We start from the raw sequence: 110,355 nt of genomic DNA on the forward strand, positions 1-110,355 counted from the left end.
TCCCAGACACACTGAGAGGGGGTGAGCTGGAGTGAGAGTATAGAGAGGGACAGAATTAATGTAGGGAAACCATGGATGGATAAATCCAGGAGGCGCTAATGCAACATAAAGGATGCCAACTGCCATAAAACACCACAGAAGAAGAAGCGGCTGCACTGCTTAAAAAAGTAAAGAATTGCTCGTGTGATATAACTGATGACATCACAATTGCTCGAGTGACATCAATGATGACATAATTGCTCGAATGGCATCACTGGTGACATCATAATTGCTCGAATGACATCACTGGTGACATCATAATTGCTCGAATGACGGGCGCTTCGGACGCTCATTTCTGTGCTATGATTGCATTTTCCCCCCAGCACCAGTTTCATGCCAGCCCCCTTAAAAGTGTATTGGCATAGTTTGGAGGCAATATATAGAGCGACTATGCGACTGCACGCGAGATGCCTAGTGTACATACTATGTATATATGTGTAGGCTATATACATATATCTATATATATCTATCTATATATATATATATATGAAGAGTTCATTTGCAAAAACAGGTATCTCCGTTTGGATTTTTTTACAATTGTATTTTATATATTGATGTATTTATACTGTAATTAATTTATTTTTGGGAAATTCTTATTGTCAATCATAACTAAAACATATTCATCTGATAATTTTCATATAAATCACCTCAATAATGTTTTCTATGTGCACTCCAGGGAGTATCAAACAGATTTTGTTTGGCGTTTACCTGTTTTTGCAAATATAAATATATAATGTATATACATACATATAGACATACATACACACACATCTGATTCTACTGGCAGAATTTTAAGAAGTAGGCTATCTGTGTTTTATGACTGAAACTAAAAGACTTGCTGAGATTTTCTTTTTTTACAGTGCACTCCTGTGCTGGGGGTTTCCAGGATGTGTTCAAGTTCAACAGCATCAGGTAATCTATAGTACAGATAGACATCCTCAGAAGTCCATCTACAGAAGTGTATAACTGTGATGTAGGCCTACCTAATGTGCTTACTCACAATACATATTTACATGCAATATGGGGTTCAAGAGTTGATACAACCACGATACCATGTACCAGTTCAATGACAACAGTATGAGAGAAGAATTATGTGCAGAAGAATGATGTTTATTTCTGGGGGACAAGTCTTTCTGGCATGTCATTGGCTTGATCAAATGTAGGCTATAACATTTAAAAAACACCATTACAAAGCATGAATATAATTTGGATGGAGAGCTTGTAAAATTGTAATGGTCAAGTCTTTGCAATTGCGACAGCAGAATAAAATGGAGCTAATTCATTTTTTTGACCTGTGATTATGTATTGTCACTTTATATTGCAATATATTGATGCATTTCAAATATATCATCCATCCCTACTGTCTATATTGTACAGTGAACACTGAAGGATAACAGTTTTAATACATTATTTAATTGGGACAGCAACAGTGTGATGTAATAGTGATTAAACTTAGGGACTCATTTATTGATCTTAAAATGCTGCATATTGCACCAATATTGATGGAGAATAAAATCTACAAGATATCCATGTGAATTGATTAGAGTGTTCTTTATTGCGAAAAAATATTTGAAAGAGGTATAACTTCCATAGGTGGTTGTCTGGTTCATCAAAATGCATACAATACTTGAAATGCTTACAAAACATGAAATTAAATGCAAGCCCATCAAATTATTGCAGTACATTTTTATTTGATTTATACAGTAGTTTATCAATAAGGACCATAACAGATAGACAGACTTTTTATTTCTTTATATTTTTCCTCATTTGGAGCAGTTATTTCTTTGACTTTAACAGTTTAAAAGGCAGCCAGCGATCATTCACTTTCCCTCCTCCTCCACTTAAACAAATCCACAATGACTTTAATCACCAGCCACAACAACCAGTCTAAAGGAATTACTCCTGGTAACAGTGCAGAGACACAATTAGGACAATTTTCTGAGTTTCACAGTTAAAGTCGAGCTGAACCCAATTTTTTTTTTTTTTTTTCAAATACCTGGGTATTCAGTGCACCTATTTATTAATGTATGCAAAATAATTCACACAAATAAAATGTATTTAGTTTTTCACACTTTTTCACATCACTTCATTTTTCAAAATTTCAGTAATCTACAGTTTGCCAACGTCACATTGCACTATCACATTTCTACCCAATTTCAACCAATCATGGAGAATTTTCTCCCGTGGCTCTCTCGCGTAGCGCCACAACACGCTGAATCCCACTCGATTTGGGGGCGGAACATGCCAGGATTGGCCAAAGCCAAATCCAGTCCCCAGAATTGTCAAATCAAATCATCGACATGCTACTATGGCCCGCCTCTCAACCTGTCATCTCAGACAAGTTTTGTTTCTCAGTCTGAAACGTGACACCGACCCACGCTCCACTTCGGCTCCGCTGGGTTCATCTCGTCTTAAATACTGACAAACATGATACCAGTGTTGGGGGGTAATGTGTATGAGTAATGAGTAATCAAATCACTTTTTTTTGTGTGGTAACGAGTAACATAGCGTAACCTTGCAAGGCAGCTGAATTTGCGCGAGATCAAGATCACACCACAACAAATAATTAAATATAACGTGCTAGTTTTTCCAATTGATGTAATTCGTTACTTACTTAAACATACATTTTGCAAATTTTCTTTTTCTTTCAAATGGTTAAACGTTCAGAGCGGATCAGTTCAGGCTCCGTTGGTCAGTTTGGAGTTTGATATTCACCGCAGACCCTCCTCAGAGCTGCTGCTCTGCAGGCCAGCAGGGCTGTGGAGAGCTGGGAGAGGGTCGGCCGAGGCGTCTCCGTGTGTCTGGGAGGCTGAGGTCTGGTTCAGCGGCTCAGGCTGCGTACCGCCAGGGTTTTGCCGTTGGAGGGGGATGTATGACTAGAGAGAGAGAGAGAGGAGAGAGAGGAGAGAGAGAGAGATGTATGTATATTACAGTTACTAAATCCAAGTAACTTAAAAGTTACTGCATTACTTTCTCCAGCACTGCCACAGCGCTAAAAACGAAGTGTGGAGATAGGTCTGGTGCGAGACTTCTGCATTGCCAGAGTTAGTTAGTTAGATTAGTTTTTTGTCCTATGTAGCCAAATCAATAAAAAGTATGCAGTTGATTATTGATTGAGTACAGTCCGGTATGCAGGCTGATTGGTGACTCCTCCTGTAAGGTTAATTATTGATCCAATCAAGTGGATTCTGCAGATTCAGTCTGTCGATTACACTTTTTTGTGTGGGTGTGTTGGTGCTGCCATTATTAGCGCCAATTTGATGGTCTGGATTGTTGAAGGGATCGTACCAAACTAAATAGTATTTGGTCATTGTATTTCTGTGTATTTTTATCTCTGTGTATTTTTTTTGTATTTTTTTTTCTTCTCAATGTCTATTTGTCTTGTTCTTTTTCTTTGTGTGAGGATGCATTGTGGTGTCATCTTGTTGTAGTGTGTGCTATGTGTGGACACTTTTCACCGGCCACCGTCAGCATGAGTGTGTTGTGGCCGCATGCATGTATTGTGGTGTTCGTGTGACAATAAAAGACGGGCTTGTCCGTTACGAGAGAGAGTTTTAGTTTAGAGAGTGTGGATTCAGTTCTAAACGGAGCTGGCTAAACAGGTGGTACATCACTTTTTCGGAAGGGGAGTAGCGAAAATAGAGTAATATGCTAATGTAACAATTACTTTTGATACCAAGTAATAAGTCAAGTAATTGTATTACTTTTTAAAGGAGTAATTAATAAGTAACTTATTACATTTCTTGAGTAAGTAGTATTCTACATTTCTAGGTTGACATCAAAATGCATAACGACTTTGTGCAGATGGTGAAAACCAAAAGTGAAAGGAGTAAGAATGAGTTTATCCACGTCATTCTAGTTACAGTGAAGGGGGGGGGGGGGAGCTTACTTGAGTATTGTAACCAATCAACTGATCAAAGTAACTGATCAAATCGATTAGGACCCTGAGAGACACTTAAATGCACATACACTATCAGGCTAAAACCTCAACTAAGTGGTTATGACAGTCGCAGCACACCGAGTTGATCGATTACCAGAAGTCTGGGTAGGCGTTGTTGCGTTAACTTGGAGGTCAGGTGACCGCCGTAAACCACCAATCCAATGAGCAGAAGCGCCAGCAGAGAGAAGACAAACAGCAGGCCGAGGATGACATGCACTGTCAGACAGAGGAGAGGGAGAAAACCAGTTGTCGTTAAGAAGTTCCATGACTTTCCATAACTAAATCAGAGTGATTCCATGACCTAAGGATGTCATTCCTTCCTGGTTTGATCATGGTGATTTTCTATCCGGAGAAGCTGTTTTCCACACCTACAGTTGGGCTGAAAACCATCTATTCCAATTCTACAAATATGCTAAAGTAAAATACTGGCTGGTGTATTCCTGGAAAACGACTGATTTGTCAAATTCCCTGATATTCCTAGACTTCCGTAGAGAATTGATCAACCTCCTTGACTTTCCCTGTGTGGACAATCCCTCCTTAACTTTCATGATATCCAAGAACTTCCATCGCCAGTGGAAACCATGATAAAATAAAAGAAAGAAGGAAAAAAAAGATAAGATGGTAGTGCCAATTGAGTTTAGGGTCAATTTACATTCATATTTCAATAATTAATTTGCTACGTGAACCACAACAGGAGCTGATGGTCAAGTTTCACTGATAAATGCCAAATTCTACCACAATTCAGCTCAGTCTTGAAAACACTCTGGCTCAGAGAGGAGCCGTTAGGCAAATTCAACATCTGTTCCTCTTTTAGCTTTTCGGCCAGAAGCTACAAAAGTAGTTTGAAAGATTCCATCACACCAAATATATTCAGATTTATCTACACAACATCTGAAAAACGCTTTCAGTTCTAGCGGAGGAGAGCTGAGGCACAGATGCAGAATGAGGGGATTTCTTTTTAATGTTATCATGATACATCAACACTCATCCTCATATAAACTGTATGACAAACTGTTAGACAAAAACATGAAATAGAACCGCTACAGGTGCAGCAATCTTCAATCGGTGTCTGGGCCATTTGGCTGCCAGCCAAGCTCATTGACGGATTGAACAAAGATAAAACAGAAACTTAATGAATGTACGGTATTTAAACTTAACTTATCATAACGTAACTTCAACCTCTTACTAAACAATATACTGTAGATATGATTACTTTCTGCAATGTCCGTAATGGTGTAACAGCCTACTTCGGCTGGGAGCACCAACTGAAGATGGCTGCCACTGTAAGTGTTGCAGATGTGGTGAATAAAGCTGTAGTCGTAGAACATGGAAAGAAACACTTTACATTTCCAGCGGTTCCCAACCTTTCCTGACTCATGGCCCGCTTGAAAATATCACCAAAAAAAATCACAGCACACATCCGACCGTAAACAGTACAGTACAGTACAGTACAGTAGGGGGCATGGTGGCTCAGTGGTAGAGCTGTCGCCTCACAGCTAGAAGGTCCTGGGTTCGATTCTCACCTGGGACGCTGTGAGCGCTGAAGGAATGCCTGCCCGTCCCCATGTCCTCGAGTGCCCACCGCTCGGGTGGGGTCGTCAAAAAGGGCCTTTCTGTGCGGAGTTTGCATGTTCTCCCCGTGCCCCCTGGGGGTTTCCTTCATATAGGAACCCCTCACCAAAACATGCAATATGCTGGATGCTAATGTGGTTCCTCCTCTGGTCGTTAAGGGCGCCTGTTCGGAGGGAGGGGAACTGGTTGGAATAGCGTGAACCTCCCACGTGCTATGTCCTACCGGTGAAGCTTCCCCTGTCATGTGAAAAGAAGCAGCTGGCTAACTGCCCATTTAAAAAAAATTAAATTAGCACTAATGGGGGATAAAAATGGGATAAAGAAATCGGGGGAAAAAATATTAAAAAAGAAAAGAAAAAAGAAAATATCACAAAAAAAAATCACAGCACACATCCGACGGTAACCAGTACGGAGGCCAAATAATGCCTTCTCAGAGCACTTTTTATATTATCGATAAAAGGAGCTGTCCATCAGCACTACACAGAGATCAGAAACTGAGTGAGAGCCTGTCTACAATTAGTGTAATTAACAAATAATTGATTACGGGGGTGTTCAGGTAGTGTAGCGGTAGATTCCCTGCCTGCTTACCAACACGAGGGTCGCAGGTTCGTATCCCCGTGTTACCTCCGGCTTGGTCGGGCGTCCATACAGGCACGATTGGCTGTGCCTGAGGGTGGGAAGCCAGATTGGAGGTATGTGTCCTGGTCGCTGCACTAGCAACTCTGGTCGGTCAGGGCGCCTGGTCGGGATGTAAGCAAACTGGTGGGAATAGTGTGATCCTCCCACCTGCTACGACCTACCGGTGAAGCTCCCCCTGTCAGGTGAAAAGAAGCGGCTGGCTACTGCGCATGTGTCGGAGGAAGCATGGTGCTAGTCTCGGCTCTCCCCAGATCGGCAGAGGGTGGAGCAGCGACCGGGGCAGCCAATAGGGCAGCATGGGGATAAATTGGCCAAGTATAATTGGGGAGAAAATGGGGGGAAAAAGATTATTTTTTAATTACAAATTAAATAATGAAATACATGGCAGAAAGGCCATGTTTGTCTTCCCGGATTTGATTTTCAGAAAAAATGGCACATGAAGGCGAGACGGACAACATTCTCCTCAGTTAGTTGACCTAGTTACCGCGGATCTTTCTCTGCTCTACCTCGCTGTGAGAGAGGAGAAGATCGCTTCTGATGTGAAGGCAGCTCTAGGACAGCCATCTACCTGAGCTGCTGTTCTCCTCACCGTTAGGACGGCCATCTACCTAAGCTGCTAGACCCATTCTCCTCACCATTAGGACGGCATCTACCTAAGCTGCTAGACCCATTCTCCTCACAGTTCGGACAGCATCTACCTAAGCTGCTAGACCCATTCTCCTCACAGTTAGGACAGCATCTACCTAAGCTGCTAGACCCATTCTCCTCACAGTTAGGACAGCATCTACCTGAGCTGCTAGACCCATTCTCCTCACAGTTAGGACGGCATCTACCTAAGCTGCTAGACCCATTCTCCTCACAGTTAGGACAGCATCTACCTAAGCTGCTAGACCCATTCTCCTCACAGTTAGGACAGCATCTACCTGAGCTGCTAGACCCATTCTCCTCACAGTTAGGACGGCATCTACCTGAGCTGCTAGACCCATTCTCCTCACAGTTCGGACGGCATCTACCTGAGCTGCTAGACCCATTCTCCTCACAGTTAGGACAGCATCTACCTAAGCTGCTAGACCCATTCTCCTCACAGTTCGGACAGCATCTACCTAAGCTGCTAGACCCATTCTCCTCACAGTTAGGACGGCATCTACCTAAGCTGCTAGACCCATTCTCACAGTTAGGACGGCATCTACCTAAGCTGCTAGACCCATTCTCCTCACAGTTAGGACAGCATCTACCTAAGCTGCTAGACCCATTCTCCTCACAGTTAGGACAGCATCTACCTGAGCTGCTAGACCCATTCTCCTCACAGTTAGGACGGCATCTACCTGAGCTGCTAGACCCATTCTCCTCACAGTTCGGACAGCATCTACCTGAGCTGCTAGACCCATTCTCCTCACAGTTCGGACAGCATCTACCTGAGCTGCTAGACCCATTCTCCTCACAGTTAGGACGGCCATCTACCTAAGCTGCTAGACCCATTCTCCTCACAGTTAGGACGGCATCTACCTAAGCTGCTAGACCCATTCTCCTCACAGTTCGGACAGCATCTACCTAAGCTGCTAGACCCATTCTCCTCACAGTTAGGACAGCATCTACCTGAGCTGCTAGACCCATTCTCCTCACAGTTAGGACAGCATCTACCTAAGCTGCTAGACCCATTCTCCTCACAGTTAGGACGGCATCTACCTAAGCTGCTAGACCCATTCTCCTCACAGTTAGGATGGCATCTACCTAAGCTGCTAGACCCATTCTCCTCACAGTTAGGACGGCATCTACCTGAGCTGCTAGACCCATTCTCCTCACAGTTAGGACAGCATCTACCTGAGCTGCTAGACCCATTCTCCTCACAGTTAGGACAGCATCTACCTAAGCTGCTAGACCCATTCTCCTCACAGTTAGGACGGCATCTACCTAAGCTGCTAGACCCATTCTCCTCACAGTTAGGACAGCATCTACCTAAGCTGCTAGACCCATTCTCCTCACAGTTAGGACAGCATCTACCTAGTACCTAAGCTGCTAGACCCATTCTCCTCACAGTTAGGACGGCATCTACCTGAGCTGCTAGACCCATTCTCCTCACAGTTGGGACAGCATCTACCTGAGCTGCTAGACCCATTCTCCTCACAGTTGGGACAGCATCTACCTGAGCTGCTGGCTGGAGGGCTGGTGAAGGCACAGTGGGCTTTAGTGGGGACACCACGCTGGTTGCTGAAGACTGCTGTCACCGTGACCGTCACACAATACTCCACCTCCGGCTGCAGGTAGTCAATCACAGATTCCTCCTCGCAAGGTAGGTTGAGGCTGAACTGCAACACAAAACACATCAAACAGACTAAAGGCATGAGATTATGTACGTATATATATATATTTTAAATAGTTTAGTCTTCATCTCTGCTGCTCAGCCTCATCGCTGTAGTGTGTCTGCTCTGCACTGCACTGCACTTCCCAGAGATCACCTGTCAATCAAACAGTGTGGGCGGAGCTTTGAAACCCCCCCCCCCCCCAAAGAAAGAGCTATCTGGCAGTGTCTGTTTTAGAACAATGTCAAATTTCTTAAAAATAACATGGATTAGTACAGAATGTAGATGAGCAGTCTGACGAGGAATTATGACCAATATTATTTATTGATTTAGCTGCTTAGTTTTATTTTGAACGCATGTTGCCTATGGAATAACATTACAGATCCGTTGGAGATTAAAATTTTGATGTGGAGTCATAATTAAACTTCATGTTAACCTTAATCTTGACAATGACACTGATTAACAAGAACATTTTAAAACGGCACTTGCCGACCCCTGCTGTAACTGGAAAAAGAGTGGGTTGAGAAGAAAAAAATCACACATATGAAGTTGTCCCCCCGTCTGTGTGTGTGTGTGTGTGTGTGTGTGTGTGTGTGTGTGTTGGCGTACAGTACCGCTCATCAGGCTGTGTTTCCTTGAACACGAGCAAACACGAGCCGGTGAGAGGAAGATGTGGGCAAAAACCACACGCACCGTTTAAAATGAAAAACAATCCATCTGAGGAAATATGTAGCCTTCGATGCGATAAGACGAGCATTTGTTCTCCTCGATATCCTGATCGGCTTTTTAAGTGTGTTTCGGAGAGATAACGAAGAGCCGAATTGTGGCTTTCGCTGTTTTGATTTCTTGGTATTCCATGCTGCTCTGAGCCGAGTTTCATATCATCTAAACACACGCAACCTGGTTTAATACTGCAGGTGCTGGAGGGTAGCTGCTACTGTATATCACTGGTGAAAATCTGTGTTGTTGTTTGAGGTCCTGGGTTTGAGTCCCGCATGGGACGCTGTGGGCGCTGAGGGTGTGTCCCCATCCCCATGTCCGCAGTGCCTACTGCCCAGGTGGGCTCATCAAAGGCCTTTCTGTGCGGAGTTTGCACTGTTGATCGAGGACACAGAGATCCACATCTTTACCTCTACAGTCAGGGGCACATTATTATGATGTACAAAATGATCTACCGTAATAATAATAATAACAACAACAAGTGAACTATAAGCACATTAGAAGGATAAGATACGTTATGCGTTATATTGATAACACTACTGATACTACAAACAAACAATCCTTACAAATTCGCCCCATACATCGGACTACACAACTGCCTACAACAACACAAATTTGCCTCATAAAGTATTAATTGAATGGCTAATACTATCCTCTGGTTAATGTTTACAATGTGCTTATAATTCCTTATGAGCATAACGTTGAGGAAAGTGTCACTGGACCCATCTAACCGATGAGGAATGTCCTGGAAACCTTTTCAGCTGTCACAAATCACAGGGAAATGTTTGGCGGCTAGTCGGTCGAGACACTCGAGTTTTGTGTTACAATCTTCTAACTTTGTTCTGCTGTGCGACTGTCTCTAGACTGAAGTGTTTTTAGGTCTAACACTGGATAGACACAGTATAAATGCATACTAGGTGGACTGATACCACTGTCAAATAAACAGTACAGCCACTTCCTGGAACATGCTGGTCTCAGAGGAAGTAGCTGTCACTCAGCCCCCGTTTCCAGGTATCACACAACTTACATGGGAAAAAGAAAATTGCAGCCCCATCTGGTCACAATGTATCTACCTACTGATTCCAGGAAGCTCTGTCTGTGAGTGTGTGTATGTAGTGTACTGTGTGAGTGTGTGTGTGTGTGTGTGTGTGTGTTTATGTACTGTACAGTATGTGTGTCCTTCGCATATCTCGAGAACCGTTCGTCCGATCGACTTCATACTTGGATGGTGTATTTGCTGGAGACCAAAAGAATTGCATTGTCAGATTTGGGGCAATTTGGACATATTCCACATTGTTCCATATCGATAAATGTTGTCTAAACAAGTGAACAGCGAGCCGCTCAGCTCTGTGTCTGAGTGCAGCAGGGGCTGTTTGATATATACACCGTCGCATCATAGCGGGGCAGGGCTTTAGGGCTCTGACTGCCTGAGCGGGACAAAGGCACCCCGCTGAGTTAAACTGCCCAAGACACACACACACACACACACACACACACACACACACACACACACACAAAGCAGAAAAAAACAGAGGCGGAGGGAGTCAAACTAGCCAATAGGAGCACAGACACATTTGGTTGGCAGCAGAATCAACCAATGGAAGGCCATAAACTGCTTCTATGGTTCAAACTCAGTTTTGCAGGTATTTTGAATGATTTGGTTACTTTCATCTCTGTCGTACATCATGGTGAATTAATGATCATAAAACAAAGACGAAACAAAAGTATTTATTTTTATGGTTTTGGGTGGTATGCCACTGTAGAAAATGGAATGTGGAATGTTTAAGGCCATTTTTATCACGTCTTACTTTTAGACACATAACTCATAAAAATAAAATACTCATAACCTTTGATCTGAGAGACCTAGCTCAGTCATTCAAAAAGTTAAATACTTAGATAAGATACTTTATAGATGCTTTATAATGACCTATGACAGTGAAACTGGCCTAAATCCGTTGTGTGGCAATACATATTCGTCAACTTGGAGTGTAAGTTGTCCTCCTTATTTGACCTATCTCAACTATTGCAACATTGCATCGGCGGCCACACATCCATCTTATCTTACTAAATTACTCGTCATCCAGAAGAGATTCTTAAGAATGATTTCCCACTAACTCAGTAATTCTCATGAACCATCTGACAATTGATAAGATTGTCTTCCAAACAGGCATGTTCATGTTCAAATTCTTAAACTGTAAACAGAATCTTCATTTCCCCTTCATAATCTCTAGAGGCACTCATCTGACTTTTATTCATACCCAACCATTTCAAAACAGGATTTCCCCCTATCTTGCCGCTGTCTTGCAAGACAAATATCATTGAACTGACAATAAAGTATATCGTATCGTATCGTATCGTATCTTACTACATCCAAACACCAATTCTATATAACATTTAGAGGCCCCCTTTTTTTTTAACTCCCTGTTTCCATTGCTTCCAAGTCTTCATCTCCACTTCTCTGACAGCTTTTAGGGTGCAGCTAAAGGCATGAGCCCTGGGGCTGATATCGCTGTATGATGGTCTATCTTTTTCTTTTTTCCTGCCTTTCTTTTTTTTTTCCTTCACTTAGAACTATGCTATATGCTTAGCTTAGGATGGTTTCTTTATTTTTTTTCTCCTGTATGACCCTGCTTACAGTATGATCTCCTAGCACTATCCACTGTTTTTATGCCTCCGCCGGCGAAGCCAGGCCGAAGGCTTTATGGATCCGGGTTGTCCGTCCGTACGGATGTCCGTCCGTACGGATGTTTGTTAACGCCATATCTGAGGAACGCCTGGACGGAATTTCATCAAATTTGCCTCAAACATCGACTTAGACTCAAGGATGATCTGATAAGATTTTGGTGGTCAAAGGTCAAAGGTCAAGGTCACTGTGACCTCTCGAACGCCATTTTCAAGCTTGTTAACGCGATATCTGAGGAACGCCTGGACGGAATTTAATCAAACTTGTCTCAAACATCGACTTGGACTCAAGGATGAACTGATTAGATTTTGGTGGTCAAAGGTCAAAGGTCAAGGTGAGCTCTCCAACGCCATTTTCAAGCTTGTTAACGCGATATCTCAGGAATGCCTTGACGGAATTTAATCAAACTTGTCTCAAACATCGACTTGGACTCAAGGATGAACTGATTACATTTTGGTGGTCAAAGTTCAAGGTCACTGTGACCTCTCACACACCCAATTTCCAAGCTCTGTAACGCAACATCACAGGAGCGCCTTGACGGAATCTCTTCCATTTTGCCTCAAATAGCGATTTGGACTCCAGAATGAACTAATGGCGGAGGCATAAGTCCGCGTTGCGGTCGTTCTAGTTTTTGTATTTGCTTGTTGTTTTCTTTTCTATTCATGCTAAATAAACTGAATTCAACTAAACTCACTTAGCTCCACATGGTGATGTGTGGGAAGAGGCTCCACCCACACTGTTTGATTGATAGGTGATGTGTGGGAAGAGGCTCCGCCCACACTGTGCGAGGTGGCAGCTACGCTGACGCTACTGCGTTCTTTTGCAATCTAGCCGAGATTATGACGTCGATTGAATACAACTCCAAGCCCAGCTGGGCCGACCAAGTCAAGGAGGAAGGGGATGAAGGTACACTACCATCTCCCAAAGAAAGTACCAAAGGAAACATCGAAACCATAACAGAATATAAAATCGACGGAGATGGAAAGAAGTTCAAGACAAAAACAGGCTCAAAGGCTGTTGCCAGGAGAAAGAACTGGAAGAAGTTTGGCAACTCAGAGTATGACGTACCAGGTCCTAATGTTGCCACTACCACAGTCAGTGATGATGTCCTCATGACCATCTTCAGCAAAGACAACCTGAACGCCCAAGACCAGGATGAAGATCCCATGAACAAACTGAAAGGACAGAAGATTGTGTCTTGTCATATTTGCAAAGGAGATCATTGGACCCACTGCTGCCCTTACAAGGACACTCTGGGCCCCATGCAGAAGGAGTTGGCTGAACAGTTCGACCTCTCCACCGGAGACGAGGACAAGCCTGCAGAGACAGCACAGAGTAAGATTGGGAGGTATGTGCCCCCCAGCCTGAGGGATGGAGGCACACGGAGAGAAGAGTCCATGAAGCCAAAGATCCGTGTGACCAATCTGTCTGAGGAGACCCGAGAGACAGACTTGCAGGAGCTCTTCAGGCCTTTTGGCTCCATGTCTAGCATCTACCTGGTCAAGGACAAGAACACCGGACAGTCGAAGGGCTTTGCTTTCATCAGTTTCCACTGCCGGGAGGATGCAGCCAGAGCCATCGCAGGAGTGTCAGGATTTGGATATTATCATCTTATTCTCAATGTTGAATGGGCCAAACCCAGGGCTTGACAGTTCACGCGCATTTGTGACTAAAAATAGATCTTTGCGAAGTGTAAATTGGGGCACGGTGGCGCAGCGCTGTCGCCTCACAGCAAGAAGGTCCTGGGTTCGATTCCCGCCTGGGACGCTGTGGGCGCTGAGGGTGTGTTCCCATCCCCATGTCCTCAGTGCCTACTGCCCAGGTGGGCTTGTCAGAAGGGCCTTTCTGTGCAGAGTTTGCACGTTCTCCCCGTGCCCCCTTGGGGCTTCTTTCCTCCAGATAGGCCCGCCCCGCTAAAAGACATGCAAAAAAAGTGTAAAATACGCAAACTCCCAAAGGAACGTGTGTGTCTTTTTCCACGGCGCCCCCGTGTGTGTCTGTCTCTGTATGAGGGGGAAGAGAGTGAGGGAGAAATATAGCTTACCAAAATAAAACTTTTTCAATAGCTTGTGCTTTAGACTTGTGCAAATGTATTTTGAAAAAGTCCGACCCCTGTGCCAGTCTATCTGTAATGTTACATTAACCCAGGGGTTCCCAATCTTTTTTGCTTGTGACCCCACTTTGAGAGAATTCTGACTCTAATATAAGAATTCTGACTTTGATCTCAGAATCTTTACTTTAAACTCAGAATTCTACCTTTAGTCTCAGAATCCTGACTTAAACTAAGAAGTAAAATACATTCTTCACTTGTGGCCCTAATCCTCTTCCGTAAAAATAAAAAAATCATCAATCATGTGACCCCATTTGAATTGGGGTCGCGACCCCAAGGTTGGGAACCACTGCATTAGCCGGTCAGCAGACAAGAGTTCTAGCTATATATTTAAGCAATATATCACGAGAGCAAGTGTGTTGTGGTGAATATATCCCGCTGATAAGCTGTTATCCCACGAGGCCGCAGGCCGAGTGGGATAACAGCTTATCAGCGGGATATATTCCACAACACCACGCAGCTCGAGTGCTATATTGCTTTTATAAAACGGTTTCCAAGTATAATAATATAATAATAATAATACTATAAGTCCGACTGGCATTTTATTCTGATAGAGTCAGTTGAAACACTACTGTAAGGCGGGACCTCTAGCAAGAAGATAGACGTGCGGGTGATTTGATTGGATCGTTCTGGAGACTGAAGTCGACATTGGCCAATCCTGGCGCTTGCTGAGAGCTTTTGCAAAGCCCCACACCAGAGCCATATGCCGACACCAAGTAACGTTACGTCTTATTTAGAAATGCGGGGTTAAGAGTGAGGGCGCGCGAGAGAGGGGTTAAGACATTAGCCCGCGTCTATTCTTGTACAAAACATAATTTTCTGCGAAGTATTAGTAAAGTTATAAGCGAAGATCGATTCACAAGGATCTGAAAGCTGTCTCCGCCATTTTGTTTTTGAGGTACTTTTAGTAAGAGAGTTGCGCCATCATGCGTCCATAATGACTCATTGTAAGGACTAGTGACCCTCCATACAGCAGATCAGGAGAAAGCTGTTTGGCTCGAGCGCAGCGCTGCCTTTTAGTAAGAGAGTTGCCATGGCAACCAATAACCCATGGCCATGGGTTATTGATCTCGGTTACTGGAATTATACAATGGCTGTGAACCAATCAGATTGCTTGATTTGAGAGAGCCGTTTTATAAATATACAATATATAGCTAGAACTCTTGTGCGTGTGTATCTAGTTTGTTCAGCTTTTTAACAGAAGCATATGGTCTTAATTTGACCATTTGTGCGGTGTGAGGTCATCACTCAATCTAGCCTTACAGAGTGTGAGCGTACCTGTGCACCATCCCTGGTCCTGCGCACGAGGCAGTGCATCCCTGAGCCTCTGTACAGATCCCAATGTAGAGGAGGACGGACCTGCAGGACCAGGCAGTTCCCACAGCCAGACACCGACACCTCTGGAGGGCCCAACACAGCTGCAGGGGAACAATAAGAGGCATTCAATCCACCGTGGAGAGATCATCACAGGTCAACTGCTAGTAAATCAGCAAATTATTTTGAAATTTGAAGCAAAGAAAGCTGGCACTGAGATGTTGAAGTAAAGAAGGCTGGCACTGAGATGTTGAAGTAAAGAAGGCTGGCAATGAGAAGATGTTGGGGAAGACTGAAAATGTAACAAGTCTAATCTGCATCACCCACCATCATCCAAATGGAAATGGGTCACAAATGGACACATTATTGGGACAGATTCTTTGGACTACGTGCTAATCTGAATTAAAGGGACAATTCACTCCCAAATTAAGAATACATATAAAGAAATCCAGATCTAGCACTACAGCTACGAGGACTAGATTAGTAGATAGGAGTTTTAGTTCTAACCACATTTCTCGGATGTACAGTAGAGCTGCTCTGGCAGAGCCAGTTTTTCTGTAATTTGAGCCCAGTGAAAAAGGCAAAGGGGTAAGAGAGAAGGAAGCTAATGAAGCAGAGCGCTCTGCAACAAACTGAAAAACTTAGTTCAAAGTAGCCTATAACTAGGTAAGCTAGTTCAAAGTAGCCTATAACTAGGTAAGCTAGTTCAAAGTAGCCTATAACTAGGTAAGCTAGTTCAAAGTAGCCTATAACTAGGTAAGCTAGTTCAAAGTAGCCTATAACTAGCTAGTTCAAACCTATAACTAGGTAAGCTAGTTCAAAGTATCCTATAACTAGGTAAGCTAGTTCAAACCTATAACTAGGTAAGCTAGTTCAAAGTAGCCTATAACTAGGTAAGCTAGTTCAAACCTATAACTAGGTAAGCTATTTCAAAGTAGCCTATAACTAGGTAAGCTAGTTCAAAGTAGCCTATAACTAGGTAAGCTAGTTCAAACCTATAACTAGGTAAGCTAGTTCAAAGTAACCTATAACTAGGTAAGCTAGTTCTCTAGCTCTTGACCTTCCAATTAGTCCATGGGCCAGACCAGATTCCGGTACCACTCGAGGTGGCAACACTTGCTTATGATTTTTGATAAGATACATGTCTGTAGATGATATTTTGTTATGATAGCCATTCCTGAGCTCATGAAGTTAACCACCTAGTAAATTGCATTTTAGACGCTGGTGCATATCCTGGTTTAGGCACATGGCCAGGGCATTTTACAATGTCTTATAATGCGTTTGGTCCTATTTTAAAGAGGAACTTCTTAGCTTTCATTTAAGGCCAATTGGGATTTTTTCTGACAAATATAGAGGTGACTTGAGCTCTTCAAGCCGTCAATGACACAATTTCTTCCGCAATTTTCGCCTAAATGTTATACTTTCTTTTAGCCCTGTGGCATCAAGGAACATCAGAGACAGAAAACACAACAAACTGGAATACTCACAGGACTACGGATTCAGGAAATGTATACTATAGCCAGACTATTTCATTGTGAGAGGTGACTGTAGGCCTTAAATGAATGAAAAAGCCAATTGCCATTTATATATATTTTTTTATAGTTTGACCAGAGTTCCTTCTTTGCCACAGTTAGCTAACTTACACTCTTTTTTTGTCCCACCCACTGATGTTTAGCTCAACCAATGAGATTATTTCTGCCTCCGGAGCAGTCCTGCTGAATGCTTTTGAGCTAATGCTGCATTCCACTGTACTCAGAACTCTGAGAAAATGACTTCCAACACAGAAAAGGGCAGCAGAATGCTTGTTCAAGTCTGAATTCCCAGTTGGAGATTTGGCCAAGATGTATTCCGCCCGAGTTTGCCGACATAAACACAACTGACGTCACAGCATCAAATTGTACTTTGTAACATTGTACTTTGTACATTGGTAACGTAATTCAGTTGACTTGTGCGTCAGTACTAGATCAAAGTATTTGCTAGTATGAACTAGCCTGCTAACATTACTAGAGCTGTCAGATAGCCAACATTAACATTAATGGGCGAAGGCTGTTCATGGCGTCCATGTTTTCCCGAGAAGACGCAGTGGAACGTATTTAGATCGGAAGTGGGTAATTCCAACTTGGAAATAAGGACTTCTGACTTCCAATGGAATGCAGCATAAACCTCCAGTCTGTAGGTAAGTTCGGGGCATCTCACTGTCTATCATAGGATGGAACTGCCCGGACAGCGTCCAGTTGGACGCCTGGCTGGGCGTGAAGGCCTGGACTCGGCCTCGGTACTGATCCAACGGCTCCTTCAGCGCTCTGGTGATGTTACATGTCTGTCCGGCCGTCAGCTCCAAACAACCTGCCACCGGCTTCCAGGAGATCCTCCTCCTACACAAAGTGATACAGGGGGGCACGGGAGGGAGAGACTGGTAACATATCCGCTGATACGAATAGGTTATAATGTGTCATCCTGATCAATCAACTTAACCCACACGCAGTGGAGGATTGATGCAGGGAGGGAGGGAGAGGGTGAGAGAGAAAATATGAATATCAATATGCTGATAAGCATATTGATGCAGATAACATTCACACCTGAGTAAAAGGCAACTTACAGTGCTGCCTGTATGCATCATCCTGATACAATGACACATGCACAGTTACGACAGCACTTCAACTACACAATTCTGCAGAAAGGAAAGCGCTTACTCATAAACTGTGATGTGCTCAAGAAACGAAAAGGAAACCTCTGCCCCGGCTGTCCTGGGCTGACTTACTTTCTTTCACAGGTAGGAGACTTCAGACCAATGAAAGCTGGGCAGCATCATACTCAGACTAATGTGATTTGGTGGGCAGGTTTATGACACCCCCATTTACACCTGGTTTTTAAATGTGACCCGTATCCAGATAGGTTATCTGGATGAGGAAAAACGCATGTTAATGCAAGGTGTAAATGCGTCCTGATCAGGATGTGATCAGAACCTCCTGGCCACATCTGGCGGTAGCCTGGCTCACATTGTGTTCAGATCTTTTACACCCCATTTACACCTGGTTTTTAAATGTGACCATTATCCAGATAACTTATCCGGATACATGTCACATTTAAAAACCAGATGTAAATGGGCTGTCAGTGACATGACTGCATGCATTTCAACCCAGACAGAGGGAACTGAACCCCTAACCCAGACAGAGGGAACTGAACCCCTAACCCAGACAGAGGGAACTGAACCCCTAACCCAGACAGAGGGAACTGAACCCCTAACCCAGACAGAGGGAACTGAACCCCTAACCCAGACAGCGCCATGCTGAGCAACAGCACCACACTGAACTACTAATACATAAGAATACTGTATAGGACTGCTTGATCTTGACTCATCTGACAAGAAGCATGTCTGAGCTTGTTCTAAGTGTCTGACCGGTAAATTAAGAGCTTCTCATTTTTTACATGGTACAAAAGGAGTAGCACCCAGAATTGTGAAGTGCCCATAGTAGTAGTAGTAGTAGTAGTAGTAGCAGTAGTAGGCAACTGGTTTTGCTGTTGTCTGTGGCTGGACCGCACCGGCGGGCCCAGCCCTATTAAGGTAAATGTTGCTGAGTGACTGACTGAGTGTTGAAGTTTCACCATTGGTCGGCCGTGGCACTCCCATAGACGGTGTGGCGTAAGCCTGTTTCAGCACTGTAAAGTTAGAAACAGGAGAGACCGCATAACATTTCACTCTGACCAAAAGGTTTTGGTCTGAGTGAAATGTTCTATGGTCTCTCCCGATTCTAAATATAGCTGAACCGTTTGGTTTGACCAAGTAAAACTATTTTTATAAGCATTTTACAAAATGTCTATAGGAAAATAAATAAATGGCGGGTGAAAATCTCTGGTACCTTGCTGAAGCAGGAAGTGACGTTCACCTTGGCTCTCTATTGGGAGTGGATTTGAGTAAAGTTGTGGACATGGCATCACAACTTTACTCAAATCAACTCTCAATAACGGTCAAACTTTTCACTTGACAACGAGGAATTTCACCTGCAAGACGTAGCCCTGGAGGACCACCCTATCCCCCCAGTTCCCCTCCCCTCCGTACAGGCGCCGCGAGCGACCACAACAGGGACTAGTGCAGTGACCCATGACATTATACCCCACCCACAGACGGGGTCCACCCGCTATGCCGACCACCCGCTATGCCGACCACCCGCAATGCCGACCTTAGGTTTAGGCGTGGGGGTGGGAGAGGTTAGGTTTTGGGTTAGGGTCTGGGGGAGGTTAGGTTTAGGCATGGCATGGGTAGAGGTTAGGTTTGGCGTGGGGGCTGGGAGAGGTTAGGTTTTGGGTTAGGGTCTGGGGGAGGTTAGGTTTAGGCATGGGGGGAGGTTAGGTTTGACGTGGGGGCTGGGAGAGGTTAGCTCCACCGACACGCTGCACGCCGCCTCGCTCAGCTGGTTCTGCTTGTGGGCTATCGGCATTGCGACCTGTCGGCACTGCGGCCTGTCGGCACATAGACGCGGCACCCCCACAGACACGGTCAATTCTGCCTGTATGGACCATTGGTATTGACGCCCGACCAACCCTGAAGTAACAGGGGGGGCTCGAACCTGCGACCCTCATGTTGGTACAGTAGGCATGGAATCTACCGATGCACTACCCAGACGCCCTAAGTGGCTAAACACACCATACGCCAAAGCCATGCAGAACTGAAGCTTGAGGCAGGCAGGCTCAAGCTGATCTGACGCTTAACCGCTCACACCAGGAGCAGTCTCTTTTCCTCAGCGCTGGGCTCGGAGCTGCTGCTCCGGCCCCTCCCACCCCTCACACATTGCATTGACTGCCTGCCCGGCAGCTCGGGATCAGCTTGGAAAATAGGACAGAAGCTGAATCTATCGGTTCGGCGTGGCGTTGGCATGGCGCGGCGTGCGGCCGGTGTGAACGGACTCGTTTGTTAACAAGAACGCTGAAATGAAACTTTGTCGTGGGATTGGAGTATGGTGTGAACGTGCACTAAGTACCGTATTGCAAACGTTGACCCCCTGGCTCAGGTGCTTATAGGCACAGACCAGGGACTCAACATCGTGGTCTGATCACAACATGTCACCCCACTTCCTTTCTGTCTTTCCCAGCTTCCTTGAGGTCTCAACCACAACACGACCTACACAAAACTCAATGCCCACTGTCTGAAACAACCATAACACGACCTACACAAGACTCAATGCCCACTGTCTGAAACAACCACAACACGACCTACACAAGACTCAAGGCCCACTGTCTGAAACAACTGTCACTTCCTGTCTCTGGGCTGTATCCAGTACCTGACGCGGAGAACGTGAACTCTGAAGCGTGCGTCGGCGGGGGTCCCCGGGCCTGGCAGGAAGCTGAGGGTGTGCTCCATGTTGAAGGAAGCGATGGAGACGTTGCGAGGAGCAGGGAGAGAAACACCCCAGGCTGGAGGGACGGACAGAAGGAAATCTGTTAAAAAACACTGACAAATAAATGAAATATGCATACATACATACATACATAGAAACACACACACACATACCAATCGGGGGGGTAAATGCAAAGGGAACAGAAAAAACAACAGCAGAGGCAAAATGACGCACAACTTCCCCTCACACAACAGTGCAAAAGTCACTCACACCTACTGTATACATTTCCATAATAACCTCACACGTTCTCCCTTTAAGCCCTCCACCCAGTGAGCATTACCCAGGTGGAACTGCAGAAGAAGTGGGATCCACAACTCCCTCATGCCTCCCTGGGTTGTTATGGCGGACTGTAAAAGTCTGGCGCTTTGGCAGGATGATAAGCCTGCTGTGTTTGGGTTCAAGCGCAACGTATAGAGGGGGAGAGGGGGGTTGGGACTGACGGCAATGTTGTTGAACCAGGCTGAGTTTCATTTTCCCCAGAAGTCCCTCCCTGTGTTTTTACCCCACGACTCCTGCATTTAACTCTGTCCACTCTCACACACTCGCTGGAGCAGTGCATGGTATGGAGGGTTTAGCTGACAGCCACTCTAAACTTATGTTTTTCTTTTGAATTGCCATGATATCATATTTGACTGTGTGTGTCGTGTTAACTGAGTTTCTGTAGGTAAGGTAAGCTTGAAGAAATCCTCAATTCACATCTACACAGTATCTACACGGGCTTTTGTTTAACAACTGCAATTGTATAAATGGTAAAACATGCCTTGATATCTACGATGTAACTTTATTGTTTGAAAATGTGTAATCGCTTAACACTGACTGAAACATATGACTCCTTTAGACAGCAGGTTATGTAAAAGTTTGACATTGATATAGAAATAAAAAGAGCATTATGGCTAACACGGATAATGGAATTGTTTGGTTACATGATTTGAAATAAAATGGTTGTATACTGTAAACTTGCAATGGCATATGTATGACACAAAGTGTAATTCCTGTATATATACTGTTTACAATGAGGTTATGGGGGGAAAACAGAGTAATGGGTTAGGGTAAGGCAGGCAGCTATCTGCCTTTACACATTCATTCACTAACATTCACTAACATTCAATCATTATTTTACCCAAATAATGATTGTAAGGTGCATCGTTTACAGTTTCTGTCTGTAACAGGAAACACATTAAATCTTACAACTTAATAGGTTACTGCACAGGGTGTGTGTATTTGTTGTTCCTTGTGTAACAATGATTGTATTAAAAAAAAAAGTTAAACCATTATGTTCAACAATGCTATGCAGCACTTGAGAATAGGATTTTTTTTTTACTATCAGACTAGCTGGAAACTACGGTAGTATTTATCATATTTTGCGTGTAAAACTCTTTTCATTAACTGGAACTGTACTTTCATCTGAAACATGATTCGAAGGCACTTGGACTTGTAACAGAAAAATAAAGAAATTAGTTATTAACAACCTTGCATTACTTTACAATATACTATAATGTGTTACTGAACAAAGGTATGGACGCTTCTCTAATGACAGACAAACAAACAAACAACAACAATAAGAAAATATACAGTACAATAGAGTACTCATATTTTTGTATGCTAATGACATGACCTTTGAACTAGTATTTTTCAGCTTGGCCTTGTGTAAACCTATCTCCACCAATTCAAACTTTAATTGAATTCAAACTTGAATAATTAAAGTTAATTTAGAGGAAAAATCCACCTTTGAAAACTGTTACACTGTTTGATACAGTATGATCAATTTGTGTTGTAATATGCTTTTTTGCAGTATCCAGTTTCCCTCAACCTGCCTCTTCCACTTGATTGCCTACACTTCCCAGAATGCCTTTCTACAAGCACCAGAGTGTGAGCTTGGCAGCGTCCACCTGTGCATAATAAGAGGAACTGAGTTTTGCCCCAAAGGCTAACATGATGTTAGTGACGCCTCTCACTCTAAATACTCCTAAAGAAGCTGCTTTTTTTATTCCCTGAGACTGACACCAAACCTGACATTTACCGTTGATGTTTTAGATCTTTGAAAATGTCTGTGGCACTAAACTTAAATGGCTGCTGCACTGGAAATATCTCAACGCAACATTACATCGTCTACATTTAGCCAGTTATCACAGTAATAAGAAGAAGAACAAAACACCACCAAACCACAAAATGGATGCTGGATACATCACTGTTTTTTGTTTTGTTTTACAGTGTTAAAGTGTTTTAGGGTGGATTTTTCCTTTATAGATCATAATGGCGTTTGCAGCTAAACTGACCTGCCACGCTAATGCCCCCGGATCCTTGGGTTTCATCCCTGCATCTACTGTTAGGGAGCTCTGGCTTCTTACCAAGACGGCCTGAAGCCACCATGCTACTGAGCTACACCGGACCTGGTCTCGCGGTCGTGTTTTTGCTTTGTTTTTGTTTTTTTGGGCAGCCTGGAAGCAGCACTGCAAAATACCAGTTAGGTCAAATGTACTGTATGCAATAAGCCCCAAGAGGCTGTGGTTTACAGTGTTACAACAGCTAAGGGCTGTTCTAAGGCAGCAGCAGACAGACGGCTGTCATTGAACATGAATTGAAATGAAGGAGGAGGGGGGGAATGAACGGAGACGAACAGACACGAGAGAGGAGTGTGGCCACGCGGCCTTGGACTTAATTCTGCTGCGGCCACACTGATACGTTGATACATAATGATGTCCGTTGCTTTGTTTTGGAACATCTACGTTCTGGCGGAATTCATAACGCGACGCCTCCTGGACTCTGATTTGCTAAACGGACGGTGGCGAATCCATCCGCCCAGAAAAAGTTCTGTCCCGTCAAAACGGAAGGAAAATCTACTGGAGAGACGGATGCGTCGTCAGTGCTGCCTGGACAGCTGAGGCGAGGGCAGGTGGCTAACATTCCTACCTCAAAATATAAGTCGGGTGTAATACTTAAGTAACAGACCTTCCAACCTGAGCATCTAATTAGACGAGTCTTAAACTAGCTTTATGCAAACTGGCCCAGCCAGGTTGGGTTAGGGTTAGGGTTAGCTGTAAACAGCTGCAGAGCATGTCTTCAGCTCAGCAGTTGCAGCATTCTCTTGTATTAAACACACATTATTTGTGTTGCAAACTCCTAGGGACGGCTCAGATGTATTTTGTTTGTATGGAATCGTTTGCTACTTTGCAATGACTTGTGAGTTTGTGCACATTTGAAGGTGATTTTAGTTTGTTCTGAGTGTTCTGGGTGTTGTTCACAGTAAACCCATTACATTACGGGCCATATACTGTAGTACGTGGACTGACGTCATTTAAGTCAATTAAAAAGTCAATTCAGACTGTGCTTTTAAGATGTGAGATGTTCATTCTCACTTTCTCGTGGGCTCAGGATGAGTAAACCTACATCTTGTAATGGGAACAATCTAATCCAGTCAAAATTGTCAGGTTCTGGACTGAACAGTTAGTCGACTTCGTGAAAATGAATCAACACCAGCGGTGCCGCGACAGCATCACAGACTTTCACTGTAACACTGATTTAACATTTTAACCCCACCAAGAAATCAACAAGACAAAAACACTGAAAAACTTCCAGCTGTAAAACCCCCCAAGAGGTCTATGAAATGTTCTGTGGCAGATTTGTACATGGATGATTCAGGTAACCAGAACACTCTTCTTCTTCTTCCTCCTCCTCTTCATCAAAAGTGGAGACAGTTTCCATGGCAACGTCCTCAGCACCCGTCGGCTCTGAGGGGAGTGGTGTTGTGCGGGGGCTCCTCCCTGTTGAACAGAGCCGCCTCCTCCGGCCTTTTCAGAGCCAGGTTCTCCTCATCTTCCTTCCCGCCGAAGGTTAGCGAGAGGAGGTTCACATGCTGGCCACTCCCCTCTCCCCCCTCCTCCACTTTTGGCTCGACTCCCCCTGCAGTGAAAACATCAGAAGCGTCCGAACGATTTGGCAGAGAGACAGACTGTGGGGTTGTAGGCGGGGTCAGTGCACGGTTCGATCCTGCAGTGGAATGGATGTCGGCTGAAATCGCAGCGCCAGGCAGCGGCTCTAATAGATTTGTACACGGACGAGTCAGGTAACCAGAACAATCCTCTTCTTCCTCCTCCTCCTCCTCCTCTTCAACACAAGTGGAGACAGTTTCCATTGAAACTTCCTCGGTACGCCTTGTATGTGAGGGGAGGAGGGGAGTGGTGTTGTGCAGCGGCTCCTCCCTGTTGGACGGAGATGCTGCTGGCTCCACCTCCTCCGGCCTTTTCACACGCAGTTTCTCCTCTTCTCCCTTCCCACCGAACGTTTGCGAGAAGAGGTTCACGTCTTGGCCACTCCCCTCTCCCCCCTCCTCCTCGTCGTCGTTTGGCTCGACTCCCCCTGCAGTCAAAACATCAAAAGCGTCCGAACGATTTGGCAGCGAGACAGAATGTGAGGTTGTAGGCGTGGTCAGCGCGCGGTTCGATCCGGCAGTGGAATGGATGTGGGTTGAAATGGCGGCGCCAGCACGCTGCACTGGCTCTACTGTTGAAAAAGGAGCGAGGTGAGAAGAACGTGGGCGCTCCTCAGAGGGGAGGAACACGGAGTCTGGCAGCAGTCCAGGTTCAGGAGATAAAGGAGAGGGCAATGATAATGACAAAGAGGAGGAGGCAGAGAGCAGGTCGGCGGCTCCCCGCACTTTATAACCTCCTCCTCCTCCTCCTCCTCCCGCGCTCCCAGCACTGCTCTCCGCTTTTGTTTCTCCCTCGCTCTCATCAGATGATGCGCTGCTGTTCCCCTTTCCACCTGTAGAGGGAGGTGTGCGGTCAAAATATAAGGGGGAGGATGAGGACGTGCTGCAGGGTTCAGCGACCAGCACCTCCTCCATGTTATGGATGGATGTCTGAGAGTGAGAGATAGAGAGAGAGAGAGAGAGGGGAGAAAGGGGGAGAGAGACCGAGAAGATGAGAGCCAGATGGAGGAGACAGAGATAAGAGACATACAGAAGAGAAAAGAGAGAGACAGATAGATAGATAGATAGATAGATAGATAGATAGATAGATAGAGAAAAGAGAGACAGACAGAGAATAGAAAAGAGACAGATATTTGGTCCATTAGGTGGAACAGATCAACAGCAGTCAATGTTTAACTAGTAGCACTCTAACTGAAGCATACATGAAGTGTTGGACATTGCTGTTCCATTGTTGCATATTCCTCCTATGCAACAATGGACCACTCATTTTGAACATAAGAGTCAATGTTTGAAACACAGTGGAAAGACGAGTAGGGTGGGATTGATGTGAACCTTTGAGAGATGTATTATGTTTTAGTATATACTTTACAGTATACTTTTTACTGTAGACTTACACTTTGGACCATTCACCCCTAAAATAAGTGTCTGGGGAAGGAAGGGGAAAAAAAATAAAATACACTCGCAGTTTGTATTAGAATGTAATGGCGCGCCGGCTGTAGCATGACCTCCGCATTAGCAGGGTTTTAATGAAGATGAAGTCGTATTTCAATAGACAAACTGACAAATATGCCTTGTGTTGACTGTAATTATTCGGAAAATTATTCTGAAATTGGGATTCCACAGACCGGTTGATGTCTGGGAAAGACACCGTTGGCGATCATGAAATGTCAAGTGCAATCATTTTGGTTCGGCGTGTGCGAGTCCTGTGTGAAGGGAAAGCCCCTCTCCGGCTAGCCGCCACTGTGCGAGTCCTGTGTGAAGGGAAAGCCCCTCTCCTCTCCGGCTAGCCTGAGCTGTGCTTGACTAATTGCCATTAACAATGGAACATGAAACCCCATCTTTACAGAAGAGCGTGGTCAAACCCCCCTCGCAGGAGACTGTTTCACTGTATGTGGCGCCCACACACTTAACGGCTCTGATAATCACATACTGCTGTGAGAAAAAGATGCTTTCAAAGCCACTCACTTTAGAAAATGCCAAATCCCTTATTTGATTTTTGCCCTTCGGCAAATTGTAAATCATTTAAAGTCATGTGTGGTTTCATGTGTTTTTACGCTGCAAAGTGCTTTTGGATGATTGAAAAAGTGCGATATAAATAACATTTAATTGCTATTATTATTGTTGTTGTTATTATTATCTGCTGCTCCAGTAGAGATTGGAATTTTTTTCTCTCTCCTCATTCACTGCCATTGACTTGACAAAGCAGATTCAGCCTATCTATCCATCTATCTATCTATCTATCTATCTATCTATCTATCTATCTATCTATCTATCTATCTATCTATCTGTCTGTCTGTCTGTCTGTCTGTCTGTCTGTCTGTATCCATATCTATATCTATATCTATATACATTATATATATAAACGACACATATACAAACTCACATTTTTTTCGCCTATTTACATCTATTAGTAAATGTAGTGTTTTCTTTGTCCCTTAAGCATAAGCTTCTTTCGACTGGATTTCGATGTTACACGTCAAGCTGAAAGGTTGAATAAAAGATATTAAATTCAGCAGAATCACTATTCTTTGATATAGTCAGCATCTGCTTTGTTCTCATTTGTTTATGTGCTAAAACTGAGTGTCGTGCAGGTAAAAAAAATGAATTTATAGTTAGGACTCCAGATTCTTATAAAAATACCCCCAAAAAACAAAACAAAATTTAAACATTCCCCCAGGACAGAAATATGGACAAAAGGGTGGCATTATAATGCACATGTTAAAAAAATACCATCTGGGCAGACCTGTGACGTCACTCGGGCCAGGGCCGGCGCCAGGATGAAATGACTGAGGGGGGCGGTTATAACTGGGGAGGGGGCTGTTTTTTTTTTTTCGATTTCTTTTTTTTTTATATGATATTTTTATATCGTAAAACATAGGTTATATACCCGCTATGCCTATTTCTGGACTTTTTAACCATAATAACCTCTGAAAAGCGCAATAACAACACAAGAAAGACTACTATTCAAAATCAAATAAAACATTTATTTCACAGCAGCAGAGTAAGGCATTAATAGAGCTGAGCTTTGCATAACGTGAAATGCGGGACCTGTCTGGAGTACTCTGAACATATATGTCTATATGAAAAGTCATAGAATAAACAATTGCTGCAAAAATAGACAAAGAAAGAAACAAAATAATAGCCAGTCAGTGCCAGGTTCATTAAATTAAAGAAATAAAGTGATCAGATGCGTTGTCTCCATCTTTCTGCTCATGGCATGCTGTGTGCTTGGGTGCAGCTGATTTCTCTCTCTCTCTCTGTGTGTGTGTGTGTGTGTGTGTGTGTGTGTGTGTGTGTGTGTGTGTGTTTTAATCACGTCATGATCACTACAACATGCAGTGAGGTTCAAATTTAATAAATAGCTACATCTCTGACACCTTGTGACAACCAAAGCACAGCAAATAGCGCTTACCTGCCAATTCTGAAACAACAGAGCTATGTTTATGTTTAGCCTACATCAACTTAAACTGATCAAATTTGATGAAGACTGCAGAAACAGCAGCCGAAACATGTCAGGTACAAACATTGCCTAACTGGCCTTTATAGATTAACTATTCTATCCCCACCCCCCAAAAAAAAAAAAAAGATTAAGTGAGGGGGCAGGAAATTGAACTGAGGGGGCAAAGCCCCCTCTCGCCCCCTCGTGGCGCCGGGCCCGACTCGGGCTACTGTACTTACTGTCATAATAATAATATGCAGTCCATGGGTAGGCTACAGCATGCCAAAAACACCCAGAAACAGCGTTGGCAGACGTACTATAATTATTATTTGTACGATAATTTACCACCAAAACCAATAGCATTTTGACCCTATGGTACGATAATTCGACACTGCCAAGAATGCATTTTGGCATTGATGTCAAGTCAAGTCAAGTCAAGTTTATTTGTATAGCCCTAATTCACAAGCATGTGAGGGCTTCACTGAAAATATGTCTAGCTAATTCTAGCTGACACAACAGTAGCAAATTACAGTAGTAATGATAACACATTGAACAATTGATGAAGAAATATAGAAAATATAGAAATATAGGATTGATGGGAGAAAAGAAAACTCAGTTGCCTTTGGTGGGAAAATGGCAGAGCCGAGTTTTCTTGTACTTTCTGTTTAGTTTGGGCTCTATCTATGGTTAATATGGCACTTTATGAAGTTTTTAATAGTTTCAGTAGTCAAACGTAACTAGTTGACCCTCAATATGCAATTGTTTTTTCAAAATCATTTTTAAGTTAAAGTTTTCGCTCCAGAGGGGAGGAGTTTTAGCTGCAGAGTGGAGGAGAGATGTACTGCAGCGAGCAGCCTCTCGACGGACGGACAGACCGGGGCAGACGCTGGGCGTAAGGAGGTAATGATCTGAGGGAACATTTATTGTGTATTAAAATCATCACAGGTGTTATTGCTAGATTTGAGGGTTTTTATGTGCGCGTGGCAGATGCTTCACAAAAACCAGTCTAGAAGCAGCTATGTGTGTGGGGGGAAAACAAAAAACAAAAGAGAATAATCCTAATTGCTACATAAAAGTCCCACATATTAATGCAAAGTGGTGTCTAACCTAACCTGCACCATGCTCTTTAAGTGTGATCTTCAGACGGTTCCTTCATAAAATGGCAACGAATGGAGAGAGAGAGAAAACAATGCACACACACACACACACACACACACACACACACACACACACACACACACACACACACACACACACACACACACACACACACACACACACACACACACACACACACACACACACACACACACACACACACACACACACACACACACACACACACACAACAGAGCAGCTCCAACCCAAAACAACTGATACCGTCGGAAAAGTATGATGCAAAAATACTTGGCGATGCTCAACTGCCTCTTTGCTGAACTAGAGGAAGAGCTGAAAATGCTCATTTTAGTTTGCTTCGGCGATGGATACTGGTTTAGCTCTGTTTTTTTCAAAGTGTTATTTACCCAGGGAAAGCTGAGTGAGCACATTTGCTTTACAGCAATGTGCAGGTGGCTGTTGAGGGAGTTAGTCTTTCTCATTCACTTCCCCGCACGTCTTCACTGACCTTCCAGTCTGTAACTTCTAGGCTACCGCCCGCCTGGTTAATCTAGTCTTATCTGAGAAGAGACAGACAAACTGAGACAATCTGTCCTTCTGTCAGATTGTTGCAGGTGGAAGTATTAGATTAGTGCCACAGCTGTCTGCCTGCCACAGTCTTTGTTCTCTCTCTTTTACACCGCAGATCAACCACAACCCAGCGCGCCTCTGAGCTATATGTGTGTGTGTGTGTGTGTGTGTGTGTTTTTTACACAACCCAGCGCGCCTCTGAGCTATATGTGTGTGTGTGTGTGTGTGTTTTGCACAAACATGGTTCCATCTGCAGTTCTTTCCTTTGTTGCACTGTACAAATGTGTTGACTGAGAGAGCCACATTTTGAGAAAACCGGAAAGAAAGTAACACTATGTGCCAGAGACGCCACATTTCTTCCTGAGAACTACCGACTGAGTGGTTAAACGTTGCTTAAGCAGAAGATTGAGGTTAGCACCTCTTTTGATGGTGCAGGCCAACTTTCCCTCTAGCAGTAAAATGAAATGTGGAAATGATATGGTCAGAGTCATTCAGTCAAAAATGTTAACAGCTTTTAACTACCACCACCCCACTAGGGTTGTCCTCTAAAAGGCGAATAGCCGAATCATCAGTCGAGAGACCCGTGAGTCGACGGACATTCCTCAAGTCGAGCAGTCGTTTTTCCCCCTAATTAAATTCCAATCTTAAATTTCATTTGTTAATTTATTCTTGTTTAGATTTATTTAGGCCCATCAGTTTTTGAGAAATAGGCTAAAAAACTGTATAGAATAGCCCAAGGCATTAGAGATGTCATTTCAAAGCAGCGGAAATGTCTTATTTGACACAGTTTCATTTTGTTTATTCATGTAGGCTCCATGTTTTAATGTTTAAAAGGTGAAATAGAAATGAGGCTTTAAGAGCTTAATTTAAAAAAGAAATACATGTGTCCTGCCTGTCTCATTATTCAGACAAATCCACTATCCAATAGCCCGACGTTAGCAATTCAAATCATGAACAGTATCTTATTGCTCAAAATATGTCCCCATCACTCTGTTGCATTGACTGTTAATATGGTCGAAATAATTACTGAAGATATTCTATACTTAAAAAAAAAAATTATAGAATAGTCGAATATTGGTATTGTCGACTGGCAGAATTCTGAGTCGAAGACAACCCTACACCCCACTAGTCCTTCCAGTACCACTACTGTAATTATTGCTTACCAGGACCGGAGGCAGTGGCTCTCTAAGACAGATGAAACCGGTGCGGCGCAGCAGAGCCAGAAAGACCACCAGCATCACAGAAAACAGAACTGCTGAGGTCACCGGGTCTAAAAGAAGGCCAGCACACAGTATTATTCACACACACACATGATACACACAGTGAGTCACACACACACACACACACACACACACACACACACACACTTCGCCAATTCCCCCTGCTGTGCCGGCCGTTGCTCCACCCCCTCTGCCAATCTGGTGAGAGTCGTAGGCTACAGTAGCACATGCTTCCTCCGCTACATGTGCAGTCGCCAGCCGCTTATTTTCATCCGACAGCGAGGAGTTTCACCGGCAGGACGTACAGTAACGCGTGGGAGGATCACGGTATTCCCCCCCAGTTCCCCTCCCCCCGAACAGGCACCCCGACCGACCAGAGGAGGCACGGCCAATTGTGTCTGTAGGAACGTCAGACCATGCTGGAAGTACTGCGACTGGGAATTGAGCCCAGGTCTCTGCGGTGGTAGGCAAGTGCTTTTATCTCTACACTACCCAGATGGTAGGGGTGTCAAAAATAATCGATTATAAGATGCATCGCGATGCGGACCTGCACGATTCTGCATCGATTCACAAATGTCAAAAATCGATTATAAAAAAAAAAAAAAAAAAAAAATCATATAATCAAATAAAATATAATGGAAGTACATGCAGTTGTTTATTTTAATTATGGATCATAATACAATGCAATTCTAAATGCACTTTTATTTTAAAAGTAGCCACACAGTGAGAAAAAAGAAAGTGAGGAAAAAAAATCATGTATTCGGGAAAAAAAGTGATGCATCGATTTAAGATGCATCGATAATCGTTATCGAATCGAATCGTAGCCCTCTGAATCGTAATCGAATCGAATCGTGAGGCCAGTGAAGATTCACAGCCCTACCAGATGGCCAGCGGTACTTGCCTTGACAGACAACTCCTTCAGCCAATCAGTGTTGCCAAATCCAATTCAAACCCAGTCGAAAGAAGGGGGAAAACCTCTTTTCAGCCAAGAGACTCCGCTGGTGCATACTCCTGAGTCCTGTTCTTGTTTTAATTGTTGTTATTGAGTCTATTTCTGCAATACCTGCACTTATGGCGGTACTCTACTAACGTTAATGTTACCGCTTGTTGCTTCTGGAGAAGTCATTACCGTTTTGCCTGATCTGCCCGGTTACGTCATCAACTACGACGCAGTGCCTGATTGGCCCGTTTGCATTGTACATTCAGGAAGTCAACGTTGGCGGCTGGAAGTCCAGACTGATACGTAGAGCGAAACAACGTGAGGTCACCTTATCAGGATGGTTTCTAGCAGGCTTAAGGCCTAAACATGGTCGTCCGTCCGCCTCGAATTGGAGCCGTCTCGCCGCGCCAGTGAGCCCTACATGCTCGGACGCCACTATGCCCTCCCTCCTCCCACCCTCCCTCCTCCTGTGGAAGCTCCGTGTGAAAATGGCGGAGATTGTGTGCCAGGCAGTCTGAATGAAATTGAATGTAACGTTCCCAATTCTATGTATTAAATTCTAAAAAAACGACCCTCAACATTTGGGAAGGCTAAGCCACACCACTAGTTCGTTATAATCTAACGTCATGCTTTGAAAGGCGACTTTACGACGATGAGCCAAGGCAACGGCCAGTCACAACTCTCGTGCAGCTGACGTCACGCACGTACCGTCGGCGCTGAGCCACATTTTCGAGCAGCCCCCGTCAGCCGACGGCGCCCCCTCCCCGTAGGACGGCACTCCACCCCTGCCGTCATACGGGGAGGGCGGGGCGAGGCTCTGACGGACGACCATGTTTAGGCCTTTAGTATCACGTAGTCAGACCCAGCGTCCACGTCAGGCAAGCTTCCAGCGACGGAGGGTCTGAATCACAAGTCTCTGAATCACACGAGACTTTCCAGACGGCTCCTAGCAGGCGGAATGTGGTTGGCTGAGCTGTGACGGAGGTTACGTCATACAGCGCGCATCCCATATTACAGTCCAGCAAGGAAACCGGTACAGGAGCGACCAAAAAGCAGCGATAGGCTGTCTGGCAGGAAGTGGGCAAGATCATTTAACGCCTGCGTTACAGAAAGTGTGCCAGCTCCACGGCGTAGAATAGATGCTCTCAAGGACGTGTTTGTTGCAGTTGTTGCAGTTCACCCGGGGTCGATTTAGCTCATGCACACATTCCCAATGCACCACCATTGGTCAATTTATACGTCTGTCACGCATCTTTTTTTGGGGGGGGCTTGGGGGGCGGGCGTTAGCCACTTTTCAGAGTTGTGTTCCAGGCGTAGCTATCATCTACGGCTGGCACTGCTAGACTATAGCAGGCTAGGAGAATTAGGGGAAAAACACACACACACACACACACACACACGCGCACACACACACACACACACACACACACACACACACGTACCTGCAGTATGGGCTTCAGCGGTAAAGACACACTGTGGCTGGCTGTAGTTGGACTTCGGGTCAAAGAAGCGGACTGAGACGCAGTACTCTCTGCCTGGAGCCAGATCCTTCAAAACCTCTCCTTTAAGAGACATGTTGTCCTTAATCACCTGTGCACGCGCACACATGCACACATGCACACGCACGCATGCACGCACACACACACACACACACACACACACACACACGCACACACACACGCATGCATGAGGTTGGTCAGAGACAAAGGGAAAACAATATATAGCACTGAACTGAGCGTTCGCTGTAACGGTTGCTATGTCAATTTCTCGATTTGACATGACCCTTTTTTTGGGGTATTGAACATGCATGGCTACAGCGAGGAGACAAACCCTAAACGTGCCTTAGCCGTGCACAACTGCCACATTTGTGGGGGGATAATGTGGGAGTGGCTGGATTGATTCTACCCCTCGACTAGATGAAACCATAGGAAGTTGCATTCAGACTGCTGTGCATGTGGCAGCCACAGCCTTAAACGTCTTCGTGCAAACGAAGAAGTCTGAATAAGAAACCATGTTAGATCAGATCAACTCAAAGTGGTATGCCACTAGACCGATAGACCCTTTTCACGGGGGTCATTTTGTGTCGAAAAGGCAGGGTAAACACAGGTGCAAGCGAAACACTAATGAGGGTTTCAAAATTCCAATCATGGAAGTTCAATGCCTCATTAGTGTTTTGCTTGCACCTGTGTCTGCCCTGCCTTTACGACAGAAAATTGCCGCCGTGAAAAGGGTCTATTAGCTATTTCACGCACGCGCGCACGCACGAGAGTGTTTTTTTTTCCTCGGTGAGGTTGAAGTGTTGAAGCACGGGGGAGTTCAGATGTGCAGCTGCTCCTATCTCTCAGATAAAGGGAGCTTAGGAGTCCTTGAAAATAATGAGTTGTTATGACCAGAAAAGAAGGGAGTTCACCTTTTTATTTGTGTACGTTTAACAAGTGCTACTGAATGGCATGATGGCAAAGAAGTAACCTGTAACCAGTCAGTCAGTGGCAGTAATTGAAAAGACCTGCATTATCATAAACCTGAATATTCATAACACTATAAAACTCTGTGTATTAGGAGTTTGAGTTTCTTAGGTCTCTGCTGGATGAAACTGTCAAAAATCGCCAACTCTCTGCTTCCTTCAACACTTTGTCTGCAGGATTATTCTTAATATGCAAAATCATGTTAAATAATCAAATTAACGTTCATCCCATTGAACCGAATAGGTGTGATGTCAACCTTAACCTCAACCTTAATCAATCTTCAGCTATAGCAAATGTCTATTAACTGGAATATAACAGAAAAGTAGCTAATAAGTTGGTCTATTGACTAACATGTAAAAATGTTGTTTGGCTATAATGACTTTACGCCGTGTGTCCATATACCGGTAGCTTCTTTTTCTGACAGTTAAACCCTGGAAGTACGCTGGGAAGCGCTGATCCCAGCGCACAATATGCAATCAAGCAGATTGAAAATAACATTAGGAAGCTAGCTTGATAGCTAACAGCTAACAATCTAGCAACACACATTCTGTGATAAAGCACAACACTCACCAGAAATAGTAAGTGTCTAGCCAATCTGCTCCCACAATTGAGCTTTTCTGTCTCTGTTGTGATAGTTTCTCCATATGATTAGTTGCCTGAAAAGGAGCACCCGACACCAGCGTCTTTCTGAAAAGTTAAAATATTTTCAGCTGGAAGCGCTGGGAGTCGGGCGCACCAAAACGCCGGAGCGCTCTGAAAATAGACGCTGGTTGCAGCGCGCTTTCTCTAGATGTCCGTATGCGCGTGCATACGCTTAACCTGACGCTGCCAGATTGATGAGTTTGCTTCACATTCTGTTTCACAAACGACATCCATCTGGATTTGGTCAAGCTACCCTGCTGAAGAGGGCGGTCACTTTTTTCAAGCTACTTGGCAGGTGATTGGATGGACCGTCTGTCTGTCACCGTCTGGGCGTGCCAACGCCAACCAATCAGATCGACTTGCCTTCATGACGTCGCCTCGCCTGGTAAACACGAACGGCTAGGACTACAATTGCTAATTAGTTAGCATGGAGGTCGCAGATTTTTTGCTGTTTTTGTAAGGTGAATATTGGGTGCAACCATTGACTATTCAATTTGCCAAAAGAAAGAAGAATTACTGCAGATGTCTGACTGAGGATGAAGTGCAGGTAGGCCATTTTGCACGTTAAATGTAACTGATTGGATTAACTGATGTTACGCTAACGTTAGCAACATTTGGAGGTTGGGGTGCTACGTCTGATGATTATTGATTTGATGTTAACGTTAACAGCGATTCATGACTAACACATATCGTTGTTCGTTTCTTCAGGGAACTGATGACACGATATGACACCGAGTGGCACGCACCCTGGACTGGCCTGGACGGCTAACGTCATGGAGACGCAACGCTCTCTAGCCTTTATGATCATGGCAATCAGAATCAGAATCAGAAAGACTTTAATGATCCCCGGGGGTAAATTGGGACAAGTTACAGTAGCTCGCTCAATAACAACCAAAACAATCAATAACAACCAAATACTTTGATACAATATAATGATTTAACGCTACTATTTAGCATTAAGGACTGGTGAATTTTAGCATATCTGTCAGTGGAATGGTAGATGTTTACGCATGACTGGAGAATGTTATTTGCTACTTTTGTGATAATAAACTAAACGGAGAAAAGACGGCCGTGTGGTGTTGTTGTTACATAATCTGCTGGTCTTGAGGCACGATTGGGTAAAATGATAAGATGATGTAAATTCATAAATATGTTTATGTCAGAGATGAATCTGCGAAAGGGAGCTGCCTGGAGCCCAGAGGACGTCAACGGAGAAGAGGAAAAGCACCCTTTAGGTTACACCATGCAGCATTTGGATATAATCTAGTATTGGCTCCCATGCCATTAGTTTGTTTACCCCCTATCTAAAGAAAGTACAAGTGCAGAATCTTAAGCTATGTTCTATCGATAAACCAATTTCTCAAGTAACATCCTGTTATCCTGAGATCTTTAATCTCGCCTGTATAACATAATATGTCACTCGCACCAACGTGAGTTAACGTGGTTTATTAAACAGCAGCAAACATTCCAATCATAGCAGAATACACTTCAGCTAGCAGTAGGGACAATACATCACACTGATCTTTGCAGTTCTTGGTGATTAGCTAATATTTCAGTGGCATTTTGATTAACGTTGTGATTTATTTCTATTTGGAACAAAAATGATGGTTTAACAGATTGCATGTTTACTGGGCTGTGGTGAGAAGGGCTTTGTGTTTGTGTGACTTGCGTGAATGGCTAACTGCTAACCATTCACTAGCCTACAGCTAGCTGATGGCTGCTATGTTCTCCCAGCCTAGCAACCGTCTGAAGGCTATCTCCCCAAATTCTACAACAATGTCTTGTTTACTAACGTTCATAGTTGATAACTTTACAGCAATACAGTTACGGTTTCGTACTCACTGTAAGATCAAGGGTTTAACGTTTATGTTAGCTTATTGTTTTGAATAGAATGTTTGACTAGCTCACTGGAGCTAGCCTCGGTAGCCGCCGCCATGTTGAATAGTGAAAGAACTACAAACGTCCAGCGCCTCTCGGTGGCGTCACATCCGGTCTCGCAAAGCCCGCCCTTAGCTCACGCTGATTGGTGCGCCTGGGTGGCGGCCGGTTTGAATGCCTCTCTGAGGCCAGGGCCAGACTGAGGTGGATTGTGAATTTGTGGAACAATGCCGCCCCCGTCTGGTGGAGTCAGGCTAGCATACGCTCGCTCCTCATTGGAAACAACTGAAAAGAGACGCTGGAGCTGAGGAAAACAAGCTATATGGACACATGGCCTTATTCCACATGAGAAGTGGGGGGGAAACTCATGTTCAGAGATTTTTTTGGGGGTGACGTTTCTTTTTCATATAGATTGATGAAATAATAAAATGACAAAGTACCTGGGCTGCGCCTGGGCTGCCGCCGCTCTTGAGGCTGAGGGTGTACTTGAGGGAGTCGTAGTTCTTCCTAATGCGCTCCACAGGAGGGTGAAGGGTGACACACACAGAGCTGCCACAGGGAGTCACAGCCAGCCGGGGCAGGCCCAGGTGAGCTGCAAGATACAGGAACAACAGAGCTGCTGCTTCAACGAAGTAATCAGTGTTTCCCCTAGAAACATTTTCAGGCCTGGAGGGATTTTCGAAACGTACCCCGACCGCAACGGTGGGGGCCCTCGCTGGCGACGCTAAACTTTTAGCTAACCTGTTTCGTATCTATGTTCGCAATGGCATCCCAAGTATCATCATCATACTATTATGGGATGCGATGCGAACAGTTGTACTATGGCAACGACACACGTTGATAATACGTTTTGGAACAGCGCCGCACGCTGGCATGATGCTCCTAAAAGCAAAATACTTATTGTTTTGAATGATTTGGCATCTTCTATTTCTGTCAACACCAGTATTGTTGTATTGTAATAATCTGCCATAAAGGTTTATTGAAATTTTCTGGAGAGCAGGGAAAAAAAATCAAAAATAAATAATAATAAATAAATAATAATAATGATAATAATTCTGGCCTGGCGGGGGCCTCGTTGCCCTGGCGGGCCACCAGGCCTGTAGAATGGTAGCCTGGGTAAACCCAGCCCCCACGTGACCTGCTCTCCTTGTGACTCGTGAGCAGGGTAAGCCTGAGAGCAGGTCACTGGGGGCTGGGTTTACCCAGGCTAGTAGAATGGTAGCCTGGGGAAACACTGAAGTTGAAGTCCAACTGAGTTTATTCAACAAGCAGGAAGTGATTTACAGGGAACAATGGACACGAGCTGACGAGCTAAGCTAAAAACAAGGCAACATTAAACATGTTGAATAATGCAGACCCCCTCTTTTTTCTACTTTTTTTTTAAACTTTCCAATGTTTTCCTATTTGAATATTCTTAAGGGTGCGTCCGGACCTCACATTGAGAACCACTGAGTTAACGTAAAGGATAATAACATCGTCTCTGTTTATTCAACACCTTTTTGGGTTCGAGGCTATGTGACACTTACTGTGTCTGATGGGCACAAACTCCTGGTGTTCGGCCGGCTGTGAGACTCGGGGCCCCAGCAGCGCTGTGACATGGGTGATGTAGCCGTCTATGGGGTCGGGGAAGGCGTCGGTTACGTTACACACCAGTGGGAGTTCAACATGCTGACAGCCAGCCACCGGCAACCAGGAGCGCCCACTGCAACACAGGAGAAGAAACAGCTGCCCTTAGAAAGTCTGAGTCTTCATTTTTTATTCCAAAATTAAATGAAAAATGACTTTTTCACCTTGTTGGCTAAATCTCCGGACTATAATGTACACCCATTTAACAATAAATACCATAAAATCTAAGGATGAAACGATCCGTTGAAATCCAATATATCATAATACAAACATTAACGGAGTAATCACAAAGACACGGCTTGCCCATAACAGTTTCACAAGCTCTCCTTCAATATAACATTATTTGTAATCTGTAATAACATTGTTTTTATTTTATTTTTTACATTCGAGCAAGCCAATGTCATCGCTAGAAAGTTTGTGGCTCAGCAATAAACCTAATTCTGCACAGTCAGACTTTGTTGCCATTGAACTTGTATTTATTATATCGTATTGTGGTTGTATCAAATTGTGAACCCCATATCACAGATAAAAAAAACGCACAAAATGTTGGTATTAACCAAGGTTTTATATTTTATATCAAAATCCCATTACTTTTACTGGAATAGCTTTAATAGTTACTTAACGGCGTACATAATGATTCTAACCAATAGCACATTGCAGCATTTTCGGGTGTTCGGCTGTTGGTCATTTTGATGAATCTAAACTTTTTGACAGCTCCAGATTATACGCAAAACATTTTGGAATCTCAAAGCATTTTTCAACAGTCCCTCTCTGTGTTACTCCCCGCCCCAAAATGCCTTAAACATCGATGCTGCCTATTATAGGATCAGTTTATGGGGATTTGCCCATTAAGTGCCTTTTGCTAAATGGCATCTCTTCGGTAGTTACTAGCCCCTTTTACACAGCCTGTGATCGTTGTGGGATTATTACGCCTCGCCTCCTGTGTATTGTGTGTAAAAGTCAGAGGAACGGAATGGAGCGTCATTTTGTTACGCCTTTCCTTCCGCCAATGGAGGTAGAATCTGCCCCGAATCGACGTCTGTTTAAAAGGGTACGCCTCGGCAAGACAGGAATATCAGCTCATTCATAAAGAAGGGGGGTACGGTGGTGCAGTGGTAAGCGCTGTCGCCTCACAGCCGAAGGTCCTGGGTTCGATTCCCACCTGGGACGCTGTGAGCGCTGAAGGAATGCGTGCCCGTCCGCATGTCCTCGAGTGCCCACCGCCCGGGTGGGGTCGTCAAAAGGGCCTTTCTGTGTGGAGTTTGCATGTTGTCCCCGTGCCTCCCGGGGGTTTCCTCCATATAGGAACCCCCTTCACCAAAACATGCAATATCCTGGTTGCTAATGTGGTTCCTCCTCTGGTCGTTAAGGGCGCCTGTTCAGAGGGAGGGGAACTGGTTAGCGTGAACCTCCCACGTCCTATGTCCTACTGGTGAAGCTTCCTCTGTCAGGTGAAAAGAAGCGGCTGGCTAACTGCCCATGTCTCGGAGGAAGCATGGAGCCAGTTTCGGCTCTCCCCAGATCGGCAGAGGGTGGAGTAGCAACCAGGATAAATAAATTAAATTAGCACTAATGGGGGATAAAAATGGGATAAAAAATCGGGGGGGAAAATATAGAAAGAGATAAAGAAATGACAGGAGGTCTGAGGCAAAACCACCTCCAGATTGAAGTTCTATCGTTTATTCTATTGTTTCATTCATCATACAGTAGCCTACACTATTAACCTACACATAAAAATATGCATTTAGGTTACTTAATAGGAGGAGCTGGGTGGAAATGTAATTTGAGCCTATTTTAATACAACTCAAATTGTGCTGACTGAGATGGGATTCTTTTCACCAGACTTGGTGACTTTGATGGACTTTGATTAATTATAACGATCAAAGTCTGGTAATTACCGGATAACGGAAACTCAGCGCACATGGTTCAAGCCTCATTTCAATCCGGGAGGGCTGGATGCTATCTAAAAGCACACTCTGGGGCGGGAATATGGTGGGGCTGCTTGGTTCTGTGTGAAAGCATTTTCCGTGGCAACGCTGCGGGCATTGCGGGCCTTCTTAACGGCAATATTACGGGATCTCTGTGTAAAAGTGGCTACGGAAAAGAAGGTGAGAGAGTCCCCCCCCCCCCCCCCCCCCAACATTTCAAATTTGCAACTTTCCTGTCCCAAGAAGCATTTCTCTAACCTCTATCACGTGACACGTGAAGTGGAACAGGATGGTTAAATAAGAGATTTGTGGTTAGCATATGTTATGACTAAACACACTCACTTAAAGAAACCACATAGACAAAAGACACACCCACGCACTCAAGTGCTGGTTTTCACCTGCTGAGAGTACCACATGCAAGGAAAGAGAGAAAACACAAATGCCAACTTTGTGTATTTTTCTGTGATTGACAACTCATAGCAGGTTCAAGTAAAATCAAGAATTATGAGCAAATACTCCTTGACCCTGGTTTGATGTGTGTGTAGTACGTAATGTGTGTTGTTGAAATATTCTACTCCTATTCCTGTTCTGACTTATCTGCTCTCTCTGAATGCTTTGTGACTAAGCTAGTGAGCAGATCTTCTCTTCTCCCTCTAACCACAAAACCAGAGACGGAGTGACTGACTCATGCTAGAAGGATTCCCCGGGCCGGGCAGGTATATAAAAACAAACACACATGAACAGATAGATGAACATACAGAACAAATGCTCTGTCAATGAAACGACTCACTCGCACCTTACTGGGTGAACTGAGACTCGGTAGTGGACTCCGCTGGGCGTCCCCGGTCCAGACTCCCAACTCAACATATGAATGAAATTGGTGGAGTTGATTTTTACATTGTCAGGCTTAGGGAGTGGAGCCATAGCTGAAAGAAAGAAAGAAACAAAAAAACAAATAAAAGACCCGAGATAGAAATACAACGTACAACTACAACAGCAGGCTCCTACACAGTAATAGAGTAGCGCAGGGTTGACATATTGTTGTGACCAGAAATGGCCACCATGTTGGATCCTCACAGGGAAAGTGAATGGGGTTTTAGAATGGGGATTTCGCTCCGTGGTTAACAAAGGTTTATGGGAGTGGTAATTCGTGTTCAGCAGGATCATCTTCACCAACATGAATCACTTTTATGACTTTTTGAACAAGCATTTTCTGAAAATCACTCAAAAAAACACACACACTTAAGTTTCAAAAGTCATAAAAGTGATTCACGTTTGTGAAGATTATCCTACTGAACACAAATGAACACTCCCATACGCCTTTCTTAACCACAGACCATCATTTCATGCATTTAAGCGAAGTCCCCATTCTAAAACCCCATTCACTTCCCCCCTGATCCAACATGCTACTTCCGGACTCATTCCTGCAATGCTCTATATACTATAGTATAGACCTGGGTCACTTTCTTTTTGGCCTCTGAAGGTGCCAGATGGGTGGGGTCTGCCACATGAGGCAGTGACAGAATGCTCAGATGGGTGGGGTCTGCCACATGAGGCAGTGACAGAATGCTTTGACAATCACATGACATTTAAAGGTCAATCTAGTAGTATACTTTTATGTGAGTGACTGACAACTTATGTAACACCATTGAAACCATCCTGATGCAGTAAACCCCACACTTCCCATCTGGGGGGGGGGGGGGGGGGGGGGGGGCGTGGGAGGCATGGCAATAAATATTTGTTTATGCTATTTGACCCAGGTGATACACATTTGATACGACACATGCTAAAACATTAGGGGAAATAGATATTAGCGATGGGCGACATGGTTAAAGCTACAAGGTGGATGATGGGGTGAGATACACTTTATTGTCCCCAAGGGGGAATTTGTCTTGGGCAAATAGTGCGACCGACACACAGCCGCATCACAACAGTACAAACAAATCGACAGACAATGAGCGGGTAAACAAACAGTTGCAGTAGTTGACTCTGGCCCAGTGATGTAACTAATGGCAAAACAAACAGTAGGCTAAAGTCTGAGTATTTATGGTTGCAGGTGTGTATGCAAGGTATGTATTAGGGGTCGACCGATTATCGGTTTGGCCGATTATTATGGCCGATATTCATCATTTTGCCGATTATCTGTATCGGCATTTTCATTGGCTGTTTGCCGATATCATAATTTAATTAAAAAATGCGCTAATTTGCGGCTGCTGCACCTGGAAGAATCCTCTCCTACAGTAATTCCCTCTGTGTGTGATCTGGAGCAATGTCCCATCTGATTGGTTACACATCAAGCAATAGCCTATCAGAGGGCTCAGAGATGAAATCTTGACACCTCACCTCAGTGCTCTCTGTTCAGCGCAGCCTGTGCACTGGAGAGGGGGACAGAGCGAGGCTGCCTGTAGCTAGAGCAGCGGACTTAACTAGTTGGCTGTTGTGACTGTAACAGTCACTTGTGTTAAGGAAAAGCAGCAGATATTGCCATGCCAAAGTTGTAATAAAGTGAATATACATAATAATTACCTACGCTGACATTGCAAAAACACCACGATCTTATGAGCGATTCGTATGAAGCGCTGCCTCGCACAGTGCAAAGTGTGGAGTGTGGAGAGGTCTGTCTATCAGTGAGAGAGATGAAGCAGTTTAATTGAAAATGCGCGCATGCACTTTGTTGCAGTGATAACGATAACAAGATAACAGAGATTATTTGTGTACTGATAGCATAATATATCTTTGAGTAACGTTGGTGCCTGCAGACAGTGCTGTGCAAGTGCAACGCAAACTTATCACCACCGCTGTTGAAAAGGCAATAGCCTAGTAGCCTACAGTAACCTCAAAAAGCATTGGGGCACTAGTTTTTAATTCCATAAACCATAGTAGCGTGTCCACGGTGTAGCGTCGCTCTTTTTGAATCAAATGGCCATTGTTGTTAGTAGCGAAGCTGTTTTATTGATCCAGTCGCGCTGCGTGTCCGAAATTGGCAGGCATGTCTGGGCAAGCTGCAGAGCGGACTTTTTTTCTGTCCTCTGCCTGGAACAAGGAACCGAATAAACCAGGACGAGACATTTCGTCAGCGGAGCGGACTCTGTTTGTTTGGAATGAAACAAGGAACTGAATAAACGAGGATGAGACATTTCGTCAGCAGACTCTGTTTGTTTGGAGGATGCACGGATGAACATGTTTGTTTCAGTATTCTCCTTTGAGAGCCTGGGGGTGAGGTTATCAGGTGTAAGCGGAGGGAAACCCTCTATTATCTTGTTACTGTAGTGAGTCGGTTAGTTTGTTAAAAGTATAAGTCCACAGCTTTATCTTGATAATATGCCCAAGTCTCCACTAGATTGAGCACACACACACACACACACACACACACACACACACACACACACACACACACACACACACACACACACACACACACACACACACACACACACACACACACCACTTTGCTTAATGTTAATAGTGTGACTATTTTCAATTAATATTGCAGTTGGATAAACTGAAGAAAATGCATTTGAACAATCGTCGTGTTATTCAAAATTTTGACACCAAGATTTTCTATTTTACTGCAAATATATATCGGTTCCAAAATATCGGTTATCGGTCTGCTTGACTCGCGATAATCGGTATCGGTATCGGCCATGAAAAAGCCATATCGGTCGACCCCTAGTATGTATGTCATAAATAATGTCACCTGACTGTATGTATACTGACCTGACAGGAGGTGAGGTAGCCATGTGAGCACCCAGATGACAGCAGTCATGACAGCCAAACCATCTCCACTGCACTGCCATCAGTCAGTCAAGTGGTACCACACTTCTGGATGCTGATGCTGCCATTGTCCGCTGTTAAATTGAATCTGGAGTTAGGGTGACTGTACTTAGTTTTTGTGTCGTAGCACAGCTTTTCAAATGATGTCAATTTGGTAACATTCCCACTTCCCACTTTCCAAATTCCATCCAATCATTGACAGTGGAGCTAGTCGTTGTAACTTTGGTTGTATTATAACGTGATCTTCAACATTATGTAGCGTTAGCCTAAAACTGCTGCTGCTTTGGTTCTATATCAGTCACAGTAGCGTTATAATAACTGTAATTATTATAACTAATCTAAACAGCGTTGCCTGTACAGTTGTTGTTAGGTTAGCTTTCATCATCTACTGTACTTCTAGGCTAGTAGATGCCACATCAGACTTGCTATTATTAAACGCTCTCGCTAAATTAACTCAAGTTATCCATTACGTTACAGCAAAGAACTTACACTGATTAGAAACTCTTGCCTTCAAATACTCTTTGGTTACAGTAGCTAGCAGGCTAACGCTAGCGGGATAACTAGTGTAAATCAAAGCCGCACACTGTTCGTAACATGCAACGGCCAGATATTATAATAGCTGTTAATGTAACAGCTGTTCTGGAAGGTTTTCACCTTTTTAACCATCCATTCTAGCTCAAATAACCCAACACACCTCCCGCTCCCCGCTGGATCCACGGTAGCTACTGCTGCTTCTGGCTGCTGATGCCTTCAAGGGCGGCTGGTAAACATTTAACTCTTCTTCTTCCTACTTCAAAGTTAACGCGACACGAAGCAGCATTTTGGTAAATAAATCGCGTCACTGGGTGGCAACGGCAATGGAACCCCATGTAGACCAAGTGGCGCGAGGCTTGACTGTCTGACTCTAGCCGGCTGTTTACATTTTAAAAACTGCGACAGTTCACAACTTTAAAACGACATGCATATATTATACATCAAACTCTTGTGCTAATTCTGCTCTCACTCAGAATGTCAAAATATAAGCGATGTCATGTATAGTTTTTGAGATATTACCTGGTTTGTTTGGCACATATAATAATTTGGCACTGTATAATAATAATCGTTTGGCACAACTCATACTATTAACTTCCGCATTTCTGGGTGGCAAGTGACGTCACGCTGATTCGTCCTATTGTTATTTTCATAGTAACGTTAGCTGTTGTTTTGCGTAACGTTACGGGATGCAAAGCATTTGGTCCCAAGTTGCCGCAGCAAACTGCAAATTAAACAGACGAGAAACCTACAAAAAGCGAATAATTTACACAGAATGCCAAACAAAGCATGCATACATCATTATGCAATGATTTTGTGCTGAAAATGTAGGATAAACACAGGTGCAATCAACACACTAATGAGGGTTTCCAAATTCCAATCATTGGAGTTGGAAACCCTCATTAGTGTTTTGCTTGCACCTGTGTTTACCCTGCCTTTTCGGCACAAAATGGCCCCCATGAAAAAGGTCTATTATCTGCTGTCCACCTCCGAAGAGCCACGCCTGGGGAAGGGGAACCATGTGGGGGAGCGTCACAGAAATGCCCACTTTCACTTTTGTAGTTGGCATTTTGTCGGGGGTCCGCCGGAATGACGATGTTTTCGACAGCACTTGAAAGCAGCATCTCTTCAAGGTTCTGATAGGAAATCACGTGACGCAGGGTAACCTCTCCTACAATGTGGGTGTCTAGTATTATTCACTATCAATGGTGTGTAGTAGTTCAGAGCACGAGTAAATACCTAAAATGTGTGTACCCTTATCCATTTTAGCTCTTATTATGTTATGGAAATGTAAACAATGCATTGCTCAAAAACTGTATTCATTTACATTTATTTGGCCCTGCAACTCATACACAATTATGAAGCAAGACGAGACTTCCAGTATCAAAACCATTGACACAGGTTGAAATGCTGATGCCATTATCTCACAAAAACACATCCACACACATGGAAGCAAAACACTCACTTATGACAAGAATTGCTCTGTATGTGTAACAGCATGACCGTCACTGTCCATTGCACAGGTTTAAATATGGTGTTCACGCACAGCACTTTAAAGGAACACTCCGCCCATTTTCAACCAGCTTTGTATCATTAGAACATCAGTAGTATATCAGAAAACTGTAAACGGTTTTGAAGTCTGTCATTTAATTTGACAGTTATTGAGTGTTAAAGTGTGGACCAGTGACATCACTGGTCCACACTAACTCAAATGAATAACTCATTAACTCAAATCAACTCTCAATAACTGTCAAACTAGATGAATGATGAATAGTTTGACAGTTATTGAGAGTTCATTTGAGTTCAAACTTGTACCACTGTTCCTTCATAAGTTGTAGTTGTCATAGACTGTGCTCCATAGTTGATTGCTCTATTGCTGACAAAAATGTGTTATTGTAAGTCGCTTTGGATAAAAGCGTCTGCCAAATGACGTAATGTAATGTAGGAAGAGATTAATCCACATTATATACCCCCCCCCACCCACACCCACACACACACACACACACACACACACACACACACACACACACACACACACACACACACAGTACATACACACACACACATACAGTTAGTACATACTGTACACACATACTGTGTACACACACACATACATATATACTTACATACATACATACACACACACATACATACAGTACATACATACATACACAAATGTCAGTGCAACATATCAGCGTCCCATATATCCTCCTGAGAATTCTTCCTCCTCCTCCTCTTCCTCCACCTCCTCCTGTGTCTCGCTGACACGAGATACGAGGTAGCTGGATGACATGTCTGTTGCGTCTGCATGTGTCTCTCTACAGTCTGTTTGGAATGCCAGTGGCGTCAGGTCGTCTTCAGATTCGGCATTGCATAAATCCCACTTCAAGCCCGGCGTGGAAAGTAACGGCTCCTGATCGGACAGATTCAAAAAGTCTACGAGAGAGTCTCTTGTGCTCTGCTCCTGCTCCTCCTCCTCCTCCTCCTCCTCCTCCTCGTCTTCTCCTTCTTCATCATCTCTCACCAGCGACTGCAGGGTGATGGAGAACAGGTTGACGTTACCCGAGTTGCCGCTCTCCTCATGTCCCTCAATTCCAGCTTGGTCCCCGTCGGCTGCGACAGGATCTGTTCCTCGTTCACCTTCGACCCCAACCACGACCCTATCGTCCCACCCATGTCCCGCCGCCCCCAGTCCCTCTTCCTCCCCCACCCCAGCGGACGAAATGAGACTCATCTTCCCAGAATCCCCGGAGGTGGCGGGCAGCGTGCTCTTCCCCGACGTATCACGCGAGTCTTTGCAGGAGCTCGTGCCCGAGGAAAGCGCCGCGTCTCGTCGGTCCATGTAGGGGTTTCCCTCGTCCCCTTCCTCCTCCTCATCTTCCTCGTCCTCTTCCTCAGAGTTCAGGCCTTCGGGGGAAGGCTGTGGCCTTCTGAGATTGTGGACCTTCCCCTGTGCGTCCGTCTCGGATATGATAGAGACCAGCTCAGGGATGGTCCTCTCCGGCGTGAGGATATTGTCGGGGACCACAGCAGACTACAGAGAGAGAGAGAGAGGGGGGACGGGGGGATGAGACAAGGAAGATGAAGTGGAGGGAGGAGAGAAAGAGAGGGCAACTTGACTTATGAAACCTTAAATATTACTGAAGCAAATTCAAAATGTCAACCTGAAAACCATATTGTTTCAGATGTGGTGATGTTGTTTCAGAATCACTTAACAACTTCGTGTTGAAGGAGAAGGCTGGTGTTTCTTAATGCATTCCTTATCTTACCGTCGACAAATCCTATGAAAACAACAAAATCAACAATGTGTTGGCTCTACAACTGTTACTTTGTTTATTTTCTTAGGATCTGTTGATGGTAAGAAGTGCATAAAAAAAACACCAGCCTTATCGTTTAACTGTGCCAGTTATTTAGTGTTACTTTACATAGTAACAACATGATCGTTGATTCTCATTTTGTTATTATAATTTATGTTACCATTCTGATATTGTGTCATTATTTCTATACATGTTACTATTGTTAGAAAAGTCATCACGACGTGAAGAGAGTTATCTGCCCTGAGGGCGATGTGAGAGATGAAGCCACAACCAAAAACAACACAAATAAAATACAATATAAATACATTTGTTTCTCTTACAAATAGTGCTCTGGGCCACCCGCCCTTCGGTATACACAGGAAGCCGGTGTAAGCCAGGAGAAGGGTTATGATTATCAGGACAACTCCACCAACAATACAACCTAAAACAGCGACACCTAAAACAGCAGGGACTACACACACACACACACACACACACACACACACACACACACACACACACACACACACACACACACACACACACACACACACACACACAGTAATAGTGTTATCAGTCATGCTGTAAATATGTGATATCGTAATGCTCATGCTTGTGACAACACCCAGCCTGATATCAGACTGAACTGTCAACTCGTTACACTCCATTTCCAACTTCTAGTCTGACATCGACTCCATTCTAAGCGATTTCCACGAGGGGAATCCCCTGGGTGATTAAAATTTCCCTAAGGCCTAACCAATCACAAGAGATCAACATGTTCACCTGAATCTATGCAGTTAATCCAGTCGGGAGAACGCAAAAAAAAAAAAAGTAATCGATTTTAACACATTCACTGCCAGCCGTTTTTTTTTTACTGTAGGTAGCTTCTGCCAGAGGTTTTTTTTTAGGATTCTGGCTCATTTTACAAGAGCCGAGGATTATTTTCTGCTTGGACTTTGTGAACACAAAGTTCACAAAAGTACTAATAGAATGTGTGCTTTCTCTGTCTAAAAGAGTTAGTTTGTAGAGTTAGTAGTTATGTAGATTTGGCATCAGTGAGAGATCAGACATCTAAACAATATAGTTCTGAACGCCCTCTCCTTCAAACTCCTCCCTCCATGGGCGTGTCTGGTGGCTTTCAGCAGCGTTTGTCACAAGCGAGTTTCTACTGCCTGTCTGAGCAGTGAGCAGCCTCCCTCCCTGGCGGCCCCCTCGTCGGCAAGTCTGGATGGGGCTGCTCGTTTCTTGGGTTTGAGAGCTTTGATGAAGCTTTGTGCGATTCTAGGCTTTATGCTGCGTGTTTCAAAGTGTGTTTTCCACCCAGTCTATTTTTGGAACCCCCCACCGTTGTGCGCCCGTGTGCACCAGCGTGAAAGCGTTTTCGCCTACAGTATGAGAATGAGGCTCGTTCGTTTCTGGGTTTTCGGTTGAGCTCAGCTGCAATGAAGCTGCCTGCCTGCGATTGTGGGCTTTCTGCCGTGTTTCAAAGTGTGTTTCACCCATAATCTATTATGCAAATTTGCAATCCCCCACCGCCAGCTCCCAGCGCGATAATGCGCGAAAGCGTTTTCGCCAATCCATTTTACAGTATGAGAGAATGGTTTCCTCGCGTGTTCCCCTGCAGTTTTGGCTGGCTTTTTCTAGTCTGGAGAGCACTGTCGCCACTTAGTGGGTCGGTGGAATGGGTTGTACACGTTCGGTGGCTCCAATATTTTTATAGGAGACGTGGGGGGCGTTTTTTTTTTAAGACGAGATATCTCGTCATTGGCAGTCAACCGTTGGATTTTGTAAGACGAGATATCTCGTCAATGGCAGTGAACGTGTTAAACAGCTTTGATAGCAGCGTCTATCTTGTCTCTGGCGGCTGCCATGGTTGTTACTCCTTGGCGCACTTGACAAAGAGAAACAGCTTGACGACAACAGCATTAGTCCCGCCCGTTGTGCTGTTTATTGACGCTGATTGGCTAATCGTTAGTCCTCCTCGGCGTTGATTGGCTAATTGGTTTTTCAACCGAGGAAATCACGGCTGCATGTCATGATGCCAGACCAGAAGGAGCCAAAACTCAACTCAGTGGAGAGGGCGGATTCAAAGGTCTGCACCAGGCAAACTAACACCACCAATGACATCAGATCTCACATCATCTCACCTCTGCTCGGTTCCAAAATGCTTGTGAAGGCGCACATCCAGTCTGTCGGCTCAGTGTGCGTATTAACCCGAAACTGCGTTTCAACCTTTACACAATACTTCACACCAGGCTCCAAGTTAGGAAGAGTGTAACTCTTCTCGTGGACTTCCACAAAGTCCTGCCAATCAAACAAGAAGAAACTTGGTTAAACCTGACTGGGATTTTAATTATACAACATTTCTTGAAGGCAGAAATATTGTTATTGGCTGAGTTACGGTGAAACTTCAGTGGGCGGAGCCAAACAACCACAATCTTTCTGACAGAGTAACGCCAGTCTGAAGCCCAGTGGAAAAGGGAAGAAGTACAGTAAGAGCGGACAGAGTTCATATTATGAAGCCTAAGACTAGTGCCCTCTGAAATCCGCCCCCCCCCTTCCCTAATTATAATTTTTTAAAGGTACATTCAGTGATGTTTTTGTGTTGAAATAAGTGTTAAATGGCTCTATATTCTGACAGCAATCACTGAAATAGTGTTTGGTCAGTGACTTGAAACCCCCAACCCTCCGCTGTCCTCTATCTCTCTCCTGTAGTCCTACATGCAGGGTGGACATATCTCCGCAACCGTAATTCGTAGAGGCTCAGGGATGGCGGCATTGGATTCGAGGTGAAAAAATACATATAGTCCTTTTTTTGGCATCACGATCTGACCTTCCGTTTCCTATAAAATGTCAACTTTTCTCTGATTGGATAGTTTGAGGTCGGCGCCAATTTTGATCCATGAGGTCTGTTGGACTACCCTGCACGTTGTGGGAGTTCTATAGAAGTCTGTTGGACTACCCTGCACGTTGTGGGAGTTCTATAGAAGTCTGTTGGACTACCCTGCACGTTGTGGGAGTTCTATAGAAGTCTGTTGGACTACCCTGCACATTGTGGGAGTTCTATAGAAGTCTGTTGGACTACCCTGCACATTGTGGGAGTTCTATAGAAGTCTATTGGACTACCCTGCACGTTGTGTGAGTTCTATAGATGTCTATTGGACTACTCTGCACGTTGTGGGAGCTCTATACAAGTCTGTTGGACTACCCTGCACATTGTGGGAGTTCTATAGATGTCTATTGGACTACTCTGCACGTTGTGGGAGTTCTATAGAAGTCTATTGGACTACCCTGCACGTTGTGTGAGTTCTATAGAAGTCTATTGGACTACCCTGCACGTTGTGGGAGTTCTATAGAAGTCTATTGGACTACCCTGCACGTTGTGTGAGTTCTATAGAAGTCTATTGGACTACCCTGCACGTTGTGGGAGTTCTATAGAAGTCTATTGGACTACCCTGCACGTTCTGGGAGTTCTATAGAAGTGTACTGGACTACCCTGCACGTTGTGGGGGTTCTCTGGAAGTCTATTGGACTACCCTGCACATTCTGGGAGTTCTATAGAAGTCTACTGGACTACCCTGCTTGTGGGGGTTCTCTGGAAGCCTATTGGACTACCCTGCACGTTCTGGGAGTTCTATAGAAGTCTACTGGACTACCCTGCACGTTGTGGGGGTTCTCTGGAAGCCTATTGGACTACCCTGCACGTTCTGGGAGTTCTATAGAAGTCTACTGGACTACCCTGCACGTTGTGGGGGTTCTCTGGAAGTCTATTGGACTAGCCTGCACGTTGTGGGAGTTCTCTGGAAGTCTATTGGACTAGCCTGCACGTTGTGGGAGTTCTCTGGAAGTCTATTGGACTAGCCTGTATGTTGAAAAATGATACTCAGGGTGGGAACAAGTGACACCAAACGTCAGTATTTGATGAGTTGGGAGTGAGAAGGGGTTGGATTATTTCTTCCTCGAGGATGTGTATTTCAGTGGGGATAACTTTGAATATAAAACTTGTAAGTGTGAAGAAAATAAACGCTCTTGACTCTGAGGGAAATTGCTTTCTTACCAGGGATCCTCCAACTTTCTTCCAGTAGACCTTAAAGTGCCCATCATAGTATGTCAGGATATCATCATCAGGTATATTGGCAGCTTTGTCAGCCTCAGGCAGTGAAATGTTAATTTGGATACAGTCGCCACATCCAGCCAGTGATACGTTTGGAGCACCTATTCTGGCTACAGTAGAGAGAAAGATCGAATGGGATGAACATTACTTTGCATATTTAACATGTGATGCGTTTGCATAATGTGAGCCATATCATGACATATATCAATATTTGGGGGGAAATACTTGTGATTATTGTGATATATTTATTTCAACCATATTGCCCAGCCCTATACCTTTTACTGTAAAAAAAAAAAAAAAGGGCATGTATAGAGGTATAATTCAACCCCGGTCACAGATCAAATCATTTCATGAATTCAAATCTGACAATGAAGCCACATTGATTATTACAGGTTAATTAATATGATCAAATAATAGTATAGACATTATATCTCATCCATTGTCCATTATAAGTATGTGAAATGTTACAATATACATCATATTACATTGCATCATATATTAATTGTAAGCTTAATGTATCTAGAGCAAGTCAAATCAGCATGAATGCTTTTTGCAAGCATGCCTGCCTTCACATTCTTTTACAGTAGAAACTTTTTATTCATACTGTATCTTTTTACTCCTTAAAGGGGGACTAACCCCCTAGATATGTATCAGAACAGTGATTTGGAAATACCTATGGAAAAAACCAAGAAATGACATATGCTCTTGTCTATACTAAACTCTTTGGCTGTGTTCAAGTCAAGATTTTTTTTCGGAAATCGACGCCATTACAGTTTGCCTACCGCCTCAAAAATAATTATTTTGAGAGGGGCAATATCTTTATAAATATCAACAACTAGCCAACGCTGGTGGCATGTATGGAAAGAGTGTTGCTCAAAATTGTTGATAGTTATATCAATTTGGTAATTCAGTGGCGAACTAGAAATTTAATTATTTTTCTGCATGTATCTCTATGGCAGGTGTCAAAACTACGTTACGAGAGCAAAGTGACATGGGCTCGTTACAGCAGCACACCGCACAATAGGAGAAACCCCCCGCTCTGGGGTAACACAATGCGAGATTTCTCCACGTCATTCCCTCGTACAACTAGCGATAAACCACGCAATGAAATCTGTTTTTAATTTGCGTTTTGGGGCTTTTCGTGATTCTTGTTAAAAGTTGTGCAAAAGTTTTCCTCTCAGCGCAGTTGCAGGCTGCGCCCTGGCTGGCGAAACAGCCTGGCTCCTGCATGCATGGGGCGCTCTGTAACCTCATGGAGCAACAAACAAACACAGACAGAAATAGCTGGTGTGCGATTTTTCTTTGTGCGATTGAGGGAATCCCGCATCTTTTTGCGAAGGTGCGACTGGACAGGACGCTTTTCACAGACGGGCACAGTAGCTGAGTAGCCTGCTATAGTCGGATCTCTCCTCCTCCTCCTCCGCCCATTCACAGTCTGTCTGCTGTGCGCGCCCCCGCGGGTGCCTGAGAGTGCAGACTCTCCCGTTTGACTGGCCGAGAGAAAGTGCTTCCAAGTCGGACTGATAATATAAACAACATAATTAGAGCTTATCCAGGTAAGATATTTATAATGTAATGACACATTCAGCGATAAACTGTCTACAATGAAGACATATGTCAAATATGACAACGTGGTGTTCAGTATTTTAAGAGCACAGGAGCTACTTGCTTGATCAAACGGTCAAACCCAATCCTGCGCGCGCCCCCGGAGCTTGGAGCTAGTGCATGAGGTTTTACAGTACGACTCTCTCCCGCCCGCTCCCGCCTGCCTGGGCTGGAGACAGCTGCTTCCAACTCGGACTGATAATATATACATCATCATTCGAGCTTATCCAGGTAAGATATTAATAAAGTAGTGACACATTCAGCGGGAAACTAACTATAATTAAGACATGTGCCAACTTTGACGACGTTTGGTTCAGTATTTTAAGAGCAAACTTCAATAGGAATAGGCTTGGAGTTCTGAGGAGCCGAAAGGGTACAGGGGGGGTAGGGGAGTAATTATCTTGAAATCCCCATAGTCTTTGGGAACACTGTGACGTCAGTGTGTTCCTAATATCCCATTCATTTGAGAGAGAAAAAAAAAGCAGTCTTCGACCCTTAGAGGGCGCTTATGCCAGATATGCTGCTGAAAAATGATACAAATGGTCAAATGGCAACAGTTTGGTGTCAAATGTGGAAATTTTGACCAGAATTCTTCACACATCACCCCCAAAGTCATATATATTGGTTAAAAGCTGAAAAAAAGTGTTTTGGGGGTTAGTTACACTTTAACCCGCACCTTTATGCTTTAGTTGCCAATGACTGAATTTCCCCTCAGGGATCAATAAGTCCACCTTCTCTCTCTTATCTACAGTACCTGCTATACAGTATCATTAATATGTTATTCATTAAATCCAAGTCCAACCCAGACGTGAAGCTGAATAAGTTGACATACTGTCAGTGCTGGGATCGAAGCTCTTGTGTTGGGACTCTGGAGACCGGATCTGGTTGAGCGACGCCCTGACAGTCAGGTGATACTTGAAGATGTTATTCAGCTTCAGCTTACGCCAAGTGGTGTTTGAGGCATTCGGCAGTTCCTTCTTCGTCTTGTTGTTCTTCCTGCAAAAAGAGAGAGACGCAGAGCTCAAGTCTCATTTAGGACCGTTCGCCATCTTTGACCGCGTGTGTGTGTGTGTGTGTGTGTGTGTGTGCGTGTTTTTAGGGATGAGCGAGTACAACATTATCTGTATCTGTTTAACCAACTAAATTATCTGTATCCATCTGTACTCGGAGGGGCATGGCTTTAATCGATAGTGGGCGGGGTTTAGACTGAAAGTAGGTGCGGCTTAAAGTCCCTGGAAACCAAAATCCACAAAAACGTTCTAACTATGTTATTTAGGGTCTTATGTTAGTAATTGTGTGTAGTAGTAATTTAAGTTTTGTTGTTGGCAGTTCAGTGTGCCGAAATCCCACCAAAACGTTCAAAGTATGGCTAAAAATAAAAGAAAAGGTATCGAATGAAGTACTATTTGTATAGGTATCATTTTAAAGGTACTGGTATTGTATTTTTTTTTAAATACCCAGCCCTAATCACAAATAGATACAGCCAGTCTGTGTGTGTGTGTGTGTGAACGCCCACAAAATGTTAGTACGGCTGGTGCGCGAGACTAGACAGTGGGGGAAAAACCCCATATGGGCTGACTCACCAAAGGACGGTGCTGCGGCTCTCTACACTACAGGATTGGGGATTCTAGAGCAGGTACATAGACGTCTGTTCAGATGTGCGTTTACTGCGGTGGTTGAATCCCCGATCCTGTCTGCCTGGGCTGGGCTAGCAGCTAAATGCCTACTATGCTGAATGGGGAGAACGGGAGGATTTCCCCCATGCTGACCCATTGACCACGCGTCTATGACGAGACACCGCCTGAATGTTTACGGTTATTGACACATTGTACTTGGAATGATACTCGTACTCGTTACCGGATATGGATTGTTCAGCAGCCCAGCAGGCAACATCTGTCATTTTACAGCGAGCTCCTGATAGTTTAAGCCTTTGTTCACAACAGCCGCTGAAGCTAAAGCCACGCTGAAGCTGAGCTCACGCTAAAATGGCCACACAAGAAGCACTCTCTTTTCCTCAGCGCCTCGCCTGAGCATGCCTTGACCCCGCCCACAACTTTCATTGACTTCATGCCTGGCAGCTTCACACTCCACGCTTGGAAAATAGAACTGAATCCTGAACGATCGCTTCAGCGCGGCTTCAGCGTGGCACGGCTGGTGTGAACGGCCTCGCCTGTTAACACGTTGAGTGCCAAGGACGAGATATCTCGGCTTACATAATCCAACCGTTGAGTGCCAAGGACGAGATATCTCGGCTTACATAAACATTTATTTTTTTTGACGGTGGGACATCGATTAACCCCTTTTACGTCTCCTACACCAGAATTGGAGGTATTGAATGTGTATAATCTATTTTACCGACCCACTGAGTGTCGACATGTCTCTCCACAGTAGAAAGAGGCGACCCAAAACTGGACGGAAAAGCGCGAGGAAGCCGTTCTCATACTGTAAAATTGATGGCGAAAACGCTTTCACTTTCGCGCTGATGCACAGCGGTGGCAACGGTGGGGGGTTGCAAGAATAGATTGGATGCACACTTTGAAACACGCAGCATAAATATGACCAGAATCGCATCAAAGCTCTCAACCAAAACTCCACGAAACGAGCGAGTCCACCCAGACTTCCTCAAACAGCGGCCGCTCAAACAGGCAGCAGCCAGGCAGCAGCAACTTCGTTGTGACACGCCCGCTGAAGAGCCAGGGAGGCAGGAGGAGAACACACACGGAGGGAGGAGTTGGAAGCAGAGGGGGGTTTCCTGCTGTTATGGAGGAAATTACTGTTCAAAACTATTGTTTAGATGTCTGACTCTTACTGATGCCAAAAATGAATGGTTAAAGTGACTGTTCTATCGAATTTCACAAAAAGCCGTTTATCTCTGAATAATTTTTCCTGACGCTGAAACCATGCTGTATTCAACTGCTAATGCTTACATAACTACTAACTCTACAAACTAACTCTTTTAGACAGAGAAAGCACACATTCTATTAGTTCTTTTTAGATGATTGGTGTTCACGAAGTCTTAACAGAAAAGAATCCTCGGCTCTTGTAAAATGAGCCAGAATCCTAAAAAAAAAACTGGCAGAACCTACCTACAGCATTGAAAAAAGGGCTGGCAGTCAATGTGTTAACAAGGACGCCGAAATGAAACTTGTGGCTTCAGCGTTGCTTCGGCGTACAGGGTGTGAACGCCCTGTAACGATGATCCTCTTGATGATCCTCGTCTCACAAGAGGCAATTGAAAATGGTCTGTGAGCTCCAACAGCAGGCAAGCCACTCACTCTATATACAGGCTAATGAAGCATTGCAGTTTACAACTGGCTGGAGGCGCTACTAATGCTAATGCTAATGCTAGCTTCTGGGCCTTGGTCTTTGGTGTGAGCTGCTGAGTTTTGAAGATATCGGCCATAGAAATGTCTGCCTTCTCTTTAATACAATGCAACTGGATGGCACTCATCATCGCGCCAATAATCGCGCTCAATGTCTCCAAAACTCAGCAACTCACACCAGAACGATCTACATGGATAAATAACACTATAGGTGAGAGGAAAAAAATGGATTTTGGATTTTGGAGTGAAGTGTCCCTTTAACAAGACCTGGTTGGTTAGCTACAGTAACTGACATTTTCTAAACACAACATTGTGATGAATCAGAAGCAAAGTTCTCAGGTCCCAGTTAAAGACAGGAACCGCGTGTCTTCTAATTTTAAATTGTGCTGAGACGGACAAGTTGTACATTTACAAACACAACCAGCTACAAAACTGTGAACCTCCAAATATGACTACGGTATATACTTGAAACTCCTATTTTTACACACATGCGCGCGCACGCACACGCGCACACACACACACACACACACACACACACACACACACACACACACACACACACACACACACACACACACACACACACACAGTATAGGGTCAGTTGAGTCTTCAGTTCCTCTAAAAGTGAAGTATAGACAGCCTCTCTGTGGTCACAGCTGCATCACACACACACACATCACACAGGGCCGGCCCTAGCCATCTGGGGGCCCTAAGCAGGATATAGATCAGGGGCCCCCTCCCAGGGGCGGGGGTTTGGGGGCATCCGCGCTGGAAGTACTTTTAAGTAGGGGGTGCTGTAAGGAGGGGACTCTCGGTGCTGCCCGCTAGGGCAGCGCCGAAGAAAACTTGACGTTTTTGGACTTTTAGCCATATTTAGAAGAATATTTAAAACAAACAAACATGACAATGACGCTCGTTTGTAGCCCTATCAGTGTCAAGCAAGCGTGTAGAACCCAGCAGCCATAGGGGTTGCCAGGTCAGTTAAACCAGGGGTTCCCAACCTTTTTTGTGCCAAGGACCGGTAGATACATGCAGGACCGGTTGGCAATTTTAATGGTTTTAGTTACATATATATTTACTCACCAGGTGGCGACAAAAGGTAATAACTTTTGTGTTGTATGTAGCCTACAGTATTTATGTTTTTGTTTAAACTACAAACATAAATAAACGTCAACCTATGTTTTAACTACCACACACAGCCTATAATATTATAGCCTATGTTTATTAAAAAAAAAAAAAATTGGGGGGGGGGGGGGGGCCCCAACTCCCGGGGCTCTAGGCAGCCGCTTGGTTCGCATATAGGGCGGGCCGGCCCTGACATCACACACACACACACACACACACACACACACACACACACACACACACACACACACACACACACACACACACACACACATCACACACACACTCTTTGGATGGAAACAAACCACTGTGGCACAAAGCGTGTGTGGTGGACTTGAGGGGGAAAGCAAGCATTCTGCAGTCAAAAGTTCCACTGACTGAGTGCTAATTCAATATTATCGCTTATCGTCTTTCAGTGGAATCATATCGCTATCTACGAAGATATCTTAAGATTGTGACATGTATTTCTGCAGTCTAAATTGATAAAGACAAGTAAAATTGACTGGAAAACTGATAAAATGAGGTATGGTAGGAATATTATTTGATTATTTCTGTTTTCCACCTACAGTACACAGTAACATTACCATTCGGTTCACTGAGATATTTATTTTAATTAATTAATTTAATTAATTTAAATTAATTTATATACAGTAGCAGGATTTTGCATGCATGCATGACCCATATTGTGATATGTATTGATATCGAGGAAAGGAGGTGTCGTGAGTCGGGTGGTTTCCCCCACGTTGACCACGCACCCCAGCTGTGACGCATCTATGACGACTAGGCATCACCTCAATGTGTTGTTGTTGTTGTTGTTATTATTACATTACGTCATTTAGAAGATGCTTTTATCTAAAGCGACTTAGAATAGTACATTTTTGTCAACAGTAGTGAAATCAAATGTGCAACACAGTCTAGGTCAACCCAGTGGCGTGTCCAGGCCATTTTGACTGGGGTGGCCCAGGTGGGCACAGCCTCAAGCAAGGGTGGCACTGAGTGTGGCATTTAGGAAGGATGTAGAATGGTTTTCCCCTCTCCAAAATGTTGCCTAAATTTGGAGCGTTATTTAGCCCCCTTCCCAACCAGCTAGCATGACGGGGTTGGTAGCAATAAATGCCTTAGGTCTTCTAGTTTGATATGATATCAGTATCCTCACTGTAGCTTTAAAAATGAGCCCGCTGCAGTTTCTGAAAACAGTCATGTCGGCCACAGACGCCAGCACCCTCAGGATTTTGGGGTGGCCAATTATATATAGTATTTCAGTGCCACCCCTGGCCACTCCCTAGAAACCAAGACCTTTTTAAAAGGAATACACAGCATTTATATACTATATATATATACCGGTATATATATATATATATATATATATATATATATATATATACATACATACATACATACATACCGTAAATACATACATACACATACTGTATATACATGTATGTATATATACATACATACATACATATATATATATATATATATATATATATACAGTATGTGTATGTATATATATATATATACTGTATATATATATATATATATATATATATATATATATATATATACTGTATATATACATACATACATACATACATACATACACATACTGTATATACATATATACAGTATAAGGATGGTTAGTTATTAATTATTATTATTATTGATTTCAACCACATCGCTGAGCGCTAGTGAAACCATCAAAAATACTAAGTGAAACTGTTGAACCACCTTTACAGGCTGATATAAATCTTTCTGGGACAAACTCAATGTATACATTATAGTTTAGTAGTGTCAGACTGTTGCTTTTCTGAAAGTATAATTGATCTTCTTTGATATTAGTGGTTTTCCTTATCATAGGGTTGGGGGAAAATAGTTATTTATCACAAGGTCACAGGAGGAAATAACACTGCACATGGTTCCCACCCTGGAGTTCAAATCCTATTGAATAAGTCAATATATTTATAATACTCTGTAAAAGCATGTTTGTAATCTTTGCGCCCTGACTGACACCGAGCCATGAAGGCCTAATTAACCTCTACAGCCCAACTATCTCAGGCAAATGAGTCAGAAGTGTGTCATGACTCATGATAGATAGCAGCACTACAGGTCCAACGTCCAAAAGCCTCAGTACTCTTACTGTAGATTATTATGACGTTACACAGGATGACCCGCTGGGCAGAGTGGCTCCAAGTCCAAATAAGGGTTCGTTTTACACTTGATTGAACCTGGTTAGTCTTTTTAATCTGCAGCATCAAGACAATTAAATATGAAACTGTGAATAGGCAAGTGCAGCATGTGATGTGATGGATACTGAATGCAATGCAAATGGTTTTGATTCATTTCATTAAGGACTGGTGCCTGGCCTGCTACAGTGCAGATTTCAGCTAAAAACATCGATATACTGCGTGTGTATACATACAGTATAAATATCTATATATATATATATATATATATATATATATATATATATATATATATATATGAAGAGTTAATTTGCAAAAACAGGTAAACGCCATTCTTAAAATGAACAAACATCTGTTTGATACTCCCTGGAGTGCACATAGAAAACATTATTGAGGTGATTTATGTGGAAATTATCAGATGAATATGTTTTAGTTATGATTGATAATAAACATTTCCCAAAAATAAATAAATTACAGTATCAATACATCAATATATAAAATAAAATGATAAAAAATACAAGATACGAGATACCTGTTTTTGCAAATTAACTCTTCATATAGATATATATATATATATATATATATATATATATCAATATATTATGTACTGTATGTGTGTGTGTATTACTGTGTGCCAACACCGCAGCCATCCAGTCTCCACCCTAGACATCACATCAGTGGTTTGTGACGCAAATCGTGACATCATCAGTGATGTCATAAAGCCCACAACATGTTGCACCCATGGCGCATCGTCTCCAGAGTTTCCACCCTAGAAATTGAGCGCTACAGCGGGCGGTGTTAGTCACGATTTTGCGGGCAGGTGGTGTTAAAGCCTTTACATGGTTGATGGTTGTGCGCTGAATGTGCTGAGGGGAGTGCCGCGGCTGGCGAGCCTGTCGGCGCAGCTGGCGTGCAGCTCCTCAAAAATGTGATTCGATAACAGGAGAGAGTGAAAGCTATTACCAAGTATATGCACTCCATTCTCTCATTGGGCTAACTTCTAGTCATTAAAATGCTAGTGAAATCACACAATTTAGTCATTTTGCTGGGGACTCGCGTGCGACCCCTCGTCAAGCTGACGTTTGAGTATATGGGACTAGCTGCCGGCGGCAAGTCTCCAAGTCGAGGCTGACGCACAAGTATGTTTTCCGCTTTAGTCCCGATTTTGCGGGCGGGCAGTGACAGAAAACGTGACGGTGACGCATGTGTGTGTGTCTGTGTGCCAACTCCACAGAGACCCAGAGTCTCCACCCTAGAGCACGCGAGCTACAGTGACATCATCAGTGATTTGTGATGCAAATTGTGACATCATCAGTGACGTCATGAATCCCACAACATGTCGCACCCATGGCGCATCGTGTCCAGGGATGACGCAGTCCTGAGGACGGAAGAGGGACAGAATGTAAGGAAACAGTGGATGTATAAATCCAGAAGGAGGCGGCAATGCGACATAAAGGATGCCAACTTGCCATAAAACACCACAGAAGAAGCACGGTGGGCGGTGTTAAGTCACGTTTTCGTCACGCAAATCGTGACATCATCAGTGACATCCTCAGTGATTTGTGACGCATCATCTCCAGAGTCTCCACCCCAGAAATCGAGTGCCCGCACTAAACAGTGACATCATCAGTGATTTGCGACGCAAATCGTGACATCATCAGTGATGTCATAAATCCCACAACATGTTGCGCCCATGGCACATCGTCTCCAGTCTCCACCCTAGAAATCGAGCAGCGTGCGAGTTCGCTAGTACTGATGGACAGAGAGGATGGACAGACCTCTCTTATAGACGCCTCGGCCCCTAGTGGCCACGCCGTAAAAACAAATTATTCGTCTCATCTGTGATTGACAGGAGAGATGATCACAGGGGCGGAGTTTTCACCGCCATCGTTCAGATCGGGACTGAAGTATGGGTAGAGTTTCTCAGTGAAGGTGCAGCCAGTAAAGGCGTAGATAAGAGCTGCAGCATCTACGTCATAAAATGAGACCAGACCCTCCTCATAATCCACAAACACCCCCACCTTCTGAAGCTTCGTTTTCAGAGAGAGGTGGACAAGACGGTCAGCAAGAGCTTTGTACTCATTTCTATTCATCGAGCGTATAGTCCAGTAGCCATTCTGTGGCCTCAGTATGATTAATCCCTTCCTGTTGACCGACCCTCTGGCCACTCCTAAACTCCACCCAGTCTTCCCTTTAACTTGAACCTCGTAGTAAAATCTTCCTGAAGAGAAGTTCTGCTTTCCTAAGACACAGACACAACGAGAGAATCTCTCTGCGTTGTCTGGGAGATTCTTCTTTACGTCACCGTCCTTTGCTTGTTTCCTATCATCAGACAGGATGAGCTGGGGATGTGCTGTATCAGGATCCAGAGTCACATCCACTGCATACTGCTGGTTCCTCTTCAGCTCAACATCAGCACACAGTTTCTCTATCTCTTTCCTAAGAATCTCCAGCTGAGCCACGGTCCCCTCATATGATGAGCGATGGACACTGACCTCGGTCCAGTCCTTGGTGTGTGGAGGAGTGTTGAGGTGGAGGTGGTCTTTAGTGCGTGAGAGCTGCTCCACCTCAGCGGTTCTCTTCATCAGCTCAGAGATTTCCTGCTCCAGCTCTTTGATGAAGCCTTCAGCCTGTTTCTCTGTTGTTTTCTGCGTCTCTTTGATTGTCTCAATGAGCTCAGCGTAGCCTCTCTCCACAGACTGCATCAGAGCAGACAAGACCCGCACACTGTCTTCTATCGCTCTGTCTGCATCTTCCTTGTTGAGCTCTACTGAACGTTTGATCTCCTGAATCTTCAGTTCTCTCTCCTGGATCATCTGACTAATTTCTGCCTCTGTCTTAGGCCTACTACTCACTGCCTTTCTGAACTGAGCAGCCATCTCAGATATGAAAGTATTGACCCGCAGCTTAGGTCTATTGTCAAAAACCTCTTTGCACATGGGACACTGGCATGGGACATTAACATCCCAGTGCTGAGTGATACAGTTCTTGCAGAAGTTGTGTCCACATGGTGTGGAGACTGGATCACTGAACACATCCAGACAGATGGAGCACAGAAACTGCTCTTCAGATAGCAGACAGCTGGCAGCAGACATAGACCACTAGACACTAACGAAAAGTGAGCTAGTGGAGTTGTCCCTTATATAACCTCTGCTCTGATATAACATTGTCTATGACATCAGTGTCTGTCATAAATCACTGATGACATCACTTATTGATAGAATTCATGATGTCACCAGTAGGGTTTCCCTCGACCAAAGATTATCCTGGTCGACTAGAAATTGACCACAGCTCCCCGACCAATCGATTGGTCGAAACGGGGTAAAAGAAAAAAAAAAAAAATTGCAGTGTACTTTTTTGTTTAGATTTTTTGCTGTGTACTTTTTTGTTTAGATTTTTTGCAGTGTACTTTTTTTTCTTATTTTGTGCAGTGTACTGACTACTGAGCGCACTATACCCGATTTTAATTTCTCCTATGAAATTATTAACACCAACGTGAATCGCGTCGACCAAGAAGAGCACGTCGACCAAGCAATCGACCTGGAGGGGGCAGCCCTAGTCACCAGTGATGTCACTCGAGCACTTGATGATGTCATCAGTGATATTACTCATGTCTATCCCTGGTCTTCAACTCCTGACAGAAAATCTTCTGGCAAATTGTCTGTAAGACATGGAGAGATGGCTGTTCCACCTCCGTTAGATACTGTGCATGGAACTCAGTGAGGAGCTTTGTTAGAACTTTAATTTGCATCTTCTGTTTGTTTTGACAATTTCTGAAAAGCTAAATAACAGAATTTGTCACAGTGACACCACTGGGTGTTCATTTGCAAATGTCAACCGATTGCTTATTTTTTGGTATTTGTTTTTAAGCGGTGCAACCGCTTCTATGCTTAACTTTGTATGAACACGAGAGTTCACCTGAGATGTAGTCACCTGGAAGGGGTTAGGGTTAGGCAGTTGTGAAAAGTCACCTGGGCGAATCCATCTCGTCCGAGTGATGTCACTGGCTAGTGATGTCACCCAACTGGAAGGGATGTCACGCAATTGCTCGACTGTGATGTCATCAGACAGTTGTGATGTCATCAGTGGTGTCACTCGAGCAAATGTTCAATGCATTTGCAATAGAGCTCAGCAGGCACGTGACTTTTCGTGACGTATTCCGCCCCAGAAGTAAGTTCCCCATTAATTTTCTCCATAGACATTTCGCAAAACCCTTATAACGAGTTTTAAGGCTGGAACAAAGCTGACCCGTGATCTACTGAATCGTGAGTGACCATAAAACATTTGGCTTGAGCAAGAACAAAAAATAACAACGGGGCGGGAGAAATCTAATTTACGTGCCTGTTGAGCACTAGTAATTGTACTATTGTCTCAACTGTGATGTCACTCGAGCAACTGTGATCTTATCTTAGTCACAATTTGTGACGGAAATGATGTTAGTCGGGCAGTTAGTTAGTTAATTAGTTAGTTATTTAGTTAGTTGGAAATTACACCTTAAATGTTTTTCTCTACACTGTTTCCAAAATTAAGCACATTTGAACATTAGACCCTGGGGACGAGCAGCCATCTTGGATTTGAGGTCAAATATAACTTCCCTCCACATCTGAAAATAAACCTTATGGTATTCTCTAACTATGTTAGAAATGTCATGCTTCTTTCAAAAATTGCACAATTCTTATAATAATGAGAGCTCAGCCGCTGTACTGTGAAGGGCTACACTGACTTTATTGGCAATTTGGTCCTTTGGTCACCTGACCCCAATATGGTCACCTGACCCCAATATCTGACAATATCTTGGCACCATTCTCATTCTCTCAGAACCCTAAAACCCAGTTTAGACCAAAGATTCACGACGAGACACTCTAAGGCAGTGATACTCAACTGGCGGCCCGCGGGCCACATGTGTGTGGCCCGCGATGGAATTGCAAATTTTATTTTTTTATTTTTTTTACAATGCACCTGAACGCAACATGCAAGATACCCGCTGAATAAGTTTCCAAATGTTCATGTAATTCTGGCCAATACTCACACTTCTGTTATAGCATTTCAGTCTGGAATATGGAATATCTTTCAATAATCTATGATTTAGCTGCTAAATTGTCAAATACCGCGGTCTGCTCACTACCCAGGCACTTATGTATGTACTTAACCTAAGTAACTATCCGGTGTGCACAACATTATCGGACTAAACTCCGTCTGACACCTACAATCCGCTACAGAGAAAAGTATATTGATTGTTTATTAACTGGCCCCTGGCCTTCTATCATTTCACGAAAGTGGCCCCCGGGCAAAGCAAGTTGAGTATCCCTGCTCTAAGGCCTACAAAATAACCCTACAGCCGGAGGCAGAACTCGCCATCTTCGGCTGCTCAGAGTCCTCTCTGAGCTTCGCTACAGCTGTGCAACAATCTCTGACACTGGGGACAACTGTCGCCAAAAGACTCATTCTGAAGGAATGAAAGTCTTCCTCATCACCTTCTTTTCAGGTGTGGCTGATGGACATGATCTCTGTTATACAGATGGAGAGGCTCAGGTCCCTGAGAACCAGCTCGCTTGGAAGGTTCTCAACTGTCTGGGACCCGTTTTTGGCTTTTACTTTGACAAGGTTAAGATTGACCAGTGACTGAGGTTGGGGGTGACTGATCGCTCGCCCAGCTGGTATCTTATGGACCCCTTGCGTGGGGTCCCTTGTCCATTATCTCCTACAAGCTAGGGGTGTCACGATACACTCAGTTCACGATACGATACGATACACGATATTGGGTTCACGATAACGATACGATACGATATTTTAACAATATTTTTTTGCGATCGATTTGTAAGTTGAGGGGACATCCTCCACACTAATTTGAGTAATTTCACCATTTTCATCCTCCGTGTCTGTAACGTCCCTCGTCTGTTCAAACAAAGCAATGAAAAGGAGAGCGAGCATGCAATCAGATGCAGATCAGTGCCACCATGTTCAGCTTCTTTTTCTCGCGATATGAGATTTCATCTCAACGATACATATTGTCACGTTTTGATATCGCGATATATTGTGGGACGATATATTGTGACATCCCTACTACAAGCACATGAACACTTTGTATGGCTGGTAGTGCCACGTTGTAATGTTAAATGTTCATGTTTTTTTTGTTTTTTCCCCCCCTATCTTATGTACATCCTTTTCCTGTGTCTGAGGCGGTTTGTTTTGTTCGTATATTGTTCTAAAAAAATGAAAATAAAATATATTAAAAAAAAAAAAGATTCACGACAAGACGAGTTGAAACTTGCAAGCAGCCCGTGCGACTTGACAAGCTGAATTGCTGGCGACGCCATAAGCCGGCTGGAGTGGAGATGAGACGGTCCAGTTTACACCGCTGCAACTTTCCCCTGCAACATCCTAAAAGGGTTTAGTCTCGTTGCGAATCATTGGTGTAAACTGGACATAAAAGTGGGGAAGTGAGAAGTGTTAGCAGCTCTTTCACAGAGGTGGGACCAAGTCAGCTTTGCTCAGTCTCAAGTCTTGAGGCACAGGTCTTCTTCAGTCAAGTCCCAAATCTAACACCAAATCAAGTCAGGATGGTTAGGGCTATTTTAATCACACACATCTAAACCTGCCAGGCTTGCTTATGGTATGCTGTGTTCCCGTGATTGTTTGTATTACTCACGTAAATCCCTTTGAATTGCCTCAAGTGTATAAAATGTGCTATACAAAGCAGCCTTGCCTTCCTTTAAAGTTCATCAGTGCCTCATAACTCAGAAACTCGGGTAGCAGAAATTGAGTTTCCCACTCAGCATCGTCTGACTTTAGCGGGCGTTCATGTGAAATTTCCAAGGAAGAAATTCGCTTTTCCGATATATCCGATAGCACATGAATGCACCATTGCCTCGAATTTCCGACTTGGAATTGCAATTTTCAGAATTTCTGACCTCTTGACTTGGAAGTGAAGGCAGCATACGGTCTATACAGGGTTTGACAGGACACTCAATCCCATTCAGAGAGAGAAAAGCTTGTCAGTGTGATGTGAAATAGGGACAGACGGTGAGAGACAGATAGTGGACGGTGGGGGGACTTACCGTCTGTAGACAATGTACTGAGCTCCTGGGGGCGTTCCAGGACCCGGCTCCCAGCGCAGGACATGGTGGAAGTTTAAGGAGTCGATGGTCAGATTGACTGGAGCAGGAAGGGAACTGAGCGCTGCAACAACAATAAGGGCACGCATAATGTAACTTCAACTGCAGCACGTACAAGGTGTGTACACACACACGCACACACACACACACACACACACACACACACACACAGGTGTGTACAGGATGATGGAATTTCCAGCTGAATTGCAAATACACACTGTAACAAGAAGACATACTGTAGGCTACTGTAAAGTTCTGTGAATATCACTATATGTGAATGAATTTTGTCCCTTTACTCACCAGAATAAAACGGTGTCATCAGATAAAGAGCCAGGAGAAAATATTTCATCCTTCCTTATTCATTTATCACCAAGTAGTGGGTCTCTGCCTTCGCAGGCTGCATTGTTATTGTCTGTAAAAGGGGAAATGACTCATATTTAATCACAAGCCGACACACATACAAGTGTATTTTATTTATTTATTTATGCATTTATTTATTTGTATATTTATGTATTTATTTATTTATGTATTATTTATTTATGTATTTATTTATTCATGGGAGGGGGTGTATTGGAGGGTAAACAAAAACATTTTTCTGCAGAATACACCTTTGGTACTCTTGCCTTAAGGCTGATGTAACCTAGTTTTTTCCCCACCTTTGGCTGTTATAAACGGTTTTAACTTGACAACAAAAACATTCTAAATTGAACCGCCGCTCACTTCCTGTTGCAGTGTTTGCTATGGACAAGTGCAGGACTGACCATTCCGTGAAAACCGTCTATAGCCAGAGCCTAATGGAGTTTCCCAAACTTTTTAGGCTTTATATACTTAGTATATAAAGCTTAAAATTATAAGCTTTATTATAAGTTATAATACTTACAGAGATTGGTGCTTTTCTGGAAATATAGTTATTTATTTATGATTCATATTGGTCGGCGTTTTCCTTATGGATCACTGCTGTAAAGTCATGATTGCAGTAACATTGTATCACGACCACGAGGAAAAAGTATAGCCTACAACACTGACTAGACATTTGATAGACTTATATTTATTTACGCATATTAACATGACTTGACATAAACAAATCCCGTCACATTATGAAGTGTTGATATGCACCTACCCCGGCCGCACAGCTGCTCGTCGCCTTGTGTTCAGAAAGCAGAAGAGAAACTTCTGTGCGGCAAAGTACAGCAGCTCCTCCTCTGTGCGACCAACAAATACTGCAGATTGATTTAGTACTCTGTCAAGTCAGCCGAAATAACAACAAAGAAATACAAAAGAGTCTGTGGAGCATTCAAAATAAAAGCTATTGCCGAGTCGAACACGCATTTTTTGTAATTGCCAATGTGAAAATAGAATGAAGAATTAATACATATATGGTAAATGAAAATGCCGTTTTCCAATCCTCAAATGTAATTTTTACATCGCCAGACATGTTTATTCACGGCTTCATTCTGGTTTTTCCAAGTCATACATTGTTTCGCTTTTATTTTGAAGGCAATATCGTGTAACGTCCGGTGTTCTTCTGGCTTTCGCAACGTCACTCGGCAAGCCCCTTCGAAACGTCACTCGGTTTCCAAGTAATCACGTGTTTTTGTGTGGGTTGTTGTTGTGTGTGTGTGTGTGTGTGTGTGGGGGGGGGGGGGGGGGGGGGGTATTGTAGTAGCTTACCCATTACAGTAGCAGTACTGTAGAAGACCACAAGAGGGCAGTGGAAGATAATAACATGTATGGGGCAATGTTTTTACAGCACCTCAAGTTTTAAGAAAGGAAGGCGTGAAGGGAAGCCATTTGAAGGTACAAATGCGGGACTTTAATTTTTAAATTATATAAAATGACACAGTAAAATGCTTGATTTTGCGTTTATAGCCTACTGCAGTCAGGGCTGTCAAAAAATATCAGGGCCTGCCTGGGCCCAGTTGCACAAAGCACCTTAGGTTAAGATTTCCCTTACAGTCAGAGTTAAGGTGTCCATAAAATAGAATCAGCTGCACAAAACACCCTTAAATCTTGTTCTTATTGTTTCATTAAAATATTTAACCTTATGGAGAAGATTTGTTTTGTGCAGCCGATTCTATTTTATGGACACCTTAACTCTGACTCTAAGGGAAATCTTAACCTGTGCAACTGGGCCCGGCCTGCCTTGGCTTTTGAGGAGGAGGAGGAGGTGTTCCAATATGCTGTCAAAACACGCCCTGCAACAGTCGGGTTAAACAGGGGGTACAAAACAGCAACACGAGTTTATAACCTGAGAGCTATGGGGGTCCTCTGAGAGCTATGGAGTCCCCCCTCCCCACACACACACACACACACACACACACACACACACACACACACACACACACACACACACACACACACACACTTTTTCTTTTCTAAAATTGTGTCCGTTTGAAGCCAGATTTAGAGGAATATCTCATTTTCAATTAACATTAGGATTAGACTGTTGTGATGTCATCATTCAGTCTTACTCTTAGTCACCAATATTTGCTCCTTTTCTCACTCACCTCCACGTCACCACCTGCCGATATATATAATGCCATGATATCATTTACTTATTTGCATCTGATAAAATACAACAATTTAATCTTACAAATGAGAATGCTGAATGTAAATGAACATTTAAGTTTAACATTTAACTCTGTCTCACTGCTCCTGGCCTGCCCCCTGGAGGAAGGACAAGCCTGGATGGGTTAAAAGCAGAGACAATATTTCACTGGCCACCGTCAGCATGTGTGTGTGTGTGTGTGTGTGTGTGTGTGTGTGCGGCTGGTAGCATGTGTGTGTTGGGTTGTTGTGTGATAATAAAAGACGGGTTTGTCTGTCCCACTTTGACTTTGTTATGACCCTGGCCTAGGGGAACCATGAGGCATAACAAAAGACAAGGAAAACGTCGGTGTAACTTCAAAAGATAATATTTATTTACTAAACCCAAACAAAACCAAACTAAATAAACCATGACATGTGAGAATCAGTAAAGTCAGTAGTGTAAGGCATGTGTGGATGAGTGTAGTGTGTGAAGGGTGTTGCATGGATAAACCAAAATGTTGAGGTGAGTGCAGGGTGGGGAGAAGAAAGGAATGAAATCAAATCTAACAGCCTCAGCCAGGAGGGCAGAGTTTTAAAGCTGGAGTGAGCACCGGGCCCAGGTGCACTCCAATTAGCTGATGAGCCAATTTGCCCTCCCAGAGTCCTGAGAGCAAAACAGAAGACAATAAGAATCAAAGCATATAAACAAACTACATAAGCAAAGGGAAGGTGCAGTGGGAATGTGAAACATAAATAATAAACAGGGGACCGTCACAACTTTTGACCCCCACAGTTGTTCTTGTCCATGGGGGTCCAGACCAGGGAAGGAAATTAGCGGGGGCTCGGGGCAAAATGTCCCTAAAAAATCTAGAATTGCCCTTGGAACTGGGGTGACGGGGGCTTTTAAATGCCCCCATAAAATAAAGAGTTGAATACTTTCTGTATTCTGCATTTGCAAAGTGTGACTCCAAAATGGCCAACTAGGCATCCGTACAACCCCCACCCCTCCTCCTACTAGCGTTATTTAGCTCAGTGACAGGCAGCACAACACAAGCTAGCTGGCCAACTAGTTCACTCATGTTTTTGCCAAGTACATTAATAACATGCCAGACAATCAACAGTGTTGTTGAGATAGGAAATGGGGATCTTTAACTGTGATTGTTTATGAACTTGTAGAAATAAAATATGATTGGATAAGAGTCATTGATTGGTCTGTCATGCTACATAGGTGCAACTAAAGTATCTCCCAACATTTAATCAAAATGCCCTGGAAATGATCCAAAATGCAGCCGAAATATATTTCACAGGGGCAAAAATAGCCCTCGTTTAAAAAAGTTAATTTCCTACCCTGGTCCAGACTCTCTCTATGGGGGCCAAACCCCCACAAAACACGAACCCTGGCGACACCTATTCACTCATCTCTGGTCTGCTATCTGTTATTTGTCTGGTGCACTGCAGTGTGGCCTTCCAACAAGTTCCAAGGTGCTGGCGAAAGCAGGAATGAATACGTGACTCCAAAAAGTATCTTCACTGCACATAAGAAGGTTAAAAAATTGTTTGCAAACCAGATGAAGCTTGAGAGCCGATGCACACATCATTGATAAATGACTGATTTTTTTGTTGTAACATTTTCTGAATAGAGTTGACATGACTCAGCAGCTTAATGCTTATCTTTATAGCTGAGCAGTGGCAAGAAAGATGGAGAAGATACAAATTGAGTCCTCTTCTTATGTAATAAAGGGGTGGCAGGCGGATGGATGGCAGTTGGGAAGAAGTTGTCCCTGCTGTAACAAGAGATTCTGGTTCTGCCAGTCCTCAGTCTCCTGCCAAGGGGGAGAGACGCAAAGAGTTTGTGGCCCGGGTGGAAGGGGTCGGCCATGGTTTTCTGAGACCGCTTCAGCGTTCCGGCGGTGTACAGGTCCTGAAGGGATGGCAGGCAGTCATTGTGGGTATGACATCATCAGTGGGTATGTCTGCTATGACATCATCAGTCGGTGGCATTTGTATGCTCATTTGATGGATTGTGTTTGTATGTGACGCCGCCGCCGCACCGCCATATAATATTTAATTAGTAAGATTTATGCAGATAGACGTCTTGCCCCAACTAGGACATAATCACTGTATAGATCAAGATTGTTCTTCACACCCACAAATATCAGAATGATGTGAGATGATTGGCTGGGTTCCATATTACATTATAAATTCCATATTTTTCCAGGCAGACTGGCAGAGCCGGTGTTGGCTGAGCATATATGTGACTTAAAAAAACAACACTGAAAAAATATTTTCTTTAAATACGCAACGTTTTGGTCCGAGTGAAATGTTATGTGGTCTCTCCTGTTTCTGAACCGTTTGGTTTGAACAAGTAAAACTATTGCTATAAGCATTTTGCGAAATGTCTATGGGAAAATAAATGGCGGATGAAAATCTCTGGTACAGTGCTGAAGCAGGAAGTGACGTTCATTTTGGCGCTCTATTGTCTGTTCTAAGGAAATCCACGCTCCGCCTCCACTTTTTGATTGTCAGGTGATCTGTGGGAAGTGCAATGCAGAGATGGAGGAGACTGAATAAAACAAACAAGGAAGTCACGACTATGTGATGTAGTATGAATATTAATTAAATCAACAAATTAATTAAATAAACCAAAACACAGTTTCAGCTGCTTGTATTGCTTTTTATTATCACAGACTACACAGCACAAAGTTTGTGGACGAAGGAAACAATCCACACCGTCATTTTCGTGATAAACAAATAAAGCTTCAACAATTCAAACTATCTGCTCTTGAAACAAACCAAATTATATACAGATCAATCCTGCCAAACCGCTTCCAAATACACACTTTGTTCCTTAAAACAACACGCGAGGAGTGTCTCCGAAGACTCGTCAAAAAACACTTGTGAATATTCAGATCTGCAGAGCCATGTGTACAAGTCGTCTCGAGGCACGTCGCCTCGGTTTATTAATAATCATAACAAATAGCTGTTTTACTGTACTTTTGAATAATTACATTCCCTGATACAAGTACTTAAGGTGCTGTAATGATATAAAAAAAAAGAGAGAGAGAGAACAAAAGAAGGGAAGAAAAAAGGAGCGAACAGAAGAGAGTGATGTCAAGACCTAAACAGCCGGTGATGTCACTGGCTGTGGGAATGTTCCAGACGTTTTAAGAGCGCGCGATGATGAGCGCTGATGAGAGCGTTAGCACCAACCTGACGGCCTGTGCTCTCCGCGGCCGCGTCTGAAACCCTTTACAAGGTGGCTGCCTGGCAGAGGGGTGGAACTGCCACCTCGCCAGATGGGAGTGAATAAAGGCAACCTTTCTGCTGTACAGCTTAAGAACTGGGAGGAACGATTCCGATCTACTGTCACCGATGTTCGGAGGTGAATCCTGTTCAAAAGTCACGAGGGAAAAAGCATCGAAAAGCCTCAAAATGTCGTGTTACGGTAACGGCTCCAGTTCGCCCTCTTGGTTTAGGGGGCCGAGGGAAATGGATTCGGTGCGGTCTGGGTTGTGTTCATGAAACCAGATGGCATCCATATAACAGAATATAATTCATGCCATTGCATATTGAAATGTGTTTTCATTCAGCAAGGAGAGATAGAGGATGACGTCTCGTTTCAGAACTGCTGTCGAGGGGATTGGCATCGGAAAATTAGCAGCCGCAGTCGCAGATGCTGCAGTCAGTCAGTCAGCCAGTCAGTCAGTCGGTCAGTCAGCTGCAGATGCTGCAGTCAGTCAGTCAGTCAGCCAGCCAGCCAGCATCCGGGCTCCCATGCAGACCCACACAGCCACGTGGTAAACAGCAGTGACATGAAACAGAAAGTGCCTTCAGTGCCAGAATGAAGCCTCAACACAAACACAGGAGCGTGGAAATGAGCTCGTCACACACTGTAACTAACGACAGTTGAAGATCTATTGTACATGTTGTCCTCGTCGGGTGAAAACCTCGGGAAATACGAGTTTACAGTTAAACGTTTGAACTTAACCCGAAGGATGGGTGTGAATTTCTGCACCTCTTGGGGCTTATGAAAGCTTTTGAAAACGTATTGCATAATGTGAAAACTGCATAGTGGTCAAGCTAAAAACAACCTTCTCTTGGTTCCTGAAAAGTTGCAACCTTCTGTTTAGCGTCACGACGTTATAATTTGGCGTCCAAAATGTGTCACATTTTCACTTGCAGCCGGTGCAGAGTAACCACAGCTTGAAGGTGTCTACATGGGCTGCAGGAACACAGGAGCAGCACGTATGTAGAACGTTGCTGTCCCTGAGGGAGCTGCAGGCTCCGCTAAAATGGCTGCTACAATACATAACACGTTAGCAATGACAACAAAAACTGTACCGACCTCCCACACAAGGTTGTTATCTGAAGTTTCGCATCATGAGTATTCCCAAATATTGCGTCGTTTCCAATACAGAGCCCTTATTCACATGCCAGAGGCTGTATTTTCAGTTCTTCTGGATGTGTAATTACAGGTTTCCACCCGTAGACACAGCAGAGATGGCGTCGTTTCCCCGCTGGGAAGCGGAAGAACAATGGCCCTTTTGAATAGAAAAGACAGAAATGACTCTGGCGTGTGAATAAGTGCTCTGTAGGGGAGAGTGGGGTGAGTTGTGCCACTTTTTACTTGAGGTGTCTTTAAAGTGAGGGCAGGACAGTAATGCCTCCAACTACAATATGTAAATATATTTCAGGATGTTGTGCACCACTGGGAACACTCCCTTTGGATCTTAAATAAACTGTTAAAAAAATATGGCTATTCTTAAAAAAGTGGTCTCTTGGCACAACTTGCCCCCGGTGCGGGGTAAGTTGTGCCTTTGGAGAGAATATGTTGGGGTAAATTGTGCCATTGATTACTGAAGTAAAACAGAACATTTTCATCTCATATACTGTAATGCTATATCAAAGCAAGACAAAATAAAGATAACACTAAAGTCCAGTGTACTATAACAGGGTTAAACAAGGCTAAACGGTAGCAGCAGTTGACCTACATATTTAACATTTTCAGAAATAAAAATTATGTTCAAAATTAACAAAATCAACTATCACAGAGCCAGGCTACACTTGCCAATACTGCAAATATTCTTCAACAAGGTCTATTTAAACATTTAAGAACAAAATTAAATAAAATTTCACTAAATCAACTGCAACTGCACTGGCACAACTTAACCCAGGCCTTTTGGCACAAATCACCCCATCCCCACCATTTTAACAAACTTGTATCATATAGCTGGTTTGGAGCTAACATCATGCTAACAGTATAGCCTCATATTGTAGCTTACTAAAACACTAACACATGTGTGAAATGTTTTCAAGCTTGTCTATAATTGTTCAGACACAACAATCAATAAACCTTGATCATAAAAAATTTACTTTGAGAGGCAAAAAACAGTTTTTTGAACTTAAATGTGCTTAGCTCTTGTGCCATCTGCCTCCCTTCTTTGCAGAGTGAGTAAAATGGATGCCTCTTCAAAAATGTGTGGTCAGATGACCAATTTCTTCTATGGTTTTCTAGATACAAGGGGTGGCACAACTCACCCCACTCTCCCTATAGAGCACAGCAGGGATGACGTGTTTTTGTAGGCTTTATCCAGAAACAATCTGGTTCTTCAGTGGAAAAGTCTATGGGGTTTTAGAATGGGGATTTCACTTAATAGCATAAAATAAGGTCTGTGGTTAACAAAAGTTTATGGGAACGTGAATTTGGGTTCAGCAGCATGATACTCTTCACAAACGTGAATAACCTTTACGCCTTTTGAAGCGTTTTATAAAAATTGCGTTAAAAAAAACGCATTTACGTCCCAAAAGTCATAAAAGTGATTCACGTTTGTGAAGATTAACATGCTGAACCCAAATTCACATTCCCATTTGTGAACCACAGACCTTATTTTATGCATTTAAGCGAAACCCCCATTCTAAAACCCCATTCACTTTTCCCCTGAAGAACCCGGAAGTATACTTCCGGACTCCTTCCTGCGGCTCTCTATTGGAAATACAGTATTTGGGAATACTCATGATGCGAAACCTCGGGTAAAAAGCCTTGCGCGGGAGGCGGGTACAGTTTTATTGTGATTGCTAACGTGTGTTGTAGCGTAGCAGCCATTTGAGCGGAGCCTGCAGTTCCCTCAGAGGCAGCAACGTCGAGATGAAGGCTGAGTCTCGCGTCGAGGCTAGAAGAACATAGGAATCCAACAATCTTACATGGCCGAGAAAGAGGTTTTCACCTGACAACAGCAACAACAACAAGCAACAACAACAACAACAACAACAACAGCACAATCACACTGAATCCATAATGCTTTTCCGTCACTGCAAAACTACATCTACCTTGTAGAGTGCTACAATACAAGTGTTAAGTGCATCTCTATGATTCACGGATGAAATCTTTTCATTGCGAAAACATCCAAGACAGCAAGAAGAAAGTGACTGAAACAACATTCGATGTAGTGATTTCAATGCAATCTGATGTGATGCAGTGGTGGTGATGTGATGCAGTGGTGATGATGGGAACAACGCTTCTCTTGAACTGAGTGAACTTCCATCAGGGAGCAACGCATTTGATGCACCAAGTGTGATTGAGGGTTAGGGAAGATAAATGCAAGCACATGCACACACGCACGAAGACACACCCATGGGCACGCACGCACGCACGCACGCACGCGCACACACACACACACACACACACACACACACACACACACACACACACACACACACACACACACACACCCACACACACACACAGAATGATCTGCGGAACAGAAGTGTTGGCTGCAGACTGTGTTTGTGAGAGCAGCTTAACAGTGTCTCTCTCAGGATATGAGCTGGAAGCAGAGAGACAGAGAGCGAGTCAGAGAGGGGAGAGAGACAAAGACAGAGCATGAAGGAAGAGAGTAATAATAAGGCACACCGCAGTGTATATCCAGACCATGACATAACCCTCAGTGTTCCCGTCACCTCTTTACACGCCATCTTTTCAAAAAATTGTCCTCTGATTCCACCCTCATCTGGTTCAAGTGCCTCCCGAGGCGCCGTTCCAAACCGGAACCCAGCCCGCTGGAGAAGGCGCGGAAATCCATTGTGTCAGGGCGGGGCGAGCGGAGCGCGATCCGCTTCAGACTGGCTCCTGACAGACCGGGCGCTCCTTTCCCACCGCATCCAAGACAGAGGAAGGACTTGACTCCCGTCCACCAGCGAGTCAGCGAGTCAGCGCACAGCCAAGTCTGGCTCTAAGTGGGTTAACAAGCCGACCACTCGCACAACTCAAGCGAGAGAGTGGCGTCCATTGTTTTGATCCGAGGAGAGTGAGATTTATTGGCTGGTGAGACGGGATGCTATAACGCCGGCACTCGGGGGTTCGCTGGGCGTCCATGTTAACCTGTTTCAAAACAACATGTTTTATTAGGGCCATCTGCACTCAATAAGAGCAGCTGGGAAAACGCAGGGTTCATAACAGAGAGCCTCCTGCGCCGCAGTCAGCTCATAGCACAGCAGACCCACACAGACCTCCCTCTCTCTCTCTCTCTCTCTCTCTCTCTCTCTCTCTCTCTAGTAGTCTCTGTTTCCTCCATTCAATACTTTCGCCTCTCCTTTCTGCCAAAGGTGGTCGTCTTTATATCTAGACAGCAGACATCTGTGACGACAATGCACTGTTTTAAATATCATCTGTAAAGCAGCAATAACTTACAAAGCCCCTCTCTCTCCCAGACACAATCAAATCGCCCCGGCTCCGACTCTCTGCACACTAACCTATAACATTCTCTACTAACCCTATAGCCCTGTGGGAAGCGGTCTTCTCGCTCGCTGCGAGCTTAGAAGGCCGGCCCAGCTCGTCAGCACTGCCGGAGCCAACAGGGATTCAACTCCAGATCCGCTAAGATTGCGTTTGAGACGGAAATCTCTGCATTTTTCTTTTTTTTTGCAGCTCAGTTGAGCTAAGAGCTAAGAGCGCAAAGCAACTACGGTAATGCACATCAAGTTGTAGCTGCAAAAAACGTCTCCCTTCCTCGCCGATTGCAAGTTGTATGTTTCAGCTTGAAGAGTAACCCACCCAGGCTGGCACCTTAGCGTGGAGGACCAGAAGAGTCGTGCGGAATGTAATAAAGTATTTCATTAATTATTATAGCAGCCAAAAAACACGTCGTTATTGGAGCCCATTCCCGCCACTCAATAAAATGAAATAAAAAAAACGACTCAATTGTTGTTGGTTTTTCTCTCTCTCTCTCTCTCACAAATGTGACTTTATATCTCAGAATTCTGACTTCTAAAAAACAAGTCCGAATTCCGAGATATTAAATCAGAATTGAGGTGTTTTGATCTCATTCTTGATTTTATTGAGTGGGCTTCCATAGCGAAACCCTCCAGTCTGTTTGATGCTCATCACTGAGAAGATTTGGCATTGTGAAGTCATATTGCGCATACCATCGATTTGCAAAATAATACGATCTACATAGAAACCACATGATGCGTGACCGCGACCGGTGCAAAGAGGCTTTTTATTCCTTGACCAGTGCGATGAGGCATCTTTCCGCTCTTTGCACTCAGCAGCTCTGCTTTAGTCATTTTGGTGAGTCTGGGCCTGGCTTGAAACAGCTTGAAGGCCTTCTTCCACTTGAAGCACGGCTCCCTACTCACCACGCCGCCCTGCCGCTCTCATATATCTGACAACACCCGCTACGGGAGTTTGAAGATAAAGCCCAAACTCCCACGTGGCTTGGCGGGCGCTGAGTGTGATCTGGAAACGTCTCGTCCGAGAGGGGTCTGCCTCACATATTGCTCTAGCAGAGACGATACATCACAGCGCTGCGTCTGGCTGCGTCGCGCTGCGGCTACGGATACACTTTGTCACTTTGATGGCTGTTTATCATCTGATCAGGCCGGCGATGCCTTCAGGGACAAGCTTTTTGGATTTTGCTCTCACGCTGCTGTCAGATCTTCAGAACCGGACGTGGAAGCGGACGGGCTCCGGTGCGTCGTGAGCTGCATGGCCGCTTAGCCTGGGCGCAATCAGTCAATCACCATGTGTGCATAGGGCAGCCGATGCAAAGGGACGGAGAGGGAGAGCTGAAAGTAACGCAGACGCAGATTTCAATCAAAACACATCATGGAGGCATTTTCGGTCCCAAGTGTGGACATTCAGCTAACGCAATCTCGTAAAAATCTCAGATTTAGAATCAGATCTCAAACCTCACATTGAAATGAAATGTGTAACCATGGCCATCCAGCTGCTGGCTGGATTAGTCAACGATGAGAGTGTTTACGGGCACATTTGCAGTTGTGTGGTGTTATTCGGAATAGATAAGTAGTAGCATTATGAAAAATGCTATGATCTGTCATCTTGCTTATTAGAAACTGTGGTGATAGCTGGAATATGACAATATTAGTCTGTTTTTTTTTCCACATTTCTCCCCCCCATCATCATATTAAGTATATTCTGCTTCATGTCTAGAGGGATATTTGTGATCAGTGTGTGTCAGTGCACACAGACACCTCATCCTGAATATAACTCCAAGCAGGATAAGAGCAAGGATCTGGAATGCTTCATGTATGTGTAACAGTGGCCAGTGGGTGGCGCTGTGCACTGGGTAAAACCTCACTCCCTGCGCCTCAAGAGACGCTCTAGCGACAGATACTAGAGCTCATGGCTTTTAGCCTCCTCGCTAGAGCGTCCGCCTCCCATACTGGAGGTTCTGAGTTCGATTCCCACCTGCGGGAGACGACTGCACAACGTGGGTTACATACAGGTATGTAAACACACACAACAATGCAGGTAATGTGGAATGTGTCGCAGTTCCAGTGGATTAACACAAGGGTGCAGCAATGCCCAAAGTGCCCCCTGCAGTTGGAGCAGATCAGCTGACCGTCGGGACCGTCTGGTTAGCATGTCAGCGTCAATCATACTCAAAAACAAAACACGTGGTCTTTTGACCTGTAGCCGGTGTAGAAGTCCCCACACCTTGTATCTTGTAGCAATTCCTTTTGGTGTGGGGAGACGAAGTAGCAGGAGCAGCGCAGCAACAGAAAGTATATTCCACTCAGAATACGTCGGGTTTGAAACCTTTCCTTTGCAAGTTTAGGACACAAAGATGAAGAACATCCACATCCGTGTTGTAAATGATCCACGTGCAGCGATGTGACCCGGCCAAGGCTCTTTGTTGTTGCTAGTAGACGAAGGTGAGGAGGCAGTTCTGCTGAGGTTCGCTACGCTCTGAGGGCTCAGCGGAGGAGGGCAGGGGCAGGCGGGGGAAGTGCCGGGACAGGCCGGGCACCGGCGGTCCCACAACGCTGTACGCCTTCAGGGCAGAGAGGCCGTTCAGCACCGCTACATCCAGGAAGGTCATGTGGACGATGGAAGAGGCGGCGGTGGAGAGGGGCTCTACCTCCGCCGCGCCCTCGATTGTAATCTCCTGGTCGGGGTACGGCGCTCCCGGGGTCGCACTGTGGATCGTCAGGCTGCGGAGTCCGAACAGAACCAGGTACCGGCTCTCCTGCGCGTTCGCGCCGCAAAAGGACAGCCGCAAGTGTCCGACGCGGCTCCCGTTCAGCAGCTCCTCCAGCGGCCAGTGCTCCCTCAGCCACACGCTCAGACGCCCGCCCGGCGCCTCCAGCCCAGCGGGGGGCAGGGCGGAGCGCGGCACGGTGCGGCAGCTGCACAGCATGTTGGCCAGAGCCTCGTCGCAGTCGCGCACCGGAGACGAGCAGCTGCAGTTCCGCAGGCCGTGGCCGGGGGCGCCGCCGTCGAACAGCAGCGTGGTGTTGGGGGGAGGCGGCGGGGAGGTGGGGGCGGAGCCTGTCGTCGGGGCGGCGGGGATGGGGAGGAACGACAGCCACAGTAACCACGGCAACAGGGCAGAGGAGATCCCGTTTAGAAACATCTCCGGCGAAATCGAACGGGCTACATCTTCACCGAGTGGAGACACAGAGAGCAGAGAGACCAACCTGCAGACACAGAGGAATCATGTTAGAATGTTCTCTTTTTGATCACAAACATAACCAAGGTGTGTTACTTGCCTAAACATAACCAAAGTTGTTTTATTTGCGTTTAACACAGGAAAGGCAGTGAGCTTTCTAAATTAGCCACCGTTTTGTTTCAAATTGACGCTGGTATGGGAGAGAGGGGGCAGGCAGGGGGTAGTGTGAAGCATGCACTCATAAAACAGGGAGTTCAGTGGAGCAGAAGGGAATGGAATGGTGACCAGACTTGAAGTGATGACATCACAATTGCTCATTTACACAACTAGGCATCTCGCGAGCTACGCGCGCTCGATTCCTAGGCTCGCCCGCTGCGCGGGCTCGCCTGTCCTGCAGCTGGGGTCCACGGCCGTGAACTCCACAATGAGTGTCCAATGATCGCGAAACTTGGCAGATATATCAAGGAGGATATACTAGACAAAGTCAGAAGTTTTGTCATGATTGGTGGGCGGGTCTATGGCGTAACCCTGTAATAGCGGTAAATCAAGTCCATTCACATAATCGGTCGCAGACTTCTCAGCCTCATGTGGAATGGCATTTCTGACACGGTATTGTGCGATTTGAAGAAAAGGGGGCGCAGCAGACACCAAAAGTGGCCTAACACACTAACGGCCGTAATTCCCCGCCTGTTGGTTCAATGATCCTGAAACTTGGCAGATATACTGAGGGATATATTTGGACCATGTAGCAGAACCACTGCCACATTTTTGTGATGTCATTGCAGTTGGGAAATTTGGGCGGGGTCCACCCGCTATGCCGACCACCCGCAGTGCCGACAGCCCGCAATGCCAACGTTAGGTTTAGGCGTGGGGGGTAGGAGAGGTTAGGTTTAGGGTTAGGGTCTGGGTGAGGTTAGGTTTAGGCGTGGGAGGTGGGAGAGGTTAGGTTTAGGGTTAGGGTCTGCGGGAGGTTAGGTTTACCACTAATCACTGGACCAGGAGCTGACCAGCCTCCTGTTGGCCACTTCACTGTCGACAATTTTTCTGGTTATCTGTATGTTACCCAGACACTGGACAGAGAGAAGCAGGACAAATACTTGCTCAAAGGTCATGCTGTAGCACTACTAGGTTCAGGTCAAGCTGTGGAGGCCCCTTTGGACCTCATAGTGAGCGTCATCAACATCAATGACAACAAACCCATCTTCACCCAAGACACCTACCTTGGAGAAGTATCAGAGGGCTCACCTAAAGACGTTTATGTGATAACGGTTACGGCCACAGATCTGGACGAGCCAAATAATGATAACTCGGATATCCGCTACATGCTTAAGAACCAGGAGCCAAAGATGCCCAGTGACAAACTGTTCAACATCAACCCAATCAATGGTGTCATCAGAGTCACCAGTGAAGGGCTGGAGAGAGAGAATTACCCAAAGTACACTCTGGACATAGAGGCGGCAGATATGAAGGGACATGGGTTGATCGGGCGAACAAAAGTCATCCTCACTGTCACCGATGGCAATGACAATGCTCCGGCCTTCACTCAACCCATGTACGAGGCAACCGTCCCAGAAGAAACCAAAGCAGGAGCTCTGGTTACTAAGATGTCAGTAACTGACGGTGATGAGCCCCATTCCTCAGCATGGAACGTCAAACTCACAATCGTGGATGGCGATCCTGAGGGCTATTTCACTGTGGAAACAGGACACACCAAAGACGAAGGAATCGTTAAAACTGCTAGGGGTCTGGACTTTGAGAAGACCAATAAGTACACCCTGCTGGTGGCAGTGGAGAATGAGGTTCCCTTTGCCGTTCAGCTGCCCACCGCCACTGCCACCGTGCTGGTGAATGTGCAGGATGTGAACGAAGCTCCAATATTCCAACCACGCGAGAAGCAGGTGGTGAAGAAGGAGGACCTGGCCGCTGGCAGTGTCGTGGTGCAGTACACCGCCAATGACCCGGATACCGCACGCAAACAGACAATCTCGTATGAAATTCTCAGGGACCCGGCAGGCTGGCTGAGCATGCACAAGACCACGGGTCTTATTACGGTGGAGAGACCCATGGACAGAGAGTCCACCTTCATTAAGGACAACAAGTACACCGCAGTCATCATTGCATATGACAATGATGAGGTCCCAGCCACAGGAACCCTGCTGATCCAGCTAGAGGATGTGAACGACAACGCGCCCACCGTCGGCGAGCGCACCATCAAGGTTTGTAACAACGAGCCGCTTCCTCAGCTGCTGTCGGTAACAGATCGAGATGGACCGGGCTTTGGTGCTCCGTTCACTGTCAAATTACAGGGCCCGTCTAACAACGACTGGACCGCAACGATGAACGAACCCAAAACGGCCATCATACTGGCCCTTAACCACCCCGCTACCCGGTGGAAAGTACAGCGTAGCGATGCACGTTGCAGACAACCAGATTGATAGCCATCAGATTTTCACTTGTTTTCGTAAAGCACTTTGTCATCTGGTTTTGAAAAGTGTCATATCGATTTATTAAGCTTAAAGCAGCTACGAGCAAGATTTTCGATTGTTATTAACCCTGTAAGACCCACGGTTGTAATATTACAACATTTGTATTTTATAAAAAAAAGGGTATAAATGTTTTGTTTTCTTGTTCTTTTTTCACCTAAACATCATCATTGGATCCTATTGTTTAGTCTTGCAATGCTATTGGCCAGGATATTTGCATATAAGTACCCCCCACAGGGCCAGGACACATCACAACTTCAAAATTGTTGACGGAGCAACAACTCTCTTTTTCACTGGACGGAATTCCTCACAAAGAAGTAAGTAAAATGCCTGTAATATTTTTTTGGGTGATCATTAGAATGTCTAGAACATGTACATATGTTATTATTGTCAAACATATCCCCCAAATGTAAATTAGAGCATGTTTTATAGAGGTTGCTATTTTACAACGGTGGGGCAGTGTGGTAGCAAATATCCAGGTGGTACTGTTAGTTTACATACCTGGCTAAGGGGAGTCTTATAGTTTTCACAATACATTTATACAGTTATATGTGTATTTTCCCCACATTGCATACCTAAATATATATATAGTGTAGGCTATATGTGCATTTTTACTTAAATTTCTAATTTCCAATAATATTTGTAACCAATTGTACTCAAAGACAAATATACTGCATACAATGTAATTGCTTACAATGTTTTAGTAATCACTTTCAACAGATCAGTTCCTACTTCTGTTTGTAATCATGTTTTAGTTGGTTTAAGTTAGTTCCTGGAGGATTCCATGTGGTAATTGTTCATGTGGGGGTTGCACACATAGGACCATCATCATTGTTCATGTGAGGACTGGTGGGGGTTGCCCACTTAGGACCATCATCCCTTTGTGAGGATAAGCAAAGCACAATAGGTTGGCCAGACAGTATTGTGTTACTTGTGAAATGTGTACTGCAGTGAGATGTGTAAACACTACTAATGTACTAAAGTTATTTCTTTATTTTCATTTCAGAATGCCACAAGCAAGGAGAGAGCCTCGCTTCATTGCAAGATACAAGATACAAGATGCACTGGATATGGTACTGAATGTAGAGAGTGATGTGAATATCGACTTCACTGAAACTGATGAAGAGTCAGATGAAGAGGCCTGTGGAGAGGAGTCAAAAGAAAACCAACCACCCAGTGAACCCACTAACTGCCCAGTAGATGCAAACATTCAGCCGCCCCAACCGGCCAAACACTTCAGCTCAGAAGAGACAACTGAAAGAGAGTCCAAACCGCGCTCCACCCAAGGCACCACGTCAACACCTGCCATCGGATGTGTGCCAGGACCAAGTTGGCCATCTCCCACGAAAGACACAGAGAGGGCGCTGCAGGAATGGTGGCTGTTCAGGGTACACCAACTTACTATGCCACAAGTGTGATGTTCGTCTGTGTATTTCAGGTCACAGGAACTGTTTCTGGGACTATCACTGCAAATAAGCGTAAGCAATTGATTGTAAATGGTGTTCAAAGTGATTTGCAGTCACTTGGAGTATGAGAGGGGGGTGCCTGTTACATTTTGCGGAGTAATTAGGTAATTAGGTTTCTTTAGTACATTTATTGTATGTATTGTTTTCATTTTGTTGTTCTTTTAATAAAATCACAATTCTTAAAAATATGGCTTACATTGATGTTATTATTCATAATGTATACTGTTCTGAGGCCAAATATTATTCATAATGTATACTGTTCTGAGGCCAAATAATAAACCATAACCATATAAATTAACCCTTATGTTGTTTTAATGAAGTATATATACATTTGCCATGTTATTCTGACAATGAGTAAAAATGGCCTATAGGAAATTCTGCTACCCGATTGACCCTACGTTGTGATATTACAACATTTGCATAAAAACTTACAAAAACTTTTTTTTTTTTTAAACACTATATTTTCTTCTCCAAAGTACTCCTACAACACCATCAGAAAGGTTGAATAATTTTTTTTGCAAGTAGAAATATATCCGGGTCTTACAGGGTTAAACAGTCTAAATGTAATATCGATGCCTCACATCTTACCTCTAATAGTAGACGAGACCAACGCCGAGTAGTCTCGCTTGAACGCAGAGTGAATCGGCCAGTGTTGTCGCGATGATTAGTCTGTCTGCGGCCGGGGCAGATCAGGAAGTGAAATTAAACGGTTTGCGCCAGCCACTTCGGCCATAACCACAAAATAACAAAATGACTTCCAAACAAACTGTTAGAATATAACGAGATATGTTCGCGAGAGTACCAAGCCCCTGGATGTAGCGAGCATGGCGTTTGTTAGAGAATGGAATTTCCACTCTTCATCCGCTAATGTATATAAACCAAATTAATCGAAACCAGGAGCCAGAAAGATGTCTTATAGAAGTATATTTAATAACCCATACATTCTCTGTCAATATGTATTGTCAGAGGACTGAATCTCAATGTACACATTCTGATACGTTATACAGAGTCCAAATATTCAGCGGCGATTGACATATAATGCTTTATACTGTAAGGCAGGACAGAGTAGGAAAAGGCAGAGAGGAGGGGGGGATAAATGTTTGTGCATCGTGGAGTCTAACAGAGAGTTATCAGTTGTTATTGGACATGATGCACTGCCCAAGGTCTCAGCAAAAGAGAGAAGTCCTCAATGCCACTGGGGTGAATCTATATGTGTGAGATGTCATGTCATGTTAACCTACAGCACTAACTATGCGTATGCAACTACTAGCCCACTGACCAGGAAAGGCCCATGGAACTTATATTTTCTCTAACAGCGTTCCAACACAGTCTCACAGAAAATGTTATGGTCTGTTGCTAGGCAGAGCGAAATGGTTGAAGGCAGGCAGCTGCCGTAAACCGTTTGGTTTCACTTCCTGGTTTATCCGGCCCGCCGGAAGACAGACACAGACTCTATAATCATCAAGAGAGCAATCTCCGATTCACACGGCTTTGGTCTCAGCTACTATTATAGGTAAGATGTGATGCATCAATATTACATTTAGACTGTTTAATAACAATCGAAAATCTTGCTCGTAGCTGCTTTAATAAAGCAACAAATCCAGCTAGTAAAGGTGGTTATAGTGTGCTTATAAATGTCTTATAAGCTACCAATAAATATGTTTATAATGCGATTATTAGCACTTATATAGTATTATTACCATATAATAGTGTTAATAAGCACCTTATAAGAAAGAGCCTTATTACCTATTAATTAACACTTAACCTTAATATAAAGCGTTACCTCAACTTTATATAAAGAACACTATAGACGGTTTTCACGAGAGCGCAACCCCACAGCACTTCCTTTTTCTCAGCATTCGGCAAACTGCAGAAATATTCACTTGATATCGTTACTTTTGTTTTCGCCGCTCAGCTGTATAGACGGTTTTCATGGAATGGTCAGTCCTGCACTACACTGTTTTTTTTTCTTTTATGTCCATAGCAAACACTGCAACAGGAAGTGAGCGGGGGTTCAATTTAGAATGTTTTTGTTGTCAAGTTAAAACCGTCTATACACAATGCAGCCTATAATATACATGAGAGACAGTGAATCACAGTAACAGTCACAACAGAGCTGAGTTTTGACTCATTGTCAAAGCTGATGGTAATAGTGAAGTATCAGACACAATTGACTTCTCTGTGACTCACTGCAGCTTTGCTGTTCTCTTCCCTAAAAGGCCACATCACACACAAAGAGCCTCTCTCTTCTCTTCTCTTCTCGTCTCTTCTCGTGCTCGCCCTGTGGCCGATAGTAACCTGTCGCCGCTGTGCGCGGTGCAGCCTGTGTTTTTACAGCGTGCCTCCGGAGGGCCAGCTGAATCCAGCTCTTTATTTCCAGTCCAGCGCTGGCTGGCTCTCGCACACGTAATTGAGCCACTTATTTTTTTGCTCTCCAACTTTATTGGGGGAGAGGTCCTTCCAGGCCCCGGGCTACTGCGGATGGCATACGGCTGTTCATAAAAGTGCCTGCGCCACGCCGCGCCGCGCTGCGGTGAGGGGCAGTGGCCGGGCCACATTAAGACGTTGAGGAAAAACCCAAACACTGCCTTCTTTCTTTCCCCTCATTCAGGAAAAAGTGGGATGAATAAGCGCTCTCGACTTTTTCTTCTTCTTCTCCGTTTGGTTTGAAGGAGGAGGAAAGTTTCCGATGTTGCGATTGGCAGGACGGCGGGAGCAAAATCTGCTTAGTTTTCTGAAAACACGTCTGGAAAAAAAAAAAAAAAAAAAAGCATGCGATGGGTTTGGTACCAAAAGAAACCATTTTACATCACGGGTCATGATGACGGCACTGGCTTATTATGGGATTCTTTTGCCAATCCTTGTGCGAGGCTGCCTAGTAACAGTTAGTCAATAGCCTACCCGTTTGAACAGCAAATATCCCCAGTCCAGCATCATCAAATCATCCACAATAACATAATCTGTATTATTATATACAGATGATGTCATATTATATACAGATGATGTCATGTAAACAATGTTCCGAGGGCATTGCAGTGCTGATTCCCTTTAATTTAGGTTTTCAATGAGGTCATAAGTTCACCACATATTTCATTTTCTAGATGGGTAGTTTCAGCAAAGCCATCTGATTCATCATCAAAGATGCGCTCCAGCCAGCCAGCGCAGACAAGCCATGAAAAAGCACTGAGTCTGACTGCAATTCTTTGTTTTGATTATGTGAATTATATATAACCCTCTCTTCACCCCTTCTAAAGAACGTATAGAGCAACTAATCACGTGGACAAATGTCCGTCACTGTGGCGGCGGGGGTTAGTTATGCTTTCCGTTCCCGACGCTTTAACACAACCAGCATTCAGTGTCATCTGGACATCGTCACTCTCAGTAGCTTGAAAAGAAACAACCCTGTCTGAGGCTGTGGTGTTTGGAGATGGTTCCCCCCCCCCCCCCCGCTTCTTCTCTTCGCTACAGTTTTGTTTAAGTGGCCATTTTGTTGAAGCCAGTTAAACCTGTGGTCAAATCAAATGCACAGCAGCACGGTGGGAACGCTGTGGAAGAGGATGGCCTGCTGCCAAACCAATTACACACATTTTTAATTACCGTCAGTCTTGTTTGAAGCATGCAGCAGCAACATGCAACACACAAATTACTCTGTGTGTGTGTGTGTGTGTGTGTGTGTGTGTGTGTGTGTGTGTGTGCGTGCGTGTGTGTGATTTGTGTGTGTGTGTGTGGGTGTGTGTGTGTGTGTGTGTGTTTGTTTATTATGCAAAACACACTGTTATGTGTTCCCTGGTAGGGAGTTCCCAATTGTGTAGAAAACAATGAACCAGAGATAGCTTGGATGTACATGAAGACACTATGAGGGGATGAGATAAGACCTCTGTGGGTTTGAAATGAGCTCATAGCAGCAACAGTGATAGGTCGTAAAACAACAAGAGCGGTATATAAAAACAGTCATGAAAAACAAAACAACGGCTACAAAACAAAGCAATAAAATAGAATGTAAGGCCATGTGCATGTGTGCAAATGTGCACTGAATTCACATGAAGCCTTACTGCACATGCGCGGGTGTGTGTGTGTGTGTGTGTGTGTGTGTGTGTGTGTGTGTGTGTGTGTGTTGCTCACAAAATGTTATTGCCCTCAAGTTTACATGCGTGCGGGTGTGTGTCTGTGTGTGCCCCTTAAGTTTGCATCAGTGCCTGATGTCATAAGATGATTTGCTCTTATGGCATCACTGATGACATCATCGGTCTTATGACATCACTGATTACATCATCGGTCTTATGACATCACTGATGACATCATCACTGAGGTCACAATGCCTCCTATGACATTATCAGTGGGACAAAAATGGAAACAAACAGAGAACATTGCCCACTTGCTGCCTTTTATAATATAGATAGATATTGTAGCGTGCCGAGACGTTTTCCTCCCAGTGATCATAGCCAGCTCCGGGCAAATAATCTCAATTAGTGTGGATGGTGGTCACGGGCCACTCTTCTCACACCAGTGGTCCTCACTGTGGGGGTCGGGACGGCAAGATTATTTTGAAGGGTCACAAAATGATTCATGGGATAGAGAAAAAAAAACGTTTCTATTCACTATTATGGGTCGGTTTTTTTCTCTCATTTTTGCTTTTCTCTTATGAAATATCAATCGTTTTCAGCCTCTAGGCCTTCTCTGGTAATTAGTCAAATGAACAAGTTGAAAAGTGACAAGCATTCTTTGGTTGGACCGTATCATCACGCCTGTGACGGGGGTCATGATGAGAGTGGGCATCATGTTACTTTAAGGGTTCCCAGGCCCCAAAGGTTGAGAACTGCATGTGTCAGTCTCCTCCATGGTTGTAGTTTTTCTTCACGTAGAGATGTTGCCTGCTGCAGCTTGAACATGTAGATTGTGCTGCGGTGACTCGGCTGCTATAAATAAGTGTGAGTTGAGTGAGGCTGGTTTACAGTAGCTGCTGCCCGCCATCCACATCCTCTCCTCTGCTCTCTTACCTCACTCTCTCTCCAGCTGTTCCCAGCCTGCCTCTCCCACACCATATAGCTCTCTCTCTCTCTCTCTCTCTCTCTCTCTGTCTCTCTCTCTCTCTTCTTTCTCTCTCCCTGACTCTCTCTCTCCTCTTTTTTCCTTCATCTGCTCCGTTCCTTTCCTCCGTCTCTCTCTGTAATCCCTGCAACGAGCTCCAGCTGCAAGACCGGATGCTGGGGAAAAGAGCGAGCGAGGCAGAGGCAGACTGAGAGAGCGAGTGAGGCAGCGGCAGACAGGGAGAGAGAGAGAGAGAGAGAGAGAGAGACCTAAGAGTAACAGAGATGAAAACCAGCCAGTCAACTACTGCTGACAACTCACTCTGCAAACTCTGCGTTGACTATACTGACTGGATGTATGAACTTGCTTTTACTTTTTTGTCTGTTAAGTGTTATTAATGTTCATGAGTGACTTAATTGCTAATTAGGCATTTCCCATACTGACTGTGAGTGAGTGTGTCTTTGCGCGAGAGTTAACGACAAATGAGAGAAAGTGAGTTAGACTGTGTGTGTGTGTGTGTGTGTCTGTGTGTCTGTGTGTGTGTGTGTGTGTGTGTGTGTGTGTGTGTGTCTGTGTGTGTGTGTGTGTGTGTGTGTGTGTGTGTGTGTGTGTCTGTGTGTCTGTGTGTGTGTGTGTGTGTGTGTGTGTGTGTGTGTGTGTGTGTGTGTGTGTGTGTGTGTGTGTGTGTGAAAAGAGAGAGAGGTGGCTGCCGCTCCAGACAGCTTGTTAAAGGAGAGGCTCGACGCATTCCTCTGACATCATGTTCCACCGCAAGCACCCACCCTACCCCTCCCTTCCTCTCTCTACCTCTCTCTCTCCCTCTCCACCTCACTCTCTCCACCTCTCTCTCTCTCTCTCCACCTTCTCTCTCTCTCCCTCTCCACCTCTGTCTCTCTCCACCTCTCTCCCTCCCTCTCCACCTTCTCTCTCTCCCTCTCCACCTCTGTCTCTCTCCACCTCTCTCCCTCCCTCTCTACCTCCCTCTCCACCTTCTATCTCTCTCTCCACCTTCTCTCTCTCTCCCTCTTCACCTCTCTCTCTCTCTCTCCACCTCACTCTCTCCCTCTCTACCTTCTCTCTCTCCCTCTCCACCTCCCTCTCCACCTTCTCTCTCTCTCTCCACCTTCTCTCTCTCTCCCTCTTCACCTCTCTCTCTCTCCACCTCACTCTCTCCCTCTCCACCTCTCTCTCTCTCCACCTCTCTCTCTACCTCTCTCCCTCTCCAACTCTCTCCCTCTCCACCTCTCTATCCCCCTCTCCACCTTTCTCTCTCCCTCTCCACCTCTCTCTCTCCCCCCACCTCTCTCTCTCCCTCTCCACCTCTCTCCCTCTCTCCTCTCCACCCCTGTCTCTCTCCCTCTCCACATATCTCTCTCCCTCTCCACCTCTCTCCCTCTCCACCTCCCTCTCTCTCCCTCTCCACCTCTCTCCCTCTCCCTCTCTCTCCCTCTCCACCTCTCTCTCTCCCCCATTTTCACCTCTCTCCCCCTCTCGCTCCCTCTCCTCCATGTCACCCATCTAGGTCTCTCTCCCTCATTCTACCTCGCCAGCTGAAGCCTCACACGACAGCACTACAGAGACACAAATTATTCATATATCTTCTTTTTTTTTACCTATGTTTGTGACTCGCAGACATTTGTATCGTTTTGAATGTGGTCGTTTTGTAAATATACACCTGAAGATAGCCGATATGATATGATTATTTAAACATGCTACGTGTTGCAATATGACAGATTTGCAGCAGGCAGCAACAGGGTTGATAAGAAAACAGTATGTGAGACAGAGGCCACGAATCGTAGCAACCATTCGCCTTTTTCACTTCCCTTCTAAAATGCAGGAGGTAACACAGGTGCAAGCCAAAACAGTAACAAGGGCCCCGGCACTGGATCACCAAATGGATTTTTTAACAATCATTAAGGTTCTGCCTGCACCTGTGTTAATTCCTGCATTTTAGACACAAAATGGGTGAATTGGGTGTAATTTTACAGTAATTATACTAAAGCGGAACACAATTAATTTGGCAATGATACTGTATATTGATGTTTAAAAGTGCTACACACAGCACCTTGAAAAGGAAAGAAATTATGTAATTTTCTAGCTGTTCTATTTTCTCTAGTTTGCCTTGACCCAAATTATTATATCCACATATTACTGATTGTTGATTATTCATCCAAAACTCTCATTATGTAAAAATTTTGTGAAAGCACCAATAGTCATCCCTATACGATATCAAGGTATTTGGTCAAAAATATTGTAATATTTGATTGTGTCCATATTGCCCAGATTTATAAAGGCTATAATAATACATACTGTATAATAATATTTTTTTTACGAGTAGCCTACAGTATAAGTTACAGTACAGTCTGTTCCTGTAAGTCTGTCATATTGTTTTCAGAGCCAAAACGCAAGTGAATACAACATCTGCTGTGTCCGTTTCTACGCTGCATCATAAATCATAGTGTGATGTGTCTTGTACTTTCTGTGTGTACTTTACTGTGTGTACTTTCTGTGCATTTCCCCCACATTAGTGCTACAGGGACTTCTGTCCTTAATGTTGGACAGTAGAGACAGATTAGTTGTCTTAATGTTGGACAGTAGAGTCAGATTAGTTGTCTTAATGTTGGACAGTAGAGACAGATTAGTTGTCTTAATGTTGGACAGTAGAGTCAGATTAGTTGTCTTAATGTTGGACAGTAGAGACAGATTAGTTGTCTTTCATGTTGGACAGTAGAGACAGATTAGTTGTCTCAATGTTGGACAGTAGAGACAGATTAGTTGTCTTTCATGTTGGACAGTAGAGACAGTTTAGTTGTCTTTCATGTTGGCCAGTAGAGACAAATGATTGTGCTGTAAAACCAAAGCCTCCAGAGTGTCGTGAGAAGAGAGCAGAACCTGACTTTCCCAAAGAGAACCACAATGTAGCCAGCAACAATAGATGAGTTAAAAGCAGGATGTGCACAGAGCCACAGACACCACATAATAAACATAACAATAACAATTATATTTTCAGAAAAACACACAAGTACAGTATGACCCTATCCGCATAATTCACATCAGTTCGGTGCTACTTACAATGACGGTGACAATTATGAATTTGGGTATTCTTTTCTTGTTTTGTTTTATGTTTTGCAGATCATCAGCCGAATAACAGTAGACATCATCTAGTTCATCCATACATTTGTATCTATCAAAATAATATCAACCATAAAGACCAACTGCAGCAGATGTCGCTGTTGCTCTCCATTCGTAAGCATGCTTGATTGAATTGCATGAATATAACTGGTCATTTCAGTTTGTATGATCTTTGCCTTGCTGACATCAGCGGATTCGCTGCCATGTTTAGCGCCTGTGTTGACGCACATTCTTGACGCCAAGAGGGAGAAATCGGTGCCTGCAAAAGATCCCCTCGTCCTTCTTGTATTTAACACGAGGCCAACGTGAACGTTCGTCTCAACCGGCAACTTGTAGTTGAAATTGGCTCTGATGTGAAGACATCACTGCCGACGTAACCGTATGCCAGCGGCTAGTGCTGTGAACAGACCTCACTGTCCAACACCTCAAGAGTCTTTCTAGCAACAGGTGCTAGAGCTGGGTTTTAGCCTCCCGTGCCGGAGGTTCCCGGTTCGATCCCCATCTGCGGAGGACTACACAACGCAGATTACACCAAAATCACATGACATGCTTTCTGGGTAATGAAGTCCTCAAAATTCCAACTAATTCTCACTCTCGCTGAATTAAGCAGGGAAGTTAGTTAGCTAGCTTAGACTAGTAGTTAAGAGGCAGCAGTAATCACGACCATATAATACTACCGATGCTGTGGTTGGTGAAATATTCATGACTCTATGGCTGCACCATTACATCAAATGGAAAACATCTAGCTGTCTTACGCATCATTTTATACACATTCCCCTGTGATACATCTTTGGGATTTAAAATGGCTTTGGGGGGGCGGATGGGTGTAAAAGTCGCCTTCGACACCGGAGACCGCGGTTCGATTCCCGGTGTGTTCAAAGTTAAACCGTAAGTCACATTCAACGTTTTCGTTATGCCTAACGCCAAATCCTCTAACCTTAACCAAGTGGTTTTGGTTGCCTAAGCAGAATGCTAACACAAGCTGTTGGCTAATAGGTATCGTGGCATCGAACGATGACGAGAAAGGAGACCCCGTGCGTTCAAAAGGGGGTTCCCGACGCCAAGGGGGGGTCCTGACGCCAAGAGGGGGTCCCGACTCCTTTTTTTTTTTTTTTTTTTCCAGATTTTTTATCCCATTTTTATCCCCCGTTTAGTGCTCGTTTGATTGCTCATTCCTGGTTGCTACTCCATCCTCTGCCGATCTGGGGAGAGCCGAGACTGATTCCATGCTTCCTCCGAGACATGGGCAGTCAGTCAGCCGCTTCTTTTCACCTGCCAGAGGAAGCTTCACCAGTAGGACATAGCACGTGGGGAGGTTCACGCTATTCCATCCAGTTCCCCTCCCTCTGAACAGGCGCCCTTAACGATCAGAGGAGGAACCACATTAGCAACCAGGATGTTGCATGTTTTTGTGAAGGGGGTTCCTATATGAAGGAAACCCCAGGGAGGCACGGGGAGAACATGCAAACTCCACACAGAAAGGCCATTTTGCCGACCCCACCCGGGCGGTGGGCACTCGAGGACATGCGGTGTATGGACGGGCACGCATTCCTCCAGCGCTCACCTCGTCCCCAGGTGGGAATCGAACCCACGACCTTCGAGCTGTGAGGCGATAGTGCTAACTGCTAACCACTGCACCACCGTACCTCCCAACTCCCGACTCCTGAGCAGACGTCAGCACGTGTTAGCTGAAGAGCTCCAGCAAAAATAAGAAGGGGAAAATAAAAGCTATTAAAGAAATATTCATTTGCAAGCATTGCAGGTATACTGCAGCAGACAAAGGAGCGTAGGAAACAAAAAAAATGTGTGTGTGTGTGCGTGTGTGTGTGTGTGTGTGTGTGTGTGTGCGCGCGTGCGTGCGTGCGTGTGTGTGTGTGCGTGTGTGTGTGTGTACTTACGGAGAGTGCAGTGTGAGTTAAGGTGGCATGTTGCTGTTTCACACGGATCCAGCCGCCGGCTTCGAACAGCAGCAGCTTCCACATCTGTCTGCATGGCCAACAGAAAACCTCATGTGCCTGTCTGACAGAGAGGGAGGGGGAGGGAGAGAGAGAGAGAGAGGGGGGGGAGGGAGGGAGAGAGAGAGGGAGAGAGAGTGAGTGAGAGTCTGTCAGGATGGAGGGAGAGAGAGAGAGAGAGAGAGAGAGGGGGCAGAGAGAGGGAGTGAGTGAGAGAGTGAGAGTCAGGATGGAGGGAGAGAAGGAAGGCAGGAGAGACGGAAAAACAGTGAGAGAGGGCAGAGAGAGAAAGAGAGAGAGAGGGAGGGAAAATGAGAGAAAGTGAGAGACAGATGGAGGGAGAGAGAGACAAGAGAGCGAGAGGTCTTACTTGCTGAACAGCAGACAGTTAGCTCTCTCTTCTGAGATGACACCATGACACATGCAGACTCTCTGCCCATGTTCTCTGCATGTCGCTCGCCCTCGTTCGCTCTCCTCATCTTTTTTCCCATTCCCTCCCTCGCTCGCTGTCTTCCCACCCAGTCCCCTCCTCTCTCTCTCTCTCTCCTCCTCCTCTTCTGGAACCCGCCTCTCTTCTTTCACGGCAGTGTTTTTTTCTTCTCTTTTAGCTCTTTGTTGCCATCTTGTGGCTGAAAACGATTTTGAATATTTGAAGACCAAAGTCTAATCAAAAATGTGAATTTTGGCCGATCCTCACTTCTTCATGGTGTTAGATTTGGGTTTAGGACCAAAGGAAAATGTTAAGGTTAGGATTAAGGTTTGGGTTTAACTTAGCTAATTACGGCCATATGTCTTGTTGTGTTGGGTACACAGGCCAGTTGAACCCAGTTGAATCATAAATGAATTGGTCAAATTAGGTGTAAAAGTAAGTGCTTGATAAAATGTGCAGCAAAGATAACAACATAATTATGTAACATTAAAAGGTAAATCACAGTTAGCAAAAGGGTAGGGGTTTGGTTTAGGGTTGAGATTAGAACCAGGTTAGGTTTGGGTAACAGTTAAAGTTCAGGTTGGGATTTGGGTTTAGGGTTAAAATGTGGGTTAGGATTAGGTTATGGTAAGGGTTAGGGTTAGCCTACTTAGAGCAACAGGAAGGATTTAATGTAGTCAGAGAGTGTATGAGAGTTGTGTGTGTTGATGTCAGTTTGTGTGTTTAGGTGTGAGTGTGTGTGTGTGTGTGTGTGTGTGTGTGTGTGTGTGTGTGTGTGTGTGTGTGTGTGCGCGCGCGTGCGCGCGTGTGAGAGAGAGTGTGCATTGAAGTTTATTTGATTATAGTATGTGCAGGCATGCGTGAAACCTCAGAATCAGCTGTGAGTCTGTGTGTGTGTGTGTGTGAGAGCGAGAGCGAGAGAGAGCATATGAGAGTTGTGTGTGTGTTGATGTCAGTTTGTGTGTGTGTGTGTGTGTGTGTGTGTGCGAGAGAGAGAGAGAGAGAGAGCATGTATGAGAGTTGTGTGTGTGTTGATGTCAGTTTGTGCGTTTAGGCGTGAGTGTGTGTGTTATGCCAGTGTGGATTGTGGTTAGTGTATTTGATTACAGTATGTGTAGGCATGTGTGAAACCTCAGAATAAGCTGTGAGTCTGTGTGTGTGTGTGTGTGTGTGTGTGTGTGTGTGTGTGTGTGTGTGTGCGCGTGCGTGTGCGTGTGAGAGAGAGAGTTGTGTGTGTGTGTGTCTGTGTGATGTCACTTTGTGCGTCTACGTGTGAGTGGATGTGCTGTCGGTGAATCAGTTGTAGTTAGCGAAGTGTGAAAGCCACAGATGCATAAAGGCCGTATGGCAGAAATAATAATAAAATACAGTAAACCCCGCCCACCTGGGACTATACTTCAAACACACGCTAAGAATGATTTTCAAATACTATTTCTCCTGGGCAGCACACATTGGTTTCACTGGGTATTATGGAGCAGAACAGCGAACACACACCTCATTCATTCACAGTTGTGAATGTGTGCATTCTGTCCTTCAAAGCAGAGGATAGCTAGTCAGTTTTGAATAGCGGCCATCTTTTATATGAGATATTAATGGTCAGGGTGGCAGTGGGTTAAGGTCACAAAGTACAATCGGCTCATTTTCTTCATGTATGTTCCAAATGTTTACACGGCAACAGCTGTTGCTCGTGGCAACCGCGCGTGAAAAGAAAAAAAACAGATCCCAAAGAGAGTCGGAGCAGATGGAAAAACTGGCTCGTGATCCTCGCAGGGCTTTGGGCAGTGAGATCACTTCCTGTCTGGTGGCGCGGCCGGCCGGCCGGACAGACAACATGGCAGCCAGGGGCAGAGCCGCGGCGCTGGGCGGGGGCAGCCAACGAACGCATCAGAGGAGGGGGCGCAGGAGGCAGCTGGGGCAGTACTTACTGAGCTGTTGAAGTATGTATAATGTACACATTGGCACAAGTACAGTGCGGATTGTACGTTTAAACAGGGTTGAGTCCGCAGAAAGGAGATTCGAGACTGCACGGCTGCCTCTTCAACGCAGTAAATGCTTGGGGAAATTCCACTTTTGTTGTTTGAGGCAGAGCAATTTAGAGAGAGTGCGGCGTCAGCGGAGGACCAAAATGCGTGACTCATTAGCCACTGAACAGCCAGGAAGGGGTCTCGTGCTACTTTTGAATGCTAAAATAAAGCTGATAATGTACAATTTGATTAAAAAAAAAAAAAAAATCTAATCAAAGTACAACACAAACTGTCCATTTTGCTGCAACTCAACAGTGCTGCTTATTGCTTAATCCAGCTCTGGTTTGAGGAGACAAGGAGCGATGTGGAAAACGGTGAATAAACAGATACGAGTTTTGCTCTCCGGCGCTCCAGTCGCTCACCTGTGTCACACACATGAAAGACGTTTCAACAGGAGAGTTTCTGGCTGCACTGTGTAGGATGTGGTTTACAGCTGCTTTTCATAGACACTAATACTCCAATAACTGGGAGCAATCAGCCTAATTAAGTCAATATTTAGATGACAGCTACATGGTTCAACGTAATGGGAAACCATGCCAGGCTTCACCCAGACAAAGCTCTGAGCCCCTAAGAAGGCCCAGTGGCTCCTCCCTGCACAAGCTTTTGTCAAAGTTAAGTGTTAATATCATGCAAATCTGTTCTAAAACGCACAAAAAAATGCACCTTTCTGTGGAGGACCACGCCCACCACCACATCTCCTTGGCATGAAAATGTGAAAACCAGCACTTGCCCCCCCTCATTACCATCATTGAGGTGCCCTTGAAGCGAGGCCCTTAACCCCACCTGCTCCAGTGGAGCTGCTCAGTGGCCAGCAGATCAGACTGTGGTTGTACCGGGCAGCTTCCAGCTGTGAAAGTGTGTTGGCTGTAATCAGGGCTCTCCTGAAAAAGAGAGCATTGCTCTCAGTGAGACCCCCCTGAATAAATAAAAGTTACTTGGCCCCCATAATTCCAATAACTTCCCTTGGTACCTTCATACCAAGTTTTGTGCAAATCCGTGGACAACTTTTGGAGAGATCCTGCTAACAGTCGGATGGACACACAGACGCGGGTGAAAACAGGACCTCCTCGGCGGAGGTAATTACCCAGTTCAATTGGCCGTAGGTCTAAAGGAACCGACATAATAACCAGCTTCCCCATTGCTCCCTCTCCTTTCTGCTCTGCTTGCCTGTGTCTGGTGACCTGATAACACGCACAGTTTGAAAACACAAAACAAACAAAAGACCTCTGACTAAAGGCCTTACATGCCCCATTTAACCATCAGATAAAGGTGTTTATGTGTAAACCAGCCCGTCACGTGAACTCACATTTCATTTGGTTCTGCGTGGCGGTCTGGCCCCAACTCTTCACCGAGTCCTTAGCAGGGGGCGGGAGCATGGGCGGGCGTAGTTGCCTTGACAGACAACTCCTTCAGCCAATCAGCGTCGGATCCAGTCAAACCCAAATCCACTCGGGAGAATGGCAAAAACATGTTTTCCGCCGAGAAACTGAGAAATTGCGGCGATACTCCTGTACTTGTTTAATTGTTGTTATTGAGTCTATTTCTGCAATAACTGCACTTTATGGCTGTTTAAACAAGACAAACGCTGACATTACTCCTCCAGACGATCAGGCAGGGAGGGGGCCATTATTGTTTTGTTGGTGCATTGCTAGTGGCGTTCCTGATTGGCCAACTTGCGCTGTCAATCACAGCGCAGTCGCTGATTGGCTCTACCGCTTTGCAGCTTCTGCTTAACACCCTCCCAGGCCTTGGGGCCAGACCGTCTCGCAGAATCAAATGAAATGTGAGTTCACGCGTGACGGGCTGGTTTACCAGGCTAACGTTTACGTGGAGTATTGTCTTAATCAGGTTCCCATTGAATTATGAGTGTACCGGAGGAGCTCGAGGCTCATTTTAATTTGGTTCTACATCTGCCCTTGTTTTAGCTCCATAGTGACGGCAGCACTGCTTACAACTAGTCTCTTACACTTCTCTTCGTCACACTTGAATGAAACTGTTATTGTAGCAGTGGTGGCCCCTGGAACTCCACTAGGAAATCAAAACAATACCCTGAGGGTGTTCATTACTGAGAGTATGACAGATGGTAGGTGTGGCCTGAGTCCCATCGGCAGCACCAAAGCTCAAACACATTTAGTGGCCGTTCACACTATACGCCGAAGCAACGCCAAAGCCACGCCAAAGCCACACTGAAGCCACACTGAAGCCACGCCAAAGCCACACTGAAGCCACGCAGTTTCATTTCGGCGTCCTTGTTAACAGGTGAGAGCGTTCACACCAGCCCCACGCCACGCGATCGTTCACGATTCAGTCCTATTTTCCAGGTGTGACGCGTGAAGCTTGAAGCTGCCAGGCATGAAGTCAATGGGAGTTGTGGGTGGGTTCAAGGCGCGCCGAGGAGGCGCTGAGAGGAAAAGAGAAGGCTTCTTGTGTGAACGGTGAGGCGTCAGATCAGCTTGTGCCTGCCTCAAGCTTCAGTTCTGCTTACGTTCGGCGTCCTGTGTGAACAAGGGCTTAGACATTACAGTAGCAATGCCTGGACTCGTGACTGCCTGAGCTCGTCAAAGTGCCACAGAGACTTTGCAGTGAAGTTCTCTTGCCTTCACTCAGAAACTCTGAGGTACAGCTTGAGAAGAACCAGCTCAGGTCAACCAAACAAACTGCTGCTTTTGACATTACAGACACGTAATGGTCAATCAGAGGTCATCATGTCTTTGAAAAGTAACATGTTCACAATGATGTCCGTTTTTTAGAGTGAATGTTGGAATTAACAATACCCCTCTTGAATAGGGATGATGATGAGGTTGGAAAGACACACACACACACACACACACACACCCACACGCACGCGCGCGCGCGCACGCACGCACGCACACACACACACACACACACACACCAAGCCTATTTTTTGTTGCACATACCCGTGGTATTTGTTGAAATTGCACTTTTTATAATTTAGTTACGGTATTTCTCAATTCACATCTTAACGAAGTGTGTGTGTGTGTGTGTGTGTGTGTGAGAGAGAGAGAGAGAGAGAGAGAGAGATTAATACACTTACAGTGTTAAGTTTGTCTTGTGATTTGCATTTGACCTGTGTTGCCTAGCAACCAAAAACATTGCTGTAACCAAGCAAGCAGAGTGTGTGTGTGCGTGTGTGTGTGTGCGTGTGTGTGTGTGTGTGTGTGTGTGTGTGTGTGTGTGTGTGTGTGTGTGTGTGTGTGTGTGTGTGTGTGTGTGTGTGTGTGTGTGTGTGTGTGTGTGTGTGCAGTGACACTGCATTGAAAATCAACTCGTTTAATTTTGCGTTCTTACTGAAGGTGCCACTGTATCTGTAGCATTTTGAAACACCAACATCACCAACACATCAACACATCAAAATGAATTAAATCAATTTGAAATGGAACGATTAGTGCTACCTAATGACAGGAAACAAAGGAGACGACTGCATCCTGCCAGCCTCTGTCTCACACTGCGTGTGCCACGTCGCCACATTCAAATGACATTTCACAAGAAATGATTGTTTCCTGTTTCCTTGCAGTGTTGCAAAGGTGAGAAACCACAAACTTTTATTTTGTTAAACTCTCTTGTCTTGTTTCACAGTTAACCAAATGTAATGTGCAAAGTCCAAAGTGATGATGATGTTAAAATGCACCATATTAGCACACCACCTCAAGTGTGGTCAACTCAGAATACTGAAGAAAGACACACTGTCGGTAACAGACATGTGAAACCTTCCTGCTTCTGTTCTACGTAATCAATGTGGCTTTTCATCTGAAACGTCCATCGTGTTTCCAGGAACTATTTCTTTCACTGAAAACAACAACCACCACCCAGTGCATTATGGACAATTCTGCTAGATTTTCATATTTGAATGGTGCTGATTCAGGTAAAGTCAGAGGTACAACTGTCCGTCACTCACCCACCCACACATGCACTGAGACACTGAGACACACACACACACATACACACACACACACACACACACACACACGCACGCACGCACACACACACACTTGCGCGGCACACACACACACACACACACACACACACACCCACCCACAGAGTATTATGTCATCGGAAAAAACAGGGGCTTACTGAACATGCTTCTTCTACATCATGCTTCTTAGTTCTCGTAAGAGAGGAAAGCACCTCACCCACTCACTCAGACACACACACACACACACACACACACACACACACACACACACTCTCTCTCACACACACACACACACACACACACACACACACACACACACACACACACACACACACACACACACACACACACACACACACTCTCACACTCTCACACACACACACACACACACACATGGTGGGGTGGGCCAAATTTAATGTGGGGTGGGGCATAAATAGCATCTGCCATGTGAAAATAGGCGTATTATGTGCATGCATCGGTGACAAGTGATGTCTTAGACTAATTTCAATAATGTAGACTACCTCCCATTACTACTACTCATCATTGCTATGCACGCCCCCTTTCATTCATGTGCCTCTGCCGCGTCCATTCACAGTCACCCACGCTTTCCCTCTCTGGCAATAGCCAATCAGCTCAAGCCATTTCTATCCCAATCACCTAAGCGGTTCTTTGTTGTTAGGTCACACAGTTGCTGTGATCGTCGTTGAAGCAGTTGTTTCGCCCCACCTCCTCCCCTGCCACCACCGACGTCATGACTCCTGAAGAATTCCCTATGGGGGGGGGGATTCTCTATCCTATACATCGCTGACGCCCTCCTCTCTCATCTCAGGAGGAGCGTCATCATATCATGGAGTCATACGCCAAACGTTTAATTTGTTTATTGTATCATTCAAGTTTATTTGAACCTTCTCATTATTGAAATAAAGACGGGGTTGGTCCATGGTCAGTCCTGCACCCTGAATGACTGAAACACTAGCTAGCAAGTAGCCTACAGATGCCAGGTCCTTGACCGTGTCCATCCAGATCCTTGGCAAAGAGAGTAGGCTACCGCAGGGATGACATATTTTTGTAGGCTTACCCAGAAATCGCCGCCATGCTGGTTCGTAAGGGGAAAGTGAATAGGATTTTTGTATGGGGATTTCGGTTAAATGCATGAAATAAGGTCTGTGGTTAACAAAAGTTTATGAAACAGCAAAGTTTATGTTCAGATGTCTTTGGTATAGCAGCCGGCTGGCATCCAGCTTGGAACGCAAATTCAATGTCGGTGCCACACAAGTCACGCTGATTGACTTGTAGGTGCAACTTGCGTCCTATAAGTCAACAAGTCTAACCCTAACCCTGACTCAGTCATGGAGGTCAACAAGTCTAACCCTGACTCATGGAGGTCAACAAGTCTAACCCTAACCCTCCCACATGGAAAGAATCTATATGAACATATATGCAACTATATGCAACCTATATGCAACCTATATGCAGCATATATGAGCATATAGGCCATATATATGCCGCATATAGGTTGCATATAGGCCAGATTTAGGTGCATATATGCGCATATAGGCCACATTTATGCCGCATATAGGTTGCATATAGGCCAGATTCAGGTGCATATAAGTGCATATACCGGGCATATAGGTCTCCTATAGCTTCTTTATATCCACATATAGGTACTATATGTGCACATACAGGGCATATACAGTATGTCTCCTATATAGCTTCTTTATATACACATAAAGGCCCTATATGTTCATAATACAGGTCATATAGGTCTCACTTCTTTATATCCACATATAGGCCATATATGTACACAATACAAGGTATATGCCTCCTATATAGGTCATTTACAAATCTGTTTGTATACACTGTGTCATAATCCATATATACCCAGCGAGCACAAAACGTTTTTTCAACGTTGATTTTTAGTTGAAATCTGGGTGATATTGGGTTTGAACGTCTAAGACCTAATTTCACCCTCTTTACAACCGGCTAAAATGCGGTTACAACGTAAACGTGTAAAAAAACACAATTTGGTTCATCATATTGTTAAAACATTTGTTGTAGTTTGGAATAGAGACAATATTGATAGTGTGTGAATTGGCATTTTATTGTCTTTTATTGTGTAACTGAGAGTTGAAATCTGGTCTACACGAAAACTACATTTCAACGCATTTTATGTCACATGAAATATCATAAATATGGACTATATAGGCTATGTGGTGCCAGCAAAAAGCTTCCAGGACACAACTATGGTTAATAGTTTAGCGCAATACTATAAAATAATGAATTCAGTTCCTGCAGCAACGCGCATGCGCAAGTACTTACTAGCTGTGACTGACTAGACCAAAGCAAGTCTGCACCGGTCTGCACCAAGTGCGGAACGAGGTGCTCTGGGCACACTATGTTATTGTAACAGACTGTATACGAGGCTCTGTGTAGGCCTACCTCCTGAGTCTCTGGTGTTAAATGAAGTTAACCTCTGAAGCCGTACAGCCTACAGACTATAGATGCACACACACACACAACATAATTTTAGTCTGTTACATAATATGACTCGTACGCATCACATAAAATAACTTGTCCTCCCGATCGCTGACAATTGTGTAGTCTACGTTGTGTGCGAGAGAGTATATAATGTGCCCGGCTCTCTGGTTAGTATAAGAAAATGTATAGCTCAGCACGTAGAGCGCACCCCGTGTGCGCTGCTAAATTTTTAATTTAAGATCCTACATAGAGGTACATACAGTATATGTACATATAGGTTTCCCATATATGGTGCATACATAAAATTGGCAGATTTCCTATATTATATGTACATATAGGTACATATATGTACCTATACATACATATAGGTACAGTACATATATGTACATATAATATAGGAAATCTGCCAATTTTATGTATGCACCATATATGGGAAAACTATATGTGGCCCTATATTAAAACATATAGGGTACATATAGATTCTTTCCATGTGGGCTGACTCATGGAGGTCAACAAGTCTAACCTTAACCCTGACTCATGGAGGTCAACAAGTCTAACCTTAACACTGACTCATGGAGGTCAACAAGTCTAACCCTAACACTGACTCATGGAGGTCAACAAGTCTAACCCTAACCCTGACTCGTGGAGGTCAACAAGTGTAACCCTTACCCTGACTCATGGAGGTCAACAAGTCTAACCTTAACCCTGACTCGTGGAGGTCAACAAGTCTAACCCTAACCCTGACTCATGGAGGTCAACAAGTCAACAAGTCTAACCCTAACCCTGACTCATGGAGGTCAACAAGTCTAACCCTAACCCTGACTCATGGAGGTCAACAAGTCAACAAGTCTAACCCTAACCCTGACTCATGGAGGTCAACAAGTCTAACCCTAACCCTGACTCAGTCATGGAGGTCAACAAGTCTAACCCTAACCCTGACTCATGGAGGTCAACAAGTCTAACCCTAACCCTGACTCATGGAGGTCAACAAGTCTAACCCTAACCCTGACTCATGGAGGTCAACAAGTCTATCCTTAACACTGACTCATGGAGGTCAACAAGTCTAACCCTAACACTGACTCATGGAGGTCAACAAGTCTAACCCTAACCCTGACTCATGGAGGTCAACAAGTCTAACCCTAACCCTGACTCATGGAGGTCAACAAGTCTAACCTTAACCCTGACTTGTGGAAGTCAACAAGTCTAACCCTAACCCTGACTCATGGAGGTCAACAAGTCTAACCCTAACCCTGACTCAGGAATGGAGGTCGAAAGGGTAACCCTAACCTTGCCTCAGTCATGGAGGTCAACAAGTCTAACCCTAACCCTGACTCGTGGAGGTCAACAAGTCTAACCCTAACCCTGACTCATGGAGGTCAACAAGTCTAACCCTAACCCTGACTCAGTCATGGAGGTCAACAAGTCTAACCCTAACCCTGACTCATGGAGGTCAACAAGTCTAACCCTAACCCTGACTCAGTCATGGAGGTCAACAAGTCTAACCCTAACCCTGACTCATGGAGGTCAACAAGTCTAACCCTAACCCTGACTCATGGAGGTCAACAAGTCTAACCCTAACCCTGACTCAGTCATGGAGGTCAACAAGTCTAACCCTAACCTTGCCTCAGTCATGGAGGTCAACAAGTCTAACCCTAACCCTGACTCGTGGAGGTCAACAAGTCTAACCCTAACCCTGACTCATGGAGGTCAACAAGTCTAACCCTAACACTGACTCAGTCATGGAGGTCAACAAGTCTAACCCTAACACTGACTCAGTCATGGAGGTCAACAAGTCTAACCCTAACACTGACTCAGTCATGGAGGTCAAGAAGTCTAACCCTAACCCTGACTCATGGAGGTCAACAAGTCTAACCCTAACCCTGACTCATGGAGGTCAACAAGTCAACAAGTCTAACCCTAACCCTGACTCATGGAGGTCAACAAGTCTAACCTTAACCCTGACTCATGGAGGTCAACAAGTCTAACCTTAACCCTGACTCATGGAGGTCAACAAGTCTAACCTTAACCCTGACTCATGGAGGTCAACAAGTCTAACCCTAACCCTGACTCATGGAGGTCAACAAGTCAACAAGTCTAACCCTAACCCTGACTCATGGAGGTCAACAAGTCTAACCCTAAGCCAGACTCATGGAGGTCAACAAGTCAACAAGTCTAACCTAACCCTGACTCATGGAGGTCAACAAGTCTAACCCTAACCCTGACTCATGGAGGTCAACAAGTCTAACCCTAAGCCAGACTCATGGAGGTCAACAAGTCAACAAGTCTAACCCTAACCCTGACTCATGGAGGTCAACAAGTCTAACCCTAACCCTGACTCATGGAGGTCAACAAGTCTAACCCTAACCCTGACTCATGGAGGTCAACAAGTCTAACCCTAAGCCAGACTCATGGAGGTCAACAAGTCAACTCATGGTCAGCTATGCACCATCATAGTAACACTGACTGGAGGGGGGGGGGGGGGGGGGCTTTTATTACCCTCTGGAGGCCCCAGACCCCGCTTTTGGAAGCAATGAAGCCTAGAGAAGTTCAACATGAGATTGAACGCACCTGTTTGATGATGAGAAGGTCTTCAGGCCTTATCTTCACCCTCCTCCTACTCCGCTTCCCTCCCCTGAAGGAACTAATTGAACTCTTCCTCATTTACTTTTATTCCGCTTCTCTGAAGTCTGTCCCGACGAGTCTCTGTTCCCCGAGGATCTGAGCAGGAATGCCAAGTTAGCTGTCGAACTCGCTCTCTCCCCCTCTCTCTCTCTCCACTCTCTCTCTGTCTCTCCCTCCTTCTCTCCACTCTCTCTCTCTGTCTCTCTCTCTCTCTCTCTCTCTCTCTCTCTCTCCCTGTGCCCATGGTAACTGGTGGCCAGCCAAAGCCAAAGGCCGGTTTCATTATCAAACCAGCGTGTTAAGCATTCACTCACTGCACACTCCCACCACAGGAGCTGTTAATTAGTGAGTGAGTGAGTGTGTGTGTCAGAGAGAGAGAGAGAGAGAGAGAGAGAGAGAGAGAGAGAGAGAGAGAGAGAGAGAGAGAGCACCATTTTAGCAGCACATTATGTGTGGAGCTGCCATCAGCTGAGGGACAGCCAGTGGACAGGAGAGCCATCCACATCTGGCTGAAACACAGAACACTTAACACTTAGTAACACTTAGAACACACAGCAATGCACTTAGAACTTAGAACACTTAGAACACTTAGTATTATTTGCACTCGCTTCCAGTGTATTGGTTTGCGTGTTTAAATTTAAAATTGTAAGTTAAAGTTAAAGTTTTTAAGTTTTAAATTTGTTGTTCCAAATAGGTTTTTTGGTCAACACTTAATATTTTATTTGATCTTATTCTATTATATTTTATTCTTTTTTGCTTTGTTTTGTTTTTCTCTGTGTTCTGAAGATTTCAAAATAACAACGGTTATTTACAGATTCTGTGAATTTTTGTTATAGCCTAATGTAATTGCTCACTATTTGCACTATCACCGTTTATTACTGTTCTGTTATTATTCTGAATAGATTCCGGTCAACAATAGTCTTCTAGTATATTCTATCTTATCACATTCCATTTAATTTCTTTTTCTCTTCCTCTTTGAATATCTTCAGATTTTGTGATTTATGTTACTGGGTAACAACATGTCTTGTTTTCTGTTTTTGATTCTTTGTAATTGCTAAGTGTGGCTAATGTATGCTTTGGCAATTTAAGATGCACCTTAGAGAAAGTGAAAGAATGCAAGTAGAAAATGGGAAGGAAGGAGTGTGCTCTTGTGCGTGCGTGTGTGTGTGTTAAGTGGAACATACTGACTGTATATGGAAACACTATTTAGTTATGTGAGTTATTCAGAGATTATTAAGGAGGGTGTGGGGATTGCAACATCGCTTGTGGACTGCACATAGAGGCAAACATTTACTGTGTGTGAGTGTGTGTGTGTGTGTGTGTGTGTGTGTGTGTGTGTGTGTGTGTGTGGTGTGCATGTGTGCATGTGTGCATTGCTGTGTGTGTGTGTTTGTGAGAGAGAGAGAGTGGGTGTGAATGTATGTGTGAGAGAGGGTATGAATATGCGTGTGTGTGTGTGTGTGTGTGTGTGTGTGTGTGTGTGTGTGTGTGTGTGTGTGTGTGTGTGTGTGTGTGTGTGTGCGTGCGTGCGTGCGTGTGTGCGTGTGCATGTGTGTGCGCGTATGTGAGAGTGGGTATGAATCAGTGGGCCCCCGGCTTCCCTCTGATGACGCGGAAGTGAATTGAAAAGATGCAGTTCCTCGAATGGCCACTTGGGCTCGGAGGCAGTATAGGCATTCCCCACCAATTAATGTTAAAATGCCCGTCTTTGTAACAGGATTAAACATCTTTTTAGGGGCGAAACACGGTTTTCGTCTATATAGCTAATTTCACCTTTTCATAACAACTGTAGGCCAGGGGGTATTTTTTTTATATAACTCGCCAGTTTACATTTAATACAGGTTTAAAGTTATGCATAAGTAAGGGTGTGACCTGTTTGAGTGACAGGCGGCCATACTGCCAGCCGGCTGGACTGGATAGTGCTTTGCTAACGTTAGTTGTCTGACCTCCCGGTCATGTTTGTGGTGTTGCAGTCTTTTTGTCAATTTAATCAAAATATTAGACGGTAAATATGTCTTCTTGCGATGCAGTTGATTGCACTAACCGTACCTCAAAAGGTGGTTTCCACTAGTGGTGTAAGGGGGCATTCACATCAAAAGGTTTTTTTTTTTCAGTCAGAACGCTATGAAAATCATGTCAAGAGCGCTTCCATTGTGCACAAAACACAGCGCACGGAGCGGTTTTTTTGTGCTCCGTTTTGTTTTCCACTGCAGTCGCGTGCAGTACAGATCAGAACACAACGACCACAAGGACGGTAGCCAGCTGGTTTTGTCTGTTTGATGTTGTTCACTGTCAACATGAAAGCCAGATTATTGCCAATTCTGGCAGCAGCGGAGGTTGAGGAGCCCTCTGGTGGAGAAAAGGTAGGAGGAGTGGAACAGACGAGCAGCGCGCTTTTCCTCTAATGTTTAACTTTTTTCAGCTTAAAAACGCCCACATCGCTCCTCCAAAAACAACAGACGCCACCAGCGCTAAATGCCAGGTGCGTTCATTAAAAGAGGAGCACGTTTAGCGGGTCCTTACATAGAGAGTGAATTGCAGAAAGACGCTGGAAGCTCCAAAAACGCTTTTGGTGTGAATGTCCCCTAAGTTTTACAGCACTGGTTAATAGTGCAGTTTGTAAAAAGCAACGGCTTCTCCTACCATGGCTACATCCTACTTATGCAAAGGAAATGTTTAAAAATTCTGGAATTCATGCTGCCTGCCCTGTAGTATGTGTATACTGTATGTAAGTATGTGGATCATCTTTAACTGATATATTGTCGGTGTCTGGTACCGTATGTGTCAAACTATATAACTTAATCCAGTATAAACACTGATAAGAGGGCGTTCAAAGGCACAAATCATGTTCTAATGCAGAGGGAGTGTTCCGGGGATCAAGTGCGTTTGCACATAATCCCTTCTGATGAACAGTTTGTGCAGTGATAACCATCAGCCTTTACATGTTACTATTGCTGGTCATTTTATTATTGTTATTTTACCATTACATTTTACAATAGAGAGGCAAAGTGAGCGTCACTTTCTGCTTCAGCGCTGTACCAGAGATTTTCTTCCGCAATTTATTTTCCCATAGACATTTCATAAAATGCTTATAAAAATAGTTTTACTTGGTCAAACCAAACGGTTCAGCTATATTTAGAATCGGGAGAGACCATAGAACATTTCACTCAGTCCAAAACTTAAAAAAACATCATCGTTAAAATATTTTCTTTAAATCCGCATTTTTTTTCACGTTTTAGTCCGAGTGAAATGTTTTGCGATCTCTCCTGTTTCTAAATATATCTGTACCGTTTGGTTTGAACAAGTAAAACTATTTTTATAGTACTCGTCGCACAAGCGAGACCAATATTATTTGTCCAGCTCGGGGGACGTTTAGGTGAAAAGTGAAAAGTTGAAGTCTGAATCTGTCAATAGTTACATTTCCAACTTGCCCGAAGTGGAGCGGAGCTGTGTTTCAAACGCCGTAAGCTGCATGAAAGTTGACAATCTTGTGATCTATTTCAATGATGGCAAAGCGCAGTTTCCCCACTGAAAATGCCTGAAGTCACAGTCACTTCCTCGAGGGGAGACAACGGCTTTAATCAGTCGGCCGCTCTTTTTCCCCCTCCCATTCTAAAGTAACACACTTCTTCACTGCAACTCTGCAGCGATAGCTAACGTTAATTGTTACTGTAAAAAGGGACAGTGGCAGTTAACTGTATCACTAATGGTTAAACGTGCAATTAATCCGCCGTTCACATGCGTGCCAAACCGAACCGTGGAGACAGGTACGTCGTGTTGCTGTGTGTGTGTGTGTGTCTACTGTACCATAAACTTTTGTTAACCACACT

At 44.5% G+C, this 110,355-nt stretch overlaps 3 protein-coding genes and 2 pseudogenes across 7 annotated transcripts; 2 read left to right on the forward strand and 3 right to left on the reverse strand.

Moving 5' to 3' along the window:
• The first annotated feature begins 12,732 nt into the window (after positions 1–12,732).
• On the forward strand, positions 12,733–13,542 carry LOC310778748 (eukaryotic translation initiation factor 3 subunit G pseudogene; annotated as a pseudogene). Its single transcript has one exon. The product of its transcript is annotated as a eukaryotic translation initiation factor 3 subunit G pseudogene (transcript).
• Positions 13,543–21,507: 7,965 nt separating this feature from the next.
• Positions 21,508–44,980, reverse strand: crfb2 (cytokine receptor family member b2). 3 transcript variants are annotated; one of them, XM_083639436.1, is made up of 8 exons: positions 44,934–44,980; positions 44,183–44,313; positions 41,262–41,391; positions 38,438–38,613; positions 37,352–37,503; positions 33,369–33,516; positions 30,930–31,036; positions 21,508–25,571 (listed from the first exon to the last, which is right to left on the reverse strand). In XM_083639436.1, exons 2-8 carry the CDS (start codon positions 44,229–44,231, stop codon positions 24,426–24,428), a joined length of 1,908 nt encoding a protein of 635 aa, XP_083495562.1. In that variant the 5' UTR covers positions 44,232–44,313; positions 44,934–44,980; the 3' UTR covers positions 21,508–24,425. The 3 variants fall into 3 exon arrangements, with proteins under 3 accessions (XP_083495562.1, XP_083495563.1, XP_083495564.1); XM_083639437.1 differs by having other exon boundaries at positions 44,894–44,958; XM_083639438.1 differs by lacking the exons at positions 41,262–41,391; positions 44,934–44,980 and having other exon boundaries at positions 44,183–44,230.
• Positions 44,981–46,961: 1,981 nt separating this feature from the next.
• Positions 46,962–68,730, reverse strand: crfb1 (cytokine receptor family member b1; the record flags this gene model as incomplete). Its single annotated transcript, XM_083638276.1, has 8 exons — positions 68,655–68,730; positions 67,835–67,946; positions 67,478–67,598; positions 54,618–54,781; positions 52,124–52,290; positions 50,214–50,370; positions 48,408–48,538; positions 46,962–47,804 (listed from the first exon to the last, which is right to left on the reverse strand). Exons 2-8 carry the CDS (start codon positions 67,881–67,883, stop codon positions 46,962–46,964), a joined length of 1,632 nt encoding a protein of 543 aa, XP_083494402.1. The 5' UTR covers positions 67,884–67,946; positions 68,655–68,730.
• Positions 68,731–80,223: 11,493 nt separating this feature from the next.
• Positions 80,224–80,937, reverse strand: LOC310777936 (exosomal polycystin-1-interacting protein-like; the record flags this gene model as incomplete). The annotated part of the gene is made up of 1 exon (XM_083638277.1): positions 80,224–80,937. The coding sequence occupies one exon, from the start codon at positions 80,935–80,937 to the stop codon at positions 80,224–80,226; it is 714 nt and encodes a 237-aa protein (XP_083494403.1).
• An 83-nt stretch (positions 80,938–81,020) lies between these two features.
• Positions 81,021–87,332, forward strand: LOC310777937 (B-cadherin-like; annotated as a pseudogene). The gene is made up of 4 exons: positions 81,021–81,060; positions 81,949–83,369; positions 84,780–84,844; positions 87,217–87,332. The product of its transcript is annotated as a B-cadherin-like (transcript).
• The last annotated feature ends 23,023 nt before the right edge of the window (positions 87,333–110,355 follow it).

The sequence above is a fragment of the Poromitra crassiceps genome (genome assembly GCF_964638095.1).
Source record: "Poromitra crassiceps genome assembly, chromosome: 6".
In the NCBI taxonomy this organism is placed as follows: domain Eukaryota; kingdom Metazoa; phylum Chordata; class Actinopteri; order Beryciformes; family Melamphaidae; genus Poromitra; species Poromitra crassiceps.

Bases quoted from the DNA above. Each gene is read 5' to 3' on its own strand.
- crfb2 (XM_083639436.1), bottom strand. From the start codon at position 44,231: ATGACTGCTGTCATCTGGGTGCTCACATGGCTACCTCACCTCCTGTCA. The intron at 31,037-33,368 runs GTACGTGTGTGT...GCCTTCTTTTAG, and splicing joins CGCTGAAGCCCATACTGCAG to ACCCGGTGACCTCAGCAGTT. The intron at 25,572-30,929 runs GTAAGCAATAAT...TCTCACTCTCAG, and splicing joins AGCCACTGCCTCCGGTCCTG to ACATCCATCCATAACATGGA.